A 121,896-nucleotide genomic window follows, 5' to 3' on the forward strand; every position below is an offset into this window, starting at 1 on the left:
TTTTATTCTGACATAGCTTCAGTTTTTCAGAAACGTTGCAATTATATGATGCAGAAAACTCTTTTGTACTCTTAACATTTGGCGACATTTGTTTTGTTATTCTCTATCTAGCTATTTCTATTCTGAATCATTTGAGAGTAGGCCACATGCCTCGTGTCCCTTTACCTGTTAATTTTTTGGTGTTGATTTCCTAAGAATAGGGTTATTTTCTTATATAATTACTGTAGCTATCGAGTTCAGGATATTTAATATTAGCACAATACCTTTATCTAATCTATAGCACATATCACAACTCTGTCTGCTATAGCAGCTCTTGTGAGAGAGGCAAGACATTTGGCCTAGATCTTTTCCCCCTCAATCTCTCAGATGAAATAGAAGCCTTAATGTGTGAGTGAGTGTGTGTGTGTGTGTGTGTGTGTGTGTGTGTGTGTAGTGGGGGAAGGGGATGAAGACAACAAGCACTGCTTCCTTAGGGCATTGTGAAAACCCACTGCCGCTGGGAAAGAAATCCCTGCCTGGGGAGGGACAGGATTGTGCAGAGCCCACAATTGCAGCTGGAAAAGGCCAGGTGGAAAACTGGGAAAGCTCTTCACCTCACCCCTATACCAGAGACATGGTGCATGCCTAAATCTGAGGCTCTATGCCCCCCCCCCACTACCAAGTTAAAGGTTTTAAATAATAAGTAGCAGAATATTAGGAGAGGAATAGGAAAGAAATGAAATGGTCAACTGACCTAAAGCTCAGGATTGAACAGATATTGCTCTGATAAACCAAACCTCATCCTAAACACAAAGTGTCCTTACTGGAATTTGCAGCTTTGGTACACCGAAGGTAACTATAGTCACAGTTCACCTCAAACCCAGTCCAATGGCTATGTATGTTACTTCCAACCCCTGTACTAACGCTAGCTCATGGATCTAAGAAACTCAGAAAACACCAAGCTGGATACATACCAGAACAAACAAACAAATAACAGAGAGAGAGAGAGAGAGAGAGAGAGAGAGAGAGAGAGAGAGAGAGAGGCATATCATATTCAAATTATTAAAACAAAAGAAAGAGGAAATCTTAAAGTCAACATTACATACAGAAGAACAAAAATAAGTTTTAAAGCAGATTTCTCCTAAGATAATGGAGTGACAGCTTTAAAGTGCTGAAAGAGAAAGCTTTCAACCTAGAATCCTATACTCAGCAAGAATATCTTTATTAGAAGTGGGAGAAAAAGAAAAGAAAGAAATACTTTCTCAGATAACATGCACTGCAGAAATTCATTGCCAGCAGAACTACTCTACAAGAAACATTAAATGTAGTTCTTCAAGCCAAGCAAATACAACAGACAGAAACTTGGATCTACACAAATAAAGCAAAATAGTAGTAATGTATTTATTATATGTTTAAAGTATATGTAAAACAAAACGTGACAAAATAACATAAAGGGTGGGAGGAAAAACATGAAAATATATATATATATACTAGTATACTAGAGGCCCGATGCACGAAATTCATGCAAGAGTAGGCTTCCTTCCCCCTACTGCTGGCACTGGCATCCCTCTGGCACCCAGAACCTGGGCTTCCCTTCAGCCACTGGCAGGTCCTGGGACCCAGGTTTCGCTGTGGCCCCGGCTTTGTCCGGAAGGACGTCCAGTGTAATTAGCATAGTACCCTTTTAATATATATATATATATATATATATATATATATATATGTATATATATATATATATATATACATATATATATATATATATATGTATATATATATATATATATACATATATATATATATATATTAGTTTTTTTTCAACCACTACATTTTTTTAAGTCTTCATCTAAGGATATGTTTTTTATTAATTTTAGAAAGAGAGGAAGGGGGAAAGAGAGAGAAAGAACCATCAATCTGAAAGAGAAACATTGATTGGTTGCCTCCCATGCACACCTCCGGGGATCGAACCTGCAACCTAGGTATGTGCCCTGACTGGAAATCGAATCCACAACCTTTTGGTGTATCAGATGGTGCTCCAACCAATTGAGCCACCTAGAATTTTTATTAGAAGATCTTGGATTCTTATGTTAATCCTCTATTTTTCTCATATTATTTCTCCTACATTTCTGATTTCCATCTTTTTAATTTACCTTCTTGGAGATTTTTTCAATTTTATCTTCTATGCAGTCTATTACATTTTTATATTATAGTTATACCATATTTTAAATTTATAAATGCCCTTTCTTGCTCCCTGATTATTCCTCTTTTTTTTCTCACCTGATACATTTTTTTTAATAGATTAAGATATTACATATGTGTACCCTCTACCCCTCCCCCCCCCCGCTCATCCCCTCACCCCCCCGTTGTCCGTGTCCATTGGTTAGGCCTATATGCTTGCATATAAGTCCTTTGGTTGATCCTTCCCCCTTGCCCCCACCCTCCCCTACCTTCCCTCCAAGGCCCGACAGTCCATGAGTGAGATCCTGTGGTATTTATCCGCTCTCCAGTTCCATCCATGCTGTGGCAAATGGTAAGAGTTCCTTTTTCTTCTTCCTCTTCTTAAAGAATACCTTTCAGCATTTCATATAATGCTGGTTTGGTGGTGATGAACTCCTTTAGCTTTTTCTTATCCGTGAAGCTCTTTATCTGACCTTCCATTCTGAATGATAGCTTTGCTGGATAAAGTAATCTTGGTTGCAGGTTCTTGCTATTCATCTCTTTGAATATTTCTTGCCACTCTCTTCTGGCCTGCATGGTTTCTGTTGAGAAATCAGCTGACAGTCGAATGGGTACTCCCTTGTAGGTAACTGACTGTCTTTCTCTTGCTGCTTTTAAGATTCTCTCTTTATCTTTTGCTCTTGGCATTTTAATTATAATGTGTCTTGGTGTGGTCCTCTTTGGATTCCTTTTGTTTGGGGTTCTCTGCGCTTCCTGGACTTGTAAGTCCATTTCTTTCACCAGGTGGGGGAAGTTTTCTGTCATTATTTCTTCAAAAAGGTTTTCAATATCTTGCTCTCTCTCTCCTTCTGGTACCCCTATAATTCTGATGTTGGTACGCTTGAAGTTGTCCCAGAGGTTCCTTACACTATCTTCATATTTTTTGAATCTCTTTTCTTTTTTCTTTTTCGGTTGAGTATTTTTTGTTTCTTTGTATTTCAAATCTTTGACTTGATTCTTGGGATCCTCTTATCTGCTGTTGGATCTCTGTAAATTATTCTTTATTTCAGTCAGTGTATGCTTAATTTCTAGTTGGTCCTTTTTCATGTCCTCCATGGTCTCACTGTACTCCTTGAGATTCATTAAATTTATCGGCGGTTTCCATAAAATTCTTGAAAAACCTTATAAACGTGGCCTTGAACTCTATATCCAGTCGTTTGCTTTCCTCCGTTTCTGCCATTTGTGACCTGTTTCTTTGTCTCCGCATTTTGGCTGCTTCCCTGTGTTGATAGAGTGGCCCTGTGTACCAGGTGTCCTGTAGGGCCCAGTGGCTCAGCCTCCCCAGTTACCTAGGGTGGACACTCTTGGTGCACTCTTGGTGCCTTGGTTGTTGTAGGATCACTGGGAGGAATTGACCTCCAGGCCAATTGGCTGTGGGAAGCAGCTGTGTCTGAAGTGGGAGAATGGTCCCCCTCTGACCACTGGGTACAGTGGCTCCTGGGTCTAAGGAGGTGCTAACTCAGCCCCTGCCTGAGGCCACACAGCCGGAGCCGCCACGAAGAGGCTCAGCTGTGAAGCAATGCAAGCCGCTGCGGGGCCTTGGGCCTTCTCTTGGAAGTTCCGGGTCTGCCTGGCTGGGCTATAGTTAGATACATTCACATGCAAAAGCCTCTGCCGCAGCCTGGGTGGGGCGGGGTTTCAGGGAGTCAAAAGGGCGGAGAAAGAAGCTATGGCTGATTCTCCGCCTGGAGTCACGCGTCTCAGCGTCCCGGCAACGGCTGCAAGCACCTCCGAGGGAAAGCCTCCCCCAAGTTCGCCCGCTGCCGTCTGACAGAGCAGCCTCTCCTCGCACGAGTCCCGGGTCCCCAGAGACCCGCTGGAACCGGAGTTCAGAGCAGTCGGGAGCTTGCGATCCAAAAAGACAGCCGCGTCCTCAGGTGCCACCCCCTTTCCGCGCGTGCGAGCCGCCGCCGTACCTCTGCACTCAGCCTCCGCAGCTCCTCTGGCTCTCAGCGTGCTTTTCTTTTCTTCTGGTTGTAGAAATTACACTCAGCCAGCCTTCCTGTTGTTCGGGATGATGTTTGCTCTGACCTTTGCCGTATTTTTCAATTGTTGTGGGAGGCCACAATTTCCCGGTGTTTATCTATGCCGCCATCTTAGTTTCCTCTATTCCTCTTTTTTATAGACTCCTGTTTTTATTTCAGAGTGAGATGTCCTCTTCTAACTTTTTGAGAATGTTATTTTTGTTTAAGCTTCTACAGTTTCCTTTATTGTCTCTGTTTTCTCTGGGTTCCTTTCCTCTCCTCCTATTTGTTTTGCAATCTGACTTTCATGAGACCTTCCTTGACTGGAAGGGACTATTTCTATTTAAGAGCTAACTAAAACTTCAGAGTCCTGGAAAGATGGGCTTTATTATAGAGTGCCATTGGCCTTTCTGTGGGTTACTTTCTACGTTTTCTAGAAATTTCTAGACCCCTTTTCTTTGAACCATTCAGGTTGTCCAGAAGTGACACCATCAATAAGCACCACCAACAAACCCAACCCATACGAAAAGAATGGGGGTGGAAGGGGAGACATGCAATAACAGGATTATTGGAATCAAAGAACATGGTGGAGTGAATGGTAGAGGGTAGGAATTTCTTCAACCCAAATAAAGTGATAAAAGTTGGGAAAAGTTAGTATAAAAACTGGGGTATGCCCCGGCTGGCATGGCTCAGTGGTTGAGGGTCGACCTATGAACCAGGAGGTCACAGTTCCATTCCCAGTCAGGTCACATGCCTGGTTGCAGGCTCAATCTCCAGTAGGCAGCCGATCAATTGATGTCTCTCTCTCTCTCTCTCTCTCTCTCTCTCTCTCTCTCTCTCTCCTTTCCTTTTTGAAATCAATAAAAATGTATTAAAAACAAAACAAAACTGGGGCATGGAGAGGTATTAAATGTGAGGTTACTTGTGTTGTGGAGACAGGGCAGGGCAGAGGGGAAAGGGCCTACAGCTCAGCCTATGCTGGTCACTTACTTTCCCTATTGCCAGGCCTGCGCTTCACTTCCAGGCACCACTGCACCCCAAATCGCTACACCTGAGCCTTCACAAGACCAGCTACATCATTTGTGGGACCCAGGGTGAAATCTGCAGAGGCCCTTGCTCAAAAATTAGTAAGAATTTCATGGAGAAAATGGGAAGATGTTGGTCAAAGGCTACAAAGGTGCAGGTATAAGATGAATACATTTTTCAGCTGGGTTTGTCACCACAACCCTCCTTCATGTAGGGATCTGCTTAAAGCTTGTGAACTGTTCTCACTTTGCTTTTTATAGCTGCTGACTGCTTTGTTTACCAAGTTGACCTTGGCCGGGAGGCTGGAGAAGCAGCCACTATTTCTGTGTCTGAACTGTTTGGTGAGCCGCCTACTTTTCTCTCCTCCCTTCTGTCTGAGCTGCCAAATTCAGGCCTGCAGGTTTGGAGGACCCAGATCTGAACCCACCTTCCCAGGAGTCCCATTACTAACAAGGGCTGTCAGTAACTGGGAACCCACTGGGAGAAGGGGCACACAAGCTGCTCCAGGCCTTTTGGGCACTCATGACAGAAACCCAGACAATAGAAGGTTAAGCAAGAAAGTCTTGGCTAAGGTCAATAAGCCATGACAAGGCAAGTAGAGCAGACCTAAGAGACAGTAACAATGCATTCTCTCCATTCATGTTTTGGTTTCTTTCTTCTTTCTTTTCTTTTCTTTTCTTTTTTTCTTTTCTTTTCTTTTTTTTCTTTTCTTTTCTTTTCTTTCTTTCTCCTTCCTTCCTTCCTTCCTTCCTTCCTTTCTTTCTTTCTTAAATATATTTTTATTGACTTCAGAGAGGAAGGGAGAGGGAGGGAGAGAGAGAAACATCAATGATGAGAGCGAATCATTGATCGACTGCCTACTGCACGCCTCCTACTGGGGATGAGCCTGCAACTTGGGCATGTGCCCTTGACTGGAATTGAACCCAGGACCTTTCAGTCTGCAGGCTGGCACTCTATCCACTGAGCCAAACTGGCTAGGGCCATGTCTCAGTTTCTGCCTGCACGGGGCTCTCATTCTCTCACACGCATGCACACGCCAGAGGCTGTGGCCCACAGTGTCAGAACCCCAGCAGAGCAGCCATTGCACTGTCTTCTACACAAGTATGTCTTTGGCTTTGTGAAGGTATCTAAGCTATTGTTCACAAACCTAGAGGTATATACATACATGAGGATTAGTGGTTCATTAATTGATTTCAGAGAGGAGGGGGAGAGAGAGATAGAAACATCAATAATGAGAGAGAATCATTGATCAGTTGCCTCCTGCATGCCCTCCACTGGGGATCGAGCCCACAACCCCGGCATGTGCCCTTGACCGGAATTGAACCTGGGACCCTTCAGTCCACAGGCCAGCACTCTACCCACGGGGCAAAACCAGCTAGGACTCAGTGGTTCATTTTAAAAGACAAAGACCAGCTCTGTAATGCTTCTGAGAGAGCGCTTATCTCCTTGGACCTTGAGTGGCAATAAGCGAAGTGTGAATGACGTCGGAAGGAAACGCAGAGTACAGCAGAATGCCGTCTGCATGGACCTTTGATCCTAATCCACCTGGGCCAGCTTTGAAATGAGCTAACTCACAAACATTGGACATACTCTGGAGCTGAGGCATTTTTTTTTTTTTTACTGCACCTGAATAAACAAAGAGTCATGAGATCGCTTCCTCATTTCCCCTCCATCAGAGGTCGATTCCTTTCTTAATAGGCATACTCATGTTTCCAAATTCATATTTTCCCTGCCCACTATTAAAGAATGATTTAATAGTATTCTGATGCCACTTGACAGATGAGGTAAAATTCCTAGACCCATTGGAAGAAATAATATACACTCCAGAAAGAAAAGAAAGTAGGAAATGAAAAATTCTGAGGAGGTGAATAGAAATAAACCTTGAATCAAAATGTTGTTGAATAGAACAAAAAGTAGCAGAGAAGAAAAAGTGAAGAACCAGTGTAGTATTGGAGAAATTCAACTGAATGAGAATCTATACAACCTTCTGGAATAGAAACATGGATGGATGGATGGATGGATGGATGGATGGATGGATGGATGGATGGATGGATGGATGGATGAGATAGGTAGGTAGGTAGGTAGGTAGGTAGATAGATGATAGATAGATAGATAGATAGATAGATTGAATTAGTGGATCCAGGCATGATCAATGGCCTGTGCTGCCTTCTTATATGGCAGAGTTGAGTGAACATTATCTCAAACCCACTCACAGATGTCCCCAGGTGCTGACTTACAGGAAGACAAGTGGCCCTGCTTAAAAGAGAACAGAAACATTTTTTACTGTTTGTAAATTATTAGGCAGGAGACAGAAGCCCTAAGGAGTATACATGGCATTGTTGCTGCTTCTTGCAAGCTGTCTATGGGACTCTGGGAAAGAAAGAAAGTTGGGGACTGGTTTTAAAACAGATGGCACGGGGGCATTGATCATTGTGGACCTTAACATAAAGGGCCAGAATGAGAACTTCCTAACTAGAGAGGAAGTGGATCCCACAAAGATAGGGCAGAACAGAGATTAGTTGAGCTGCTCAGGAGAATTTTTAAAATAAAGTGTGTTTTTGGTTTGAGTGGAGGAAGATGGCGGCTCCGGGCAGCTCGGGGTCCGGCCGGCTGTGAGGAACCCCGAGTGCGGCAAGCGCGGCCTGAGCGGAGCGCTTCTGCTCTGGCCCGGCCCGGGCTCGCTCACCGCTGTCCTCAGCGGAGCTAACCCGAGAGCGAGAGCGTGGCCCGGGCTGGGCCAGGTGAAGTCTCTCCCCTCCCGGGGCCGCGGCAGGGAGCTGGCGCCTCCTGCCCTTTATGCCCGGGGCCCGCAGCGGGCAGTGGGCACCCCGGGTCCCGCGCAGGCCCTGCTCCCCGCGCGGTGGTCGGTGCCGGTGCCGGCTGGACGGGAGATCTTGCAGTCGTCATCCTCGGCCTCTCTGGGTTAGGCAAGGAGGAGGAGAGCCCTACCTCCAGCCATGGGGATGGGAGTGAACCCGGCCCCTGTCCTCCAGGGCGGGCCTCCCCCTTCCCGGGGCCACGACAGGGTGCAGGGTAGCTGTTCGGACGGACGGCAGGATTCTGATGGCGCTGGATGAAGATTCAGACCGATTACCGGTTCTCGCTTGCTGGCAGGGACCTTATTCTATGCTCGTTCCTTTTTGAGAACAACTTTTTGTTGTCCAAATGCTCATTTAAAAAGCTGTGTCGTTTTTTCTCAGGAGGGAAGTCGGCTTGACGTCTTGTGGTCTTTTTCTTGAGGGATGATGGCCTCCGTTGGAATTGTGCTGTGGGGGATGGTGGAGGGGATGGCTTTGGGTTGGACACTCCAAACACCTTTTGTAACTTAAATGTGTTTTGCTGTGCTTAAAATGATGACGTCATGTGGACAGGCTACTTTCAGGGGAAGTGCCATCATTTGGATTTGAACATTCAGCATTCGCTCTGTAGCTTTGACAGTGAATAATGATGCTCTGTGCCAAGTTCCTAACTTTGATCCCATTCATCTGTGTAATCTGATTGAGTATCTTTTCATTTGTATGTAGTTATTTTATACCCTGTGACTGCCTTCGACATGCCTGGGATAAATATATTACTCAATCTACATTGAAAAATAAAATAAAGTGTATTTTTTGTTGTGTGTTTTTTAAAATAAAGAGATTTACAAAGATGAAAACTAAAGTGATTCAAAAGTCTACTGTGTAGAATAAATCTTAATGTTAAACAATAAAGTAACCTAGACACTTGTGAGAAAAGTTTAAACAGTACCTTAGAGATTTTTAGACAAAATATGGATGAGGATGGAGAGAAAAAAGCAAATACGGCATAGAAAGAAAAATAAGAGGGCGGGAGGTTCCCAATGATTCTCATGAGGAAAGTGGTTGAGAAACAAAATTATTACAGCCTCAGTTTCCCTAACAGTCAGGGAAAAACCAATAAGGGAAATGTACAGTTTTAATAAAATAAGACAGATATGATAAAATATATTTTACATTTTTATTTATTTGATTTTGAGAAAGAGAAAGAGAGAGAGAATCATCAATTTGTTGTTCCACTTATTTATACACTCGTTGGTTGATTCTTGTATGTGGCCTGACTGGGGATTGAACCCTTGAACCTTGGTGTATCGGATGACACTCCAACCAACTGAGCTACCCAGCCAGGGTGGTATGATAAAATTTAAAAACAGAATATGATGGAAGAGCTTACTTTATTCAAAAGAAACATATATCAGGTAACATATCAAGAAAATGTGCAGTGACCGTCATGAAGTGAGTATATTTATCAAGCACATAAAATGTGTTAGAAACTGGTCTAGATGTTGGAATCCAACACATGCTCTCAAGGAGCTTAGAGTCTACAATCTCAAATGGCTTTTCGATTTCAACCACCTCAAATTGTTCCAGTGACTAAATAAGGGCATACCTAGGAGAAAGCTGTTATTCTCTGAAAGCACAGTCTTTTTGAGAACACACACAGAATAGGGAAAGAAGGGAGCAGAACCAGGGGTGACTTTGCACAGTTAGACAGATGTGTAAGAACACATCAGGAAGAATAGAGCCCAAAAGGGGCTTGATTTTTTTCTTGGTAAACACTCTTTAACTACAGCATACATACTCCAGAGCACAACAATCACAATTCTATTGCTCAACTCATTTTCACAAAAGGAACACACCTATATAATAAGCACCCAGATCAAAAAAACAGGACACAGCCAGCATCTCCAGAAACGTCATGGCTCCTTTTAATCATTGCATACCCCGAACCCCACCCCTGGCCAAGGCTACTATCTTGATTTCTAACACTATATCTTAGTTTTGCCAAAAACAGTTCACTTTCTTAAAAATACTTTGCTTAGGTGTAACCTACACATATTTAATGTGTAAAATTAAGCACCACCAAGTCCAGGTACTGACCATTTATTTCTATCATCCTTAAAAATGTCCTGTGTCCTTTTATAATCCAGCTCTCCTTCTTCCCCTGTCCCCAGGTGACATCTTATCTGTTTCTGTCAGTATATGTTAGTTTACATTTTGCAGAATTGTAAATGGCATCATGGGGCAACATGGGATTGTATACTCTTTATTTTGGGGGGGGGGGTGAGGGGTTTGGCTTCTTTTACTCAATGTAATATTTTAAAATTAATCTATGTTGTTTTGTAAATCAATGGTTTGTTGCTTTGTATTGATGAGGAGTATCCTATGGTATGGATATACCACAATTTGTTTATCCATTCACATGTTGAGGGACATTTGGTTTGTTTACAGGCTTATGGGTATTGCAAATAAATTTGCTATGAGTATTCATGACCAAGTCTTTGTAGAAATATAAGCTTTCATTTTTCTTGGGCAAATTCCTAGGAGGGTAATGGCTGGGTCATATTGTAGGTGTGTTTAACTTTTAAAGATACTGTCAAACTGTCTTCCAAAGTAGTGTACCATTTATATTCTCAACAGCAGTGTATGGGAGGTGGCAGTTGCACCATATTCTCACCCATACTTGCTATTATCAGTCTTTTAGAGTTCAATTATTCTAGTGGATGCATAGGAATGTCATTGAGGGATTCATTTTTCTGATTACTAGTGATGTTAAGCACTTATTCATGTGCTTCAGAGCCATTTTCATATATTCTTTTCTGAGTGACTTTAAAAAAAAAAAATCCAAGATCAGCAAAAGAGACAAATAAATGTTCAGAGGCAAGAGAAGGAAGAATGGATAATAGATACAGTATTGACTGATAATAAGGGCAATGCAGATTCTGTAACACCTACTTTGCTTTAGTCCTCTATTTCAAGGAGAAAACTCTTCAGGCACAAAGGAGGAAAGGTGGTCTCACATATAAGAAGAAATAGCAGATCCATAAGACAAAAAGTGAGGAAATGACCTAGTGGTCTACCAATAACCATTTTCCTCTTTTTTTCTTTAGAACGTCCAAATCTTAGCTAGATATAGGGTAACCAACCTCCCTGTTTGCCCAGGATGCAGGGCTTTTCAGTAAACCAGGATGAGTTGGTCACTCTGGGTCCTTGGTTACCCAAAATGAAGATGGTTATTTCCCAGCCTCCCTTTCAGCTAGATGTGGCAATGTGATTAAGTCATGACCAATGAAATAAAAGCCAAAGTGATGTCTGAACTTTCTGGATTGTTCACATTAAACAAAAGAACATGCTTTGGCCAGTGTGGCTCAGTTGGTTGGGCACCATCATGTGTACCCAAAGGTTGTTGGTTCGATTCCTGGTAAGGGCACATGCCCGGGTTGTGGGCTTGATCCCTGGTCAGGGGGCGTGCAGGAGGCAGCAGATTGATGTTTCACATCAATGGTTTCTCTCTCTCTCTCCCTCTCTCTTGCCCTTTCTCTCAAAATCAATAATAAAAAAATCTTTTAAAAAAAGAATATGCTCTCCCCTTTCTGTCTTTCCACTAGCTCAAGTGAAGAAGTGAGAGAAGCCATCTTAAATGTCAGATAGAAGCAGCCCATTAAGAATGCCAGAGCAACAGGAGAGAAGGACACGGAGTTCCTGGTTATTATAAAGCTGTCATAACAACCAGATGTGGTTACCCAGTTTTTATTTGAGAGAGAAATAGACTTAGTTTGCTTAAGACCCTGTATTTTAGGCCTCCTTTTACAGCTGCCTACCTAATGTAGTATTTAAGAGCTCAACCAGGTAGGCTACATGATTTCAATAGATTTAAATATTTTTTATCTTCAAAAGAGGAAAGAAGGAATGATCCATAAGCCCCAAACTGGTGAGTTTCATGGCACTCTTGGGTCATTTTCTAGGATTAATAAAAGGATGTTGGTGAGTCACTTGAAAAAGGCTGCAGAGATTGCTAGGTTTTAAAATGGTTGTACTGAGAACAAGTCTTGTTGAACTGGTCTTGGATTCACTCTTTTGAGAAGGTTGCTATACTGGTGGGTCAACAAAACATGCACTTGTAACAAGGCTACCGACAAGAACATACATGACATCCATGCAGATTTGTTCTTGGTACAAGTACAACAAGGTTCATTAATACCTGGTTGAACAATCATACCCATAGGGTATTGGGTAATGCATCAACATCAGCGTGGAAGCACATTTCAAGAGGAAAGCCTCATCTAGCTAAATATTTTATCTGTGATTTGGATGAATAGATAGTGAAGTACTCATCAAGTTGTCAGACGACAAGAAAAACCAGTAAATTCTAATGTGGACAGAATCAGGACTAAAAGTTCTTGTGGGCTAGAATGGCCAGATGAAACTAACAAAGTAAAGTGATAAATGTGTGTTCATGCACTCAGACTTAAAAACCCCCACACCCATCCAGTAAGATAAGAAACGGGGGAGATATGAATTCGTATTAGGTATGGAGGAGAATGGTGACGTTTAAGATGATGACTCAAAATGAGTCAACAAGGCAAAGCTGAAGCAGCTCTGACTGACTACATTAAGGGAGGACAGTGTCTGCCATGGGAGGTATGGCTCTGCTGGCAACATTCAAAGTGGCGGTTCTCATGCCGCAATGTGAAAGATACAGAGGCACAGCTTGAAGAAGTGGGGACATGAAACTGACCTCAAGCACTGGACGGCCATCCTGTGGCACTCTATGCAGCCACAGTCCCTGATGCTCACCTTTCACGCCTCTGTCTTATCTGGCTAGCCTCCTGCTTCTGACTTTTCGCAGGCCACTCTGTTCCTGTTACTTACTCTTACGTACTGGTTCTTCCTGCTGCTCCCTGCTTTGGGAACTCTGTCTTGCTGACCTGAGACCTTGATGTCAGGGAGACTCGGTGGACAAAAAAGTGGAAGAACTAAGGGTGAGAATCACAAGCACTTTCTCTTAAAGAGATATCTGTTCAGACTGTGAGATGCATCAAGGAAAGTAGTCGAAAGTAGCAACTTTTTAGTATGTTCTTTTCTCTGAATTGTAGAAGTTGCTGTGCTTCTGAAACGAATGGATAAAATGAGCAGTATAATTTACTACATACCTTAAATAACTCTCCTAAAGAAACAAACTAAACCTGCTGAATACAAATTTAAAATACATGTAGTATTTATAAATGCATTACGGAACTTGCAGTAAAAAAGCCTCACAAGCCCTGGCTCAGTAGTTCAATTGGTTAGAGTGTCCTCTTCACACGCCAAGGTTGCAGGTTCGATCCCTGGTCAGGGCACAGATTAGAGTCAACCAATGAATGCATGAATGTGTGGAACAGCAAATTGATGTTTCTCTCTTTCTCAAATCAATTTTTAAAAATGATTTTTTTAAAAGCCTCATAAGCCAAGAGTAAAATGAAAGTTGAAATCCAAGAGGGAAAGATAGCCCTGGGGTTGGCTTTCCTCTTGAGGCCAACTGCCTAGCCCTGGTGACCTTGAGCTTTCATTGGGTGCCACTTCAGGACACAATGAACAGAAAGCTAAAATTCAAGACCTATCTTCACACTACCCAAAGCAACCTACAGATTCAAAAGCTTTCTGGAGTCTCTAACCTCACATTGGAGGTTAGAATTTCAACATATGAATTTAGGCGTGGGGGGCAACACAAACATTTAGTCTATAAGAGACACTAAGACAGTTCAGTGGAAGAAAGAAGAATCTTTTCAGAAATTTGTTCTGGGCCAACTATATATTACATGTAAAAGAATGAATTTGGACTTTTATTTCATACCATATACACAAATTAACTCAGAATGGATCTAAGACCTAAATGTAAGAGTTAAAACTATAGAACTCTTATAAGAAAACATAGGAGCAAGTTTTTGTGACCCTGGGTTAGGCAATAGTTTCTTAGATATGACGTGAAAAGCATAAGCAACAACTGAAAAAAGGAGATAAATTGGACTTCACCAAAACTAAGAAATTCGTTTTTCAACAGACACCCTTAAGAAAGTGAAAAGAGAACACACAGAATGGGAATATATTTGTAAATTGTATATCTGATAAGGGACTTATATTTGGAAAATATAAAAATCTCTTACAACTCAACAATAAAGACAAATAACCCATTTTTTTAAAAAAGCACAAAGCATTTGACTAGACATTTTTCCAAAAGAAGACACGTACCAATTAGCACATATAAAGATTCTCAATCTCATTAGTCATTAGGAAATTTTTAATCAAAACCATAAGGAGATACTACCACTCCACACCCATTAGGATGGCCATAATAAAAAAGATGGAAATAAAAGGTGCTGGCAAGGATGTAGGAAAATTGGAACTCTCATGCATTGCTGGTGGGAATATAAAATTATCCAGCCACTTTGGAAAACAGTCCAGTAGTTCCTTAGATTATTAAACAAGACTTACCACATAACCCAGTAACTCTATTCCTAGGTATATAACCAAGAGAATTGAAAACATATGTCCACACAAATACTTGTACATGAATTTTCCTAGCAGGATTATTCATAATAGCCAAAAAGTGGAAACTGCTCAAATGTCTATCAACTGGTGAATGGTTAACAAAAGGTGGTGTGGAATATGGTACGTACAATGGAATACTATTTCACAATAAAATGGATTGAAGTACTGATACAACATGAATGAACCTTGAAAAAAATTATGCTAAGTGAAAAAAAGTCAGACACAAAAGGCCACATGTTGAAGGATTCCATTCATATGAAATGCCCATAACAGGCAAATCCATAGAGACAGAAAATAGATTAGTGGTTCCCAGGAATTGGGAGGAAAGGGGAAAGTAGAGTGACTGCTGATGGGTATGGAGTTTCTTTCTGAGGTGATGACAATGTTCTGGACATTGATAATGCTGGTAGATGCACAACTCTGTAACTATACTAAGAAACACTAAATTCGTGCACTTCATAAATCCTAAAAGTTTTCATCACAGGGAGAAAATATATCTTTTATTTTTTATTTTCCTCTTTCTTTTATTCTTATTGTACCTATATAAGAAGATGGATGTTAGTTGAACCTATTGTGGTAATCATTTGCAATATATGCAAGTCAAACCATCAAGCTGTATGCCTTAAACTTATACAGTATTGTATGTCAATTATTTTTCAAAAATACTGGAAGAGACAAAAATATATAAATTTGTGCACTTTAAAGGTGAACTTTTTGACTTATGAATTATATTATAATAAAATTGCTTATAAGAATTATAATTGATATTAAAAACTCAATAGTTGTGGGTAAAACTACTGGAGGAAATAACTGAACTGGAATAGCAATCTGAAGATATGACCCAGAATACAACAAAAAGATACAAGGGATGGAAAATGTACAAGAAAAGTTGAGTCATGGAGGATAGAGTGAGAACATCAAATGTGATGTCCCATTAGACTTCTAGAAGGAAAGAAAAGAGAGAATGAAGAAGGGCCATGTCAGAAGAGATAATGGCTAAGTATTTCCCCAAACTGATTAATGGCATCAATTCTCAGATTCAGGGATCAGAACAAATTCCAAGATAATTAGGGGAAAAAGAAAAGAAATTAGCACCTAGGCACATCATAGTTAATCTGCAGAATACCACAGACAAATCAAAGCTCTTAAAAGCAGCCAGGTAGAAGGCTTCTCCACAATATAGATGAACTACTGATACACCCAACAACTTGGATGGATTTCAAAATGTTATGCTGTGTGGGGGAAAAAATCTCCAAATGTTACATAAGAACATTAGTCCTGTAGGGCTCCCATAAGAAAATGTCATAGACTGGATGGCTTCAACAACAGAAATGTATTTCCCCACAGTTTGGGAGGCTAGAAGTCTTAGATTAAAATTTAGCAGGGTTGGTTTCTAATGAGGCCTCTTGGCTTGCTCCTGGCTGCCTTCTCATTGAGTACTCACATGTGGGTGGGCTGGGGGAGGGGAGAGAACACAAGCAAGAGACAGATCCCTGGTGTCTCTCTGTGTAAGGACATTCATTTTTTTAGAGTAGGGCCCCATCTTCATGACCTCATTTAACCTTAACTACCTCCTAAAGACCCCTTCTCCAAACACAGTCACATCGCGATTAAGGCTTCCACATACAAGGGGATACAATTTTGTCCATAGCGCATAATATGATTCTATTTGCATGACACTTAAAAAACTAAAATAAAACATAGAGAGAGATGGAGAAAAGATTAATGGTTGCCAGAGGTTAAGGATGTAGGGGGCTTGGGTGTGCCTATAAGGGGAAGCACAAGGAAGATTTTTATCATGATGGAACAATTCTGTATCTTGAAACATGTGGTCCTTACAAGACTCTACACATATAATGAAATGACACAGAATTATGCATACGCATTGAACCAATATCAATTTCCTCCTTTTGATATTGTACTATAGTTATGTAAGCTGTAACCATTGGGGAAAACTGGGGGAAGTTATAAAGGGCCTTTCTGTACAATTTTTGCATCTTCCTGTGAATTTGTAATTCTTTCACAATTAAAAGTGCTTTAAAAAGCAGCCAGGAACAAAAGGCAGGTTACTTATTAATAAATAGAAATTTGACTTAAAAGTAATTTCTCAATCGTGGCAATGGAAGCCAGGAAATAGTGGAATGCTATCTTTAATGTGGTGAAACAACTATTAATCTAGGATTGTATTTGCATTGAAACTATCAAGAATCAAGATGAAATAAAGATGTGATCTGACAAACAGAAACAGTTTGTTACCAACAGATCTTTTTGTTTGTTTGTTTGTTTAATTCTCACCTGAGGATATTTTTCCATTGATTTTTAGAGAGAGTGGAAGGGAGGGGGAGAGACAGAGAGAGAGACACACATCGATTGGTTGCCTCCCACATGCGCCCTAACCGAGACCAGGGATTGAGCCTGCAACCGAGGTACATGCCCTTGACAGAAATTGAACCCAGTGCTCCAACCACTGAACAAACTGGCTAGGGCCAACAGATCCTTTTTAATGTTAATACTAAAAGTTGTATTTCAGGCAGTAGCAAAAGATCTCAAAGAGAAGAGCTTAGATATAAGAAGAAAGTGTTAGAAAAAAATTAATAAAACTGTCAGTAAACCTAAATGTTAAATTTTCTAGAAGAAATAGAAATAGTGTATATAATCTATAAATACTAGAGAGTAAAAATAAAGTGAAGGAGAAGCAGGATAAATTTTTAAAAGACAAGAAAGGAAAAAGAAACAAAAACAGTAAGATCGGACAAATAGAATGCATAAAATAAGTAGTAGAAATAAATTCAAATATAATTCTAAATAGAATAAACTCAGTTTCAAAGACAAATTTTGCTGCACAGATGTTTAAACACCTCATTAAATGACATTTTCAAGACATACCTAAAACATAAGGCACAGAGGGTTGAAAATGAAAGGATGAGGAAAATGCCAAAACAAAAAAATTGGTGATGTAACTGTATTAATATCAGACAAAATAAATGTTTAAGATTTCCTGTAGATATAAGGAAGAAATTTCTCAGGAAGCTATAACAAAAGTGGAATGAGTGACTCCTAGAGCCACTGAATTCCCCATCTCTTGAGAAACTCAAATCTGAGATAATGACCGATTGGTCCGTATGCCAGGGAGGACATTAAAACACCACAGGAAGGATAGGACTTAATGAACATAGTTTCTCTCATGGCCAGATTTCCTGGCTAGTCATGTATCAGAAGGAAAGCTGTGACATTCCCACCTCATTAAGACTTCTTATGTCTAAAGTAAAAAGTCTGGTGCACACATGTGTATATATATGTAAGAGTGTATGCATGGTTTAGCAGGGGTGGGCAAACTTTTTGACTCGAGGGCCACAATGGGTTCTTTAAACTGGACCGGAGGGCCGGAACAAAAGCATGGATGGAGTGTTTGTGTGAACTAATATAAATTCAAAGTAAACATCATTACATAAAAGGGTACAGTCTTTTTTTTTTTTTTTTAGTTTTATTCATTTCAAATGGGCCAGATCTGGCCTGCGGGCCGTAGTTTGCCCACGGCTGGTTTAGAGTGTATACTTACACAATAACATCCATTGTTAAGACGTCAATTTCCTCTGGTGTAAGATTTGTCTTCCAACCATTTGTTGGAGAGGGTATGTTGAGAAAACTCCCAAAAGGAAATTGTACTGTGCTATCTCATCCAACTTAGTCAATAACAGTTAGCTGTCTGAGTTACTAATAGATACGCAAAGAAAGATAAATAGTGCAAAGCCTTGAGAATATGGCAACACCTTCTGAGGGTGGGGTGAGTGGCAACTGTTTGGCAGTAGCGTTCAGCTGTTGTTTCGCAATACAGATACTCAGGTTTTTAACTGATGGATGATTCCATCCAAAAATCACAAAAATTTTTCTGGAAGCTCTCGGTACTTGCAGTGGGGAGAGCCAGTTCTACCTGTTCCGAGATATTTCCAGGGTGAGGCTCAGAGAGTCATATTTTTAACAAGCATCTCCAAGGAATTCTGAATCATACTAAGGACTGAGGAACACGAATTTAAGGTATCTCAAGGCTTTAGTAGAAAAGAAGAGGGCTCTTTTTCTGTGCTTTAAAATATTAACTTCTCTAGAATATCCCTTGTGGTATACTTTAAATCTACTTTTTTTATTTTCCCCCTTTTTTATTGAATGTATTGGGGTGACACTGGTTGACAAAATTATACAGGTTTCAGGTGCACAATTCTACAACACATCATCTGTACACTATGTTGTGTGTTCACCACCCCAAGTCTAGTCTCCGCCCATTACATTTATTGCCCCTATACGCTCTTCCTACTCCCTCCTTCCCCCTTCCCCAGGCAATGACCACACTGTTGTCTATGTCCATGAGTTTTCTCTCTTTTCTAAAATTTTTTGCTCAATCCCCCCAACCCCTACAGCTGTCAGCTTGTTTTATTTTATTGTAGTCATAGAGATTATAAGGACATTATTCTCACTTTATTATTTTTTTAGACCATCTTGACTCTATTCCCAATCATCTCTCATTTATTCTCATACACTTTGAAAGGAGATCATGTCATTACTCACTGTGACAGCAGGAATCTGGCCCCAGTAGTCCAGGTGATCTACGAGTGTACGTACAAGAAAAAGACAAAATGATCATGGTTTTATTCTCCTTGCTGGTGTAGATACCTAGGTTAGGGGATGTGCATTCTATGATCCTAAAGGAAAGTATAGCAATGGTCTCAAAAGGACAAACCAAGCTAGCAAGTAGCTCATTGTAGATGTGATCAAGTACAGGACAGGCCAAAAAGAAGAAATGAAAAGAATTCATTTCAACTTCTATGTCATTTACTAAATAAATGGCCTCTTATACTACAATTTGAAATATTTCTTTAAAAATTGTTTTTAAATGACAGGAGAAGGGCTCGTGGACAAGGTAACTTTAAAGAGGCAGCAGAGCAATGAAATGGCTGACTTTGTTCCCCCCTCACAGTCACAGAACTTAATATTCTCACCACTAATAATGAACAACATAAACTGATGAACAAAAATAGATCCAGAGACATAGAAGCATCGAACAGACTGTCCAACCTCAGAGGGAAGGCAGGTGTGTGTGTGTGTGTTGGGGGGGGGGGTAGTAAGAGAGCAACCAAAGGACTTGTATGCAAGCATATACTAGTAAGCATAACCCATGAACACAGATAGTAGAGGGGTGAGACCATGTGCTAGGTGTTGGGAATGGCTGGGGAGAGGTTAATGAGGGGGAAAGGAGACATATGTAATACTTTAAACAATAAAGAATTTTAAAAAGCAACATTAATAAAATATATACATATATATATTTTTTGACCACTAGGTGCAAAAATAAATAACGTCTCCTCTTTATAATCCCATCATACACAAAACAAATGGCTGAGTTCAATCTGGTTTATTAAGAAACATTATGTAAGAGCCATTTAAGAATTCATTCTTCAGCCCTAGTTGGTTTGGCTCAGTGGATAGAGCATTGGCCTTTGGACTGAAGGGTCCCAGGTTCAATTCCAGTCAAGGGCACATGCCTGGGTTGGGGGCTCTATCCCCAGTAGGGGCTGTGCAGGAGGCAGCCAATCAATGATTCTCTCTCATTGTTGATGTTTCTATCTCTCCCTTTCCCTTCTTCTCTGTAGTTTTTTAAAAAAAGAAGTCATTCTTTAAGCTAGAGTGCAAATGTCCTATAGATTGAAGCTCTCTGAGAAATAATTGTGTTCCTTGAAACTCCATGAAAACTAAAAAGCTCTATAGCAAAGTCATGGCCTATATAAAACAAATTACATGTAGCATGGTTCAGAATAGCACATGGAGGGTAATGAATAATTTCATATTCAAACTTTGTTTTCAAAATATTTGTTTTTGAGCTACATATATTTAGAAAAAGGATTTGATTTCCTTCTTTACAAGTCCAACTATATTTCTTGATTCTGCAGAAAATAATAGTGTTTTAATAGTACATAATTATAGTATTTTAAGTGTCCTTTATTGGATTTAGTTTTTTGACTCAACTTATATACAGAGCATAGACGACTTAATTATAGTTCCAAAACAGAAATGAAATGTTATAAACCTTCACAATGTATGAGTTATGGGATAGAAAGGGAAGAGAGGGTATGAAAGTATAAAAGTGTACATCTTTTTTTTTTATTATAAAGGTTTGAGAGATACTGTTTAAAGTTGAATGATCAAGAAAGTACTTTCTCTATAATTTAAGGTTATAAAATAAGCAGAAGAACTACTTATAAGATGATATAAGCCTCTAACAAAACTTTGAGAAGAGAGAGATAAAGGTAGTGTTAATAGGCTCAATTCCTTATCTATATATATATAAAAGCCAAGCAACTGGAATGACCAGTTGCTATGTTGCACACTGCGGTTAGCCAACCAGCCCAATTGGGGGCGGGGCCGGCGGGCCAACCTCCTGCAGCCCCTACCCCTGGCCGGCTGGACCCCACCAGTGCATGAATTCATGCACTGGGCCTCTAGTTTTTGATAAGGGAGAATCAATAGAAACATATGTGATAGATAGCATCATTGTTCCCAACTCTTTGCTCTCTCTGTAATTGTAATAGATTATACATTCACACTCATTGTCATATGATTTCTGCTATGCCTCCTGGTGGGGCCTATATCTGTAGTGTCATTCCTGCCCCCATTGATTCTGGACTTGGCTGTGTGAATTATTTTGAACAATGGAATGTGGGTGGAAGTGACAGAGGCTAGTTCTGAACAGAGGCTTCCAGAAGTATCATGTGTTTCTGTGGCTTCTCTTCAGCTATGGCCCTTTGCCATGGGGAGAACACACCCCAAATAATGATCACTTCTTTAGCCCAAGTCCAAAATGAGAAGACACATGGAGCCACACCTAGCCAAGTCAGCATCGAGGCAGCCAATGACTTGTGAGCTTGCAATATGTGTTTATTGTTATAAACACATATTGGGTGTTTTTTTATGGCAGCAAAATTGACAAACACATTCTCTAAAGTTGATAAATTAAAAACTGGAACTATAAGTATATTATTTAGAGTTAGGGAGATATCCACCAGGAGAGGTAAAGGTGACAACCATGAAACAGAGTTAGTTAAAGGTAGTTTTGGTGATATTCTTGGTGGAGAGAACTAAAGTTTTTGTTTCACACCTTCCTGTCCCATTTGACTCTTTTAATCATATGTATGTATTACTTTTATATTTAAATATACAAGTACAGTGCATACCATCCAGGAGGTAATATAAGTCTTAAATACATAAAGCATTATAACAACAATATGATAAGGCAGCTAATTTGTGTTGGAAAATAAAATGCTACGGGTGATTAAATTATAGGAATTTAGAGGAAAAGATCAACCTGACTGAAGAGGTTGTGGTAGGTAGAGAACATTACACTAGAACAGAAGCCTTAGGGCTTAAAATAGGTGGAGAAAAGCGGGCAAAGAAGAAACAAATAGCATAACAAGTAGGAGAGTGAAGTGGTGGTGTGGCTGGAGCAGAGAATTCTTACCGGTGAGCTGTGGGCAAGAGGTCTGGGACTGGTGGAATGGGACCAGACTGTGACGGGCCTGGAATGCTTGACTAATGTGTGCAGACAGAAACTGGCTTCATGAACTAGGTGTTTTAGGAAGACCAATATAACAGGGCTGTGTAGGACGGATTGCACTGGACAAAAACAGTCCTCAGAGCTAAAGCAGAAACTATCTCAAGGGTCATTTAGGCATGTGTTCTGGCATCTGCCAAGGTATTGCTATTAGTCAGGTGACTTCTCTTACCACATTCCTTGGGCCTAAGTTTATAAAAAGCAGCGTTTCGCTCCCTTACTAGAAATATGTAGAATCATTATTTCGGTAGACTGGTGCCCTGTAGGACTAGAAAGATATGACTTGAGGAAAGAAAAGGCTAAAAAAACATATTTCATAAATCTCTAAAAGCCACGGTTAGCTGGAAAAGACCTGCAGTCTTCTCCTTGCCCTGTGCTACTTAGAACGGTTTTATTGAGTCTCCCTAAAAGCCATCTAACGATAGCATTAATTTGTGTTCGCTCAGAGTTAAACTTTTGGCCAGATTACTCTATAGCATCTCTTTTGAACCAAGAACCTATCATCTCTCCAGTTCTCTTTATTTCAGGTCCATGCCATTTGATTTCCTTTTGAGTAATGACGGCCCAAATCTAACGCCCACCAAGACTTGCTTCCATTGTCCTGGAGTTTTGTACCTTAGATTTTCCTTCTGACTCCTGCTTTCCTTAAAATTACAAAAAAAAAAAAAAAAAAAAAATTGGTAGTGAAGACTTGTTTTTTATTTTCAGTTTCTTAGGTTCATTTCTGCCAACTACCTTCTTTGAAAAAAAAAATATATATATAACAAACATACAAAAAATATATATATATTATTGATTTCAGAGGGGAAGGGAATCATTGATCGGCAGCCTCCTGCACACCCCATCCTGGGGATGAGCTTGCAACCTGGGCATGTACCCTGACCGGGAATCAAACCATGATCTCCTGGTTGAGCCACAACGACCAGGCTGCACACTACCTTTTCCATTCATTGGCCATGGTCTGAACTGTGTACGCTGAGCCTCATCAGTTCAAGGCCAGTTCACCTGCATTGCCTCAGGCCTGTTCTCCATTCTTGCTGCTTCAGACTCCAGTGTGTCTCTGATCTAGCAGTTCCCAGCATTCCCCCCATTTTTTCTATATGATAAACATTATAGCCCATATAAATGTTCAGAGTACATGTGTGAAATTTCCAAGGAACTGCAATAGGTCTTCCTTTTCCTTTCTGTCTCAAGAAAACCTACTGGAATGCAAGAAACAGGGAGGGACATTTTTAAGGCATAATCTGCAATCTGATCTAATTTGTTTTTAAACTTTATTCGCAGCTTTCTGGTTCCAGACCAAGATGGAATCATGGATGGAGTACCCTTCAATTTAATAACGGTTAAAAGTTCTGGACATGGCGCATAAAGCAAATATAAGAAGACTCTGAAATGTGGAGAGAAGAAGGCAAGTGACTAAGGATCTTAGGATTGAGGAATGACAAGGCAACACATTCCCTGAGCTTTCTTTTTGCCTCCTGGACTGAGTGTTGGAGAAGCTGGCAACTGGAAGCACCATGGGGACAGGTGTTTTTAAAAAAATCTCCAGGGTGGTGAGCACACAATACAGTGTACGATGGTGTATTAAGCACCTGGAACCTGTATAACTTGTTAACCAGTGTCACCCCAATAACTCAATAAAAAGAAAAGAATAAAATAAAAAGGAAAAAAAGTCCCCAAGAAAGGTTTGCTTTCTAGAGCCAAAGGTTGGGAAAGAGGTTCCTAGAAAACTTTTATTTTAAAAAAATTTTTTTTAAAAAAATATATTTTCAGAGACAGGAAGAGAGAGGGAGAAATAGAAACATCAATGATGAGAGAGAATCACCAATCAGCTGCCTTCTGCACATCTCACGCTGGGCATCGGGCCCACAACCCAGGCATGTGCCTTGACTGGGAATCAACCCTGACCTCCTGGTTCATACGTAGGTGCTCAACCACTGAGCCACACTGGCCACGGGGCTTTTAGATATAACTGTCCTGTATAGCACTACAGCTATTAGTGACCATTACCTGCCCACCCCTCACAAATGCCTACAATGTACTGCTCTTATCACTAGATCCCAAGCAAGGTACCTTCCTGTTTTTGATCCACCTTCAGCCCCGAGCCCAAGGACCGCCCTCCCTATGCTGATATACCCTCCATGCCTGACCTTACCCATGATCACCACCCAATGGATGAGTGGACCAAGTGCCTGCCTCCCTTCAGTTTGCCTCTCTTGCTGCTGGGTGTTAGAGCAGTGCCGTGGTCACGACAATGATGTTGTGTTGTGGGCAGGAGAGCTGGGAGAGGAGGAAAGGCACCCAGGTTTCTGAGGCTTCTGTCACAAGGCAGGGCTGTCAGGTCTTAGGTTGGCAAAAGCAAAAACAAGGAGTAAAAAAATCACATAATAATAGCGTCTATGCGTTCTGCATGATGACCACCTGCTTCATGGCATCTGACTCCTATGTGGGTTTGTGTTTGCCTGTCCCTCTTTCAATGTCACCTTCTTCTGTTCTTCCTCATCTGGTTGGCATGTTTGACCCACAGTTCTGCGTAACAGATCCCTTCTCTCCTCCTCCTGCCTACCAGGTGGGTTAATTATTCTTGGGCAGTTTACCCTGCTCTGGGCAATCTCCCACATCCCCCATTATAACCAACCAAGCCAAGGCACTATTCTCTCGCTTTCTAGCTAAGTGGGGACAAACAACCAGTTCTTATTCACAGGGTAGAAGAATATTAGTATTACTCAGATAACCATCATTTTAAAGAGGGCCTGAGAGAAACAATGAAGGGAGTCAATCACTCACCCAGAAGAGCCCCTTGCTCTTCTCAGGGGCTGTAGTGAAGAGGTGTCAGGGGCTGTAGTGAAGAGGTGTCAGGGGCTGTAGTGAAGAGGTGTCAGGGCCGGCTGATTACTTCCTGTGGGATAGTCCACCTTCAATGTGTCTCCATAATTAATTTTCAAGGGATTGAATTCTTCTATGGTAAAATCATAGATATCATAAAAATCCAGGCATGAGAACAAATTATAAATCATACCATTACCCGGCCCAAAGGTAGTGCTCCCACTGAAGCACACCTGCACTAGAGGAAACTGGTGGGTCAGGGCACAGGGCCAACGGAAACTAGAATAACTTTGGGAAAGATGATGTCATTGTCCTTACTTTGGATTCCCAATCTGAGCCCTTACACACCCGCCCCCCCCTCCCCACTGTAAGGCATCCAGTTCTTTTCCTATTTTCAGACATGCTTACCACTTCTACCCCCTTTCCAATTCTTTTAGTAAAGTGAAGATACACTTTTGAATACATATGAATAGACTTGAGTGAGAGGTGGAAGAGTAATTGTGCTTGGTTGTACAACCAGTTGCAAAAAGTACATTTTATTACCTTGTACTGTGCTACCAGCACACAATTTTCCACTTGTTTTAAAAGGATTTAAAAATTTTTATTGCAAAATACTAGTTCTAACTAGATTAGGTACTATTATCCTGGGCTACTTAATGGCATACAGACCCTTCCTCTCCCCCAAATATTTTGAAGTAAAATTTACATACCATAAAATTCACTAGTTCCAAGTACACAATTCAATGATGTCTAGCCAATCTAAGTCCTGTCACCACTACCACAATCTAATTGTAGTGTATTCCCATCACTCTCTGTGTCCCTCTGTAGTCTTTCTATTCCCATCAGCCCTAGGCAACCACTAATCAATTGTCTGTATAGACTTGCTTTCTCTAGACATTCCATATAAATAGAATCATACAACACATGCTCCTCTGCAATGGGCTTCTTTCACTTAGCTTAATGTTTTTGAGGTTCCTCTATGTTGTATCTTCTATTACTATTTCATTGTTTTATTGCTGAATAGCGTTCCATTGTCTGGATATATCACATTTTATCTACCCATTCACCAGGTGCTGGTCATTTGGATTGTTTCCACTTTTGAGGTACTATGAATAATGCTGCTATGAATACATATGCACGTGTTTTATGCACATTTTCAATGTTTTTGGGTATATACTGGTACTTAGGAGTGGAATTGTTGGATCATATGGTACTTCTATGTATAACTTTTTAAGAACCTAACAAATTTTTCCAAAGTGGATGTACCATTTCATAGTCCCATCAGCAATATATGAGGGTTCTAATTTACCTCCTCACCAAAACTTTTTATTTTCAGTCTTTTTTTTTTTTTTTTTTTGCAGCCATTGTAGTGGGTAAGTAGCTTTCTCATTGTGGTTCTGATTTGCATTTTCCTAGTGACTAATATGATAAGCATCTTTTTATGCTATTTTTGCCATTTAAATATTTGCTTTTTAAAAAATATCTAGTCAAATCTTTTGTCCTTTTCAATTGATTAGTCTTACTGAGTTGTAAGAGTTCTTTATATGTTCTGAATTCAAGTCCTTTATCTGATAGGTGATTTGCAAATTTCTTGCTCCCTGAGATATGGTATTTTTTATTTAGATGGGTAATTTTAAGAGACACAAACTTCAAAGTGAAGTTTCCTTGTGGTATATTAACAGGTCAATGATTCATTTTGTTTCAAAATATTATATAAGTATTTTTAAAAAGCAACTTTTTACTTTTATTTTAGAATACTTGAAAAATGTATTAAGCACCAAACAGGATAGAAAAATTCCATAGATAATCTTTAGTAACATGTTTTGCTTACAGCCAGGCTGTGTGGTAATCACAGCATTCATCTAAAAAATAAAATAACATTTAATTAAATTTAAATAACATTTTAAACACTAGTCTTACCATTCCAGCTCTTGGCTGGCAAGCAGACATAAACCACTGAATGACTTAAGTAGACAGTTTATTAGAACAGTCGTTATGGCTCGTGTGAGTGATGAGGGCCAGGGTTGGGTCTTCTCATCAGGGTAAGACACAACTAGGTATGGGATCAGTACCAAAAAGGAGCGTTTCCCACGTGGGCACAGAGAAAGGCTCCTCTCGGGCAGGAAACACTTCCCCAAACTGCCCCCCTCTGCAGGCAACCCGGCGTTTTAGTCCCCCGAGGCCTGGCTGCGCCTTCCGGCGGTGCCAGTGCCGCTCGTGACCTCCCCTCTGGCCGCCCACCCGGGTCCTGGACCTCCAGCATCCCGGGCGCCGGGTGCAGGGCTCAGCAGGGCCGGCCCCGGCGCCGCCGACAGTCCTCCGGCTCCAGGTCCGCCGGGCGGCTGCGGACGGCCCCACCCGAGTCAGGAGCAGCCCTGAGCTCGCCGCGGCCGGTCCGAGGGCCTCCTTCGCGCGGTGAGGGCACTTCATTTCCTCCCAACCCGCGATCGACTCGACGTGCAGCGGCGCGAGTCCGGTTTTTCTTGCTGCGGCGGCCTCTTTGTCCGGCGCGGGTTCAGGTGCAGACCCCCCGCCCCGGACGGCACGCCGAGCTCGTAGTACACGGAGTCTGGCGCCCCGGTCCGCGTCTTCCCGCGGGTCAGGGAGGCTGGGGTGGGGGCGCCGAGACGCCGGAACCTCTCCGGTCCCGGGGGGAAGCGCCGCGGCCCCGAGGTGGGCTCGCCGCAGGGGCGGGGGCGGCGCATCCGGGTGAGCGCGGCGCCCCCGCCTCCCCCGCGTCGCGCACGGCCCCCGCCTCCCCCGCGCGCGCCCCGCCGCGCCGAGAAGACCACGCCCGGGCGGTCGGAGCGGGCGGCCCTGCGTCCCGGCCCGCCGCGCGGAGGCGCCCCGAGCGAGCGGCAGTGGCGGCGGCGGCGGCGGCGACCGCATGCGGCGCGACCCGGAGTAGCGCGCCCAGCCCGCGAGGCCGGCGCGGGGGCGGGAGCGGGAGGCGGGGCCCGCGGCAGGCCCGCCCGCCCGCCGGGGGAGCCGCGGGCAGTGGCCGAGGAGGCGGCGCGGCGGACGGCGGCCCGAGAAGAGCGCCCGCGCTCGGCCCGCGGGACCGCGCCGCCACCGCCCGGGCTGGCCCCGAGGATCGCCCGCGCCGCCGCCGCGCGGACCGAGGTGAGTGCCCCCGGCGCCCGGCCCTCCCGGAGCCGCGGCCGCCTGCGCGGGGCTGGAGGGGGTGGTGGGGAGGCCCGTCCGCTTTCGCGTCCCGCGTCCCTTTGTGGCCGGCGCTGCCGGGGCCGGGGCCGGGGCCGGGGCGCGGGCGCGCTCGGCACCGGGTCCGGATCGGGTCGGGGACTCCGGGGCTGCCGGCCACGCGGCGTCTCTGGCAACTGCGGCGAGCAGCGAGTTTCCGTCCTAGTTTGACATTGAGTTAGAACCGTTTTTCTTTAGAAGACGGAAGTTTGTTTTATTGACCAAGAATACAGCTAAATATGGCTCCTAGGTTCGTCCGGGTTGTGTGGGACTTGGAGCCCCGCTGCCAGGCTGACCCTGGTCGGGTCGGCGCCGCGGCGGAGGGGAGGGGAGGGCACGCGGGCCCCGGGCGGGGGCTTCCCGGCCCGCTGCGCGCGAAGGGGACCCGGCCCCGAGGAGCGCGGTTCTGTGGGTGGGAAGTAGCGGGCGTTCGGGAATGTGGCGGTCCTTCCTGGAAGAATGAATGAATGAAATGTCACTTGCTCTTCTCTGAGCAATACAATGCCCACTTAAAGATTTGCCAGGAACTGTGATGACTTGCATCGTCATTGCCGCTCTTACCTGTTCAAACTTGTGAAGTGAGGGTCCCCCCCTCCTCTAAACTTATGACCTTGGCCTGATTCTCAAAGCCATGGAGCTAAGCCCCGGAGCTAATCAAGCCGCGCCTCGCATTTTCTGGCTAAGTAGTCATGGTGATTGTGAACTGTTTCTGGAGGGCAGAGGATGGTACCTTCATCACACCTTATGCTTAATACATTGACTTATAATTCTTCCTTCAAGAACCCTGAGAGGTGTGTGTATGGCGGGGGGCGGGTAGGGCAGGGGAGCGGTGTCTCTCCTCATTTCGCAGATGAAGAAGTTGGGGGTCCTGAGAAGTTGTAACTTTCCAGGTCACAGACTAAGCAGCAGAGTTGGGATTCACACCCAGGCCTTACTAATCCAGCACTCTCTACATCACGTCCGTGTCTAGACCTGGATCGTCTGTTGTGGCAGGCACTACCACATGTGGCTACTTAAATTAAATTGAAAAAAATTTAGCTCTTCACTTGCACTAGCTACATTTCAATAGTTCAGTAGCCAAATTTGATCAGTGCCTACTATTGATCAGTGCTTGTCTAGACTACATATCCATTTATTTACTCAGTAAATAAATATTTGAGTGCCTCCTCTCTAGGAGGCAGAGTCTTAAGTCCTGGGTATACTGTGGTGAAAAAGAGAGACAACATGCCCTTGTTTTTATGGCGCTTGCACTTTACATGATAGTTGAGGGATGTTTCCATGGTATTTCGGAGCCTTGCTAATTCAAAGTGGTTTGTAAACTCGCAGCAGCAGCCCTGTCATCTGGGAGTTTGGAAGAAATGGAGAATCTCAGGTCACAAACCACATTAACTGAATTAGTATCTGTTAAAGTGACTTAACAGATCACAGGTGATAGAGTGAAGATCCATCTCAGCTGATTTGTGTTCCCATTGAAAACTTTATGCAAAATACCGGTGATAACTGGTTGAGGAATGTTCTGATGGATTGTTTGGTGGGGCTTTTAAGACTCTTGGGAGCTTTCACCATTTATGCAAATACTTGTTAAATGCCTGGCTTCTCCAATAGAGTATAAGCTTTATGAGAGCAGAGATTGTCTTCCTAAACTTCAAGGTGCCTGTTAAGCAATGGGGCGCTCAATAAATGCTTGTTGAGTACAATCATGTGCCAAAGGAAGTTTGAGTCAACAACAGACCACAGATATGATGATGGTCCCATAAGATTATAATGGAGCACAAAGATTCCTTTTACCATAGCCCTCGGAAATTGTAGCACAGCACATTATTCATATGTTTGTGGTGATGCTGGCATAAGGAAACCTGTGCTGTCAGTTGTATAAAAGCATAGCACATACAATTATGTACAATACATAGTACTTGATAATAAATGACCATGTTACTGGCTTATGTATCCACTATACTGATCTTTTTAATCGTTATTTTAGCGTGTGCTCTTTCTGCTTATAAAAAGTTTGCTGTAAAACAGCATGGAATGTTAAGACGGCAGCAGCATCATACATCTCCAGTTCACCGCATCTCTCGATTGCATCATTTTCTCTTGTGCTTGTTTTCATCTCGTGTTTTGTATAGTAACATGCTGTAGAACAGTGGTTCTCAACCTTCCTAATGCCGCGACCCTTTAATACAGTTCCTCATGTTGTGGTGACCCCCAACCATAAAATTGTTGTCGTTGCTACTTCATAGCTGTAATTTTGCTACTGTGAACAATATGTAATTATATATGTATTTTCCGCTGGTCTTAGGCAACCCCTGTGAAAAGGTCGCGACCCACAGGTTGAGAACCGCTGCTGTAGAGGCTTGTGGCCTAGGAGCAATAGACTATACCATATAGCATAGGTGTGTAGTAGGCTATAACACCTAGGGTTGTGTAAGTGCACTCTATGATGCTCACATATGACAAAGTCACCTAAGGACACATTTCTCAGAAAGTGACCCCGTCCTTAACACATAACTATGAATGAGCATGCTAAGGAAGTCAAAACTAAGTAGTTAATTTCAAGCAATTGCAGGCTATGTAATTCTCATGGCATTAGGTAAGAGCCAAAATGAAAGTAGACCTATATGTAGCTTTTCAGCTTCAGGCCTCAGCTACCCTGGCCTGAGTTGCACTCCTGACTGACTTGCCCAATCTCTTTCTCTTTTATAATAACACTAGAGGCCTGAGGCACAAAATTCGTGCAAGAGTAGGCCTTCCTTCCCCCGGCTGCTGGCACTGGCTTCCCTCTGGCACCTGGGACCCTGGCTTCCCTCACAGCCCTGGCTTCGTCTGGAAGGTTGTCCGGAAGGATGTCTGGTCTAATTAGCATATTACTCTTTTATTATTATAGATAAAATAATAGACTTGAATCCTAATCATTTTTTAGTACCATATATATTTTTAACTAAATTCCAGACTCTTTGGATTTCACCAGTTTTTCCATTAATATGTACTTTCTGTTCCAGGATCCAGTCCAAGGTACTACATTGCATTTAGTCATTGTGTCTTCCCAGTCTTTAGTCTGTGACAGTTTCTCAGGCTTTCCTTGTTTTTCGTGACTTCAGTAGCTTTGAGTACAGCCAGATAGGATCATCCAGTTATGGGAAAGACTCTTGTATTCAGGAAAGTAAGGCAACAGGAATAACTCTATATCTTTAAAAAAAATTTTTTTAATTGATTTTAGGGAGAGGAAGGGAGAGGGGGAGAGAGAAACATCGATGAGAAACATCAGTCAGTCTCCTGCATGCCCTCCCTACTGGGGATCGAGTCCATAACTCAGACATGTGCCCTAACCAGGAATCAAACTGGCAACCTCTCTGTACATGGGATAACACTCACCCAGCTGAGCCACACCAGCCAGGAAGACCTCTATATCTGCTCTTGTTTGTTCATGTAATATATACCTACATCTATTATGCTTATGTAACAACATACAACCTTAGTACTTTGCCATAACAGATTTCTTGGGTACCAGTTTCTAAGTGGTTGTGATTCAGAAGAGTGTTAGAACATTGCAATTCTGAACCATGGTTTATATATATGTGTGTGTGTATATATATAGTTTTTATTTTTATAATGGGTTAAGAGCTGGGCTGAGGTGAAAGAGTAAGGAAAAAGGAGAGATTAGCTAAAAGAGGCAGTAGATCAGAGAGGGACCAAGGTGAATGAAATGACATAATGGAGGAAGAGGAGTGGGGTAGCTGCATAGAAAAGAAGTAGGAGTGGATACTTTTTATTTGTTCATTACTTTAATTAATACTTTATTGAGTGCTTCTGGTGTGGCAGACCCTGTGCTAAGTACTCAAGATAACTTGGGGTAGGACAGCACTAAACAAATGAACATGCAGATAAGTACATAATAATTGTAATTTGTGGTTAGTTCTATAAAGAAAAAGTAAAATGTGCTGGAGAGATTATGAATGGGAGGAGCTGTTGCTTTTGGTTGGCTGGGATGGTGAGGAAGGCTTCTCTGAGTGACACTGAGCTGTCTCTCTGGCTTTTGGGCACCCTGCACACTGTCTGTTGTTTCATAGCACACATGTGCCTCTTTCTCCATAGGCACTGTGCTTATTTCTAGCTCTGGGTCTTTATATATGACTAGAGGCCCAGAGCACGAAATTCGTGCAAGGGGCTCTGCCCCTTGCAGCCCCAGCTTTGTCCGGAAGGTCGTCTGGACACTTGGTCTGCTGTTTGGTCTAATTAGCAAATTAGCTCTTTATTATATAGGACTAGAGGCCCAGTGCATGAATTCATGCACTGCGGGGAGGGGCCATGGGAAGATGGCCGGCTGGCCCTGCCGCCTGCAGTGCATGTCATAGCAACATGTTGTTCCAGTTGCTTAGGATTTTATATATATAGATTTCTTCCCAATATGCCCTCCTCTTCACCTCCACTTGTGGAAGTGCTACCTCTTACTCAAGGATTTACTCAAATCCCATCTCCTATATGAAGTCTTCACTGTTGATTTGTGCCTGTGTTTGTCAGTCTATGGTGTTTGAGCATATGGTGTTTGAGGGTAGGGATATTTTCTGTTTATATCTGTGTGTCCTCACTTAGTCCAGCACAAAGCCAGAATTATTAAAGGTTAGCGTCGATCTGTTCTGAAGTGTTAACATTTGGATGATGGATCTTAGAGCAGTTGGGGAAGGTCCAGTTTTTTTGTTTTTGTTTTCTTAAATCTTTTTGTGACATAATTGTAGATCCACATGCAGTTATAAGAAATAATTCAGAGAGATCCCATGTACCCTTTACCCAGTTGCTCCCAACATATGGAAACAGCATGATTTTTCTTTAGCCTATTTATATGATGGATTGATTTATTTTTTAAATGAGACTGTCTTGCAGCCCTGAAGTGAACCCCACTTGATCATGGTGTATAACTCTTTTTATATATTGCTGAATTCTATTAATACTTTGTTAAGGAGTTTTTGCATTTATATTTATGGGAGCATTTACACTATAAATTTCCTTCTCAGCACTGTTTCAGCTCTGTCCCACAGATTTTGATATGCTCTATTTTAATTTTCATTCAATTCAGTGTATATTTTTATTTCCCTTGAGACTGATGGAGTAATTAGAATTTAGTTGTTAAGTTTCCAAATGTCTGAAGATTTTCCTATTTTTCTGTTTTTGGTTTCCAGTTTGATTCCATTCTGATTGGAGGACACACTATGATTTCAGTTCTTTTAAATTTGGTGAGCCTGCTTTATGTAAAGCTCAGTGTATAACCTGTCTTGGTATACGTTCCATGGACATGTGATTAGAATGTGTTTTCTGCTATTGTTGAATGGAGTATTCTGTAAAGATCAGTTAGATCCTTGATGGTATTGAGTTCTATACCCTTGCTGCTTTTCTGCCCAGGTAGTCAGTCCATCAGTTGTTGAGGAGGGGTTTTGAAATTTTCAGCTACATTTGTGCATTTGTCTATTTCTCCTTTTGAGTTATATCCATTTTTAGCTTTACATAATTTTGCAGGTCTCTGGTGCATACACATTAAGGATTGTTGTGTCTTGGTGGAGTGACCCTTTTTATCATTATATAATGTCCTCTGTCTCTAGTAATTTCCTTTGCTCTGAATTCCATTTTATCTGATGTTGACTACTTCTCTTCCCCTTTAAAAAAAATATATTTTAATTGATTTCAGAGATGAAGGAAGAGGGAGAGAGATGGAAACATCAATGATGAGAGAGAATCATTGATCGGCTGCCTCCTGGACGCCCCCTACTGGGGATTGAGCCCGCAGCCTGGGCATGTGCCCTTGACCCGAATCGAACCCAGGACCTTAAGGTTAAACAGTGAATGAAGATTTTCTGGGAAGGTTGAAACATATTTTTCCATTCCTAGGAGTTAGCATGTTTCTCTCAATAAACACTTTACCAATTTTTACAAGTCCCCATGCATAGCAGTGACTTTTCAAGGGTAAGAAAGTAGTAGCACTGTCACAGTGGGAGGCCTGACCACTTCAGAGATTGAAGTCCATATTTTGCTCATAATAAGACTGCAGCATTAATTTTAATTATTTTGAGTGTTTCCATGAAAGGGAACACTACCTGAAGTAATTAGGGCTGTTATAGGGAGAGGACCCATGAGAATTTCAACGTTTACCCAGATTAAGGGCATAAGAGAACTGGACTAGAAAATGGTGGTAAGACGGTCTCTGATCTAAAACTTGGGTGGGGAATAAGAAAGTAGAGGGAAGAAGAGGTGGTTAATTGTAATCTAAGAGTCTTTGAACAGGGCTGGAAATCCTTTGATGAGCAACCTTTGGGTCATTTCAGTGCTTGAGATAGAAAAACACTCCTGGAGAAGAAAGCTTTGTGGCAGAGCTTTTGACTGGAAACACCCTTAAGTTTGTGGAGGGAATGCAATACTGGCAGCTTATCAGCTGGTGCTCCCCCTGCTGTGGGCTGTTGCTTCAGAAGGGAAAGTTTGAGGAGGAGTAACAGAACAGTGAGCTGGGTCTAAGAGGCTGGGATGTAGGCTATTGGTAATTGGAGATGGGGTTACAAAATAGTGTGTATAGCAGTGACCAGTGCCAGGCACCGTGCTGAGTGTTCTACTTATATTAATTTAATCTTTGTAACAGTATTCTCTTATCATTATCCTTGCTGTCCAGATGAAGGAAATGTAGCACAGAGAGGCTAAGTGGTGAGGCTGAGATCTGCACCTGTCCCTGTGTATTAACATGGCAGTCTGGTCCCAGAGTCCATGGTCTCACCCACCAAGCTAGATGGACTTGCTAGGATAGTTTTGGCAAGATTGCTAGGCTGTGAATAACAAGCAGAAGAGGATGGATGCTATTTGGAAGGCAGTAGGGAGCCGTTGAAGGGTTTTGATAAGAATATTGATTATTATGATCAGAATTAAGCTTTAATGTACATTTAAATAACTTGATTGTTATCTTAAAAGACTAGGTGTAGGAAATGAGTCTAAAGCACTAGTTCAGTTGACTGTGTGTACAAGAGCATACATGTGCATATTTAGAGGTGGAATCAGACCTTCCTTTCAATGGGTCAAGAGGGAAGTCAGTCACTCGACCTCCAAGAAAATGCCATCATTAGCAGCAATGGAATAAAAAAGGAGAGTTTGTTTAAGGATATTAATGAACGTGTGTCTGGAGACTTGTCCAGCTGCCGGTGCCAGAGAGAGACTGTAGGTGGAACTAACCTGTAGGCATCATAGTTGTGGAACTCGATCTTGGGAGTCAGCAGGGAGATGATGGAAATAGGGAGTGGTAAGGAGGGCTGAGAAGTAGACCTGAGGGGATGTTTATGGTTGGGACAGAGGAGGAAACAGTCTTTTACATCCTCATACACAGTGAACAAAAGAGCCCCGGTGCCCGCCTTGTTAATTATACAGCCTAATGGAACAGAGAAAGGAGAGACAATTACGTAAATGGGGGAAATGACGCTCCAACAGAGACCAGAGGTTAAAGCATTAATACAAAGAGTGCGGGCAAGAGGATTCCAGGTAAAAAGAAGGGTATGTGCAGAGGCCACGTGGCAGAAGAGAACTGATTCTGTTTAAGGAACTGAGAGGTCAGTGAGGCTGAAAGGCCACTGGTGGAGTCAGATGAAGGGAGAAAAGTCATTATGTGGCAGATGATGCAGGACCTATGCTCAGTGCTAGCAAAAGGTTCTGAGCACCAGAGAGCCCTGTTTGGAATTTTGAGCAGGTCACCCCTCTGCCCTATGGAGAATGGATTTGGGCGAGGGTAGGATGGGTGAAGGGAGGCATGTAGACCAATCAGGAGACTCTTGGACTAAAGTGGTGGCAGTGGATCTCTGAGGCCGAGGAGGCTCCAGTGTTTCTCTCAGCAAGCTGCTCTGCTGTCCCTGGCCTTCCCCTGGATGCTGCTGTTTTTCCGCCCAAATCATGGTATCATGTTGACACTGTCAATTTATCCACCCGTGTCCCTTCTGGACTGACAGTGAATTCCTTTGGCAGGGACCATCTCTTCCTGGCCTCTTACGCACCAGTACTACCACCCGAGAAGTGATCAGTAAATGGTGAATAAATCAGTGTACTTACCTTCAGAGATGCAGGACGAACTCTAGTCAGGTTTTAGACCGAGTCTTTTTCCTGTTGTTCTCTCCCCCACCCCCAAACTTCAAGACATGAGTTGGCCAATAGCAGTATTACAGGGAGGATTATGATGACTGCTTGGGGCCGCATGGCATTCAGAGGTGTTCTCAGATGTCTGACCTTTGGAGGGTTTACATGATTTCCTCAGTAGGAGAATTAGAAGAGGCAAACTCAGGAACCCCCAGGGAGGAGACCTTATGAGGAATGACTGGCTAATTACCATCCAGTGCTGCTTCCTCTCCTCCTGTAGTTTTAGCAGAGAGGGAACAGCAGAAATCTACCACAGGGGGCAGGAGTGAGGGCCTGGTGGCAAGTGGTGACCACAGTCTGGTCCTTAAAGTATTGTGGGGAGGAGAAAGGAGGAGGGTATAGCTTGCATTGTGGGTAGTTGAGGAAAATATTTTTTAGAGTAGGAAGGATCAGAGCCAATTATTTGTAAACAGTAGGGTGTGACCAATGAGAGCCAGGGAAGTCAGGTGGATGAGAGTCAGTGTGGGTCTGACAGGGGACAAGGAGAGAGGGTATGGTGATGCCCTGGAGATGGCAGATACCCCACTGTAGGGCTGACCATATCAGCTCCTAGGATTTTGCTTTTTGGGTGTGCTCACTCACTGCTGGCAGAGGATTCTGTTCGTTTTACCAGAGAAGCCAGAAATCCTGATTATCCAAGTGAAATGTCCTGATTTTTAATTGTTCTATGAATATCCAAGTTCTATGAATCTTTTTTGGGGGGAGGAGAGGGACAAAACCTTCATCTCTGGGCACAGTTTGGCCTGAAAGTGACCCTGGGAGGAAGAGCTGGTAGAGTTGGTGAGAGAAGGGAGGAGAGGAGTATTTGTGGAACAAGACTTCCAAGGCTCTGGGAAGGGATGCAATTAAATGCACAAGTGGAGAGCATCCTCTAGAGAAGGAGGAAAGACTCCGAGAGGAGCCGAGGGACTGAGGTGAAAGTGAGGTGAGGGCACTTGAGTCTGAGGAGGTGAGACTTGGTAGAGTCAGAGGGCAGGACTGTGTCAGGTGGTCAGTGAGAGAGTGCATGTGTGTGGGGTGTGAGGGGAGTACAGGAGAAGAATGAAATGTCCTGAGCAGTAAGGGCTCCATCGGGCTAGTTAGCTTAGGTTTACAGTGGGCTCAGCCAGCCTTGTTTCAAAACTTTCTCTGTGGTGTTAGTGTCCCGGAAATTGAAGCAGAAAAAGTGAGTTAGTGGGACTTGTCTAGGGTTAGAAATTGAAAGGCTGAAATCCGCTCGAGGTAAGGGATTTTTTTGTGTAACCTCTCAGTTGGTAGCTAAGCACATGAAGCCAGAAACCTGCTTAGGTGGGAGAACAGAAGGTGATGAGGAAGCAGATGGAGAAGAGCAGGTTTGTCGGGGCGAGAGAATCTAAGTACCATATGGTCAGAGACTGGTTGGGTTTGCGTCTGGGTTTGATTTTGACTGAAGCGTCAGTTTAAGATATCCATAGGCAAATTGGTGTTGGGTCCCGGGACAGAAGACATTACCAGGTTCTGGGCTGCTGAAGACAATAACTGTGTTAGAAGGCAGCTTAAGAGTTGCAGCCAATAGGGTGGGGTGGAAGTGGGGAGGAAGATGGTGAATCTAGTGCTGACATCAACACACTGGGAAGGTGGAAGGTGCCTTTAACATCAGACTCAGAATATAACGATACATCTTTTGGCAGTGTGATGTAGATGAAGTAGCAGATTTTGACTAATCCATAATTCTAATTTAACTATTACAACATGCTATTATAACATTACTAGAGGCCCAGTGCACGAATTTGTTCACCAATGGGGGGGGGGGGGGCTTGGCGTGGCCTGTGGGGATTGGGCCGAAACAGGCAAACAAACACCACCTGACGCTCTTGCCTGCCACTTCTGCTCATCCTGGCCCCAGTGCGCCTGCCGCGGGCTCACGCCCAGTCGGTCCCAAGCAGGAGAGGCTCGTGCTGCCACAGCGGCGCTAACCAGCAGTGAGCCCTGTGTCTGGTGCCCGTAGGTCAGCTGAGCGGCGCTCCCACTGTGGGAGTGCACTGACCATCAGGGGGCAGCTCCTACATTGAGCATCTGCCCCCTAGTGGTCAGTGTGCATCATAGTGACCGGTCTACCAGTCGTTTGGTCACTTAGGCTTATATATAGAGATGGGAAATATCCTACATAAAACACTCTCCATACTTAACAAATAATCAAATAATACGTGAGAAGATTTGGAGTGATCCATTTTGCTTAGGGCAGGCAGGGTGGAGTCCGTGTGATTCACTTCAGCCACACCCACAGAGATGCTCAGTTACAGCCCTGACCTATTCTGATCTGATTCACCAGCAACTCCCAGACTGTGAGAAATGGCAGTGACTAACCCAGTCATGCTGTCACCTGGGAACTGGAAGTACATGCAGAACCACTTGCTGAGGAGTCAGGGGCTTGGAAAAGGTCTTTAGGTTTTCCTTAAACTTTCAGCAGTGGAAGAGCATCATTTTGTGTAGTAAACTGACCGTAAACCTATGTCAAGAAGCTGCTGCTGTTAACTCACCACCCTCCTAACAAAACTAAAAAAAAATGATTAGGAATTTAGGGATGCTGTCATCTCATCTGATGTTCACATGCATAAAAATACTATCCACAGAGTAAGTAGAGTGTAACTTTTTTTTTTGCATTATTGAATAATGGGAATTTTTTTTTTAAATAGAAAAAGTAATGTGTATGTGGGAAAATATGCTGATAGTATCAAAAGGTATACAGTGAAAAGTAATTTTTCTATCCTAGTATTTATTTACTTAAACATAAATGGGGGTCATAGGTAGTTTTGGGCCAGATGAAAGTAGCTTCAAGTGCGTGTATGTGAGAACTAGAATATTACGAAGGTATATGATTACTGAGCTATAGGGGAAAGAAACCATCATGTGGTTTGCTGGTAGTCATTTTTTTAAAAGTTAATTTTGCGGTGCATTTTGAGAAATGGAAGAAGCTAAGGAAGTGTATTTTGGAGAGTGGGGGTGCTGTGAAGATCAGGGAAAAGAGGAGAGAGTTTAGGGAGAAGGTAGGACACTGGGTGTGTGATAGAGAGAGAGGTTAGGGTAGATTATGCCAGCAGAGAAAAGTATGAAGTCAGGTAACATGTGTATCTGAGTCCTGAATTAGAAAAACTTCTCCAGAGAGCTAAAAGCAGTAGCTTGGTCAGATTGGGTGTGAAGATACAAATAGGCAGACAAGTCAAAGCAGACTAGGATCTAGTGATGTGGACTGGGATAGTAAAAATAGAATTCCCAGAAAAAATTGTTGAGGACCTTAAACCCATATAAGCCACCTGGATAACTTTTATACTGTTCTCTGATTAATCTCTGTCCTTAAATACTATTGAATTGTAATAGAATTTCATTATGAATTTGAACCTTCCATGTGCTAAAGTGTAGTGAACTAGGAAAAAGGATTTCTACCAGAGACTGAGTAAGGTGGGGAAGGCCTCCCCCTTTGTATCCTTGTATAGATAGCAGCATTGAACTTGAACTCTATATCTTAGAACTCTCTGAAAGAGGTCTCATAAAAACACTTACCCTAGAATTTCACCAAGCAGAAAGTTTCAGTGCGAAGTAGGTGGGCTCTCTTCCTCCCATGTAACTTGCCCGGGTTCTCCAGACCTCTGGGGCAGTCTCTTACATCTGTGCACAGGATTAAACCTTATCCCGTTTCTCATCACATCTTAGCCTTCTGCCTTCTTGAACTTTCTAAAACATCTTTCTAAGACTTACCTTTCTCATCTTCACAGAGCCCCACTTCCATTTTTGAGTCCCAGTGCATTCATGCTGTACTCCAGGAACTGATCTTAGTTCACTTCTTACTTGGGTTCTTTGGGTGAGGCAGCAGAATCCAACTCTAATTTAAGTAGGAGGTAATTTATTGGAAAGGAATTGGAAACTTACCCAACTATCCCTACTGCTAGGGAATAGGTGGAAACTTAAGGCAGCTTCAGGGAGCTGCAAAGCAGAATTTTAAGAATGATCTGATGAGAAGGTCACCCCTGGGATGAATGACTGTCCCCTGTATCTTTCACCTTTGCAAATTACTTGCTCATGAGACTCCTAGAGAGCACATCTGATTGGCTGAATGTAAGTCATGGTAGATAGACCAGGGATTTAGTTTAAAGAACCTCCAGGAATCCTTTTGGCCTCCATAGTGGGAAGGGAGATTCATCAATGTACAGTCTCAGCAAGATTATATAAGGCAGTGCAGAGGTAATTCTCCAGAAGGAAATTAGGAAATGGGAATAGATAGATAAATGCTGGGCAGCTAAAAAGAAATGCCTCCTTTTCAACATCAAAAATTTCTCCACATCATAAGTAATTTACTTGTGTGAGACAAGTAATAGATAGAATTTACTTAGTGCTATGCTCAGTATTTATACCGTGCCTGGTCTCATGCCTTTACATGCTGCCTGTTCTGTTGCACTAATCTTGTGATGTTTGTAGGCAACCACTTGGGTGAACCACTACCTGATAGTAGGTATCAAAGCCAGGCACAAACCCAGGTAGTAATCTGGTACTGCATTGCCCTATGCCATTTAAAAAATTATTATGGATTAGTTGATACTTTTAAATAAGTTTGGATTTTATTAATTTTAGAGTATTTGTGCATATTTTAAAATGGTAGTACCATGTTTCTTTCTCTCTCTCTCTCTCTTCTCTCTCTCTCTCTCTCTCTCTCTCTCTCTCTCTCTCTCTCACACACACACACACAAACACACAAAATTATATAATTCAGAAAGAGTTAGGCTCTTTTGGCTGTCGATTACCGATCACTGCCTGTCCTTGTAGTACCCTGTGGTTCTCTCCCAGTCCTGGCTTCTCTTCTTTCCTGCTGTGTGGCAATCAGTGGTGGACCTGAGTAATCTAAGGTAATGATGGTAGTCCCATCCCCCTTGCTAAGAATTGATTTAGAAATAGGCATGTTACCATTTTAGACTGAGAAAATTTGCAGAAGCTTCTGGAAAAGACTTTTTTCCTTGTTCAAGGCCACCTCTCTCATGTAGACATCGTCATACATGAATGTGAGGCTCTGAGCTGCTGCAGTAATCTTGTTATCAAACCCACGAAGGAAACCAGCTCAGGAAGGTGACAGAACTGAGAGAATCACCGAGGGATGGAGCTGGAGCTGCTAGGTTAAGCCAATCCTGAATTCCACCCCACTCCTGAACTAACAGTTATGTGAGTCAGTAAATTTCCATATGTTTAAGTCATTTTGTGGTGTGATTTCTGTTCACTTTATGACATCCAACTGATGGCATAAAGCAGAATTGCAATGGGAAGAGAGGTTTCTTCTGCTGGATGTTTAAAGTAAAATCACCAAATAACATTAAATAGGCTAGTAGCCTAACCTGGAAGAATTAGAGTCAAAAGACCTGGGCTTAGGTCACCAGACCTAAATTTCCTATCGGTAATAACAGGGTTGCCCTGGATGAGCTGTAATGTACTTTTCATCTAAAATGTTTTCTAATTTTGGAATCCATGAAAACTATCTGATAAACATAATTAGGATTTACGGAGATGGTTTTTAAAAACCAGTGAGCCATCTCAGCTTTTTACTATAATCTAGTAGCCCCAAAACATTTCATTTCTACAACTGGTCTCTAAGTAGCACTGGTAAAGTCTTTTTAATCCTCACTCGAGAATGGGTTTTCTATTGATTTTAAGAGAGAGTGGAAGGGAAGGAGGGAGAGGGAGAAGAGAAACATCGGTGTGAGTGAGAGACATCAATTGGTTGCCTCCTGCATGTGCTCTGACGGGCTGGAGATCGAACCTGCAACCTAGATACATGCCCTTAACTGGGAATTGAACCTGTGACCTTTTGGTGCATGGGCCAACACTCTAACCACTGAGTCTGGTAAAGTCTTTTAACAGTGTTATTAAAACTTTTTTTCTTTCTAAGGGCTTAAAACTAGTAGCACTTAAAAAAAATTGGTTTCATTAAGATTTTTCAGATTTTGTTCTTTGTCTCTCTGTTCCTTTCACTTTTTGTTGTGAACATTTTCAAATACATATAGCAAATACATATAGAAGTAGAGAGAACTGTGTCATGAACTCCCACATACCTTCTCACCTCAGTAACTCTCAACACTTGGCCATCTTTAAACAAGTGGCTGTAAGTGCTTACATTCGGCTCTTCTCAGCAGGCTTTTTTCCAGCTAAACTTCAGAGCTAAAGTAGGTCTCCCTTGTTTTAAAGTTTCACTTTATTTAATACTATCTTTTTTAACATCAAAAGAAGTTGCAACACTGAAAACAAGTCTTTATATTAGTAGGTGTGGTCAAACAATCCTCCTGTATAATAAAGAGCTAATATGCAAATGGTCATCATGCCCTCATGCCGTCACACCATCACAGCTCAGACACTCAACACTGGGGAGAGAGGAATGGGGACCAGCCAAGCACAAATGAGCTCGCAAGAGAGGAATGGGGACCGGCCAGGCTGCAGCCCAGGAGAGGAACAAGCTGCCTGCCCCGCAGTCCTGGGCGCCTGCAGCTGCGGCCTGAGCGAAGCTGCCCGCCCACAGTCCCCTGTGGCTGTGGCCCGCCCGGGCGAAGCTGGCCCGGGTCCTGGATGCCTGTGGCTGGCCATAGGGAGGGAAGCCTGGGTCCTGGGTTCTTGTGACTGCCTGGAGGAGGGAATCCTGGGTCCCGGGTGCTGGGTGAGGCAGAGGCAGTTTGGGGTGATCAGGCCAGCAGGGGAGCAGTTAGGGGCAATCAGGCAGGCAGGCAAACGGTTAGGAGCCAGCAGTCCCGGATTGCAAGAGCCAGTTGGACATCCCCCGTGGGGTCCCGGATTGGAGAGGGTGCAGGCCAGGCTGAGGGACCTCCCTCTCCCATGCATGAATTTCGTGCACCGGGCCTCTAGTTATGAATATTTAGGCATTCATATTTGTACATGTCAAGGTGGATGAGTTATACTGTCCTAACATACATTCCCCAAATCTCAGTGGTTTAAAGCAACACAGCTTGTTGGCTCTGTTACTGGTTGGCTGTGGACTCTGCTCTGCCTCAGACCCAGCTGGGACCCACGATGAGGGAGCCCTGACTGTCTTGAAGGTTGCCAGCACTGCCCCAGAGGGAAACAGCGGGGCAAATTGTGCAGTCTCTTAAGCTTCTGTATAAAGTAAGGCATGCCATTTTGTTCACATGTCATTGGCCAGAGCAAATCACAAGGCTAACCTATTCTTCAATGGGATGGAAAAGTGTAAATCTACCATGTGCCTGCAAAGAGAACCAGAAATACAGGGTGTCCCCCAAAAATGTATACACACTGTAACAGCTGATAGCTCAATTTTGAAAATGAAATATATTTTAATAAACATTGCCTTTATAATTATTCAAAATGGGTGTGTACAGTTTTGGGGGGCACCGTGTAGTTGGTGGATAGCACTAATGACTCACACTATCATGGCCAAATGGAAAATCTCATCTGCCTTTCACCTTTATGTGTAACAGCGGAGGCTTCAAGACTTGTTAACACTCTCATGGAACAAATGCAGGTGTTAAAATTAACCTCATTGTTTTTGTAGCTCTTGTTTATTTAAAAGCCACTTTTAGACCAGTTAATTAGAAAAAGTCCTCAGGAGAGGCAATGCCAGTTTCTAGGTTGGATCTGGTTTTTTTCTGGAAGATACAGACTTTTCATTTCTCTGAGGTGAGGCAGAGTACTGGGGGAGGGCAGAATAATTTAGCTTCTTTATTTCCCATTAGAGGATGACCTTCCCCTCATCCTCTTTATTTATTTATCTATTTATTTATTTTTTAAATGTTTTTCTTGATTTTAGAGAGAGAGAAAGGGAGAGTGAGAGAAAGAAACATTGATGAGAGAGAAATATGGCAATGGGGCAAGAGGCTTTCAAAAATAATTAGGCAAGCTGATATTGAATGTCAATTGTAATTGGGGGAAAAAAACACCAAAAAATTAAGGCAAGCTGAATTCAGTGACTATAAAGAAAATACTACATATTGAACAAAGGGTTTCTTCGAGGCAGGCAAGCTTGTTTCTGCATCAAAACAAAACCCAAAAAACCCATATCACCCAAAAAGATGCAGAAAAAGCATTGATTAAAATTCACTCTTTTAGGATACAGACTCACCCACACTAAGGAGAGAAATTCCATAACCTGACAAAGGACAGCTACAAAAAAACCTACAGCAAACATCATACTTGATAATGAAATAATAAAAGTATTCCTTCAAAACTCAGCAAGATTATACATATGTTCCTTGCTACCCCATCTCTGCAGCATTGCACTAGAGCTACTTACCAGATAGTACACAGCAAGAAAAGTTATGAGGCTGGATTGGCTGTAAGGAATGAGCAAAAAGAGTCAGTATTAACACTTGCATAGAAAATTCAAGTTCATACATACATTGTTAGGATTTATAGTAGTTAGCAAGTTACTGACTATAAGATCAATACAGTAAAATCAGTTCTATTACTCTAACCTAGCAGTTCACAATAAAAACTGTAATAAAAATATTTCACAACAGTGTAAAAAAAAAAGCTACCTAGGAATAAATATAAAAAGAGGTACCAAGATCTTTTTATAGAAAATTGTAAAGATGTATTGAAAGACACTAAAGACCTAAGTAAATATGGGGTATATCATGGTTATAGGGAGAAAGACTATCTCTTGTAAATCTGTCAATTAACCTGTCATTAATAAATTTATTGCTATTTTAGTAAAAACCCTGAAGAGTATAGTTTTATTTGTTTTTGTGGAACTTGACAAGTTAATTCTAAAATTTATTTGGAAAAGCAAAGGGCCAAGAATAGCCAAGATATTTCCGAAGATTTTAAGTTAACGTAAACTTTAATTGAATTAGTGTAGTATTAGGGCAAGGAGAGACAGTTGGCAAAGGATTTTTTTAGTCACTAACATACACACATGGCTTGTGCAGGAGGCAGTCAGCAAATGTCTCTCTCCCTTCTTCTCCCTTTCTGTCCCTTTCCTCCCTCTTCTTCCCTCTTCCTCTCCCCTTCCCTCCCCTCACTAAAAACAAAAACAAAAGCCCACAAATAAACATGTCCTTGGGTGAGGATTAAAAAATAATAATAAAATAAAAATGAGAACTTTTTTTAATGTAGCCACAGTATATTAATCTTGATAAAACTAATTCCTTAATATCATCTAATACCCAGTCTATAGTCAGATTTCCCCAATAGTCCCAAAAGTGTCATTTGACTTGGTTTATAGATTGAAAACTCAAACAAATCTACACATTACATTTGGTTTCTATGAAAAAAATCTTATGAAGAAATACAGCAGTAACTAGATTTTGTTATTTCTCTCCCTTTTCCTACTTTCCGGTTTTTAAAAATACCTCTCCCTCCCTGAAGATTATGGTTCTTTATAATAAGACAGTAAATTTTGCTATATCAGATAAAGGTTTCATCTCCTTTAAGACTGCTTTGCTGGATTCTTTTTTTATCTTAGTAATCAAGCAGTTAACATTTGTAGGGCAGTACTACAGTTTACAGCACAGCGGAATGACAGTTACAGTTAAAATTAACTATCCCCTCAGTACTGTTAGGACTTTTCATTAAAGCTGTAAAATTATTTTATATTCATTAAAAAGTGTATGCTCTTCGTTAATATTAAATGTATCATATTTTATAATTATTCCTCTTGAATTTATGGTTATAAACAGGAAGCTGTAACACAGTATGTGTGTTGGAAAATTTTGCTCATGAACTTAATTTTTAAATTTTCTAAAGCTAAAATGGAAAAATGTCATTTGCAAAAAAAATTATCTTTTAGTTATAGTTCTATTGATAATAAAGACAAATGTGCAACTGTTTAGTCTATGTAAAGAGGAAAGGAGGGATAACCCAGGTGTTTAGAGGTTTTAGCAGATTACAATTTTGAGAATTAGGTAGAATTTTAAAAAATAATGGAGAAGAAATGTTTTGAGTTATTGATGTGAATTAAATAGCAGTATTATTTTAGGGACTTTAAAAACAATTTTCTTGTTAATTTTCTATTATTAACATCCTAATCACAGTGGTGTTTTGGGTTCTGAGATCAGTAAATAAATCCTATAATCTGCCTCCAAAGAGCAGAAAAAGTTCCAAGAAAAAGGCACTTGGGATGGTAAATTTAGTGTGGATCTTAACTAGTAGCAGTGCAGAAGCAGTCTGAGACTAGGGGAAGACTGAATTGAGGGAGTAGAGCCTAGAAGAGTCATTCACAGAAATAAAAGGTAATGGACCAGAAAGTTGAATCAAATCAGCAGGAGAGAATGCAGAACAACCACTAAAGTTATAAGCTAAGAAAATAAGTTAAATGTCATTAGGATGAAACCAAGTAAGAAAGAAACCAAATTAGGAAATAAAAAACCACAAAACAAAAATGCATGTACCAAATTGCTGACTAGTTAAGAAGAAAACAAAGAATATATGTGTTTTGCAGTGTGGTACCTGTGATAAATCTATTCAGTAGAATTCATGATTAACTGGAGCCCAATCTCTGTAATATACTAATAAATGAATAAGGATTTGTTTTTTTCACAGGGTAATTAAATATTTCAGATTATTACCATAGGCCAAAATCTACCCCATCCCAAATTTCTATTTTTATTTGGTCTGTCAAGCAAAATTTAAAACTTTTTAGATTTCAAAATACCGCTTCAGTTAATATCCAAGTAACATCACATAATGTTTTAAGTGAAATAATTCTCAAAAGAACCTTCAAGCTTGCAATTGTAAAAGACAAGTAACCTTCCTCTTAGGTACTTACTGTCCTTGGTATTTTTTCTTCTCTCCCCCCAGATGATTCAGCTGTGGAGGAGAAAAAGTATGGCACTGAACTCATGGGAATGCAAGGAGAAGGGAAAATGGGGGAAAGGGAATGACAACAGAGTTTCCATTTAGTCTGCAGATTGTTTTTGGTCTTTTCATCCCTAGGCCAGAGCCAGGAGACTGTGGTGTCTTGCAGTCTTGCTTGTTATCCCAACTGGCAGCAGCAATGGTGGAGGCGATAGTATAGTGACTGCTCTCTCCCGGTGCTGTTGGCCAGTTTGTAGTGTGGGGGTGAAAAATAAGTTTCCCTTCCATCTTTCTAAGTTCTTCTGGCTGGACTAATAGTCAGATTAACATGAGTTAGGTTAACAAGAGAAAATGTCCAAATTAGTTACATACATATATGTATGTGGAGGTTCCATAAGCACATGAGACTGGAGGACAGATTGGGCAATTGAGGTCTGGAACTGGGAGTTAAAAAGGAAAGTAGGGAATGCACGGGTAAATGAGAAAGCAAACACATGTGGTAAACAAGTTCTTACTGGGCCACCTGAAACAATAGGACACAGAGGGGAGTCCTACAAACAGGCTTTGCCCTACTTCTCCCCTCTGGCACCGTTAGGGTGATGCTGCCTTCTTTAAGCAGGCTTTTCTATCTGAATTCCTGAAGGCAGGTAAGGGGGGAGGTCAAAGGTTCTTTCTGAGTCTTGTGTTTCAATGACCAGCTTAAAACCAATATTCCGAAAAGCGTATTTTAGGGTGGCAAACTATGGTCCCTCACTAATGGTTACCCACCTCATGAAGTATACGGGTTGCCTTTTTGACTTTATCTGTTGGCTAACAGTTGTCTATGGGTAACATTTTAGAATTTGTTTGAAATCAGAGATGTAACAGATATTTTTAAATAAAGTTAAACATATGTATCTTTTACAGGTTACCCAGTAAGAGAGAAAGAGAACTCTTCTTTGTTCCCTGGGAATTATATTATCTCGGGTTTGGGAAGAACCAGGAGGTGTTTTTTTAAAATAACCAATCAACTTCCCAATCTTTCCGGGCTTCTGATGGGTCCACCCCCTAACCAATGATCCCTTCCCAGGTTAGACTGACAGGCCTCTGTGGTCAAGCCCTCCCTGTGCCAATTTGGCTTCTGTTGTGCATGTGCTTATCTCCCTCTGCTCCCCTCTCCCCCCCACAGAAGGGCGGGGAAGGGAGGGGTGTTAATCCTAGGTGGGGCAATGCTGTGATCCCCTGAGTGTGTGTGAAGCTGTAGCTTCCTGGTGTAGCAAACAGGCTTGTGCTCCCTATTGATTATGTTTAATAATATCTGATCCCCTTTGTTTCCTCCCTTTACTGATATCTAGCTACCTAGGGCAGTGATGGCTAACCTTTTGAGCTGAGCGTGTCAGCATTTTGAAAAACCCTAACTTAACTCTGGTGCCGTGTCACATATAGAAATTTTTTAATATTTGCAACCATAGTAAAACAAAGACATATTTTTGATATTTGTTTTATATATTTAAATGCCATTTAACAAAGAAAAATCAACCAAAAAAATGAGTTCGCGTGTCACCTCTGACACACGTGTCATAGGTTTGCCATCACTGACCTAAGGTAACACTAACACTTGTGTTTTGGCCAATTTGATGAGGTCAGATTCATTTCCCTGAATACTACTGAGGTTGAGCATATATTTACATGTTCGTTAGTTATTTGTGCTTTGCCTATTCATACCTTTTGGCCATTTTTACTTGTGTGTTTGTTTTGATTTGGAGTTTTTGTTTTTTTTTTATTGAGGAGAAGTTTTTAATACATTCTGATTTTTTGGTTGTTTTTTTTAAAATATGTTTTATTGATTTTTTACAGAGAGGAAGGGAGAGGGATAGAGAGTTAGAAACATCGATGAGAGAGAAACATCGACCAGCCGCCTCCTGCACACTCCCCACTTGGGATGTGCCCGCAACCAAGGTACATGCCCTTGACCGGAATTGAACCTGGGACCCCTGAGTCCATAGGCCGATGCTCTATCCACTGAGCCAAACCGGTCAGGGCTAGTTGATTATTTTTATTGTGGATATTTTCCTAGAATCTTTGGCTCGCTATGATGTCTTGGGTTGTATAAAAACTTTTTAATTTTCAATTAAACTAGAAATTACTCATTTTTTTATGGTTTTTGCATTTTGAGTATTTAATAAATTCTTCTCTACCCAAGGACATGAAGATATTTGCCTATATATTATTTTAAAATTTTAAATTGGTGTTTTTGTATGGTGTGAAGTAGGAATTTTATTTTATTCTTACATATGGATAAACATTTATTAAATAGTTTATCCTTTTCACATTAATTTGTTGTGCCATCTCTGACATATTGTTATCGGAGAATTGAGTGGACTGCCGTTCTCCATTGCTAGTGGGAGTGGGGTTCTTGGGCTACCGAAGGAATAAGGATTTCCAGAGGACCCCATGGGAGGATGAGATGTGGCAGAAAGCTTTATTGCGTGGAATTATATCCCTCCATTTCCAAAGTCCCCATTTCCCTTAAAACGGTCCTGGAAAGGGTGCAGCCTGGGATTCAGCAGAGTTAAAAGCAAAGCCAGTGTCCAAGGTTTCCATTCTATGGTAGAGCGGGGTCCAGCAGAGCATCAGGCTAATTTTAGTTCATCAGTCCATTGTGTGTGGGGTCCATGTGGCCGTGAGCCACGTGGCCGAATGCAGGAGTGTGACAGCCCCCCTCCCTGCAGCAAGAGTCCCAAGAGAGCAAAAGGGCCAAGAGAGGAATCTCCCTTCATTCAGGAGTTTATGTATCTCAGAGTTCACACCCTTGCAGTGGCCACGCCTGGTCTGGCCAGTGGCCTGCTTGTAGGTGTGATGTCACTTAGACTTCCCTGGGCATGTATATAGTCTTTTTTGTCTAGTCCCTTTCCCTAGGATCTATGAGAAAAGACCTGGAGAGTGTTAAACTGCAACTTTCTGGCAAAGCTGTACAAATGGCATGCCTTTATTACCCAGCCTTCCCTTTGCCCTTTTTCTGTTAATTAATAACTGGGTTAATTACAGTGGTATCTATATATCCAGTCTGTATATTCATGTGGGTCTGATTCTGGACTCTCAGTTTCATTGGTCTTTTAATCTATCTTTGCCATTTTTTATCACACTGACTTAATTACATAGTTTGATTTATGGTAGACACTGCTCTTTCACCTTGTTCAAAATTATATTGTGTGTTTTTTTCTCTTTGCTCTTCCATGTGATTTTCAGGATCTGCTTTAAGTTCAATACAACGTTAAGTTTTAAACTTTAAGTTCAATTAAAAAATACATTGAGATTTTGATTGAAACTGTATTAAGGTAGATCAGTATTGAGAGAATTTACTTCTTTCTGTAGTAAACCTTCCATATGTGAACACGCCCTCTCTTCATTTTTTTTTTTTCCACGTCTTTCTAAACAAATTTCTAGTTACTATTGGCAAAAGAATTCCATTGGATTTTGTGTGTTAATCTTGTATCCAGCAACCTTGCTAAACATTCGCATTAGTTCTGATTGTCTTTATTTTATTGGATTTTCTATCCCCTCCGCCCCCCTTTTTGGTTCTTAAGTGTGTTTCTTTTTCTTGTTTTACTGTTCTGCATAGGACTTCTTGACAGGAAGAAATGATAGAAGGCAGCTTTTCCCTTTTTTCTAACTTTATAGGAATACTTCTATTACCAAAATGAACAAGGTTCCACTCACCCAATGAACAGCAAAGCCAAACACTGAACATTGAGGTTTGCAATGAAGAAATTTAAAGCTGTTTTATTTGCAGATCGCCAAGCAAGTAGACAGGAAGTTATCTTAAAACCCAAACTTCCTGATGGCTTTTAATTAATTGTTTTTTTAAAGGCAAAGCTTGAGAGCTAGGGGGAACAGGCCAATATGTGGAAGCGTTGGTTGTGCAGTTTTTAATTGGAGGGCTTTGGAACTGGGCCATTTTTGGTAAGATATAATAAGGGGCTTCAGCACCAGATCTTCCTGCACCAGGAACCCTTCACTTCTGAACGGGTTCTGGTGTTCAAGTTTCAGTCATGTCCTGGTCCTTTGTATCCATGACTGGGATTAGGGGTTATGGGGGGTGGGGTGGGGGGACTAGACTTTGGTTCCGGGGGCAGCTGGAGGTCAGCATTCTCTCTTCTGCACATGCTTTAGCTGTATGAGGAGGTTTTGGTCTGTTGGCTGTGAAAGGCAACTCAGTATCTCGTTAGAAACAGGATAGGACAATTTTGAACTGGTTCTGTGGTTACGCTTCACCAGTATGTATTTTGTTTATTGTAGGCTTAGGGACCCTATCCTTTTTCAGGTTAACAAAGTTCATTCCTATTTCTAATTTGCAAGGAATTCTTTGTTTTTGTTTTAATTTTATGAATGGGCCCTGGGTTGTCCTATTTCAATAAAATTTAAGTCTCTTGCAACTATGTAGTTCCACTTACCTGCCACCTCTATCCTTTGCTCTAGTTTCATGTGTATCACATCTTTATATTAATAAGTTTTAATTACTTATGTTTTGAGATTTAGTCCTACCATTTCATTTTGAGCTTTCTATATTTGTGGGGTTTTCTGATTTTAAATTTGTTTTTGTTCTTTTTATTCCTTCTTTTTTCAACTTTGATTTTTTAAGTTCACATTGTCTTTGCTTAATTAGTTAACTTTTAATACTTGATCTTAAAAAGTCTAAAGTAAATTAAATATTTCTAACCTATACCTAAACACAGCAACCTTAAAATACTTTAATTTCAATCACCATTATTCCTTCTTACATGGCATTGTTTTCTGGTGTTTTTATTCATTTAACAAATAATTTTTAAACTCTTCTACCATGTGTCTGTCAGGTACTATTCCAGGAGCCGTAGAAATAGCATTGAACAAAATAAAGTCTCTGCACTCATGAGGCTTACAAGATAATTCACAAACTGATTCATAGGTTATGATACAAATTAGTGTTTGGTGTTAGAATGGAAAGGAAAACATTAGGAAACTAGAAAGAATAATGTTGGGATGGAGATGTTGTTTTATAGATGAGTGTCTGCTATCTTCAGACATTCCATAAAGTTTTTAGGATTCAAGTATGAAAAACATAATTCTCATTCTGGAGGAGCTTATAGTCTAACCAGAGAGTTCCAGGAAGAAGATACAGATATGGGAGCCATTAGTGCATGGCGGGTGAAGCTTTACAACTGGCGAATTTCCATGGAGGGTGTGTAGAGTGTCAGGACAGAGTGGAATGAGCCGGTGAAGAAGACAGAAGCATGGTTAGAAAAGTTGAGGGACAAGAAGTGACGCCGGGAGCCAGGAAAAGAAGAGATTATATTTTATTTATAGCCTTCTTATTCCAAAAGTAATCGAGGAGGCTGAGATTTCAAGAAGAATGAGTCTGAAAAGGAGACTGGTTTTGGTAGTTAGGACATTACAGGGACTGATCAACAAGCGGTTTTGTTGAAGTGAAGCCAGACTACACTGGGTTGTGGAGTTGAGAAATTAGAGATAGAATAAAGACTACTTGTTCAGAAGATGGTAAAGGAAAGAAGAGAGAGATAGTTTGAGAAGAAGAGAACTCCATTAGAACTCAGGGCTGAAGTTGGTGTTTTGACAAAAATACAGAACAAAAACCTTGGAGATTTTGAGGATTCATGGCCAGAAAAGAGCGTGGGCCCCTGGCCTGGAGGAAGTTCCTGCCTGGTCCTTTACTTGCCAGAAACTGCTCCCCAGGATCCCTGGGGGTTTCCATTGTTGATAGTGGCAATATATTTCCTAGTGTCTGAGTTGGTTGTTGAACTGAATACTGAAACCACAGTATTCTGTTGTAATTATTTCAACATATTCAAGAGATAAAAGTACAAACATGGGTAAACTCCCCCTGACGGTTGCTCTTCAAACTCCTTAGCGTGATAGTCAAGATTTGTCCTGTTCTGAACTCACCCCCTCAACCATATCTGCCATGTTTGTCTGTTTGTGGTCCCCTAGACACTCCATGCATTTTCCTGCCTCCCTGTTTATTTTAGCTCACATTGTTTTGTCCACTTGCAATATCCTTTTGTCTTTTCATAACTGAAATCAATTCCCCAGTCATTCTCCCTACCACTTTCACTCCTTTGTGCACTATAGCCTCTCATCACTTGGCACCTGTCGCAAAGATAGGTAAGTATTTTGTAAATAGTGAAGTGCCACACAAACTTGCCTTGTTATCTCTCCCCCTCAATGGCAAGCTTGTTGAGGACAGGGACTGAGTCTTTAATATGTTTTTAAAATTGATTTGAGAGAGAGAGAGGGAGAGGGAGAAAAGAAGAATCACCGATTGGCTGCCTCATGCATGCTCCCTACCAGGGATAAGCCCGCAACCCCAGCGTGTGCCCTGATCGGGATTGAACCAGTGACCTTTTGGTACATGAGATGACACTCAGCCAACTGAGCCGCACCAGCCAGGGCAGGACTGAGTATTTTTTCACATTTATCTACATCAGATTTTACTTGGCATAGTGCTTACACATGCTTGATATTTATTAAAGTTTGAATAAATTAGGGATATGTGATTGTGATAGATTAATGCTGTGTCTAAGATGGGCATGTTATATACCAAATTCTAGTTTGTAGCTATTAAATTTTTATTGAAATTCTGCCTCTAAGTAATCTCCTGTAAAAGTAGACTCCTTAATTTGGGTTCTCCACTGATTCACATCTTATATTTTTCCTTCACAGAATAGATGTCTGTCTAAATAAGTAATTGTCGGTTACAGAGTGGTGTCTTAGGATGTTTTTGACTATGGTTAAACAATGCAGGCTTTATCAACTCACCTAACAAGAGGTCCAGACATAGAGATTTCAGGGTTTGTCTGCTCAGTGACTCCATGTCATCAGGTCCCCATGCGCTTTCCATATTTCACTTTGCCATCCTCAGCGTGTTGTTTCCCTCATGACCTCAGATGGCTGCAGCACCTCGGTGTATCCAATGCAAACAATTCCCAAAGGCGGAAACGGATAGGTTTTCCTCCAGCATCTCTATGACGGAGCGTAACTGTTTCTGAAAGCTTCCCAACAGACTTCCCCTCAGGTGCCATGGGTTGAAATTTGGTCACTTCACTGGCAAGAAGATTGATCACTTGAATTCAGTTGGGGGTCTCGTGCCTTGAAAAACATAGGGTCTGAGGGTGGGATAAGGCAGAAACAATATCTGCCACACGTGCTGTTTGTCTTTGGCTTGCCCATCTGGAAAGTTAATATCCTCATAGATTTGTAAGAGGAGGCAAGTATTTCCACTGAGCTTGGTGTTGGTTCCAGTAATAATACTTTATCCATTGACTCACTCATTCATGGACTGGACATTAACTGAATGAATGCATTGTGTGCTAGGCATCATGCTCAGCATTGGGAGGTGTGGCTGGTATAGTCCAATGGAATAGGGTGGCTGAGGTAAGGGGGGAGGGTAGAGTTATTCTTTAATAAACTGATTATAGGAAATTTATTTTTTAACAGGAGATGTGGGACATATGGATTTGGGATATGAATTCATTTGAAAAACCACTTTGGGGTAAGTTGATAGCTAGGAGTGAATGACTTCAGGATTCCACTTCTTTTTACATTAGGGTTTGTTCTTTTAGCTCCAAAGGTTTCAAACTTTTGTTGATTGTACTTTATGCTGCATATACACACAAGAAAATGGGTTGTGCTAAAATTCTAGTTTAGTAATTTGAGAAGTTGAACCACCAAGCATAGCTCAGTACTAATTAATTAGTGCATTTACTTTTCAGTAGGGCGGTTAATTTGAAGACTAAATGAAGACCAGGTTTAGAAATGAAAAGATATTGATTATATAGGGTTTAACCTGCTTGATCTTACCCAGTAATCCTGCCATGCGGACTGGTAATCACTCACAGAACCAGTGTTGAAGATAGAGGGTTAAAGTTTGTCTTAGAGTGTCCCTTTTCAATAATCCAAGTGGCTGTTTGAATTCTCATTGCATCCGTACAAATAGAAAAGGTTCTCAATTTTTGTTTTATCTAAGAAAGTGCTCTAAAATACTATTTCACATTTATTGACAGTGTACTATGATATCTGAGTGTGTTGTGCATTACTTCATTTGATTTTGTGTAATGGGACTATAAGGTGGTTATGTTTTTTTCATTTAGAAGCATAAAGAGGCCCACTTTTATAGAATCATAATACGTGTTGGAATTGAAACCAAGTTTTAATATGCTGATTGTGTTGGGGGTTCCCAAGATCACCCTCACGTTCAGTGATTCGCTAGGGGACTCACAGGATTCAGCATATATCATAATAATGTCTAAGATTCATTACAGTGAGAAGATACAAAGCAATATTAACAAGGGAACTTAATATTAACAAAGCAATATTAAGTGCGGGGGCGGGGATTGGGGGGTGAAGTCTGGGGGAACCAGGCACAGGCTTCCAAGAGCCCTCACTCTTCTGTGGAGTCGCTCAGGTTTGCTTCATTCCTCCAGCAATGAGCTGTGACAGCAGTGAAGTGCTGTCAACTAGGGAAACTCGATAGACTCTTTGCCAATGTTTTATTGGGGCTGGTGATGGAGGCATCCTCTGCCTAGCATGTACCAAAACTTAAGGCTCCCAGAGGGAAAGCAGGTGTTTTGCATAAACCACTGTTTGTACAAATAGTTTAGGCACAGTAGGGCACACTTGTCCTTTAAGGTGAGTTTTATGTCAGTGTAGGGAACTGTTTATCATTCAAGTTCCCAGACACCAGCCAAGGACCAACCTACAACCAAGTCTTTCTGAGGATAGCAGTCTCAGGCCTACTCTGTTAACTTTTATCCTGTACACCGATTCATTCATTTAAGGAGATTGTAATTATCATTGTAATTATGATCATTTAGCTTCTGAAAAATGAGAGAAGTAAGTAATGGCCAACCAAATTCTTTAATGGTGTTTGTTTTGTGGATCCCATGATTTGCTGTAAGGACTCACACAACTCAACATCATGTACTCAGGTTCAGGTTTAATACAGCAAAGGCTACAGTGCAGGAACAGCAGGAAAAAGTTGTATGGGTGAATGCTCCAGAGATCTGGCACAGACTTCCAAGTCTTTCTGCTATAAGAGTTACATGGACACAATTTCCTCTGTAGCTGTGAATGATCGAGACATATATAAGATGTCTCTGGCAAGGGAAGCACATGAGTATGACAGCCCAGAGTTCTTACAGGAAGCTGGTCACACAGGCACATTTCTGCCATCTGGCCAGCCTGGTAACTGAAACTTAGAACCCAGAAGAGATACCAGGCACACATCATAAATCTTGATGATTACTTTACACATTGCTAACATCCTGGTACATCCTGACCACTGCCTCTAACATCCTTAACCAGTGACTGAACTTTTCAGGAGTTCAGTTCTCAGTCTGGCCAGGGTTAGTTGCTATGGCTCTAGGCATTCCCCCAGGATTAGCAAGGACTAAGTAAAACAGGAATGCCGTGTTAACTCCTTCCTCACAGCATCCTACCTGAGATAAGGCTGTATTTGCGCTGATATACAGTCTTTAGACTATGATATACTAAATTTTAAGAAAAGAATTGACAGTAGAAATATTTGACAAATTTCAGTTCCCTGAGAAGTTTGTAGAGTATTTTCTTTTAGGGATTTATATAATGGTGACTTTTGGATTTCTCATTTTTGTCCACAACTATTTATATTATATCCAGGTATATTAAGGAACAAAACAGAAATAATGAAGTTAAAATGGTTAAATCAAGATGTTAGAATTAACCTTTACTTCATGAAGGCCTTTTTTGTGAGGGACTTTTAAACAGAATGGGATTTCTTTTTTACAGAATTTGCAGATATACAGATATAGCAGTTTTGCAAAAAGAAAGTAACCCATAGTTTAAAAATTTCCTGATTCCAGCATTTGAAACCAATCTCTACTACTTTATTTATTGCTATTTGAAACCTGCTTTATATTATGCAAAAAAGAAAGACAAAGTATATGGAGAAAGTTCCATGCTTGAAAATGAGAAGTTCTAAGTTAATAAAGTTAAGTAGGTTCCCTTATTGCAGAAATTCACAGAGTGCCATAATATACAGTATGAATCTCCCAGGGCAAAGAGAGCACGTAGCATTCCCCTATTTATTTGACCATAGACTTTCTTTAGCAAGGACTCTTAGGTTTGAGTCCTGCAATAACAGTATTCTTTAGAAGAACAGGGGAATCCATAAATGGTTTTAGGTAGAGGAAAGACAGAAAACAATTACAGAAAAAATTTATTTTAAAGAAAATCTTATTGCAGAAGATTTAGTGTCTTATATTGCCTTCTGAGAAAACCTGTTTAGAAACTTCCCTGTTTGGGTGTCTTTTCCCTGCCAAGTTAGCTGAATTGATGTTTCTCTTATAATGTGAATGACATGTCTCTTAGACTGGTGATTAGCAGCGTGATAAGAGCTTCTGTGGTGTGGATCATTGCCTTTATGCTTGTACCATACACAGTACCCGACATGGTATGAAGAACATAGTTGGCCAAGACTCAGTAAATATCCGGAAAGCATGTAATGAGTTGTGACTCTAAAAGACTGAAACTTTTTTTTAAGAAACAAAATATAGTAGACATAAAAGTTATTTTGAAAATCATGTCATTTTGTAAAATTTTTGGAACTTAACTATTAGACTTGAGTTTAATCCCTCCTTCAATGCCAACTTCTTTTTTATGGTCTTTGTGATTTATTAAATGTACTTTCTCAAAACAGTAGAATTGTTCCACCATAGTCATGTAAACAGTTTTAACTACTAGGTTTCTTTTGCAATGGATGGAATTTTAAGTAATTGAGTGGTCAGCATAGCTAAGGAAGGCCAATGAGTCAAGAGTAGCCAAGGCATTCCTCAAGAAGTAGTGAAAGGTGACAAGGCTTGCTTTACCATATATCAAGAATTATTTTAGGCATTGTAGCAGGATACAAAATTAACACCCAGAAATCTGTGGCCTTTTTATACACCAATAATGAACTCACAGAAAGAGAAATGAAAAAAACAATCCCATTTACCATTGCACCAAAAAAATTAAGATACCTAGGAATAAACTTAACCAAGGAAGTAAAAGACCTGTACTCAGAAAATTACAGGACATTGAAAAAAGAGATAGAGGAAGACCTAAACAAATGGAAGAACATACCATGTTCATGGATTGGTAGAATCAACATCATTAAAATGTCCGTACTACCTAAAGCAATCTATAGATTCAGTGCAGTACCTATTACAATACCAATGGCATATTTCAAAGATATAGAACAAACTCTCCAAAAATTCATCTGTAATAAAAAAAGACCCCGAATAGCCACAGCTATCCTGAGAAAGGAGAACAAAGTTGGAGGGATCACAATACCAGACATCAAACTATATTACCAAGCCACAGTTCTCAAAACTGCCTGGTACTGGCACAAGAACAGACATATAGGCCAATGGAACAGAATAGAGGACCCAGAAATTGACCCAAGCCATTATACTCAATTAATACTTGACAAAGGAGGCAAGAGCATACAATGGAGTCAAAACAGCCTCTAATAAATGGTGCTGGGAAATTTGGTCAGATACATGCAAAAAAATGAAACCAAATCACCAACTTACACCATACACAAAAACAAACTCAAAATGGCTAAAGGACTTGAATGTAAGACGGGAAAACCATAAAAATCCTACAAGACTCCATAGGCAGCAAAATTGCAGACATATGTTGTAGCAATATCTTTACAGACATAGATCCTAGGGCAACAGAGACTAAGGAGAAAATAAATGGGATTACATCAAAATAAAAAGCTTCTGCACAGCAAAAGAAACCATCAACAAAACAACAAGAAAGCCTACTGCATGGGAGAACATATTTGCCAATGTTATCTCTAATAAGGGTTTAATCTCCAACATTTACAGGGAACTCATACAACTCAACAAAAGGAAAATGAACAATCCAATCAAAAAATGGGCAAAGGACCTAAATAGAATCTTTTCAAAAGAGGACACTCAGAAAGCCAAGAGACACATGAAAACATGCTCAAAATCACTAATCATCCAAGAGATGCAAATCAAAACGACAGTGAGGTACCACCTCACACCTGTCAGAATGGCTACATCAACAAATCAACAAATGACAAGTGCTGGAGAGGATGCGGAGAAAAAGGAACCCTCCTTCACTGCTGGTGGGAATGTAGACTGGTGCAGCCATTGTGGAAAACAGTATGGCGTTCCTTTAAAAATGGAACAGCTATTTGACCCAGTAATACCATTTCTAAGAATATATCCCAAGAAAACAGAAACACCAATCAGAAAGGATATATGCACCTCTATGTTCATAGCAGCACAATTTACAATAGCCAAGATTTGCAAACAGCCTAAATGCCCATCAACAGATGAGTGGATTAGAAAACTATGATACAGCTACACAATGGAATACTATGCTGCTATAAAAAAGAAGGAATTCTTACCATTTGCAGCAGCATGGATGGAACTGGAGAGCATTACGCTAAGTGAAATAAGCCAGGCAGTGAAAGAAAAACACCACACGATCTCACTCATTTATGGATAATAAAGAACATTATAACCTGATGAGCAAAAAGATAGATACAGAGTCAGAGAAGCATTGAACAGACTGTCAAACTACAGTGGGAAGGCTGGGGAGTGTTGGAAGCGGGGGTTAGGGGGGAGGTAAGAGATCAACTGAAGGACTTGTATGCATGCATATAAGCATAACCAATGGATACAAGACACTGGTTGGGGGGCGGGAGGGTGAGGGCATGTGCTGGTGGGTAGGGGAGGCTGGGGGAAGGTCAATGGGGGGGGGGGGAAGGAGATATATGTACTACTATCTGTAATACTTTAAACAATAAAATAAAATTTAAAAATATTATTTTAAAGCTGTAATAAGACATCAATGTGGTGTAGGGATAGACAGACCAATGAAACAGAAAATAGAACCCTAGAAACCAGGTTTGTAACAAAGTTGGCATTGCATGCCATTAGGGAAAGGATGAACTTTCCATAAATGGTACTCGACAGTTGGTTATCCACATGGAAGAAAATGACATTGAATCTCTACTGAAACCTAAAGCGTAAAACTTTAAAATGGTCTCTACATAGAGAAGAATTTTAGACTTAGAAAATGTGAACCATAAAAGACAGTTCTTATTAAGAAGATAAGCTATAGCCTGACCAGTGTGGTCAGTGGTTGAGCGTCAACCTATGAACCAGGTCACAGTTCAATTCCCGGTCAGGGCATGTGCCCCGGTAGTGGGCTTGATCCCCAGTGGGGGATGTGCAGGAGGCAGCCGATGGATGATTCTCTCTCATCATTGATATTTCTGTCTTTCTCCCTCTCCCTTCCTCTCTCTGAAACCAATAAAAACATATTTTGAAAAATTAATAAGAAGAAAAACTAATTAGACTTCAGTAGGCAGAGGAAATGAGATGGCCAAGAAGGTCAGAGATGGTGGGGAAATGCAGATTAAAAGTATAAGATACCAACTTCACACCCATCAGATTGTAAAAAAAATAAAAGTTTGACATCAATAAGTGTTGCCAAGGATATAATACATCCAGAGCTTTCATTTTGCATTGTTTTGCTTCAGCCATCTGGGAAAACAAATTGATCATATTTAAAATATGCATATCCTGCCCTAACCGGTTTGGCTCACTGGATAGAGCATTGGACTGAGGATTGAAGGGTCCCAGGTTCGATTCCGGTCAAGGGCATGTCCCTTGGATGCGGGCACATCCCCAGTGGGGAGTGTGCAGGAGGCAGCTGATCGATGTTTCTCTCTCATTGATGTTTCTAACTCTCTATCCCTCTCCCTTCCTCTGTAAAAAATCAATAAAATATATTTTTTAAAAAATGCATATCTTGTGACCCAGTACCCCTAAGGATATTCTCTAGATCAGGGCTCATAGTTAAAGGTTTCTAACAATTTTTAAATGGTTAAAAAAATTAAAATAATTTTGTAATTTGTGATATGAAAATTATATGACATTCACATTTCAGTGTTCCTAAATAAAGTTTTATTGAAATACTGTTGCATTTACTTGTTTACATATCATTTATGCTGCTTTTGTGGTACCAGATTAGGATGGTTGTGACAGAGATGTCCCACAGAACCTAAAATATTTACTATTTGACCTTTTGCAAAAGAAATTTGCTGGCCCCTGCCCTAAATAAATATATTTGCATGTGTGTACCAGGAAATATGTTCAGGAATGTTCATAGCAGTACTGCTTGTAATAACAGAAACCTAAAAGAACCAAATGTCCATTTAAAGTAGAATGGATAAACTGGGGTATGCTAAGCCAATGAAAATGAAGTAACTACAACTGTGTGCAACATATGGATGGATCTTGGGAACACAGTGTTAGAAAAAAAGCAAGTCTCGGATTTTTTCTATTTATAAGCAGTTCAGAAATAAATGTAAACAAGGCATTGTTAAGAGATACTGTGAGGTAAAACTATCAGGAACAAGTAGAGTGATAAGTTCTGAATAAAGGTTGGCAGTGAGGAGCTGGGGAAGAGATGGGATTGGAGAGGGAACTAAAGGTTATGTTCTTTATTCTTCAGCCAGCTGGTGGATCTGTGTTGTGTTGTGTTGTGATCCTTTGTTTCTGTGATGAGTTTTTTACATACTTAGGATTGATATGTTTTTGGGATTTGGGGCACTAAAAGGATGAACCAGGACCTGCTTGGTTTTACCTATACTAGTAAGTTCCACTTCCCCACCCCCACCACCCCAGATGTTCTGGCTATGTCAGGAATCCAATGGAAACTCTCATAAGCAGAAAAGGGGATTAAAGGAAGGACTCCTGGGTATTCACAAAAGCCAAGGAAGAGTCCAGACCCTCTGCCTCTTGATCTGTATGCCTCTGCTTGTCCTGCTCCTCTTGGACTGCAGAGTGTTCAGGAATGTTCATAGCAGTACTGCTTATAATAACAGAAACCTGAAGAAAAGTGTGTATACATTTTTTGGGACACCCTATATACTCTTAGGCTTTCTCTGTGTGCTGGGCAGTGTTGGCAGTCCTAGACGCACAGGCTCCTAGCTCTGTGACTCAAGAAGCCAGGGATGAGGTTCTGTGGTTGGCCTGGCTGGGTCATTTGTTTTGTGGTCAGGGGCTTGAGTCTGTTACCAGAAGAACCCTTTGGGGAGGACATGGAGAGCAAAGGTCAGAATCATGAGGGGCAGGGAGCCACCTCAGTTTGTATCCATTTATGTCTATTCTTTAAGTGTTAAACAATATGTGGCATTTTGACATAGACTGTGAATATCAGTGCTAATTTGAAGCGACCATTAAGATATTTGATGTTGCCTAAGACATGATTCTCAGTGGCAGGGGTGGGAAGAGGGGTTAGAAATGTCTGTTGAGCATATTACTTTAATTAAAAAAAACAAAACACAAAACATCAAAATACAGCATCACCATGAAAATCTTTTATGCTAACCCTTTATAGTCACACCCATCCCTTTTCTCCCTGATAAAGGCTTTTAAGACACAAAAATGAGGCAAAATAGATATTACAGACTTACTTTAAAACATAATATTTCTACTATCTATTCTGAATGACTGAATGGACACTTAACCCATTGGTAGTAGTAGTGTTTATTAGGGTTTATAGGTGGTTTTCTGTGTTTCCTAAGTTCTTTGTATTGAACATGTATTACTTTTATAACTAGGAAAAAATATAAACTTTTAAAGGTATTGCTAGAAATTAAGTCAGTTGTATTACCTTAGAAAGTGACATTCCACTTAAGATACCAAACATTGAATGCTCTACATTGAAACATTCAAGCCAATAAATTTTGTAGGAGTCTATACCATTAGTATCCAAAATGATAAGCCTGTTCCCCCAACCACTAAACTTGGGGTAACACCTGAGAAATAGAGTTAGAGAAGATCCATGTTTATATGGAATGTGGACATCATCTTGTGCAGGGGTTTGGGATTGGTTTTTACTAAGTCTTTGTTATTAATGCAGGTAGAATAAGAATATGCTAATATTTGAAGATTTTTTTTTTTTTTGCTAGTGAATAAGCCGCCTCAGTACTAAATTTTAATAATCACTTGACTCAAAGACAGTGGCAGAAATGTTGGCCTAAATACTTTATAGAAATGGAGAATACAGGTGTGCCCCCAAAATGTATATGCACTTTGAATGATTATAAAGTCAGTGTTTATTAACATGCAGTTCATTTTCAAAATTTAAAAGAAACTACAGAAATGAATAATTTTCATTATCAATGCCTGTTTTCAAACTGATGATTGTTCTGGCACTGCTAACTCGAAGCAATGGAATAGCAAACATCAAGAATCATTTCGTTTGGTATTTGTGTGCCCTCAGTTAGTTGACTGTTGCTGGTTTTGTACCGTAAACTTTATCTTTTATGTAACCCCACGAAAAGTCTAGTGGCACTTTAGGATTAATTTTCTTTGTTCAAAACTTAGTTTGGCTTCACCCATTATTTCAAATCAGTTAAACTTGAAAAGAACTGAAAATGAAGTGACTTATCAGCTGTTAAAGTGTGTGTACATTTTTTGGGGACACCCTACATACTATTGAAACCTAGGGGATTGTCGCCATTCTGACCTTAGCCAGCCAGTAGGTAATTGGCCAAAAATAGTTGCTCCGTTGTTTGAACAGGATTGGCTTCAGTTATTGTCTATGCACAGATTTACTTTTGTTGGTATAAGGTGGGATCTAAATTTATGTTTTACCATATGGAAAGCCGTTTGTCCCTGTGCCAATTTTCTACTCTGCTTTGTTGTAGCACCTTTTCAGTATTCCACACACGTATGGGCTTATTTTTGAGTACCACATGGTTTTAGATACTTCTGCTTTATAATAAATCCAGTCCCCCAAAGCTTCATTTGTGTTTCATTTGAATTACATTAATTTATAATGTTACATGTCAATTTTACCTCAGTAAAAAAAGAATTATACTAAATTTATAGATTAATTATTGGAAGAGGCTGGGTTTTTTTCCCCCTGAACATGGTATATCTATTCATTAGTCAAATGTTGTTTTATATCTTTTGATAAGAGCGTCATAATTTTCTTCATGTCTTGCACATAGTTTAAATTTATTTCCAAATACCTTAATAGTTTTTATAGTTATTTGGAATGTGATTTGTTTTTTATTGTCTCATTAGTTATGACCATACAGGAGCATGGTTAATGTTATGTTCGTCTTGTGTTCAGCAACATTAATGAAATCATAAATTAGCTCTAATGGTTTAGCTATTGATTCTTTTAAAATTTTTGTATAGAAATCATGCTATCTGCTGAGATAATTTTGTCTCTTTACTTTCTAATTCTTACTTTTTTTTTCTTATTGCTTAGACCTCCAGTACAATGTCAGATTGAACTGAGAGTGCCTAAGTCATCATATTTATGTTACAGAAATTCCATCATTAAATGTTTACTATAGTTTAAAGAATTTCCTTTCTAGTCCTAGTTTGCTCTTGAAATTCTCTGTTGATAAACTCAATGGCTTTAAACAATAAATATTTATTTTCTCATATTTTTTGGATCAGGCATCAGGAACAGCTTAGCAGAGTGGTATTGACTCGAGATCTTTCAGGATGTCGCAGTCAAGATGTTGGCCAAAGCTGCAGGTACCTGAAGGCTTGCCTGGGCCTGCTTCCAAAGTGTTCATTTCCATGCCTGGCAAGATGGTGCTGGTTGTTGGCAGGCTTCAGTTTCTCACTACGTGGACCTCACAGTAGGGTTCCTTGCGTGTCCTTCTGACAAGGCGCTGGCTTTCCCCAGAGCGTGTGATCTGAGGGAGAGCTAGGAGAATGTCTCATGACAAGCCTTCAAATCACAACCCGTTACTTCCACCATAGATTGTTGGGTAGAAGTAAGTTACTAAGTCCAGCCCACACAGTAGGAGGGAAATAATGCTCCACGAAAGTTCTTTTGTGTGTGGATTTTTTTTAGCCTCTTTGCCCCTACAAAGTTGCATGAGAGTAGAGGTTTCAGTCTGTATATCTTTGCCTTAGACCCCTCCTTTGAGCCCCAAACTTTTGTATTCAGCAGCTGTGGTTAACATCTCTCCTTGAAGGTATCAAAGGCACCTCATATTCAACAAGCCCAAAGTCAAACTTAGGTTTCTTCCCATCTTGATTCTCCTCCTTCCCCAAATTGGTCCTCATTTACTAGCTCATTTCTGTGATTGGCACCACTCTGTATCTAGTTGTACAAGCCAGGATTTCTTTTCCCTCAGTAATCATCCTTGATCCCATTTAGTTTGTCCCTTAATATCTTACATCTGCCCACTTTTATCCAACTCCAGCTCCATCTCAAACAGTTTCCTCTTGTTTTTGGTCCACTGACCTTTCAGTGTTGGGCTCCTCTTGCTATCGATAGAGCCTTTGCTACCCACTGTCTGAAATGCTTATTTTCCCCTTAAATCATGTCTTCCTTAGGGAATCCTTTTTGACAAAGTCAGGTCGATTACAGATGTTTATAATACTGTATACATCCCTTCAAAGCATTTTCACAGTTAAAACATCTATGTGACTGTTTGACTAATGCCTGCTTTTCTATAGCCAACTCTAAACTTTACCAAGGGCAGGGTGTGTGTGTATTTTGTTCACTTTCGTATTCCTTGCATTTGAAACATTCCCTACATTTATAGAGTTTGTGTTTATTGAGTGAACTAATAAGTGAATGAATAAGTTCTGTTTGAGAAACGGAGCAAATGAAGTATATAATTAGTATATAAATAAAATATCCTAGGCTCTCCTTACTGTGTTAGAGGATAACTATAATCTTTTTGAGTCTTTTAGTTCTCCTGGAAGAGAGTCCAGCTATAAATTAAATAAATAGATCTACTGAAAGGTCTCCTATCTCAGACCTCTGCCTGGTCAGTAGATACAAAGTTAGTGACCCTAGGTCTAGCCTGAGAGTGCTGGGTTTTGTTTTATTTTGTTAAAGAATAGTTTATTGATTTTTAGAGAGAGAGGAAGGAAAAAGAAACATTCATGTAACATCAATCTGCTGCTACCTGCATGCCCCCTACTGGGGATTGAGCCTGTAACCAGGGCATATGCCTTCACCGGGAATTGAATCAGCAACCTCTCGATGCACTTAGATGACGCCCAACTAACTGAGTCACACTGGCCAGGGCTGTTTTTTTTCTTTCCTTTTTTTAAAAAAAAATATTTATTTTATTGATTTCAGAGAGGAAGGGAGAGGGAGAGAAACATCAAGGATGAGAGAGAATCATTGATTGGCTGCCTCCTGCTCGCCCCCACTGGGGATCGAACCCGCAACCCGGGCTCGTGCCCTTGACTGGAATCAAACCCAGCACACTTCAGTCCGCAGGCCTATGCTCTATCCCAGCCGTGGGCAAACTACGGCCCGTGGGCTGGATCCGGCCCGTTTGAAATGAATAAAACTATTGAAAAAAAAGACGGTACCCTTTTATGTAATGATGTTTACTTTGAATTTATATTAGTTCACACAAACACTCCATCCATGCTTTTGTTCCGGCCCTCCGGTCCAGTTTAAGAACCCATTGTGGCCCTCGAGTCAAAAAGTTTGCCCACCCCTGCTCTATCCACTGAGCCAAACCAGCTAGGGCTGTTTTTTTTTAATTTTTTATTTTTCAATTACAGTTGACATACAATATTATATTCGTTTCAGTTGTACAACCCAGTGATTAGACATTTATTTATATAATTTATGAAGTCATTTCCCTGATAAATCTAATACACATGTGACACCATACATAGTTCAGGTAAATACGTCTGTGCTGCCCGCCATGGAACATGCTACATAAAGTTGCCCTTGTAAGGGGCTGGAGCATTAACCTCAGCCTGGGCCTTCAGAGCATATGCTCATGTGGCTTTCATGTGGGTCATATGTGCTAAGTGTGTGTTTCCTCCATCTACCTCCTCTGAATGCACTTGGCCAGTCTCCTAATCAGTAGTGACACAGGCCTTTGAGCCTGGTATCAGCTGCTCAGTGGGTGACTCTATACCTCTCTGAGGAACCCCAGACTGCTCCAGAGCTCCCCAAGGTGAACTCCTTATGTGCCAGAAATCTTTCTAGTCAAACTATCCCAAATGACTTTCTAGATTTGGTGACAGTTCCTCAAGTCATTTTGTCATATTTTAACAGATGGGGGTGTGGAGTTTGGGTGGGAAATAGAAACTAAAGATCAGGGAAGTCTATAAAATTACTGTCAGAGCCAACACTAGGCCTCGGATTTTATGATGCTCTTCTTTTTCAATATAATTTCCATGAATCTGTTTCTGAATGGCTGGTGACTGTAGCATTTTTGGGATGGGACTCAATGGCACAGAGGGACAATAATTAGCTCAATAAACTGCTGTAGTATAGGTTCCTAGGAGAACGCATATGTCTTTGGGTCTTGGGAACTGAATGTGAGTAGTTGAAATGAACTGGGAATCACTGGTTTCTTAAACTCCTGTGGCAATCAATGGCTTAGCTTTGCCTTAGCATTTAATATAGTAATTGAATAGAAGACAGTTAAGCCTCCTGTGTTTGATGGACATGATATAATAGCTCACTTTTAATTTGCATTTTTCTAATTAAAGTGAATTGAACATTTTTCTACATGTTTATTGGCTATTCAGATTTACTTTCTACAAAGTGCCTGTTACATCCTTTACTTATTTTCCTACTGGGTTGTTGTATATTGATCTGTAGGAGTTATTTTTGATACAATTTTAATGTTTACAAATGTTTTTCTAAGTCTGATCTATAAACTTATTCTCCATAGTAAAATTTCATATGCATATTATTCTTACAATTCTCTATATTCTGAATTTTTAAGTTAATGTGGTTTTTTCTTTTTCTCTCTGTAGGTTATGAACGTGATTTTTGATGAAACTGGATTGGAAACATTTTCATGATCTTTGTATATTTATATATATGTATTTTAAAATTTTGCATTTGACTTAAAGTGCCATGAGAAAATTTGCATATTGCAAGGTGGTCCTAGCCACCTCCTTGGTTTGGGTACTCTTGGATATGTTCCTGCTGCTTTACTTCAGTGAATGCAACAAATGTGATGAAAAAAAGGAGAGAGGACTTCCTGCTGGGGACGGTGAGTGGCATTTTATAATAAAACACTCATTTTGATAAGTATGTCACTGTTTTGTTTTTTGTGGGTTTTTTGTTAACTAATTTGGATACTATATAATCTTAACATTTTTAGATTAATAGTGATCCCTGCTTTCCTATGTATGATGATCATATTTCCAAAAACTCTTTGATGGTTCTTCCAACAGTTAAAAATGTTAAAGTGTCATGCATAGAATGGCTAAATAGCTATTGTATAAACTTATACCCCTTTATTCTGCTCCCATGAGAAAAACATAAATTAGTCATTTGTAAGATTTATTAAAGTACATTCAAAATTATGTCATCTGGCTTATATACATTAATTTTATTTGGTGTCATACAGAGGGAACCTATAGTTTTCTTGATAATTAAGTTTTCTAAAACACGAAACATTTCTACATTGTCATGTAAATGAAGTTTAACAGAAGTATAAAATATCTTCGTTCTCATATAATACTTTGGAATAACACCTTAGTCACTCCCTTATCAACATTGATTTGATTTTTATAAATGATTGGCATATAAAATTGTATGCCAAGAAAATAATTTTTTTTTTAGTTCAGAAAATTGATGGTATCCAAATCCCATTTTAGTTACTTTCAAACAAAAATTTCACTGAACTCACCTTAAATTTACATAAAAGACTGGTAAGTAAAATACATAGAAAGTTAATGCTTACCATCTTTTTTGTTAAGTTGATTTTTTAATACTGCAAATGCATTCGTAGTAAAAATATTCACTAACTACGCACATTTTATCTTAGCCTTTTTGCCAAAGAAAAGTAATTAGTCCATTTAATTTATCTGGTAGATTCTGTAAGTCATATAGTAGTCATGTAACTTTTGATTAATAGTAATTTTAAATGTGGCTGTGAGATCTCAAGTAACCAATAAGTTAAAATATGTAATGTGGGCACTATAAGTATCAGATGATCAAGTTTGTAAAATATTGCAGCAGCAGGATTACATATGTTGTATAGTTTTGTCTGATTCTTTACAATCTCCAGACCAGAGTTTTTTACTTCATAATGATGGGAAATAAAAGTAGAAAAAAATAAACAATTTAATTTGAAATTTTAATTCCCAGATGCCCATCATTTGGCTTCAACAGTTGTCACTTCAAGGCTGGGCTTGTGGCATGGATATATGGATAACTCTTTCTCTTTGCTCCCTCTCCCCCTGTTGGTTATTATTGAAGAAGAAATTGGGTTCTCTTTTTCTTGTTTCCCAGAGTCAGGAATTGTATCATTTGATGTTTTTTATCATGTCCTCTGTGCCTCTGTTTCCTGTGAATCTGTAGTAGGTTCAGAGGCTTGATCAGATTCAAGAGCTCCTCTTCGTCCCCCGGAAGAATATGTTATAGATGGGGTTCTGTGTAACAATACTCCAACACTGAGCGCATGAAAACGTTCCCATTTTAACTTTTCTATAAAGCATCATCTTAAATTAGAACAGGGCACAGGATCTTTATAATCAGGGCCACTAGATGTCTCCCACTTACTCTTTGTTGCCCATGCCATGCACTAAAGATAATTATCAGGTCCAGAGCTCTGCTGCGTACTCTTGACCCCTGAACATCCCAGTCCCCAAACCTGCTTATTGCTCTTCATTTTTGGAGACAGGTAAGTAAGCAGAATTGATTCTAAGAATTAATAAAAAGTAATAAAAAAAGTAATGCCCCAGACAGGAATTTTCATCCCATTGTCCTCACTTCATTGTATATCCATCCCTTTTAGGTGGGAAGTTTAACACCCTTTTATCCAAATTTAATACATCGACCTAGAAACTATTCTTGGAATGTTTTTAACATCTCAAAAGCATATAACAAAGAATAAGATTGTGGGATTATGGATCTGAAATACTACTCTTTATGTATATATCAAGGTGTAACATTACTTCTGATAAGAATTATCTTTCATGATGCTCCACCTTGCATGGTGCTTATATAATGTCTACTGTTATCAATTATAGGATTTCACTTTTACTCACATATTAGTTCAGGATACAGTTATAAAACTCCTATGAGACACTACTAAATTCCACAGAAGGTACATAAATTAATTTTAAAAACCCAACTAAAAAGAGATCATAACCTGGTGGGGTATGATAAGCAGGTTAAGCAATCATTGTAGTAAGAAATAGCAATTGGGCCCTCTCTCTTTTGGAAGCACACCCACAACTTTCTTCCTTCTCAGGTGCACATCTTTACTTTTCTCTCCTAAACTCTAAGGGTCTTCATGAAACCTGTAACTGGCGGAGCAGCGGCAGCCCATCTCAGGCCAACCCACTGAACCTGTCTCCACGGCCCCCTTTTTCTGACTTTACAGTGAGCTAAAGCAGCCCCCTATTGGCTCACGTCTCTTTTTTTAAAAAATATATTTTTATTTTTTAGAGAGAGGAAGGGAGAGGAATAGAGAGTCAGAAACATCAGTGAGAGAGAAACATTGATCAGCTGCCTCCTGCACACCCCCACTGGGGATGTGCCCGCAACCAAGGTACATTCCCTTGACCAGAATCGAACCTGGGACCTTTCAGTCTGCAGGCCAGTGCTCTAGCCACTGAGCCAAACCAGTTAGGGCTTGGCTCACTTCTTTACTGTGGCATTTCTAGAACCAGAGCAGCCCTGCATAGGTCTCTCTTATTGCTTCTATCCTAAGCATTCCTTGTTTCACTGTCCCTAGCTTTAATAAATAAAAAAATACTAAAAATCCTATATAATAAAAGGCTAATATGCAAATCAACCAAACAGCAGAAAGATCGGTCGCTATGACATGCACTGACCACCAGGGGGCAGATGCTCAACGCAGGAGCTGCCCCCTGGTGGTCAGTGTACTCCCACAGGGGGACCGCCACTCAGCCAGAAGCTGGACTCACTGCTGGTGAGTGCAGCGATGATGGCGGGAGCCTCTCCTGCCTCCGCCTGTAGTGCTAAGGACCCCTCTGGGGATGTCTGACTGCTGGCTTAGGCCCGTGCTTCCCTGGACATCCCCCGAGGGGTCTTGGACTGCGAGAGGGTGCAGGCTGGGCTGAGGGACCCTGCTTCCCCCTCCCACCCCCCCACCCCCATGCATGAATGTCGTGTACTGGACTTTTAGTAAGAAAATAAAGTAGTCGCAGTTGGTTAGAGACATAAGAACTCTTAGATGAAATGATGTGGTAGCCAAGAGTAGTAAATGCACAGATTCAGAAAAGCTAGAAGCTAGGGAAGCCACTTTAGCTGGGCCTTGAAAGACAAGGTGTTGCAGAGATAGGGTGGGAAGGAGACACCAATGGAAGGAGACCTGTGTGAGCAAAGGCACCAAAGCAAGAAAACATGAGGCTTTGGGGGTCGGGGGGAGAGTAGTGAATTGCTGTTTGACTGAGGATGAAGTACTGGGGAGAAGTGGGTGGAGAGCCTAGCAAGTGGTTTGTTTGGCAGGTTAGGTTAAATTTCACATTGAAAAGATTCTACTTTTGAAGACCGTGAGAATAATAGTGAAGCCTATGCTTTTAGGGAGGTTAATGTGGTAACAATATTTGAATGGATGTGCCACAACAATGCAGTGATTCAGGTGAGTAGTGCAGGTAAGAAGGTCTCAAGTCATAAATAACCCTGGCATGAAGTGGAGGACAGGGCAGCTCCCAGGAGGTGTTGCAGGCTGGGAGACCTGAGCTCAGAAATGGCTCTCGTTGTTGAAGGCACTGTTTAAGCTCAAATGTTATTAGAAAGAAGCATGAATTGATTGTTCTAAAATTGTTAGTTAAGTTTCCTCCTTATTCTTAGTTTTAGAGCCAGTACAAAAGCCTCATGAAGGTCCTGGAGAAATGGGAAAACCAGTCGTCATTCCTAAAGAGGATCAAGAAAAGATGAAAGAGATGTTTAAAATCAATCAGTTCAACTTAATGGCAAGCGAGATGATTGCACTCAACAGATCTTTACCTGATGTTAGGCTAGAAGGGTAAGTATCCAGGATGGTCCTGATAGTGTTTAATTTGAATGAAAAGTAGGTTCTGAATTCCTAATCAGTTGCACATTAGTGTTGACTGCTCCTAGAGTGAATGCTATATCACTAACTTACTACTTACCCCACTTAAAAATAATTAAACGCTGATAATACCTCAAGTTACTAGTGATCATTAGGACCATGTATTTTAGGCTTTGGAAAATAATTGTTTATCTTAATAGATTAAGGTGGTAGGGGGTTTTAAACTTCATTATTACCAAAACAGTCATAGTATCAGCTTTCTAAAAAAGATTCTGTTAAGTTTTCTGCAGTTTAAAACAGTGAATTATGCAGTTGGAAGTATACAGTTTACTGAATCTTTACATATGCGTATACCTGTCTGTCTTCCAAATCAAGAAGCAGAACATATCTATCACCTGAGAGTTCTCCCATGTTCCTTTCCAGTGCTCCCACCCCGAGAGGCAGCCTTTGTCTTCACCTTTCTAACCATAGACGATTTTTGTCCTTTTCTGGTACTTTTCATAAATTGATCCATATAGTATATATTCTTTTGTGTCTTTGAAATCCATGTTGTTGTATATATCAGAAGTTTATTATTTTTCATGGCAGTGTAGTGGTTTGTTAATGTGAATATACCATAGTGTATTTACACATTGGTAGACATTTGGGCTGCTTCCACTTTTGACTATTATTAATTAAGCTGTTGAGAACAGTGTTTAAATGGTATGATACATAAGCTGGTGCACTGAATTTCGGGCTTGCTGAGCACCCCTCACACTTAAAAAGAGTCTGTTTCATGCAAGCTGCTAATACACAGTCCTGGCCAACCACTGGGTGCTTATGGGAGAGAAGGGAGCACACAGTCACTGCTACCTCTAAGTAGCCCTTTTATACCTTCTTGTTCCATCTCTGTGTTTTTATCCTCGTTTTAAACATTTTATCATGGAAAATATCAAATAGGTACAAAAATAGAGATAATAGTATAATGAACCCTCATATATTCATTACCCTGCTTCAACCATCCTAACAGTCTTATATTATACCCTCTAAGATGTCCTCTGACAATCTCCATCTCTTGGTATTGATACTTGTGCCTATCTCTCCATGTTGTACTAGGGTTGGTCTGTATGACCAGTAGAACACAGAACCAATGATAGAGTATCACTTTCGGGATTAGGTTATAAAATGCACTGTGGGTTCCAATTTGGTCTTTTACTCTCACTTGGGTCACTGGCTCGGGGGTAAGCTCACTGACATGACCGGAGCAGCCCTCTGGTGTGTGGCCTTTTGTCATCAGCCAGGTGAGTGAGGTTAGAAGTAGACTCCCCAGTCCCAGGCCAAAGGCCTAGCATTGTAAATATTACAGTATGTGTCTCTGAAAGATAGGGACTCATTAAAGAAAAAAAGAAAAATCATGGTACCATTTTCATACCTAAAAAATATTAACCGTGATTACTTCATAGCGTCAAATACCTAGTGTTCAAGTTTCCCTGGTGATGTCATGTACCTTTATTTTATAGTGTTTGTATCAGGATCCAAATAAGATCTACACATATCTACAGCTGGTAGATAGGTCTCTTAAATCTGCAGGTTCCCTCTCATCTTCTTTTTCCCCTTATAGTTTATTATTTGAAGACCAGTTAGAGTGTCTTGTATCTTTTTCTTCTTCTTTTTTATCAGAAATTTTTTTGGAAAAAGTAGCCTTCTCTTTCCTTATTGTGGATTTGACAGTATCTCTAAGTCATTCTGTTAGTTTATCTTTCAAGGCTGCATCATTGAATGCATTTAAGACAATTCATGGTGTTGGGTTTTTTTAACCCCGTGTTCACTGTATCTTTATTAACTTCCTTTCCCCCTGGTTTTCATAGTGCTATACCACTTTTAGTTTGTTTAATATTTTTCTGGTATGTCTATTTTTTTTTTCTATTTTTTTACTTTCAGCCATCTGTATGATTTTGTTTTAGGTGTATCTCTACTAAATGGCTGGATTTATACTTTTAATTCACTCTAATAGTCATTGTTTATAATGGGTTGAATTTGATGCATCTACAATTATTGTGACTATTGATATAGTTTCCTTTTAGGTTGAACCATACAAAGTTGATATTCATCTTTTTTTTATCTATTAAAGTGACAGTTTCATAAAGTTCAACCTAATAAATCTTGTTTTCTGCTTATCACCTTTTTCATTTTCCATTCTGCTAGTATTTGTGTTTTTCTGTCTCTTAGTTTGGAACCTAGCTTTATCTTTAGCTACATGCTTGTGCACATAGTGTACTTTTGATCCGAGCAGGCGTATTATTCTTCAGTTCTAGAATAGTTCTAGTAATAATCTCAGATGTTGCCACATCACTGTTTCCTCCAATCTATTCACCTGGAACTATTCCTATGTATATACTAGAGCAGCCGTGGGCAAACTATGGCCCGCGGGCCGGATGTGGCCCGTTTGAAATGAATAAAACTAAAAAAAAAAACAAAGACAGTACCCTTTTATGTAATGATGTTTACTTTGAATTTATATTAGTTCACACAAACACTCCATCCATGCTTTTGTTCCGGCCCTCCGGTCCAGTTTAAAAACCCATTGTGGCCCTTGAGTCAAAAAGTTTGCCCACCCCTATATACTAGAGCCTCTTAACCCATTGTTATTCTTGTCTCACTTTTTGAATTGTATCTAGATGAGTGTCTTATTACTATCTTGATAGTGGCAAGGTCTAGGTCTGGCTCTGCTGTTTACTGGCTCCATGGCTTTGAACAAGTTGCTTGACTTTTCTGTACCTCATGATCCTAATGCGTACCCTAAGGAAAGTAACAAGGGTTGCGTGTGGATTTGTAGTACTTTGAATACTTCCTGGCACCTGCGATATAGGCCTCCATTCAGGGAGTGAGCTGCAGTTCTCAGGAGCAGCTGACTCCAAGCATTCTTTCCCATCTCCACTCTCTTTTACTAAGCGCTGTCTGACTTCTGAAGTGTATTCACGATGAAATGTTAACCGAGAAATAGATTAATACTTAACTATCCCTCTGTTGAAGCTGGACAGAGCTGGCCAGCAGGTGATTTTCAGACTAGTTCCCAGGGATAGAAAGATGAAAAGTGTGGGACAGCCCCTAGAGTGCAGCTCTTCACCTCTTTTCTGAATCCAGAAAAGCCTCACTTGTTCTCAGCCTGGCCTGGACCTGTGGTGTAGCCGGCCATGTCCAGGTCACCCTGTGCCTGCCAAGAACCTTTACTGCTTGCAGGGTCTCCGAGGGCATATTTCCCGAAGGAAAAAATAACACTGCTCCAGTGAATAGAAGTAACAATCAAAGAATAACTTTTCTAATGTGTGATCCTCGCAAAGCAGGTTTAAGACAAATTCCAAGTCACTTAATAAGGCAATTTTATTCTATATAATTAGTCTCGTATGTTTAAAAAGTGATACCATTTATTGAATGTTTATGTTCTAGGCACTATACACATCATATTTAAGCAGTTGAGCAAAACGGTAGTAGCGTGCCCAGTTTGCCGGTGGGGAAACGGAGAAATTAAATGATTTGTACCAAGGATGGTTAATAAGTGACCCACGTGAAATCTGTCTGTGACAAAAATGCACTCTTAACCAGTGCGCTTTGCCTTCACTCTTTTTGGGTTAGCTCCTGCCTGAATGAGTGTACACAGAAGAGAAATTATGTAACATTGCAAAACACTGTCAGGCAGGTAGCCAGACATCTTAAGAAATAGAGACTTGGCCTTGGTGAGTGGTAGTGACAGACTAAATTTAGTGGATGGCAAAGAATACCTTGAAAGTCTTAGCTCAAAGGGACATGAGTAGAGGATGGATTACATGTGCATATTCACTTCGCTAAGCCTGTTTCCTCATCTGTAAAATTGGCATAATACCTCTGTCTTATGTGTTGTTGTAAGGATAAAGTGGGATGATGTATATGCAACTCTTAGTGCCATTTCAGGCTCTAAGATGGTTAGGATAAGTAGAGCGGGACTTGAACAGTTGAAAAATAATAGAAAAAATAATTATCAAGGAACTTCTATTGTTCTACATTCCTGAATTATTAGGTATTTGCGTGGATTCTCTGGTAAGCCCAGTCTTGCTGAGATGGAACACTATCCTAAGCAAATTTAATCTCTTTATTCCCTAAAACACTCCGGCAAGCACTCAAGCTAACTCTCAGACCATACAGTGGATTTCCTGCATTAGAGTTTACTCAGTAATCCTTTCATTCACATATAACGAGTGTGCTCATTGTATAGGCCACCTTTTAATCAGTGTTGTACATAGGGGCCATAAGTGAAATCACTTGTGTTTTGACTCATTCTTTAAAAAACAGGGATTTTCAGTCAACTCCAACTCCACTCCAGTATATAACTCACTCCCATTAATAGCATCAGCCCACTGTGGTAGTGATTCTGTGTGCATATATTTTTGAGTGTGTTTGGTCTTTCTGATGATTGCATTTCTAGACATTGTCTTTACTAAACAAGATGCATGTTGGTATTTCAGTATTGAGGAGGCAGCATTGTGAGCTTGGCCAGCAGAGCATGGACTCTGGAGTCCTCAGCCAGGCCCTGCTAGTCCCTGGCTGTGTCTGTCCGCTGGCTGTGAAATGTAGCTCCAAGTACCTCACAGGATTATTAGGAAGCCTAATGCCTAGTACACCATAGATATTCTGTAAATACTAGTTCTCCTCTTTTGTGGAAGGTATATATTTGTGTAAATCCTAGTGGTTCAGTTGTTTTTTTGTTTTGTTTTTTTGGTCCAATTGGATTCTTGAGATAAATTCAGTTTGGGATGATGACACAGCCTTAAGTACATTCTCCGTTAAACTGAATCAACAGAAGACATTCATCAGGAAGAGGTGCCTAATTGTAAGCATACAGTTGACCTCTTTAAAATAATTTTAATTTAAACATATAGCTTTAAATAGGCACTATTCTTTAAATATGCAACATTAACCAAAATCTAAATAAATGAAAAGTTACCAAGAGTCCCACCACTAGAGCACACTTGTTTTTATTGTTCTATTGCCCATTCTAGTCTAGATTCATTCATTGTGCTGTCGTAACAGTCACTTTCTATAAAGGCATTTGCTTTGTCTCTAGGTGTAAAACAAAGGTGTATCCAGATAATCTTCCTACAACAAGTGTGGTGATTGTTTTCCACAATGAGGCCTGGAGCACACTTCTGCGAACTGTCCATAGTGTCATAAATCGCTCACCAAGACACATGCTAGAAGAAATTGTTCTAGTAGATGATGCCAGTGAAAGAGGTAAATTTTAAATTGTGACACCAATAATATCCTACACCGTTTGTCATTAATGATTAAAAAACTAGTTGCTATAATTTTCAACCCAGTAACTTTATACAAAACTTCTAATTTATCCTAAAAATAGTTGTGGCATTTGGACTTATTCAGATATGCAAAAAGAATTACACACTGTGAAACTTTAAACATTACTTTAATTAACTTTTAATTTGTGTCTCTTAATCTTGTTTTAAAAAAGAAATAATGCTATATAATATAGACATTTATGCAGAATAGTGAATAAATCCACATAATTTTAGGATTTTCTCTGTGAGAAGCTGCAGCTCCGGGTTATTGGAGAGAAACTGGGTCTTACTTAGAACCATGACTGGGAAGTGTCAGTTCTGTGTCCAGTGGGAAGTATCCCAGGTGGCAAAATGAAGCCCTAGCGGTGAGCCTTAGTTCCCCAGATCCCGCTTAGGTTTTCCCATTTCACTCCATTTCCAAGTTCATTACCTGTAGCGAGGTGCAGAAAGGGATGAGGAAGGAGCCTGAGAAAAAGTGGTATATGACTTTGATCTCATAATAAGACTATATTCTTCCAAGAATCTCAGAATTTTCCACAAACTTAGAATCCCTCAAACTGTTTCATGAAGTACTCTTTTGGAAAGGTATGTTAATTAAAAGTACCTTGGCCCAACATTATTTATTCTGCATCCTTCTTAGAGATTTCACACTACAAGCTAATGTAGGAAAGGCTTGGCTTAGTCCATCATTAAAACAACCTTATAAGTTCAGAGTTATCTGGCCTTTCCCAGACTCCCCCCACAACCCCCGCCCCCCATGCACATCTATTTGGGATTATTATTGTCATGTATTCCCCCAATATTCCTAAACTCACATGAGAAAAACTTGGAGGGAACTACCAAAAATGGCTTCCCTTCCTTCCTTGATTAGCCTTAAACTTCATGATCTACCACTTCTACTCTCTTGCCTAATCTTTCATTGCATCTGCTAAGATAGTTTAGTCGCATATTATACCTTCTCCTTCCTGTGCTCACACTAAATATGTATATATAACCATGATTAAATTTAATCATTTCATACCCTAATTATTGGGAGCAATTTGCCCATTAATAACAATTTAAAGCTTATTAGTTTGCTAGATTATAGTGGTATAAAGAAAGAATAAGTTATAGTCCTACCTTCTCACATACCTTATAGTTTATCTGCCTAATCCAATTAAGGAGACAGTTTATAATCATGCAATAATAGTATAATATATAATGTGATTAATGTAAAAATTAATGAGAGCTGTTATAAATTAAGAATACACTTAAAACAAATAATTACTGTTGACGAAGTATAAACCTCAGGTGGATAATTGTTTGCTAGGAGTTAATTAATCCTTTAAGAAAATTAACTGAAGTTCATTTAAGCAGTGATCTACACAAACATCTTTACTGACAGTGACTTGTATTTGGTTTACTCATATGTTGATATTTGCTAAATTAAATATTCCTCAAGGAGAGATATTTTTCTTCAGATGAAATGACTTACTTTCCCATTCCCTCCTTTGGTTTCTCTGTTACTCTATTAGGTGCCTGAGAAGGCTGTATGGAATAGTAAGTTTCTGTAGGATGTGGCCTAATTAGGAAGACTTGCCCACAACTCTATAAAGTGACAAAGAAAGTCACATATATCAGTTATTGTTTCCCCTTCCTCATTGCATGGGTGAGGGGGCGGCTTTTCCTCACTGCTATACCTGAGCTCTTAGTCATTCAGCGGGGTCCCTAATTGTTACCAGCGCCCCCAGCAGGGATCTGTTTCTCCTTTATCATCCTGCCTAAAAAGCTCAGGAGCTTAGGTCACCATTTCTGATATTTGGGAACTGCTAGGCATTATGTTTTTGTGGTTATAATTGTGGTCTTGCTATTCAGATTGAGAATTATCTAATACTAGAAGTCTGGTGCATGAAATTCATGCAGTCGGGGGAGGAGGGTTCCCTCAACCATGTTTGCAGAGGGTGCAGGCCAGGCCGAGGGACCCCACTGGTGCACGACAGGGCTGGGGAGGGGCCACGGGAGGGCTCCAGGGCATGCCCGGCCCCTCTCGCTCATTCGCAATCACTGGACCCCAGCAGCAAGCTAACCTACCAGTCAGAGTGTCTGCCTCCTGGTGGTCAGTGCATGTCATAGCGAGTGGTTGAGTGGCCTTAGCATATCATTAGCATATTACGCTTTGATTGGTTGCATGGAAGACTGGACACTTAGCATATTAGGCTTTTATTATATAGGATAATTTCCTTTGGCTCTCTTGTTTAGGTGGTAACTGTTGGGACCAGGAACCCCAGAGCAAGCTCTTTATTTTAAGTAACTCTCTAAGTTTGCTTTTTCCTCTTCATAAAGCACATCCAAGCACTGTCATTTCTCACCTGGATTGGTGAAATAGACTAGTCTTCTCACATACACTCATACCCCCACCCCCATTCGCTCCCCATGCTGTGCTGCATGCAGAGCGAGCCTTCAGACATGCACATCTGATCATGCCACTTCTCTGAGAATCTTTCCTCAAAGGCCTTTATGACTGGCTTCTTCCTGCATCTTCAGTCATATCTTAACCATTCCCTGCCCACCCATCCCCACAGCACAGTTCCGATGTTTACTCAGAATCAAGTTATTTTTAGAGAGGCCTCCTTGACCTCCCAAGATCAGGTTCTATTCTGAACATGTCTTGGTAGACTGTCCTCCCCCACAGCTCTCACCAGAGATTTAATTGTTTACTTGTCTCCTGTTCCCCCACCTGTCCTCCAATTAGACTCCACACTCCAGGTCTGTCTGTACACCATGATCTCCTCATTGCTCACAGTGCCTATTACTTAGTGCACCGATTTATTTAATGAATGAATGAGTAATCTACCAGTCCGTTAATCCTTGCTTTTATAGCCTGTCTGTACAAGCTTCCTATTGTGTAGCATGCATAGTCTGTTCATGGCCTCAGGACACTTGATTTCATAGCTAACCTGCTGAGTTGATAGTAGCTCCATTTATTAAAGAAGTATGAAGTAGACCAGTGATGGCGAACCTATGACACGCGTGTCAGAGGTGACACGCGAACCCATTTTTTTGGCTGATTTTTCTTTGTTAAATGGCATTTAAATATATAAAATAAATATCAAAAATATGTCTTTGTTTTACTATGGTTGCAAATATCAAAAAATTTCTATATGTGACACGGCACCAGAGTTAAGTTAGGGTTTTTCAATATGCTGACACGCCGAGCTCAAAAGGTTCGCCATCACTGGAGTAGACTCTATCATTATTTCTATTCTATTGATGAGGAAAATGAGGCTTAGCTTTATAAACCAAGGGCTTGACCTCTGAACTGCTCTGTACATCCCATCTGTTACAACTTTACTGTTACAGGGTCTCTAGTAAAGACAGTCTAGATCAGTGGTTCTCAACCTTCCTAATGCCACGACCCTTTAATACAGTTCCTCATGTTGTGGTGACCCCCAACCATAAAATTATTTTCGTTGCTACTTCATAACTGTAATTTTGCTACTGTTATGAATCGTAATGTAAATATCTGATATGCAGGATGTATTTTCATTGTTACAAATTGAACATAATTAAAGCATAGTGATGAATCACAAAAACAATATGTAATTATATATGTGTTTTCCGATGGTCTTAGGCGACCCCTGTGAAAGAGTCATTCGACCCCCAGAGGGGTCGCGACCCACAGGTTGAGAACCACTGGTCTAGATGAATCCCTAGTTCATGTCAGAAGTTAATGTAATTGACATTTCAGGTTATCTTAAGATTCAGAACTGATAGAATGTTCCTCCTCCAAGATGACTATTGTGTTTTTCTCATTTTACACAAAAGGAAAGGGAGGTTCTTATTTAGTAGGGATTAGGAGTCAGATTTATTAGACTTTAAATTCCTTGCTCTTTCTAAAGTTCTGGCTAATAAGCTTTCTCATATTTTGCTATGAGCAGTGAAATTTCCCCTGCCACTCCCATTCTCTGACAACCTCACACTCCCTGGTGGAGAGATGCCTAGGCATCCATTTGTAGGCTAACAGCTATAAAGATATTCTAATCAACAAGATTCTCTTATTTTTAGATGACAATAGTAGCTTCTAATCACAGTCACCTAACACCCCCATCCTCCACCCCCTGTGCTCATTTTTGTAAAATGAGGCTTGAATAGTTACTAGTCCCCTGCCCAGCCCTGAGTCCATACTCAATGTCAACTGTTAGGAAGACACCTATTTCTTAACATTATTGCATGAAAGCCACAAACATGTCAAACTAAGATGTCAAGAAAATTTGTGGAATAGTAACTTTTTTGAGCTGCCAGACCAAAGAGTCATTTATTTTTCATTTTATTTGTAGACAGGACAGAGCTCACACCTTTCCACAGGAGAGTCTGTCACACTCTGGACATACAGTAATTCAAATGTGTGTCAGATCAGGCAAGTCCACAGTCCTAAGTTCTCTCTGTAGCTTCCTGCTGGGATTTCTTGCTATGGATGAAAAGATGGGCTTCAAAGTCAGGCAGACATGGCTTTAAATCTTAAATTAACCTCTTGACAAGCTGTGCCACCTTGATCCGTTCATTTAATATTCTGAGCCTTAGATTTCCGAATCTAAAATTTGTGACAATCTCTGGGATTGGCACTACCCTTACGTTTTTACTCAAAGTATATCTTTTTGACTATAAGATTTGATTCATAAAATCACAGTATTGATCAGATAGGAGTTCTATTCCAAATATTTTCAGATACTCTTTTAGCCCAAATATATCAGGAAATATATTAGCAGCAATGGAAATGATGGCTCGTCTGGTGCAGTGGGGCATATCCCTATTTATTTCCATATTGAGTCATTCTGGTCTTCTTACTAGTTAAACAGACAAGATCATTTCACTCCTATTTGTCTTTCCCTCTCCATTATGTAGGAATCCCTTAGGATCCCCACTTTGAATACTTAGAGAACCCCTTATGATACACCTTGATTGACCTGTGACCTTCCCATTATTAGAGTCCTATGGGACAAAGCTAGTCATCGGAGTTCCAGTAGTTCCAACTCAGTTGTTTCCTTCCCTAGAGAGATTATCGTCATACCTACTGTGTGGGGGCTACTTGGAAGTACATTGGGCCATTCCACCATCAATAGCTTCTCCAGCATGAATACCACAAAATAACCTGATCTGAAAAATCCTCTTTGCTTTCTAAAGTCAATTATGTACTTTGGAGGCAGGACATCCTTAGCTCAGGGTCATAACTCTGTCTGCATGGCTCTAGGATAGCTATTAACTTCATATGCCACTTCCTCTCCCTTTCTCTTTTCCCCTTTTTCTCCTCACTTGCCCTTTCCTCTTAAAACCACTTTTACTGATGCCTACTTGTCTGTTAAGGATCTCTGTTTGGTCTTGCAATTACAGTCCACCATTTCCCTTCCGAGCTTGACTTCATTATTATCTCCTGATAAAAGAACTACTAATAAAAGACTGCAGTAATCAATATGACAATTAGTTTCTACCTTGGAAGAAATCCCAAAATTTTCTGAACTCTAACAGCTATTGAATATGCGTTCCTGTTCTCTATTGCGGTCTGGATGTAATGCTCTCGAACTATATTCTTTCTATTCCTGATCCTTAAGCACAACTAGAAGAAGTAGCACTGAGCCTGACTAAGAACTGCTTAGAGAAATGTGGTAACGTGCCTGTCTTTGAGCCTGAATTCCAAGGCTCCCTCCTGATGCCTTGTGTAAAAAGGGAGAGGCAGCCCTGGTACTTTCTCTTGGGAGATAAAGGGTTTGGTACCCTCTAGCAAAGTGGGTTTGTGAGTCAGGGAGCCTCACTGAAGTGCTCAGGAAATATTTGTTGAATGAATATTGCAGATAAAAATTGCTTTACATCTAGATAACGCCAGTTCAGTTTTTCATGTTATTTTTGCTTTAATTTTTCAGACTTTTTGAAAAGACCTCTGGAGAGTTATGTGAAAAAATTAAAAGTACCAGTTCATGTAATTCGAATGGAACAGCGTTCTGGATTAATCAGAGCCAGGTTAAAAGGAGCCGCTGTGTCCAAAGGCCAAGTGATCACATTCTTAGATGCTCACTGTGAGTGCACAGTGGGGTGGCTGGAGCCTCTCTTAGCCAGGATCAAACAGGACAGGTAATTTTTTGGAGTCTGTAAACATGTTTTCAGTGTGTTTGTCCTAAACTACATGGTAAGCTGCAAAATTCTGTATTTGTGAATAATACAAAAACAATTTCCTCTGAAGCTAATTATGAAGACCACATTCTAAAGTCTGGAAGGAATGTTTGCAAACTCTTATTAATGAGGCTGGATTAGGAAGCATGCTGTTAAGATGTATACTGTGTATATACTCTGTTCACTGAGCGGGGGCAGAAGAGATGGACAGTGAAGTCAGGAAGAGTAGGGTAAAACCCTTTGCTTGTCTCTACTCTGTGAAGCCAACACTGGAGCAGGCAGGATATCCCATCTCGGTTTAGGCATGTCAAACTCATTAAATGAGGCATGCAACCTGCCGGCCAGGAGTTTGACATACTTGGTCTACATGTTTCCTGGAAATGTAGGACAGCAAGAAGTAGAAGAGGATGGGGAGATACGTGTTACATCCTGAAATGCTGAAAAGCACTATAATCCTATACAATAAATAGGTAATATGCAAATTATCCCTCACACCCTCACAATATGGCTGCCTATGACTAGGCCGGCAGGGGGGTTAGTGAGGGACGACCAAACGACTGAACAAGCAGGCTGTGTGGGGCGACCAGGCTGGCGGGGGGGAAGGGGGTGTGCAGTTGGGGGCAACCAGGCTGGTAGGGGGGTAGTAAGGGGTGACCAGGCTGGTGGGGGAGAGGGGCTTTAGGAGCAACCAGGCTGGCAGGGAGGGCAGTAAGGGGTGACGGGGGGGGGGGAGGGCAGTTAGGGGTGACCAGGCTGGCAAGGGGGGGACAGTTAGGGGCGACCAGGCAGGCAGGTGAGCAATTAGGAGCCAGCGGTCCAGGATTGTGAGAGAGATGTCCGACTGCCAGTTTAGGCCAAAACCGGCAGTCGGACAACCCCCGAGGGATCCCAGATTGGAGAGGGTGCAGGCTGGACTGAGGAAACACCCCCGCCCCCACACGCATTTCGTGCACTGGGCCTCTAGCCTTAGATAACACAGGAGCAGCATTGGGTGCTGTGGGTGCCCATGATTGTCTTCTTTCTTAATGCACATTTGTTAAAGAATGTCTACTATTGGGCTCTGGCTTGGTTCTGTGTATCAGGAGAGCACCTGACTCTTCAGTTTGCTAGACCTCTATTAGTTGAATTTCTGCTTGTCCTCGCAGTTTGAGCTAGAGCCTGTCTGTGTCAACTTAACATTGAGGTTTAGATTTTAGCACGCTAAACTTTTACTGGTCACGTGGAGCATAGGGCATGTCACAGCCATTACATCTATTCTGTTTGTTAGCAATTGCTGGACCTCAATCTCTACCCATTCAAAGATGAACAGGAAGTACCTACATTGGCGATGAGGAGATACAACAGCTTTAGGAAGTAATAGGTGACTGACTTAGGAAATACTTGCTTGCGTAAAGACAACACATAGCCTTGATGAAGCAGGAGCTGGGATCCATGGAGAGAAGCACCGTGAAGTGACAACCGAAATAAGAAAGGGGATTGGCTGAAATCATCACAGCAGCTTCCAGTTCAGGCTGTGTGGTAGATTAGGATCCCAAGTAAGTTTCCCAGCTGGAAAGCTAAATGCTGGGCAAAATACAAAAATCAGTTTTAAATGCATCACTGACTTGGCAGCAAAGTAAGAAATTTTGCAGGTCTCAAAACAAAGTGAGAACAAGTGAGTAGTTCAAACACAAAAGCCAGCTTTCACTTGTACGGTTTCCGCTGAACTTGGGGACACTGAGCCTCTGCCTTGAAAGACAGGACAGGAGACAAACCCTGGCCCTGCCTGAGTAGGAAGGTGAATAGCAAACACCTGTCTAGAGCGAGGACCCTGTCATCTGTACCTCAGCGTAAGTGAGGAGGGGAAATAAATCCCACCACCCCAGAGAAAATGTGCCTGCTTCAACCTTGGCATGGGTGGCAGAGGGGAAACAGATCTCTCCTAAGAATTTATACACAGAATATGGAAAATAGAAAACCAACTCAACTCGTCTTATGGAACTAGTATAACCTTAACAGGAAAACCAGAAAAGATATATGTTGAAAAATATTCAAACCTACTCATGAATGCTAATACAAAAATATCACAATACCAGCAAACTTGAGTCCAACTTAGAGGGAGACAATTATATATATTATATATGCACATATATATTAATATGTACAATATTTTATATAAACACATACATATATATCATAGCATGATCAATTCATTTAGTTTAATATAAAGCCAATTTATATAATACACCCCATTAACACATTTCTGAAACTGATTAAAACTCTGGGACCACTTCAGTAGGTACAGAATAAGGGTCCATTTATAATTAAAATTACTTAGCGAACGGTTATAGAATGGAAATTTACTAATCTGAGAAAGGACAACTTAAAAACAACAAAACCTTAGCAAGCAAACATCATGTTAATGGAGAAATGTTGAAAGTATTTTTTAAAAGATGTGGAACAAGATAAGGATGCCATGAATTACTACTGTTCCTCAGGATTATTAAGAAGTTGTAGATTTTACAGTGATACAAGAAGTAAGTAAAAGGTGTCAGGGTTGGCAAAGAAAAAATCAGTGTGCTAAGTTGTAGAGGATTTTTTTCTGTTAAGAAAAATAATTTTGCTGCGTAACTAATTGGCTGTGAGGCAATTTTGCCATAAAAAAGATGAAATAACCGGTTGACAGTTTGGAGTATTTTTGTTTGATTTCATTTCTCCATTGACAAATCAATCAACTGTAGTAAAAAAGATAGCTGCTTGCCAGTTTTAGTTTGGTTGGTTGGTGTCATTTCCTTATTGACAAAGTTCTTACAGTAACTCCCATTTTTATATAACTTTTAGCTAGCCCTTACATGTCTGTACAGTGACAAGTAGACATGGTGGTCTTAAAATACTTAGCATTTCGCCTGGGGCTGGGGCCAAGTGTGGGCTAGAAGGGGTCAATGGGGGAAAGGGGACATCTGTAATACTTTCAACAATAGAGATTTAAAAAATAGTTAACATTTCTTTCAGATGACAGTGATTTGCCCCAAGAGTTGGTTTCTTATTTTCAAGCACAGAAGTAATTCAGGGCATCCTTATACAAAGCTAGAGCATCTGAGAACGTTCTGTTCATACCAATCCAGTGCACACTGCAGCAGAGAGAGGCCGAGGGCCCTCTTGGAGGTCGCAGGGTTGAACCCACATTTCCCCTGGGCCAAATCCACAACATAAACCCAGTTATTTGCACAGTATTGCCATGAAACTACACACATTTTAAACAAAATGTTTTAATTTTTGTATCCACACTTTCATGTTTATGTCTTATGTTTTAACATCTCTTTCTTGTGATTTTATTTTTATGGCCAATTCGTTATACATTGAAAATGCCTGAGGCAACGTTTTTAGCAATGTTCACAGCAAAAATACTAGATGGTGGTGGTTTGGTGGCAAATAATGTAAAAGTATGAATGAAAAAGGGATGGACAGTTATCACAACATTATAAATAAATAGTTATGATGTTACGTTGGTAGGATATAGCAGGTATCCCCTTTTCTTCCCCATTGACCTCCATCCTGCTCTGACCTCCTCCCCAGGCCTTCACTGCACTATTGTCTGTGTCCATATATGCATGTAAGTTCTTTGGTTAACCTCTTCCCCCCACCCCCTTCCCTCTGAAATGTTCTTATTTTAAAAACACTTAGTGTACTATTGTTATAGTAGGCCTCAAAAAGGGAAGCTCTGGAAGATTTTTAAATTTGCCTTTCTGATTTCAGGAAAACAGTGGTGTGTCCCATCATCGACGTGATCAGTGATGATACTTTTGAGTACATGGCGGGTTCTGATATGACCTATGGGGGATTCAATTGGAAGCTCAATTTTCGCTGGTACCCTGTTCCCCAAAGAGAAATGGACAGAAGGAAAGGTGACCGGACTCTTCCTGTCAGGTAATTAATTTGTCAAACATTTTCCCTAGAGTGTTATTGGCAGGGGATTGTGAAGCTTTGGGAATTATAAGGATTATAAGTGTATTTTCAGAGACATGAAACATATGGGTACCTTATATGTATTTAAGAGCCATCTTTCACATATATCATTACTTTAAAGAGGTATTTTTCCCCTTGATCAATTAATAAAATTGGAATTTTTTGCTTATACAAATCTAGTGCACACAAAAAATGGTGACATACATATATTCTTTCTTTCCTATATGAACATTTTGCAAATCTATAAGTCAGAATTTATGCTTTAATTCAGTTGTTAAGGATAATAATATTGATCTTAAATCAAACTACCCCTTAATTATACGTGTTAATATGTGAAAATATTACTTAAAACTGGGTTCTTGTACCAAAATATAAGATTTTAAATTCAGACTAGCACCATCTGGATGATATTTACTGACTGGTAAAGTTTAGAAAGCTTGTTTTAAATATAAAAAGGACTAGAATTGACATATGTGTAAAAATGAATTTTCATTAGTGCACTTCTGAATTTTCTTTTGTTCTACATTTGGTCATATATAGACCTTTTTTTTCCAGAAAGGGATAATAACCGTCCTGCTATTCACACTCTTTAACCTGAGAGCCTGAGCTTTCTGAGCCTTCCTGGGATTGATCCCAGCTGCATCCACATGCTGTTGCCGTAGTCATCGAGAGTGCCATCACAAGCAGGCTTTTTAGGTTTCCCCATACTGGGCTTCTCAGATCTGCCTCCCCTTGAATTCAAGCCCTGTCCTGGCAGAGTACACAAGAGGTGTCAATGATTCTGACCTCCTTCCCCTGGCCTGCTGGAGTTCTTTCCTAGTAAAGGAATTTTCCACTCCTACACTGACGAGTCAAATCACCATCTAAGCCAAGGGTTCCTAAACACTTGGTAAATGATGGACTTCTCTGCAAAATCTAATGAATGCTATGTCTCCTCTAAGGAGAGGAGTGCACATATACAAACCGAAGATACAGTATATAATTCTAGGAAACTTACAGATGCCCCAAACCCAGGTCAAGAAACCCCTGAACTAAATACTCACTCTGGGTGTTGGCCTATTCCCTTTGACTCCTACCATACTAGACTTTCTTTTTCTCTTCTAAAATCAAACTAAGTCCTAATTTTTGTGTGTGTGTGGAAACAACTATTCCTACTGGAAAAACAAATATGCCAACCTCACTAGGGCATGGAATGAGTACATTTTAGAGTTACAGAGGCGGCCCAGTTCATCCTGAAATTCGACCTCCATGGTGTCTTTCTCCCTAAAACTTCATAGTTTTCTTCTAGTCGGAGCCTAGTTTTTCTTCACACTCATTCTTCAAGGAAATCAAATGTTTGGTAGTCATTTAGTTAAACCTCCTTCTTATCATGTCTCTGCTTAATTCCATATTCCCACCTGTTCTGCATATGGGGGCCGTGTTTTGCGGAACAAAGCTCCTCTCTTGCCAAGGATATACCATACTTGGTGGTCAGGATGATGATCCCCGAAGGATGTATAGATTTTATTCTGTACTTCATCTTCTTTCCTTAACGGTTCCAGTCAGGTATAGGGAAAGGGTCCCGTGTATTTCAGCCTGTTTAATCTTATGTCTTTGCAGTATTTGCCTTCCTTTAGAACAGCGGTTCTCAACCTGGGGGTCGAACGACCCTTTCACACGGGTCGCGTAAGACGATCGGAAAACACATATATGTGTTTTTGTGATTAATCACTATGCTTTAATTATGTTCAATTTGTAACAATGAAATTGGGGGTCACCACAACATGAGGAACTGTATTAAAGGGTCGTGGCATTAGGAAGGTTGAGAACCACTGCTTTAGAACCTGTTGTGTTAAGAGTTGCTCACACGAATCTAGTGGGTTACCATAGCCGCTTTTAGAGTTGCTAGGAACTGTGGAGTAGGTGCACTCTCAAGTGGAGAGAATTTTGAAAAATAGCTTCAGTTTAAGGAGTTTCCAGGTGGATGCTGAGGAAGAGCCTGTGGGAGTGGAGAGGAGGACTGTGACGGCCTGACCAGGGTGCAGGTCATGTCTGAAAACCAAATAACAGAGCAAGCCCCTGGAGGCTGCTATGAAAATCCCCAAGAGTGTGAGAATAAGCATTTATTCTGTCATTATAAACAGTTATAAAACAACTTTTTAAAACAAAAACTGATTGTCAATTTAAATTGTAATTAACAATATAGTATTATGATTGAATTTCAGGACACCTACCATGGCCGGAGGCCTGTTTTCAATAGACAGAGATTACTTTCAGGAGATTGGAACATATGATGCTGGAATGGATATCTGGGGAGGAGAAAACCTAGAAATTTCCTTTAGGGTAAGTTCCCTTTGAAAAAGTAATCTACTTAACCTTAAGTATGGATATGGTTTAATTATTCATGTTATTGCTAAATAAAAAAATTAATCTTGTATGAGTTCAACCAGACTTCAGAGCCTTCAGTTCATAAAAAAGTTGGCGATACTATTAAGCAAGTAATTCAGTTATTTTAATATTCTACCTATAAAACTTATACAAGATTCCCTATTTGTTTATAATTTCTGTTACTGAAGTAATTCAAACTAGCTCTAAAAATAGTCAACATGTTATTCAAATGACATTGTGTATTTCTGCAAATAACCTGGTTTTAGACACACAGCTTATGGTGGAAACCACACCGACTGCACTGTAATCTGAACCCGCTCACTCCTTAGTGGACATCTGCCGCTTATATAAGGGGAGGCTCGGACTCTGATCCTCTTGGAGATCCTAGTCAGCTTTCTCACTTTATGATCCTGGGGAAAAGTGAAAGTACACACACTGAATATTTAAATTGTAAGCAGTTGGTAGATTTTTAATTTATGGAAACACTTTTTTGAAAGGAGCAAAAGGATAATTTCATTAACCCTTTGAGTGCCAACCAATATCCTAGGAACTATGCTAAAATTGCCAAGGCATTTTTGCTGATTTTACAGCAGTTTAGGAAAAAAATTGTGAATCGCAAGTAAATGAAGTTACATATTCAATATCTTCCACAAAACCGTCATCTTCACAGCAAGAATTGACATATTTAGCAATATCATCATCACAAATAAAAGCAGACTTAGAACTGGACACTACAGAAGGAGTGCGATAGCGCTCCCGCTCCCGGCACTTTTGGCGAAAGACAGGAGGAGCGCATTCGCGCTCCCTGGCACTCAAGGGGTTAAATAAGCATGGGAAACCATACTTGATCTGTCTTTTAGCCCCTTTTTGCTTACAAGGACAACAGAGTGTGTTGTCACGGTCTACCTGGATAACTCATGAGATTCCCAGGCTGTGTTTAATGTGCAGACTGTGACACAGGTTTGGAGGAGGAAGAACAGACAGGACTCTGGCTAAATATTCTGTGGTCAAAAGTTTTTTTGACCATGAACCATATTAATAAATACATTATTCATTATACACACACGGCACATAAACATTTCATGAAACAGTATGTCCTTGTTAGCAAGTACTAGTTGCAATTCATCAAATTTGAATTTATGATCCTTTTATGAGTCATGGTCTGCAGTTAGGAAAATACTGCTCTAGAGCTCATTATCGTTTCTGTATTTAGCCTATCTTTTTTGAATTTAACCTTCACCTTCTGGTTTAATCAGAACCAAAAATTAGAGAAAGGTTTGCTCCCGAGGAAGCATGGTTTTAAAAAGATCATGTCACTGGTGCTCTACTATACGCCTGTGAAATTTCAAGTATGAGATTCAGCAGATGCGAACAGATTTCTTTTTCAACAATCACTGTTTAAAATGAGTCTTCTCTGGTGTTGTGTTCAGATTTGGCAATGTGGAGGCACCCTGGAGATCGTTACTTGCTCACATGTTGGACACGTGTTTCGGAAAGCTACACCTTACACGTTTCCGGGAGGCACAGGACAGATTATCAACAAAAATAACAGACGCCTTGCAGAAGTGTGGATGGATGAATTCAAGAATTTCTTCTATATAATTTCTCCAGGTTAGCATTATTTTACATTAGAAATACAGGACTAACTTGCTTGTCCCTGATCTTAATTCCTTCTGAGGAGAGGTAAGAAGAGGTAGAAAAAGCTTTGAGCAGAGGTGAAACACTTACCTACATAAATCATTGTAAGAAATAAATGAAATCACACAGTATAAAAAGCACGTAGCAGCCCTGGCTGGGTGGCTTGGTTGGTTGGAGCATTGTCCCGTACACCAAAAAAGGTTGTGGGTTTGGTCTTTGGTTGGAGTACATACAGGAGGCACCAATCAGTGGTTTCTCTCACATCACTGTTTCTTTCAAAATCAATAAAAGCATGTCCTCGAGTGAGGAATAAAGAAAATAGAGTGTTTAGCAGAATGCCTGGTATAATATATTATTAACAATAATAAGTTATCCAGGTCAGTATTGTAGAAATTACTGTTAGTCCAGGTGTTACGTGTGTTGTTACCTAACTGCGACATTTAACGTTGATGTGAAGTGCTGAGAATCTCCAAGCCCGTCCGAGCCCAGTGGTAGCATGCCTCCAGGGACTTTTCTCCAGACGTTTGTCTCATCTTCAGTTTTGTGGGAATAGCTGTTCGATGAGCTGGAAATCTGCCTGGCAGTGTTACCATTCCCTCCTCGACATTTATTTGGGCAAAATAAATCTTGATTTTTGTTTTTGCCTTAACATAGTAAAGTTTTCTGATCCCATATAACTTACATTTGTATTATTATTAGCAAGTATACCATTCTCACATATATTAGTACATTTTTTCCAAAGAAAAATTAAATTTATTTCCTCATTTTATACTTTGGGAAGTGGATCTATGGTATATCACTTGAATAGTCACACATCACCAAAATGGTGCCACTTTTCCCATCATCTGGCTTAGTTAGATGTAATACATAAATAGAAATATGCTACCAATAGAACATCAATAATTCAATCACTCATTTCTTTTAACAGGTGTTACGAAGGTAGATTATGGAGATATAGCATCAAGACTTGGTCTAAGACACAAACTCCAATGCAAACCTTTCTCTTGGTACCTAGAGAATATTTATCCTGATTCGCAGATTCCACGTCACTATTTCTCTTTGGGAGAGGTAAAAAAAAAAAATAGTATTCTATGTGGTTATTATATTCTCACATATCAAAATCAATAGAGGTTAAACGTCCAACAAGAAGTACCTTCATATTAAAATTACATAATCATAAGTGTGGGAAAATTCTTATTAGTTGACAGTCTACCTCAAAACTTGAAACCTTACTGTTTTTTTATTGTATTTTCTTAAAATAAGAATGCTCTACCCCTAGCCTTTCATAGTTGGACTCTCGTTACAAAATATTAGTGTCTTCCATAGACTTCTAATTTTAACAAACTGACCCATTTAGTTGAAACCATATACTCCTAAAGTTAATGTCCTAATGTTAATTAGCCTGAATCAAAACTTGAAGAACTTCAAAGTAAATATAATAAATTATAAAGAACTGACAAGGAAACTTGCAAGGCCATTGATAATTAATTGTATTTTTAATACTCATTATTTTTCCTTTGTGAGTTCTAAATCTCATTTTGGGTGGGGCGATGGAAAGAATGTTGGTAGCATGTTTGTTTCTGATGATGCCTTTAGTCATTGCTCTTAGAATTCGGCAACAAGTTTTCTTGAAACCTGAAATAATGTGCTTCTTAATGCTTGTAATTAACATAGTTAGTTGTGCTTTGGAGTTTGGCCTTTGTATCTTTATGGGTGCCCATAGTATAGGGTTTGATGTGAGAGAGACATGTGCCCTAATCCACAGTGTTCTTAAAGTGTCCCATTCTGCCTCCAGCCCAAACTGTGCTCTGTGGATGGGAAATCCAGGTCCTTTTCTTTAACTGAGAGGTCTGGTCAAATCAAGGAATCTGTGTCAGGAGGGGTCCCATGGAGATTGGTAGGGACAAAGTCCCTGATGGCTTCAAGGGATTGAGGGAGAAAAGGAAGTGGAGATCATGAGTGGACAAGTCTTGGAAGAAATTTTGTTACAGAAAAAAGAGCAGAGTGATGGGTGGTTGCTGGAGGGGAATATGAGGTTAAGTAAGAATTTTTGTTGTTTATTTTTGCTATGATGAAACTGTGCTAATGCAAATGACCCAAAAAAGAAAATGTGAATATGCTCAAATCAAGCCACTGATTGCAGGAGTTATGTGGGAGGAATGGGAGGGATGCCTGCAGTATACAGGGGAGGGAGAAGTGGGGGCAGGGGAGAAGGCAGTTCATCCATTGGTACTGGGAAGAAGGTAGAGGGAATGGGCTAGTGCCGGCCAGTTGTAGATTTGGGGGGAGAAGAAGCTGGTGGTTTGTGGTGGAAGTGTGAGGAAGTTCTAATGACTTGTTTGCTCATATAAGAGGGAAGAGGTGGTATTGGGGATGGGGATTGGGGAAAAGATGTCATTTAGAAACAGGATGTGGGAGCAAATAGATCCCAGAGGGAGCCGATGGTGGTGAGCTAGAGCAGTTTCAACCTGGTTGTGTTTTCTCCCGTGTTGTCCTTAGTAGTTACTGAGGCTGCTTCGGGGCTGAAAGTTCCCTACCTCTGAATGTCGTTGTGCTTTAAGTAATTCACCCTCAAATAAGTGATGTGGAGTGTGTTGCCTCATTAATGAGCATCTGTTCCCTTTGCTGTAGCCTCATTCAGGTCAAGAAAGGCCCGGGGAAGGTGATGTGCCATGGGAAGATTCATAGCAGTTGCTCCTGTCACTTGCCTTTAGAATAAAGAATGAAAAGGTGTTCTTTCCCTTTCAACTGACCCAGTTTTGGACAACACCTGGGCGTTGTTAGCTGAGCCAGAATATAGGTGTATTACAAAGAGCCACTTGTCTAACCCATAGCAGACGATTGCCAAAGCAAACTTGCCTTTTACCTGCCTCTTGCCAGCTGGCTTTCTCTATAAGGAACAGATTTAACCCTCTGTGGCCTGCTTGTTCTTAGCTAAGCAGCTGGCTTACTCTTGTGTACCCTTCATGGCAAGCCACACTATGCAGATGAAAGCTGATTGCCGGACCGGGGCCAGGCGTTCTCAAGCTTGTGATCAGAGCTCTGCCTGCGTGAGCCTCCTTCACGACAGCCTGGAACCTAGCCTTCACGGGTCTTTTGTCAGACTCGGGCCCGGGAGACCTGGAATCACAGGCTTTCAGAGTAGGAAGGGAAATTGGAAAGTGTAAACTTCATCTCTGATTTCACTGAGCCCAACTCTCCTAAGCTCCTGTAGGGCCTGGAACTGAATAAATGTGTTCCATTGTGATATCTAATAGCTGTTAATCCAGGAGATGAATATTTTAAACAACAACCACAAAAAGCAAGGAATTCATACCCCTAGTGGGTTAGCCAGTCTCTAGACTGACCGTAGCTTCTCCAGGCAGATCTGATGATCCTAAGGTTCAGTGAGCATGAGCTCCATGTCTAGCACCAACCTGAGTGCTTCACCAATATTAACTCTTTATCCTCACATTAACACTATGAGATATAGGTGCTGTTCTCCCCACTTCACAGTAAGTAAATTGAGGCATACGTAAATGGTTTAAACAACAGGGCAAAGGTCACAGCCACAAAATGGAAAAGACAGGATTCAAAAGCAGGCAGTCTGGCTCAAGAGCCTGTATTCTTAGCCACTGATCCCATACTGTTCCTCACATCTAACCAATCTTTACCTTATGGCAAGGATTGAAAAAGTGACTCCATATTCTATTTTACTAGATGCCAAAAATTCTTTAACCGCTAACGTTGTCCCCCCCTAATGGAGATGGCAAGATTTGTGAGGAGGCTAGAGTAGAAATGAAGGAACTTAGCTCTGATTCTTAGCGGTTTCCCAAGAATGAGTGCATTCACAATTATTTTCAACTCTTAAAGTGAAAAATAATATTTTAGAGATAGATGTATATACCTAAGTTGCTACGTCAGAAGGAACTAAAGAGTTACTTGATCTGTGGATAAGGAAGGGAAACGGACATTTATTGTGGGCCTACTATGTGTCAGTTCCTACGAGGCTCATTGAGAGATCTCAGCACCCCTGAGACTGGTATCCCTGTTTTACAGGTGAGAAAATGAGGTTTTTACAGCAGCATTTCCCATTTACTGAGTAGAGAATGCTGTATCCGCTGTCCCTCAGGGTGCTCACTCAGAAAGACGGGTGGGAGAGAGGGAGTGGATTTTGTGGCCCAAAATGTTTGGGAAATGCTATTTTTTAATGTCCTCCTATACTATCAGACCCTACCCTACCAAGAGTCACAGCATGTAAAAGGCTTTGAGAAGTCTTTTAGCAAATAAACCTATTTAAACTTGTTTAACCCAGTATTTCCCAAACACGTTTGATTGCAAAATCCTTTCAGTAGCACGTGTATCCAAACCTGGCCAGATAATGTTGTTCAGATTGTGGTTCGGGGCATCACTGTCTTAGGATCCCGACCTGCCAATGGTTTCATGGCATGTAATGGAAGTGTCGGAGTGAGGGCCAGGTCTGCATCCCCAAACCCACTCTCACTCCCACCCATCTGCCTCCAGACACCGTGAAAGTGCAGCTAATTCCCTGACCACCACAGTTCAGATATTGCTATGATTGAGGTAGAAAACTTCCTGCTTCTAACAATTCCTCACGCTTTGGCAGTCTCACAATTAGTTGTACATGGTGCCTACAACTGTTTTGGTTTGGCTCATTGGCAGTTCTGGTTCTATGACTGGTATTATTCAGTCATAAAGAAATCCTATAAAAAGGACCATTCGTCTACAAACCTTCCCCTTTGACATAATTTAGATCCCCTAGGACAGGGGTGGGCAAACTTTTTGACTCGAGGGCCACAATGGGTTCTTAAACTGGACCGGAGGGCTGGAACAAAAGCATGGATGGAGTATTTGTGTGAACTAATATAAATTCAAAGTAAACATCATTACATAAAAGGGTACGGTCTTTTTTTTTTTTTTTTTTTTTAGTTTTATTCATTTCAAATGGGCCGGATCCGGCCCGCGGGCCGTAGTTTGCCCACGGCTGCCCTAGGATGTCTACTAACTTGGGCCTTCCACGTGCCTCCACAGAGGGCCCAGGCTGTGGTAGCAGCTTCCTAGCCAGCTTGTGCACCATTTCTCTCATTGACAAGTAGCCCTCACAAAAGGTGGAAGACTTTTTCCTGTGTGTCAGCATGTAGTCCTGCACAGCCAGTGTTGTAGCCAGTAGCCACATGTGGCTGTTTAAATTAAATTCAAATTCAATGCCTCAGTCACACTAGGCACCTGTGGCTGGTGGCTCCATATTGGATGGCACAGATATAAAGCATTTCCATCATCATAGAAAGTTCTGTTGGACAAAGGTGGGGACATTATCAACACAATAGCCAATACAGGAGGCTGTTCATCGATCTTGCCATCATTCCATAAATTTCACCCTTCCCAGGCCCTAAAGTTGAGTTGTTCATATTTGCTTGTCAAACCCAGCGAATTAAAAACTCATAACTGCTGTATATCTTCCATAATCATCTTTACTCTCAAGTGATTTAGAAAATGTGCATCCTAAAACAACTTTCTTAGGGATGTATTACATCAAATTCCCAACCACCCTGTCAGTAGTTATTTTCTGCTCCATTAAAGAGAACATCAGAAGAACATTTATATTCAGGAGTATCTACTCCCAATGAGAAGAGCTCCCTTCTTTTTCTATAGCAAATCGGTCTTTTAGTTTGAGGTGACTCAATAATTTAGAATCTCAGTTGGTATTGGAAATCCTGATAATCTTCAAGTACTGTGTTACCAAAGAAGGGGACTTCTCTTGTTTCTCTTTCCAAGATAGTCATCAAAATATCACTTGAAATGTGAATAAACCAGAAGAAATTCATAGTGTAATAAGACTACTGAGCACTTTTTGTGGATCTGTCCTGTATGTAAACCAGAGATGGGACAGAGCCTTCTAAGCGCGGGAGAACCCAGAAGCTAGCCCATCTTTTCCTTAGATTACACTTCAAAATCCTAACTTGTCAGGAGGTTCTCACTTTTTTTTTTTCTAGTTTTTGTCCTTTTTTTTTTTTTTTTAGAAATCCAGCAAAGGCAACATTTGACTAGAACTGTGGTCGGCAAACCACGGCTCGTGAGCCATATGCGGCTCTTTGGCCCCTTGAGTGTGGCTCTTCCACAAAATACCACGAGTGGGCGCACACGTACAGTGCGATTGAAACTTCGTGGCCCATGCGCAGAAGTCAGTATTTTGTGGAAAAGCCACACTCAAGGAGCCAAAGAGCCGCATGTGGCTCGCAAGCCGCAGTTTGCTGACCACTGGACTAGAACATCCTTACATTAACCACTCTTAAATTCTTTTCTATAATTTCTCTTCTTCCTGATAACATGCCTGTACATTTTATGTCAGCCTGTATTTTCCAACTATCAGCATTATACTTGGGAAAATCCTGTCTTATATGAACTGAGTTTGAGATGGGAGGAATAGCAGATTGTTACTATTTCTGAGCTAGACTCTGAATAGATACGTGGATGTGCATTGTATTACCTAACCCAGCACAGAGCCAGGTACCTCCCAGGTACTGTTAGGAAATTGATCTCAGAAGGTTTGGGTTATTTGGATTGAAGCCCAGGTCCCACTTATGCCAAAATCCCAGTTCCTATTCCTGAGAGCCGTGAATAATAGTTTTTCACACCTATGTTTTTGCATCTTTATAATAATGCATATGGGCTTGTTAGTACCTTACACAATATTGGAATAATATGTAGACTGTACATTTGTTTATAAAAAATGGCTTATTTGTGGTTTTAACTTTATCCACACTTCATCACAACACAAAACTAGTTACATTTTCTTCTGTCTACATGACATGACAGGTGTAGTTTGTCGTATACAGTGGGGCCTTGACTTACGAGTTTAATTCATTCCGTGACCAAGCTCGAAACTCAAATTACTTGTATGTCAAATCATTAAAGTTAATACTTTAAGCAATAAAAAAAAAAAAAATCATTAAAGTGAACGAGTGAGACACGTGATGCTGGGCTGCTGATGTGGCGTTCACTGTGACGTTTGCTGCGCCAACTAGCGGTGGGGTATCTGAAGCTGGCTCGTAACCTGAATTTTAGCTCGCAACTCAAAGCAAAAAATCGGCCGAGAGACGGCTCGTTGTCTTGAAAAATTCGTTAGTCGGGACACTCGTAAGTCAAGGCCCCACTGTATCTCCCTTTGGCCTACCTGCTAACATCCATAGGAATAGATTGAGGACTTTCAAATGTCTGTTAGTTCACAATATGCTTTTAAACTGCAACAATTCAGAGGAAACAAACATATCAAGGGGCATTGCTTAAAATACTCCTCCTGATTTTGATAACTGGCTTAAATTCCTTTTATGTAACTGATGGTCATCTAACGAAAGAGTGGTGTTTGCACCACACCATGATTATACTCCCCGTGAAGCCAAGCTCCAAACTCTGATTAGAAAGTATCCCCATTGAGTAGCCTAAGAGCTCATCAGAGTAGTCATCAAAATTATTGTATCCACAGGAGTTGTTAAATTGCTTTAAATTATTAGGCAAAATAGAGCTTATTGAACTAAATACAAATCCCAGAAGAAAAGCTTGGGGGGAAAAAGAAATAAGAATTTTAAGGATTTCTCTCTGAAACACAAACATGAGTAAGACCTCTCTAGACCCCAAAATTTTAGGTAGACATTGATTCCGCTGCTGCTGCTCCTCCATCCCCCAAACTCATAGCCCTTGTCATGCGTCTGAGGTTGTTTTATAGTAAAGTTTAGATTGATTTTAATGTGTGCGTATCTGTACCTATGCGTCTGGTTAATCTCTTTCCCTTCTGATGTTTGCGTTATTCTCTGTCCCATAGATACGCAATGTAGAAACAAATCAGTGTCTTGATAACATGGCTAGAAAAGAGAATGAAAAAGTTGGAATCTTTAACTGTCACGGTATGGGTGGCAATCAGGTGAGTATTTTAGTAAAGCTTTAAAGGGATAATTTTCAGATTTTTCTGTTCATTTAATCTCATGATGTCATTCAGGAAATACTTTCCTACATTTAAGTAGAAAATAATAAAGACCTTTAGGAGAAGGGAGCCTTCAATCTAATGATTATTTTTAAGTGAAACATTTGTAAAAGGCCCCTTGTGAGAACTGTATTTACGTTGCTGTGCGTGAGGTTTATTTTGCCCTTTTTCGCAAACAGATGACAGTCCTTGACAATACACTCAGTGTGTACATAGGAATTTTTTCTTTCCTCTGTGTAAAGTTAGTGGTAGCTATTCTGAGTCACTTACTCTCTATTACATTAATAAAGTTCAAAATTGTTTTTCTTGAATTATTTGTTTTTTCCCCTCCAGATATTGGGTGTATAAAACACTGGCTGTACTGTGACGGCTTACATGGGGGCATGCTTGTTTTTCAGGTTTTCTCTTACACTGCCAACAAAGAAATTAGGACAGATGACCTTTGCTTGGATGTCTCCAAACTCAACGGCCCAGTCACAATGCTCAAATGCCACCACCTAAAAGGCAACCAACTTTGGGAGTATGATCCCGTGGTAAGTTATATGTACGTGAATAAGATAAAATATATAAAATGATATGTGCTGTTGGGTATATTTATAGACTTTATCGCTAAAAAATGAACTCTTGGGGAATCTGAATATAGGTCAAATTGTTCTTATACTCTAAAGCAGGGGTCCTCAAACTTTTTAAACAGGGGGCCAGTTCACTGTCCCTCAGACCGTTGGAGGGCCGGACTATAGTTTAAAAAAAAACTATGAACAAATTCCTATGCACACCGCACATATCTTATTTTGAAGTAAAAAAACAAAACGGGAACAAATACAACATTTGTATTTGCATGTGGCCCGCGGGCTGTAGTTTGAGGACCCCTGCTCTAAAGATTGACAGGTGGGAAAAACAATATGCATAAAATAAGCATGTTTTAATCTCCCTGAAATTAAACTGGCCTTGCCTCCAGTCCCTGGGTCCTTGTCACTAAGTAGCTCCCATCCCTCTGTATGTCCTCAAGCTCGCAGGCTTGCAAGAGGGAATGGAGCGGTAAGTAGGCTCTGTAAGTCCTGCATTAAACACTTAGCCCCAGTTAATGAAACTCTGGCTCACGAGGATAGTTCAGTGACAACCCCCCCTCACCTCCTGTCTGACCAACCTCCCAACTTGTGGTTTTGCTCTACGGTTCTGGAATCAGCATCAAGATGTCTTTTCTCTGGTTCTTCTTTTTCTGTTTATAAGCCCTAGTGTTCTTCTTTCTGTAAGGAAAGACTTGTTCCTGAAGTAAAAGACTTTACTTTCTATGCGCATTGATAGATGGCGAGTGAATGGCCAGCTCGCGCCTCTGCTTCCCAGCCCCGGCTCCTGCCTCCACCTGGCTTCTCGGGCTCTGGATGCGGAGCTCCTCGTGGCTGTTGCTGAGCTGATGATAGTTTAGAAGCATCTTACCCACTGACTTTAGATACACTACTGTTTAGTGTCTTCTCTTAGCTTTCTCTCTATTTCCTTTTGTGTGCTTGGCTCACTCTGCTTTTTCATTCTTTCCCTTATGGAGATGTCCAAAGTTATGACTTTGCCCATCTTTTCTCCCTATATGTTGCCATATACAAACCCTGGTCCACTTTCATCACCAACCTGCTATTTTCTGAACTTGCCCTGTACTTTCCCACTTTACATTTAAGATCATACACTTCCCTCTACCTAACAAATCCTACCCATTCTTGAGGGCCCATCTTTGACATCACTTGCATGAATCCCTACCAGAAATTAGCTCTGTCATAATTTAGTTATAATCGTCTCTGACCCCTCTAATGCTCTGCTTCTTTGTAGTGTTTATTTATTTATTTATTTTTTAAAATATATTTTATTGATTTTTTTACAGAGAGGAAGGGAGAGGGATAGAGTCAGAAACATCGATGAGAGAGAAACATCGATCAGCTGCCTCCTGCACACTCCCCACTGGGTATGTGCCCGCAACCGAGGTACATGCCCTTGACCGGAATCGAACCTGGGACCCTTGAGTCCAAAGGCCGACGCTCTATCCACTGAGCCAAACCGGTTAGGGCTGTAGTGTTTATTTTTTATCTACCAGTCTTTTCTGGACTATAGATGGTTAGATCCTAGAGGGCAAACACCATGTTTTATAATTCCTGGGTCTCCCTTCACCATGTAAACTATAGTAAAAATAACATTAAATATAGCAGTAGCCAAGTTAAAATTACCATTGGAAATAGCCTGAATATTCAGTTCCAGGGTTTTTTGTGGTACATGCTACTGCCATTTTGGGTAGTACTGCGTACTGCAGTGTGCAGTCTCTGACCCCAGACCGTAAATGCCAGTGGCATCCCAGAGTCATCGTGACAACCCAAGTGTTTTAAAAATTAAAAGCCTCCCAATTAATGTTCATTAAAAAAGGACAGCCTGTCAGTTAGGTAACATAAACAGGGGTTGACTTGTCTTAGTAAGCCTGGAGGTAAGTGGCTTCCCATGTGGATTCAGCTGCACCCAGAGTGGACCAGTAACCGGTGTCTGTGTTAGGAGTTCATTTTAATAAACCTAAATAAGTGAAATAATTTTAGAAATTGGGATGAGAGGACCAATTCCCCTACTAAATTTTTTGTTGTGTCCAATTTGTATATTTTTATTAACACTAACAGTTGACACTCAGAGAAGCTTTTCAGGGCCTTCTGGAATGTCTGAGGGTTTTGTCTTACACGTGACCCAAGGCCTGGGCAGCAGGCGGTGTGCACGGGGACCTCCAGCTCTCTGTTCTGCCAGATCGCGTTCCTGGCTGCTGGGGGTGTTGCTAGGCTATTGAGTTTTTCCAGCGTGAGTGCCATTTATCAGGAGCTTCCTCTGAGCTAGCACTTTCTGTACATTATCTTAATCTTTCCTCTTAACCGTTTCAAGCATTTTTGTCCCCATTTTATAGATATGAACCTGGGGCTCAGAGAGGTTTTTGTTCAGGGGCAGTCAAGCACCACATACAACAGAACACGTATTACAGTGGAGCTGAAAAATTCCAATTGCATGACCCGGCGTTACAGCACATCTCTCACCTATTTGTGGTGACGCTGGTATAAACCTACTGCGCTGCCAAGTGGTTTGATACTACAACACAGACAATTACGTACAGTACATAATACTTGATAATGACTGTGTTACTGGTTTATGTATTTAAAAATAACGAAATATAGTAGAGTCTACTCTTTCTACTTACAAACAAAAAAGGTTTGCTGTAAAACAGCATACCGTGTTTAAACAGGCAGCAGCCTCATCCATCCTGTGTTTACGGCATTTTCTTGATTGCATCAATTTCTCTTGTGCTTGATTTAATCTTGTACTGTTTTCTGTAGTGATGTGCTGTACGGGCTTGCAGCGTAGGAGCAATAGGCTGTAACATCTAGGTTTGTGTAAGTCACTCTTATGACGTTCACACAATGATGGAATTGCCTGATGATACATTGCTCAGAACATATCTCCATCATAAAACAGTCTGTGGCAGTAGTTGGTATGTGATAAATCTGGAATTTATTCTAGAAATGTCTGACTGCATAGCCCTTTCTCTCAACAAGTAAACTATAGAATATCTGCATAAAAACCACCACAATCATGCTGACTCTGGTCCAGGTTCTATAAGAATTAACATATGTAATACTGAACCTACAGTCAGCGTTGGTAGTAAACTATGACATCTGCACATGTGTACTGCCTTTGGCCAATTTCTGCTTTGACCACAATACGGGATAAATGACTGTAAGCTAAAATAGTTGTATTATACTCAATCACTAGGTTTTAAGTTCACGCAATAGGAATTTTTGAGCTCCACTGTAATGTTAATTACATTAAAATAGTGCCATAAGTAAAAAGTGAGATAAGTGTATATCAGTAAACATTTTCACATTTCCTTTACATGTATAAACCCTTATAGGGTAATGCTCGATACAGATTCCTACACAGTTGCTTTGGCGTCCTTACCCTGACCAGGGCTGCTGAGAATCAGATGCAGTACTGTGAGTCAGTGTGCCTGCTAGCTCTCCTCTGGCCTGTCCTTTTAAAAGTATCCCCAAAACCAGCATGACAGAAGGTACATAGCTGTATCTATTGGCCACTTACTAAGAACTGTGTATAAATCTTAGGATTCCTTATGATTTTGAATCTTACAAAGGACCTGCATGGAAGCACAGGATGCATTTGAACAGCCTTATCATAGGGAAATGAAGCAATTTTGAAATAGCTTTTTGAAAATAGGTTAAGGATCCTAAATTAAGAACAGCTAATCCAATCATATTCTTAGGAAACTGAAGCACAAAAAAGTAAAATTTCTCACAGAGCTTATGGGAGAATAGGACTAGAATGTAGGTCATCTTACTGCAAGGCCAGTAGAATCCCCTGTACCCCAGTGCCTTTCTCCCTCCCACAGTTCCTAATGCTATCTTTACATAGATGCCTTTCTCCATTATTATTTACATAATGTATATTACAAAAAATCCCTTTTCTACTGAAGAATTCAATAATCACCAGAAATGATGGCTGAGATGTTTTTGTTGTTTTCCACTTTCATGTTAAGACTCTTTTTCTGTGCTTTTCAGAAATTGACCCTGCAGCATGTGAACAGTAACCAGTGCCTGGATAAAGCCACGGAGGAGGACAGCCAGGTGCCCAGCATCAGAGACTGCAGCGGAGGCCGGTCCCAGCAGTGGCTTCTCCGCAACGTCACCCTTCCAGAAATATTCTGAGACCAAATTTACACAAGAAAAAAAAATAAGGGTTGACTGGGCTACCTCAGCATACATTTCTGCCACATTCTTACGTAGCAAAAAAGGGACAGTGCTCCCTCCTGCGGGACGTGAGGGTTCTCAGCCAGTAAGACTAGACTCGCTCCTCACGCGCCGTGAACCAGCCTCCTGCCACGTAGCGAGACTGTGCACACTGATGTTTACAAGGTCGAAGAGGCTTTCGTCAAGAGTCATTGTAAAGACTATTCAGACAGTGAAACAATCAGCGACATGTGCTTCCGGAAAGCTGCGCCTCGGAGGGTCTGCTTGCACAGCAGTGGTTTCCGCTGGGCATGCTGTCACAGTGAAGAATTTCCAAGATAGAACTGGTAGCCAGTATATTAATATTGATACAAAAATACATGAAAAGAACTGGAACCAGGTTCAAATCATGAAAATAACATTTTTACAAAAAAAAAAAACTATATTAAACAGGGTTTAAAGGAAATTAAAACAGAACTATGAGAAGTACAATTTGTTATAGTATAGTATCAAATTTCTATATAGATTTTATACCTCGGTGGGGAAAAACTGATTCCAGTGACATTCATTTTGTTTTCATCTGTGATAGTCATGGATGCTTTTTTATTTCTCCTTGGGGTGCTGAAATTGAGCTGGGGGAAAAGGCTCTTTGAACGTAGTTTTAATTGCTTTCTACAATTTTTAAAATTTGGTTTGTGGGCTGTTGGAATTGTAATTTTTAATTGCCTTCCAAAAATGGAGATTTAAAATAATGTTTGGTCTCACTGAACAGTTAGATATCTCAGTTGCTCTTGGGTCAGCTGGCTTACGGACTTTCTCACACACACAGATTTCTTAATAGATTTTCAACTTAACTTGATTCAGCCGATTATGCTTAATACCCAAGATTCATCTACTGTACTACAGGTTTGTTTTCACAGCAATAAATCTTCAGTTTTTGGTTTATGACTCCACTCAACAAAAGGCCTGCGGAAGTGATTTATTATTTGGGTATTTGGAGATGATGCATTTGATGGTTTTTTGGAAAACAGTTTTCACTCCATACTCAGATGTGCTTCATTGTCAAGTGCATATTTAGATTAGGTTCTTGAATTGTAATGAACTGCTGCTTTTTTAAAAAAAATAATAAAATTTTATGGAAAATGTTTAATTGGCATTTTTTAAATGAGTTAGCCAAAAAAGTGCAGTTATTATTCCATATTATTAATCCTGCACTTCTTTCCTAAATTTAGATTAAATTGGTTTCCTTTTTGTTTTCTAATACTGCAAAATAACCTGAGTATCAATTAAAAGTTAAATATCAATTAAGTTTTAATCTCATAGAAAATCTCATTGTGACATTTTTTCTGATAAGTAAAGCAATCCATTGGCAAAAGTGCATATGTTTTCCTTTATTTATAAGATTTTATTTAAGTGATACTCTTTTCTTTGATTATCAAAGACTTTCACTGCAGGCACTGCTATTTCTTGTGCCTAAGAATGTTTCTAAAAGTTGCATCACTAGATACTCCCAAGTCCAGTTACAGAAAGTTCTCATTTCAAGTCATCAGTATCAAGCGCACGTGGATGCTTTAAGGTGAGTCTGTAGTACAGACTGCAAACATTTTGTCCCCAGGAAATTTGCAATTAAGCAGTACTGATGGAATTATTTTTCCTGCTTCATGTAGGCCTAATGCTTGAGTAAACCAGATGTCTAATCAAAAATTATTTTCATGCTCAGAATTTCAGCTTTTGTACTCAAGCATAGCTTGGTTTTCTTCCTTACTGTAAGAAAGCTTAATAGCAGTGTGATTTAAAGTTTTGTTTTTTGTTTTTTAAGAGGGGGGTATGAGTGATTAATTCATGGGTACTTTTAGAACCTGTTAGATAACCCCATTGCCTTTATTTTTCTAATTAAAGAATTCCTAAATACTTTGAAAATATAAAATATTCCTGAATAGTTGTGCCTTACATTGATGTTATTTGAAGTTAAAATGAGTCCCTGATCATTATATCCATTTGTAGGTTAGGCAATATGCTAATTACTCCGTTATAAATCAAACTGAGAAGAAAAGAATAAATGAAAAAGAAGGCAAAGGATGAAAAGATGGGATTATTATTTGACCAGTGACGAATTCATAAATGTGACCAGGATAATTTAAATATCACAAATCTATCCACCCTACTCCAATTCCAATCCATTTTAATGTCTTTCTGTTCTTATTTGCATTCTTGAAGGGGAAAAAAAGTACTTTGTTCACCATTCTGAAAAACAGGGCAGCACATAGGCCATGTCTTCCTTTCCCTATTTGACATTCACTGAAAAACAGAGGTTCCTCTGTCAAGATGTGGTGCTCTTTTCATCTCCCAAGAAGAATACCAAGAGCAAGTTAATTCCAGAACTACATGTTATTCAAAGGAGAAAGAAAATCAGAAGGTAATATTCCTGAGGGATAACCATGAAAGGAGGAATACAAACAATCACTTTTTACACTGTTTGGGAAATTAGATGTATTTCTAATTATATGACACAGCTCCCATTTGATTTCTTGAAGATTACTGAGTGTTTGCTTGATAAATCTACCAGGACTATACATTTTGCAGGATATGAGGCAAAACTCTAGATGTACTGTCTGTACACGAGCAAAGAATTCACAAGGGAAATTAGAAAACAATAGCATCATCTAAGTTGCATAACTCAAAAGGAACTAAGATGTATGCAACTTATATCATGAAAACTATAAAATGTTGCTGAGAAACTATAGAACACAAATATGCTTATGGATTGAAAGACTGCATAATGTTAAGATCTCAATTTTGCACAAATTAAGCTATAGATTCAGTGAAATCAAAGTCTTAATGAGACTGTCTTGTATCAATTAGCAAATCCTAGTCTATATGGAAATGCACCAGACCCAGGATAGGCAAGATAATCTTGAAGAAAAAATTGGAAGACTTAACACTCCTCAATTTCATGACTTGCTTTAAAAGCTATAGTGATTAAGAGAGTGTAGTACTAAAGTTAGGGCAAACACATCAGGAGATAGAAGAGAGTCCAGAAATAGGCCCACACATGTGTATGGTCATTGGCTTTTCAACAAAACACCAAGCAATTCAATAGGGAAAGTTTTTTAGTTGGAGCTGGAGTAACTGGATTATCTGTATGAGGAAAAAAACATTTCTGCTTTCACACAGTACACAATTTATTCAAAATGGACCACAGGCCTAAATGTGAAGGGCAAAACAGTCTAGATGAACACAGTATTTTCATGACTCTTGGGGTAGGCAAAGATATCTTTGGGACACAACAGACATTAACCATAAAAGAAAAAAATAATAAATGTCACCAATATTAAACCCTTTTTCTAAAAGTGATACTTTTAAAATGAAATGGCAAGCCACAGCCAAGGAGAAAATGTTTGCAATCCATGGAACTGACAAAGGACTTGTATGCAGAAAAACAACTAAAAAGCTATTGCAAAAGCAACACAATATAAAAAGAGATTTCAATTCCTCACTTATAATAGTGGATAGAACAACCAGACAGAAGATCAATAAGCAGGTGGATAAATTAACACTACAGAGTAATTTGACATCAATAGATACAGAACACTCCAATTATGGCGGACGGCACATTCTTCTCAAGTGCACATGGTACACTCTAGAGCAGCCGTGGGCAAACTACGGCCTGCGGGCCGGATAAAAAAAAAGACCATACCCTTTTATGTAATGATGTTTACTTTGAATTTATATTAGTTCACACAAACACTCCATCCATGCTTTTGTTCCGGCCCTCCGGTCCAGTTTAAGAACCCATTGTGGCCCTCGAGTCAATAAGTTTGCCCACCCCTGGCCTAGAGTATACCACATGTTAGGCCACAAAACAAGTCAAATTCAAGAAGACAGATCAAACAAGGCATGTTTTCCTATTACAATGGAAGGAAGCTAGAAATCAATAGCTCAAGGAAAACTGGAAAATCCACAAATATGTGGAAATTAAATTATACACTCTTAACCAATGGGTCAAAGAACTCATGAGGAAAACTAGAAAATACCTTTGAGACAAGTAAAAATCAAAACAACATACCAAGCCTACCGGATGCCTGAAAGCAGTGCAAAGAGGGAAGTGTGTACCTGTAAATGAGTACTATAAAAAAACAGAAAGACTTCAAGTTAACAACTGAAATTTACACCTCAAGAAACCAGAAAAAAGGAAGAAAAAAAACACCTAAAACCAAATATAGTAGGAGGAAGGAAATAATAAATATTAGAGCGGAGATAAACTAAATAAAAAATAGAAAAAAGCAAAATTAAGATTTTTAAAAGATAAACTAAATGACAAATCCTTAGCTAAATTAAGAAAAAAAAGATTCAAATAACAAATCAGAAATGAAAGGGGGGGCATTACAACCAAGAATACTATGAACAATTATACACCAACAAATTGGATAACATAGAAGAAATGGATAAGGTCCTGGAAACACATAACATGCCAAGACTAAATAATGAAATAACAGAAAATCTGAAGAGACCACTGATGAGTGAGAAGATTGTCAGTAATAACAATAAAATGTTCCCAACAAAGAAAAGCCCAAGACCGGATGACTTCACAAGTGAATTCTACAAAACATTTAAAGATGTAACACCAATCCTGAAACTCTTCCACAAAGTTTAAGAAGAGGGTACACTTCAAAGCTCATTCTTTCAGGCTAGCATTACCCTGATACCAAAGCCAGACAAAGACAACAAGAAAATAAAACAATACACCAATGTCTCTGATAAATATTGATGCAAAAATTCTTAACAAAATACTAGCAAATGTATAATTCAACAAAACATTAAAAGGATTCTACACCATGACCAAGTGGAATTTATTCCTGGAATGCTAGGCTCAACCTACAAAAATCAATTGCTGTAATATACCACATTAACAGAAATGAAGGACAAAACCACCTAATCATCTCAGTTGATACAGAAAAACATATGAGAAGATTCAATACCTTTTAATGATTTAAAAACAATCAACAAACTGCCCTAGCTGGTTTGGCTCAGTGGATAGAGCATCGGCCTGCAGACTGAAGGGTCCTGAGTTCGATTCTGGTCAAGGGCACCTGCCCAGGTTGCAGCTCGATCCCCAGTGTGGGGCGTGCAGGAGGCAGCCAATCAATGATTCCCTCTCATCATTGATGTTTCTATCTCTCCCTCTTTCTCTGAAATCAATAAAAATATTTTTTAAAAACTCAATCAACAAACTGAAAATAGAAACTATCACAACATAATAAGGCCAGACATGAAAGGCCCACGGGTATTATCATGAAAGATAAAGTTTTTCCTCAAAATCAGGAACAAGACAAGGATGCCTTCTCTTGCCATTTCTGTTCAACGAAGTAATGGGAGTCTTGGCCAGAACACTTCGGCAACAATAACAAAAATCCAAATGAGAATGGAAGAAGTAAATTATCTCTGTTTGCAGATGACATGATCTTATATGTAGAAACTCCTCAAGATTACACACATACACACAACCCTGTTAGAATAAACAAATTCAGCAAGACTGCTGGATACAAAATCAACACACAAAACGGCAGCATTTCTATACACTACCCGTAAACATGAACAATCTCAAAAGGAAATTATGGAAACAATTCCATTTATGACAACATCAAAAAGAATAAAATACTTAGGAATAAACCCAACCAAGGAGATAGAAGACTTATATACTGAGAACTATAAAACCTAGCTGAAAGAAATTAAAATTAAGTGGAAAGATAAGCCTATATTAATTGAGTGATTTAATATTGTTAACATGTTTATACTACTCAAAGCAATCTATAAGTTCAACACAAGACCCATCAAAATTCCAAGAGCATTTTTTTAGGCAGAAATAGAACAGCCTCCTCAGCAAGGTCACCAAGGAGAAGAGCCCTGTGCTTTAGGAGGCCCTGACTGGCTGCAGAGACCGGATCGCCGGGAAGCTGCAAGCAGATGACCCAGCATCTCCGAAGGCCTGTGGGGATGCTGCTTGTTTGCGCAAAGCGGGTCACAGCAAAAGAATCAAACTAAAGGGGGTGTTAAGTAAGAGTGATGGAGCCTCTAGTTCCCCCAAGTGCCTGTGGAGTCCATGATTTCCCTTCCTGGAGGTGGTGGTGTCGGGTGAGGCAGGGTCAGGAATCCACTGTCATCCAAGAGTGTGGAACCCACTCACTGAGCAGCTCCACCGCAAGTGGCTCTGCTCATTCCCATACCTGTCCACCAGCCATCTTTTGGGGCCTCCTGCATTTGGAAGGGGCTCCCTTAAGAACAAAACTTTTCCACAACTTTTAGCCACTTCCTTTGTTCCATTCTGATGAAACGAAGGCAGAAGGGCTGCCCTGACTGCTCCAGCTCCTGCTCATGGGCCAGAAAGAATCTTCGCTTCCTGCCCCTGCGGTGGGCCTTTGCCAGGCAACGCGGCCCTGCACAGCCTGCAGGAGGGAGAGGGGGAGACAGTCGCTTTTCATAGCTGTGCCATTTGAACAGCCAGAGGCCGGGCGGGGTGGGCGATGAAAGGAGAAGTCTGGCATTGTGGGAAGAACAGAGGCTTTGAGGTCAGTCACCCGTTCAAACACACTTGTCAGCTGAGACACCTTTAGCAAGGCCCTCAATCTCTCTGGACCCTGTCTCGTCATCTCGCAAATGCCTGCCTCTTCGGGCAGTTATAACACCTTGACAATGGCATTAGCAAGCGATTCCCCATCATCTGCCTCTGCTAGGCTGGTGCCTGTGTGGGGCTGCTGCACCCAGGGTGTGCCAGACCAACCAAGAGTGTAAATCTGGTCCTTGGCCGATCTATGACGTGATCTGACTCCAGCAAAGAAACATTTGAAACTGCAAAAAACGGAAACGAAACAGCAGAGTGTTTACTCTTCCATATTTCCACTGTGACTCAGCCCAGCCCACCTGACTCCACCCTGCACCAGGGAAGGCTGGTCAGCAGACCACAGGCAGCCGAGGGGATAAAGCGCTGGCTGGAGAAGGAGGGACAAAGGAGGGAAAAGGAAAGTCCCAATCTCCCTCAGGACTGAAGACTCAAGACCCCTAGATACAGGACCAACAGAGAGCATTCAACACTGGATTAAAAGTATAATTCATTAAAAAAAAGTATAATTCACGGCAACCAAGTTGGGATTGTCTCAAAATGTAACTAAGGGTCAGCAGAAAAGTCTATGACTGTATTGGGCCAGTAGATGTTTGGTAAAACATTACCAGTAAAAACTTGCTGCAAAAGCATGTGCTTAATATATATTTCTTAAAAGCACCCTTGTGCTTTAATTAATATTTCAAACCAAAAGCGAAAGTTATATTTAGAGATAAAACCCTAGGGACTATGCTATTTAAATCAAACAAAACAAGGATGCCTGTGAGCACCATTACCCCTTAACAGTGCTCAGGAAGCTCTGGGCAATGCATTAGGACATGAAACAGAAAGGAGGGGCAAACATAAAAATAAAAATCAAGCCCTGGCTGGTTTGGCTCAGTGGATAGAGCGTCAGCCTGCGAACTGAAAGGTCCCAGGTTCGATTCCAGTCAAGGGCACATGCCCGGGTTGTGGGCTCGATCCCCAGTGGGGAACTTGCAAGAGGCAGCCAATCCATGATTCTCTCTCATCATGGATGTTTCTATCTCTCTCTCCCTCTTCCTTCCTCTCTGAAATCAATAAAAATATATTAAAAAAAAAAACACACAAGACAGATGTATTTAAAAAATAAATAAAATAAATAAAAATCAACAATTTGCTGTCATTATTTGCAGATGATTGTCATTTATTTGTTCATTAATTCACCAAATATACCCTGAGAGCCTCCTCTATGTCCCACACCATTCAAGGACTCAGAATGCGGGGGGCAGGGGCAGAGAGACAGATGAAAACCCAAGTAAACAAAAAGCAAGGACACAATAAAGAATGTGCCTTGGAGAAAACCAAGTGTCAGAGGGGAGGGGGATGCCTAGCTGCAGAAGGGATTTTGGCCAGACCCTGACAGGTACAAGAGCAGGCCATGAGGCAATTGGGCAGTGCTCCAGGTGGGGGCGCTGCAAGGGCAAAGGCCCTGGGGGTCAGATGTTACAGGCAGAATAGTGGCTCCCTAAAATGGCCAGGCCCTAATCCCTGGAACCTGTGACTATATTGGGTTACTCAGCAAAGGAGAGGTAAGGTTGCAGATGGAAATAAGGTTGCTAATCAGCAGACACGGAGATGGGGAAATTATCCTGGGTTATCTGGGCGGATCCAACACAAACCCGGGTGTCCTTAATGTAACAGAGAAAGGCAGAAGAGCCGCACCAGAGTGGCGCACTGTAACAGAGACTCAGGTGGCCACTGCTGGCCCTGAAGACGATGGAGGCCATGAGCCACCAAACCAGCAACCTCTACAGCTGGAAATAGTGAGAAAAGAGATGCTCCCTAACATCTCCAGAAAGGAATAGGGCCCTATTGACACCCTGATGTTAGGCCAGTGAAACCCATTTTAGACGTCCAGAATGTGACGATAATAAATGTGTGTTTTTAAGCTACTAGTTTGTGTTAATTTGTTACAGCAGCCACTTATAATGGTGGATTACATTGATCTATTTTCAAATAATGAGCCAGCACTACATGCGTGGAATAAACCCCATTTAGTCATGGTGTGTAGTTACTTTATAGACTGATAAATTGTTTACTAATGTATGGTGAAGAGTGTTTGCATTTATAGTCACGAGGGATACTGGTCTGTAGATGTCTTTGTTGTGCTATCATCACGCAGTTTGGAAGCAGGAGAAAGCTCAGTTCATAAAAATGACTGAGATGTGTTCCTGAAAGAGACTGTGCAGCACTAGAATAGAATTCTTCAGTTGTTTGGTAAAAGTATCCAGTTAAGCCATTTCATCCTGGAAATTTCTTTTCTAGAATTTAAACTACAGATTCAATAGCTCTAATAGTTGTAGGGCTAATTATCTGTTTCATATTGGGCAGACTTAGCAGTTTGTATTTTTCGAGGAATTAGTTCACTTCATCTAAGTTGTCAAACTTTTGTGTACAGAAGAGTCCGTAGTACTCCCTTATTATTCTTTTGATGTCTGCAGGGTCTGTAGTGGTAGCTCCTGTTTAATTCCTGATATTGGTTAATTTTTCATCCCTCTCTTTTTAAAAATTTGGCAGTCTTGCTAGAGGTTTATCAATATTATTGATCTTTTCAAAGAATTTGTTTTGGTTTCACTGATTCTTTTATATTATTTTTCTATTTTCAGTTTCATTGATTTCCGCCCTCATCTTTATTTCCTCTGTTCTGCTTGCTTTGAGCTTATTTTGGTCTAGTTTCTCAAGATGGGAGTTTACATTGATTTGAAACATTCTTTCTTATATAACTGGTGCTACAAATTTCCCTCTCAGCACTGCCTTGGATGTATCTCACATTTTGATATGTTTGTATTTTCACTGTCATTTAGTTCATTTTGTTTTTAATTACCCTTGAGATTTCCTCTTTAACACATGGTTTATGTAGAAGTGTGTTGTTTAGTTTCTAAGTGTTTTAGGACTTTCCTATTTTTTCTATCATTTATTTCCAGTTTGAATCCATTATGGTGAAAAACAACTACAACAACCCATAATCTGTATGATTTCCATTCTTTTAAATTTGTTGGAGTTTACTCTATGACCGAGGATATGATCTATCTTGGTAAGTGTACCTTGGGCACTTAAAAAGAATGTGCTATTGTTGGGTAGACTGTTCTAAAAATGTTAGATTCTGTTTTTTGATGATGATGATGATGAATTCTATATCCTTGCTAATTTTCTAATTGTTCTTGGTTTTTTAACCTGTTTTTTCTCTATTGTTTGGGTTGGGTAATTTTTCCTGTTTTTTTTTTTTAATTGCTTACATGTTTGTTTATTTTTATATAGATGTATAAATTATTGTCTATGTTTTATATTTGAGATTCTTAATTTATATGTACAAATAAATATTTACAATAATTATTTGCCTGTAAATCTAAGGACACCCCCCACCCCCGCCCATCCCTTCCCAAATAATGATTCTCTATTTGATGCCCATGTGCCCATTCGGGCTTTTCCTATCACCTCTAAACAGATTCCACCACCCTCCCATACTTGCTCTCCCACCTTCCCCCATGTCTGCTAATCTCAGGAGGCCATCTCAAAGCAAGTTCACCACAGCCACGTCAACAAGACGACCTCTCAACCTGGCATCTCAAAGCAAGAAGCTCGGTACAGGGCAGCACCAATGGACAGCTAGCAAAAAGGTCCTGTCACCTTTCCCCAGACCCTTCAGTATCGAGTCTGGCTCTTGCCACCTATCAAGCAAACTCAAATCCTCTTTGAAACTTCCCCTAACCCAGTGGTCAGCAAACCGCGGCTCACAAGCCACATGCGGCTCTTTGGCCCCTTGAGTGTGGCTCTTCCACAAAATACACGTGCGGGCGTGCACATACAGTGCGATTAAAACTTCGTGGCCCATGCGCAGAAGTCGGTTTTCGGAAAGGAGATAGACGAAACAAGTATACAAGACGAGTGTGGATGGAAGAGGTGGAAGGGGTCGACCTCAGCGAACGTACCTCAATCAGATTGAGGACGTTTTTAGCAAAGGCCAGCTTAGGAGTGCCCTAATTAAGTTAATAACAATGTACTGACCTATATAGTTTAAGTTTAAAAAATTTGGCTCTCAAAAGAAATTTCAATTGTTGTACTGTCGATATTTGGCTCTGTTGACTAATGAGTTTGCCGACCACTGCCCTAATCCAACGGTCAGTCACACTGTGAGAGGAGCTCATTGAGGAGCCTTGCAAGGAATGAGGCTCATCCCAGGGGCCCTGCAAGCAGGGGGAACCAGGTTCTGCCCCATCCGAGGCCCCATCAGAGGAGAGAACCTGGCCTGTAAGTACCAGGAGTCTCTCACTTCCCAGGATGCCCAGAGCCCAGGGGACCAAAGCCCCAAGATACCCGCACAGGCTCCAGCGTCACCAAGCCTACTCTCGCCAGCGCCAAGGTCACAGCAAGGTTACATGATCACGTCAGAAAATAAGACCTGTCAGGAGGGCAGAACTGAATGGAAGCCCACCAGATAGTATCCAGTGCTGCCAGCCTTGGACACCTTCCACCATGGCCAGTCTCCTCGTTATCACCGCACAAGCTGGGTGAAAACAAGCAAGCAAACAACAACAACAACAAAAACCCAGCCCTGGCCCCCAGAACCCGGTGCACAGGCCTCAGCTGCTGCAAACGCACCTTGAACTACCCATCCCGAGAGAGCAGGCTTCCTCAATTTAGTGCACCTCACTCAGTAAGTTTTATGGGGGCACGGGGGAGAGACAAATATGGAAACACATACCCCACACTCCTTTATTCACAAACACACAAAAAAAACCAAAACCTGGCCTACTCACGCACATCCTGGGCCAGCTGTCCCTGCGGGCAGCGAGGTGTCTGGAATTCCTCCCAGGAGCCCATGGCTGCCAGCGCCTCTAGCCTTTCGCCTGGAGAGCCACTCAGCGCACAGCTCCCCCTTCCACCCAGCGGGGCGCCGGGGAGGCTCCAAGAAGGGTGCACCCCGGCCCAGGGGCTGCAGCCTCGACCATGCTTCCCAGGGAAAGTCAGGTCTCGTAGGATCTCCAGAGACCCACGGGCCTGGGAGGGGTCCCGGGATGAGAAACACCTGGTGCCCCAGGTGCTGAGGGCCCTCCTCTCAAACTCCTCCTTAAAGAGTCTGCTCAGGCCACCTATCAACCAAACCCCTGTTCTCATTAACGCCTCACCCCCGCTAATGGGGAGCCACAGTGGTACCTCCCTGCCCCTCCCAGGGTCCCAGGTCCTAGAGACCAGCCCATGGTGTGCACCCTGGCTAGGGAGGGCTGTGTGGAGGCTGGCACTGCCCTGAGGAAGAGCAAGAACATCCAGGGGAGGTAGCCAGGGGGCGCCGACTCACCCCCGCTCAGCCTCCTGGGCCACGTCCACCTGGGAACATCCCCGCCTTCAGGGTACAGTGGTAGTTGCACACAGATGAAAGCACACAGCTGGCCAACTGGTGCCTCTTCCCCCAACCTGGCTCCCTCCTAGGTGTCTGTGGAGTGGAGTCTCTGTGGGGTTCTGGGAGGCACCCTGTACATCCCAAGGTTAGATACCCCCTGTCCCCTCACAACTGAGCCCCTGTCACCCCCAGGGATGCCCTGGAGGAAGCCTAAAGCAGAGTTCTCAAAGTGTGACCCATGTACGTGTTAGAAATCAAATTCTCAGGCCCCACCCCAGGCCGAATGTGTGAGAAGCTCTGGGGTTGACACTGACGTGCTAAAGTTTGTGTTAAAAGGATAATGTTCAGCAAAAAGTAAAACTCTGACTCTAACAGATATGAAATGAACACATGTAAAAGATTTCATTTAACTCGTTATTCATGAGGACGCCTGTAGGCTATTACAATGTAAAGGAGAATCCCCAAAACAGATGCATGGAACCTGCAAATGAATCCAGCATTGGCTTTTCCACATGGGGGAGGGTTGTGCCTCCAGCAAAATTCCTTTATGTCCATAGATACGAATCATTTGGCATTGCTATCAGTCATCTGCATCTTAGAGTTATAAAACAGCACTTTGGCAATAAAAAGGCCAGAATCAGATACCACCAAAGGGTGGGATCGACACAATTGCTGTCCTTGAAGCATATTTTTTCCCACACTGGGAAATTTGGCGAGCTGGGACCACACCCTGAGGGAGGTCCCAGGCTCTTAATTAACCCTGGAAACCCAGCCTCATCGACCTTCTAGGGGAACCAGAGCGGCTCGGACAGCCTCTTGAGTTGCATGTTGCACCTTGACAAGGACCTCGGATTCCCACAGTGCAGACCATCACACCTTCAGAGTTACCTCCGAATGCCCAACACGCTGGGATAAGCAGCTTACTTGACTGACATCTGTCAAATAATTTGCTTCCAAAAGGAATGCGTTTGCCAGGAAATACCTGGCTTTAGTTACTGCCGGACATTGCCAATCTTCAGAACAAATATCTACCGAAATGACTAGAACCACCTCTGTCTAACACCTCGAGGCCGGGTTTCCAGGCTCAGCACCTGTTTTCAAAGGCAGGGTGCAAGGAGTCAGGGCTGCTGGAGGAATCCAGCTTTTGTGAAAGATGCTGTCACTGAGCAGGGCCTGAGTGAGAGTTAGGCACGGGGCATGGCCGGGCCGGGCAGTCCACAGGAGCGGCAGTCACCTCTGCCCCAGCTCAAGGTGCACGACTGAGGTGGGAGGGAGCCGGGGAATGAGGCCCAGGTGTGGTTTATCTGTGGAAACGGTACTCTCTGAGCCAGAGCAGGGCAAGCAGGTGGGGGCCAATGTCATTCCTGGATCATATGATGCCCCCAAAGCACTGAGAACTTCTTGGAGCAGGAAAGCTGTCCTAAAGTGGCCACACAGTGCCTGGCACACAGTAGGTCCTCAGTCCTGCTGGCATTCACTCTGCCCTGCTCTTAGGAAACCCTGAGCTTTACAAGGGGCAGCCGGGGCTCCTGGGGAGGTGACTATGGGTCAGGCTCAGTGCAGCCTGCACACAGGCCCCCGGGGACAGGGACTTGAGGAGTGGGAAGGGAGTGGGGGTACGGTACAACCGCATTCAGGCCTTCATTTGTTTAGTGAATGTATATATTGGGCACCTACTACATACAAGGCTAAAATAGCAAAAGGTCATCCAGGAGTTTCTCAGTCTGGGTTCCATGGAACCTTAAGAGGTGCTCTGTGGAAACTAGATACCCCAGTTACACGGGTCTGGGAGACTGTAGGTTAGACAACTTGAGGCAAGCCTCTTGTTTCCCTGAGTCTTTTTACCCAGAGGTGACTCCAGCCAGGGATGCAATCATGAAGGTACCGGAGCGCCCTCTGGGGGAAACACCTATGGATGCAATCCAAACACCTACGGCCAATCCCCTCCTTTCAAGTTTAGGACCCTGATTCAGGAGTCAAAAATTCAGCCAAGTTCTTTGTTTTTGTTGTTGTTAATCCTCACCTGAGGATATTTTCCCATTGATTTTTTTTTAGAGAGAGTGGAAGGGAGAGGGAGAGCCAGAGAGAGAGAAACATCGATGTGAGAGAGACACATCCACTGGGGCTCCCTGGGACTGCCCTTCCCTCTCATCTCCACCTGGGCACACCCTCCCGCAGTCCTGGTTCTGGGTGGGATGGAGAAAGCACCTGTACCCTGTCTATATACCTTCCAGCATTCACGGAGTTGCTCTCTGAGGACTCAGAAGTGCACAGTAGCAGGTGAAGGGGTAGAAGAGCGGAATTTGAAACACGCCAGCCCCAGCAGTGAGTTCACCGTATCTGTCCTCCGCACCCATTGCCTGGGCTTGAGGCAGCCGGAGTCTGCAAGTGGATCCAGGGTAGCTGTGGCTGTGATCTGGGCAGTGCCAGCTAGCTGAGCAGTGTGACTCCAGTCAGTCTTATCAAGAGAATCCTTACGAGGACATCTGCACCAGTGACTCAACTGTCTCATCAGCGGTGGTGATTTGTTCCCACAGCTTGCTGGCAGAGTCAGCAATCTGCCAGTCCAGGTCTTTCTATGGAGGGCCAGATGTAGCAAGGTTCATCAAGGGGAGTTGGCCAGGGTGACTAGGCCAGCGGTGAGTTCTGTCCCAGAGCAAATACTCATGGTCACTTTCTGCAACAGTGTCATCGATGTCATCAACTTTGCTAAACCACCAGTACACCAGGCCCAGGAATTTAGGGGAGTCTTTGTGAGTCGAGGACCCCCTGAGTCGGTGGCTTTGCTCTAGGGGGCAGGGTGAGGGTACTATTTCCCTAAAGGGGTTGCTGTCACTTTTTAATGTAAAGCTGAGGGACTGGTGGGGCCAGGCCAATGGGCTCTTGAAAATGCCTTTTGCTAAGGGAGCCCACTGTATGGGAGAACATATTTGGCAATGGTACATCTGATAAAGGGTTAATATCCAAAATATATAAGGAACTCATACAACTTAACAAAAAGAAGACAAACAATCCAATTAAAAATGGGCAAAGGACCTAAATAGATACTTCTCCAAAGTAGACATACAGGTGGCCAAGAGACCTGAAAAATGCTCAAAGTCACTGATCATCAGAGAGATGCAAATTAAAATGACAATGTGGTATCACCTCACACCTGTCAGAATGGCTATCATCAACAAATCAACAAATGACATGTGTTGGCGAGGATGTGGAGAAAAGGGAACCTTAGTACACTGCTGGTAGGAATGAAGACTGGTGCAGCCATTATGGAAAACAGTATGGAGTTTCCTCAAAAAATTAAATATGGAACTTCCATTTGACCCAGTGACCCCACTTCTAGGAATATATCCTAAGAAACCCGAAACAACAATCAGAAAGGATATATGCACCCCTATGTTCATAGCGGCACAATTTTCCATAGCTAAAATGTGGAAACAGCCCAAGTGCCCATCAGTAGATGAGTGGGTGGAAAAGCTGTGGTACCTTTACACCATGGAGTACTATGCAGCAGTGAAAAAGAAGGATCTCTTATCCTTTGAGACAGCGTGGAGGGACCTGGAGAGCATCATGCTAAGTGAGGTAAGTCAGTCACAGAAAGACAAGTATCACATGATCTCACTCGTGTGGAATCTAATTAACAAAATAAACTGGTGAACAAGTGGATCCAGAGACATGGAAGCATGGGACAGAAGGTCTGGGGGAAGGAGGAGAGGAAGCAAGCTGGAAGGGATCAATGGGGGGAGGGGGGGAGAAAATGCCTTTTCCTTTTGAACAGAAGGCTGTTGGGCTCTTTTCACCTTGATAGTCATTGAGTCTGAGTTGATCCACCCACAGTGGGGATGTCTGGTCAGAGTCCCAAGGCATTCATGAATCAGGCATGTGGTTCCAACAGGAGCTTGGGAACAACTTCCTCAGAACAAACAAAGAAGTGGCTTGTCCAGCAGGTGGCGCCAGCATCCCAGGAAATGCCTCTGAGTAGCCGGGCAGCCATTGCATTTTTAACTAAAACGGATTTCTCTTTCTCTTGCTAGAATTCTGTATTGTTTCTGCTGGCACCCCAGGGGTGGTTTGGAAAGGAAAGGATGAAGGGGAAGCTGCACTCCACAGGTGCCTCTAGAAGGCCCTATAAGCAGCGACCCGGATGGGAGAATCCCCTCCCACCCTATGGGAGGGGAAGTGCAGACATGGAACCCCTCAGCTCTTACTATCGGTCCAGCCCTGGAAGCCGCAGCCACAACGCAGGAATCTGCCCAGGGCCCCGCCCACAGGCCACTTCGGTTTCCTTCCCTTCCACAAACTTCACCCAAACCCATCCATTGAAGTTGAGCTCTTTTTCTCCATGAGACGTGAACCAAGGAGTCACACAAGTCAGGGACTACAGTGCTAGAGTCCCGCACACCAGGAGGCCAGGCCACCCCTGGCTGGGAGCTCAGGAAGCCGGGGTTTTCTCCCTTCCTCCGGGTCTGTACCTGAGCAGGGACAGTTCTTCCTTCAGTGTCTGGGGTGTGAGATCAGGGGCATCTGTGCCAATAACCACCTTTTCAACCTGCAGGTTTCAGTGCTTTTGGGGGCCCCCAGCCCATGCCCAGTACTGAGAAATGGCCCGGACCAAAGAGTGGCCAGGGCTTCGCAGTGCTGGCCCACACAGTGGGAGATAAAGGAAAGCAAGAGGCTCCAGAACTGTCTCTCCCAGCACTGAACAAGCAATGCAGAGAGAATGTCAACAATGTATTGGATAACTGAAAAGGAATACTTTTTAAAAGCTTAAGTAATCAAAGGTAGGAGAGGGGAAACAGGAATGAAAAACAGAGGGAACGAATAGAAAACAAATAATACAATGGGAGGCCTGTATCCAAACATCAATTACATTAAATGTAAGTGAAGTAAATGCATCAATTAAAAGATAGAGATTGGCAGAATGGATTTTTTAAAGTGACCCAAGTGCATGCTGTCTACAAGAAACTCTCTTCAAATATTATGATACTAGAGGCCTGGTGCACAGATTCATGCACCAGTGGGGTCCCTTGGCCTGGCCTGCACGCTCTTGCAATCTGAGGTTCGGCCTAATCCCCGCAGGCCATATAAGATCTTTGGTTAATCTCTTCCCATCCTTCCCCCTCCTCCCTTCCCTCTAAGATTCATCAGTCTGTTCCATGTTTCCATGCCTGTGCATTGAGCATCTCCCCTCTGGTAGTCAGTGAGCAGCATAGCTACAGGTCAACAGTTGAACGGTAGCTTAGGCTTTTATATATATACTAGGGGCCCGGTGCACGAAATTCGTGCACTGGGTGTGTGTGTGGGGGGGGAGTGTCCCTCAGCCCAGCCTACCCCCTCTCACATACTGGGAGCCCTCAGGCGTTGACCCCCATCACCCTCCAATCGCAGGATCGGCCCCTTGCCCAGGCCTGATGTCTCTGACAGAGGCGTCAGGCCCAGGCAGGGGACCCTCATTTCCCCCCATCACTGGTTCTGCCCCCAGCCCAGGCCTGATGCCTCTGGCCCAGGCATCAGGCCTGGGCAGGGGGCCCCCAAGCCCCTCCGATTGCTGGCTCTGCCCCTTTCCCAGGCCTGATGCCTTGGCCAGAGGCGTAGACCCCCATCACCCTCCGATCACCTGATCAGCCCCTTGCCCAGGGTTGGCGGCGTGAGTGGGGCAGACACCGCAGCCGCCCCGCCAGCTCGCGTCCAGGTCTGCCGGCCAGATCGGGTCCGGG

General features: G+C 41.2%; 1 protein-coding gene across 3 annotated transcripts; it reads left to right on the forward strand.

Moving 5' to 3' along the window:
* The first annotated feature begins 27,913 nt into the window (after positions 1-27,913).
* Positions 27,914-104,976, forward strand: GALNT1 (polypeptide N-acetylgalactosaminyltransferase 1). 3 transcript variants are annotated; one of them, XM_081097428.1, is made up of 13 exons: positions 27,929-28,055; positions 54,510-54,564; positions 67,862-68,103; positions 71,883-72,057; positions 77,162-77,328; positions 83,285-83,492; positions 87,267-87,437; positions 89,681-89,798; positions 91,274-91,454; positions 92,410-92,549; positions 99,301-99,399; positions 99,858-99,992; positions 104,040-104,976. In XM_081097428.1, exons 3-13 carry the CDS (start codon positions 67,965-67,967, stop codon positions 104,184-104,186), a joined length of 1,680 nt encoding a protein of 559 aa, XP_080953554.1. In that variant the 5' UTR covers positions 27,929-28,055; positions 54,510-54,564; positions 67,862-67,964; the 3' UTR covers positions 104,187-104,976. The 3 variants fall into 3 exon arrangements, with proteins under 3 accessions (XP_080953555.1, XP_080953553.1, XP_080953554.1); XM_081097427.1 differs by lacking the exon at positions 54,510-54,564 and having other exon boundaries at positions 27,923-28,055; XM_081097429.1 differs by lacking the exons at positions 54,510-54,564; positions 77,162-77,328 and having other exon boundaries at positions 27,914-28,055.
* The last annotated feature ends 16,920 nt before the right edge of the window (positions 104,977-121,896 follow it).

This window comes from Myotis nattereri (genome assembly GCF_964212035.1).
Source record: "Myotis nattereri genome assembly, chromosome: 8".
Taxonomy (NCBI): domain Eukaryota; kingdom Metazoa; phylum Chordata; class Mammalia; order Chiroptera; family Vespertilionidae; genus Myotis; species Myotis nattereri.

Bases quoted from the DNA above. Each gene is read 5' to 3' on its own strand.
- GALNT1 (XM_081097427.1), top strand. From the start codon at position 67,965: ATGAGAAAATTTGCATATTGCAAGGTGGTCCTAGCCACCTCCTTGGTT. The intron at 68,104-71,882 runs GTGAGTGGCATT...CCTTATTCTTAG, and splicing joins AGGACTTCCTGCTGGGGACG to TTTTAGAGCCAGTACAAAAG. The intron at 87,438-89,680 runs GTAATTAATTTG...ATTGAATTTCAG, and splicing joins GACCGGACTCTTCCTGTCAG to GACACCTACCATGGCCGGAG.